This window comes from Oncorhynchus clarkii, chromosome 3 (genome assembly GCF_045791955.1).
Source record: "Oncorhynchus clarkii lewisi isolate Uvic-CL-2024 chromosome 3, UVic_Ocla_1.0, whole genome shotgun sequence".
Taxonomy (NCBI): Eukaryota; Metazoa; Chordata; class Actinopteri; order Salmoniformes; family Salmonidae; genus Oncorhynchus; species Oncorhynchus clarkii.
This window is the reverse complement of record NC_092149.1, coordinates 85,055,306-85,159,579: the sequence shown is the minus strand read 5'-3', so window position 1 is coordinate 85,159,579 and position 104,274 is coordinate 85,055,306. Positions and strand designations below refer to the sequence as shown.

General features: G+C 44.8%; 3 protein-coding genes across 5 annotated transcripts; 2 read left to right on the top strand and 1 right to left on the bottom strand.

Moving 5' to 3' along the window:
- The first annotated feature begins 37,274 nt into the window (after positions 1-37,274).
- LOC139406192 (granzyme B-like) lies at positions 37,275-39,618 on the top strand. Its single transcript, XM_071148696.1, has 5 exons — positions 37,275-37,329; positions 38,029-38,179; positions 38,273-38,411; positions 38,698-38,967; positions 39,457-39,618. Exons 1-5 carry the CDS (start codon positions 37,284-37,286, stop codon positions 39,616-39,618), a joined length of 768 nt encoding a protein of 255 aa, XP_071004797.1. The 5' UTR covers positions 37,275-37,283.
- Positions 39,619-48,177: 8,559 nt separating this feature from the next.
- Positions 48,178-51,103, top strand: LOC139406191 (granzyme B-like). The gene is made up of 5 exons (XM_071148695.1): positions 48,178-48,256; positions 48,692-48,842; positions 49,280-49,424; positions 49,648-49,908; positions 50,133-51,103. Exons 1-5 carry the CDS (start codon positions 48,211-48,213, stop codon positions 50,316-50,318), a joined length of 789 nt encoding a protein of 262 aa, XP_071004796.1. The 5' UTR covers positions 48,178-48,210; the 3' UTR covers positions 50,319-51,103.
- Positions 51,104-52,612: 1,509 nt separating this feature from the next.
- On the bottom strand, positions 52,613-68,053 carry LOC139406190 (guanylate-binding protein 1-like). 3 transcript variants are annotated; one of them, XM_071148692.1, is made up of 6 exons: positions 67,928-68,053; positions 64,093-64,240; positions 60,346-60,591; positions 59,642-59,744; positions 54,543-54,691; positions 52,613-52,911 (listed from the first exon to the last, which is right to left on the bottom strand). In XM_071148692.1, exons 2-6 carry the CDS (start codon positions 64,225-64,227, stop codon positions 52,681-52,683), a joined length of 864 nt encoding a protein of 287 aa, XP_071004793.1. In that variant the 5' UTR covers positions 64,228-64,240; positions 67,928-68,053; the 3' UTR covers positions 52,613-52,680. The 3 variants fall into 3 exon arrangements, with proteins under 3 accessions (XP_071004793.1, XP_071004794.1, XP_071004795.1); XM_071148693.1 differs by having other exon boundaries at positions 67,940-68,052; XM_071148694.1 differs by lacking the exon at positions 64,093-64,240 and having other exon boundaries at positions 67,928-67,993.
- Positions 68,054-104,274: the final 36,221 nt, after the last annotated feature.

Sequence of the window (104,274 nt, the reverse complement as noted above, 5' to 3'; positions counted from 1 at the left end):
TGTGTGTGTGTGTGTGTGTGTGTGTGTGTGTGTGTGTGTGTGTGTGTGTGAAGTCACAGGTAGTTGTGACTGTGTGTTATTGATTCAGTGATTAACCCTTAAAGCAACTATCACAGGTCACAACACAACATCATTTACCATGTCACCTCAGACACAACGAGGTAGGAGGTCACAACACAATGTCACTTACTGACCCAGCTCTGATATCAGCCATGACCTTCTATGCCATGTAGCCTGAATCCATCTCTAATATCAGCCATGATCTTCTATATCATGCAGCCTGAACCCAGCTCTGATATCAGCCATGATCTTCTATATCATGCAGCCTGAATCCATCTCTAATATCAGCCATGACCTTCTATGCCATGCAGCCTGAATCCATCTCTAATATCAGCCATGACCTTCTATATCATGCAGCCTGAATCCATCTCTAATATCAGCCATAATCTTCTATGCCATGCAGCCTGAATCCATCTCTAATATCAGCCATGACCTTCTATGCCATGTAGTAGCCTGAACCCATCTCTAAGATCAGCTCTGACTCTGATGTAACCCTGCTTGCATCACCCCTCCGTCCCCACCAGCAGCTGACACTCAGGCCCGTTTCCCTCGACAACAGCTGCTATGAGGCAATGATGTCCACCAGCACGATGCAATACGGCGCGTGAGACTCCCCACAATGGACGACTTGTGTTGTTCACTGCGGTGGATGCAATCTTTTTTTTTTTTTGGTTTCGGTAGTTTTACGTTGTTACTGATGTTGTTGTTATTGTTGATGTTTAGATGGCTATAGATTCTAGCCCTTGTACGGGAGGGCAGCGGGGTCTTAGCCCCTCCCTGGCCTGGGTTAATAAGCACACAACAATTAAACTCGTCCTGCAGGGAGGTAGGTCATGACGAAGATAGAAGGGTCTTGTTGGGCGTTGCTGTGTGTTGTTGGGCATCGTTGTGTGCTGTTGGTAGTGAGTCCTGGCCTAGAATCCACCATAATGTGATGTTGGGCGTTGCTGTGTGTTGTTGGACATCGTTGTGTGTTGTTGGACGTTGCTGTGTGTTGTTGGGCATCGTTGTATGCTGTTGGTAGTGAGTCCTGGCCTAGAATCCACCATAATGTGATGTTGGGCATCGTTGTATGCTGTTGGTAGTGAGTCCTGGCCTAGAATCCACCATAATGTGATGTTGGGCATCGTTGTATGCTGTTGGTAGTGAGTCCTGGCCTAGAATCCACCATAATGTGATGTTGGGCGTTGCTGTGTGTTGTTGGACATCGTTGTGTGTTGTTGGGCGTTGCTGTGTGTTGTTGGGCATCGTTGTGTGCTGTTGGTAGTGAGTCCTGGCCTAGAATCCACCATAATGTGTTGTTGGGCATCGTTGTGTGCTGTTGGTAGTGAGTCCTGGCCTAGAATCCACCATAATGTGTTGTTGGGCATCGTTGTGTGCTGTTGGTAGTGAGTCCTGGCCTAGAATCCACCATAATGTGATGTTGGGCATCGTTGTATGCTGTTGGTAGTGAGTCCTGGCCTAGAATCCACCATAATGTGATGTTGGGCATCGTTGTATGCTGTTGGTAGTGAGTCCTGGCCTAGAATCCACCATAATGTGATGTTGGGCGTTGCTGTGTGTTGTTGGACATCGTTGTGTGTTGTTGGGCGTTGCTGTGTGTTGTTGGGCATCGTTGTGTGCTGTTGGTAGTGAGTCCTGGCCTAGAATCCACCATAATGTGTTGTTGGGCATCGTTGTGTGCTGTTGGTAGTGAGTCCTGGCCTAGAATCCACCATAATGTGTTGTTGGGCATCGTTGTGTGCTGTTGGTAGTGAGTCCTGGCCTAGAATCCACCATAATGTGTTGTTGGGCATCGTTGAATGCTGTTGGTAGTGAGTCCTGGCCTAGAATCCACCATAATGTGTTGTTGGGCATCGTTGAATGCTGTTGGTAGTGAGTCCTGGCCTAGAATCCACCATAATGTGTTGTTGGGTATCGTTGTTTGCTGTTGGTAGTGAGTCCTGGCCTAGAATCCACCATAATGTGATGTTGGGCATCGTTGTATGCTGTTGGTAGTGAGTCCTGGCCTAGAATCCACCATAATGTGTTGTTGGTAGTGAGTCCTGGCCTAGAATCCACCATAATGTGATGTTGGGCATCGTTGTATGCTGTTGGTAGTGAGTCCTGGCCTAGAATCCACCATAATGTGATGTTGGGCGTTGCTGTGTGTTGTTGGACATCGTTGTGTGTTGTTGGGCGTTGCTGTGTGTTGTTGGGCATCGTTGTGTGCTGTTGGTAGTGAGTCCTGGCCTAGAATCCACCATAATGTGATGTTGGGCGTTGCTGTGTGTTGTTGGACATCGTTGTGTGTTGTTGGGCGTTGCTGTGTGTTGTTGGGCATCGTTGTGTGCTGTTGGTAGTGAGTCCTGGCCTAGAATCCACCATAATGTGTTGTTGGACATCGTTGTATGTTGTTGGGCGTTGCTGTGTGTTGTTGGGCATCGTTGTGTGCTGTTGGTAGTGAGTCCTGGCCTAGAATCCACCATAATGTGATGTTGGGCGTTGCTGTGTGTTGTTGGACATCGTTGTGTGCTGTTGGTAGTGAGTCCTGGCCTAGAATCCACCATAATGTGATGTTGGGCGTTGCTGTGTGTTGTTGGGCATCGTTGTGTGTTGTTGGGCATCGTTGTGTGCTGTTGGTAGTGAGTCCTGGCCTAGAATCCACCATAATGTGTTGTTGGGCATCGTTGTGTGCTGTTGGTAGTGAGTCCTGGCCTAGAATCCACCATAATGTGTTGTTGGGCATCGTTGTGTGCTGTTGGTAGTGAGTCCTGGCCTAGAATCCACCATAATGTGTTGTTGGGCGTTGCTGTGTGTTGTTGGGCATCGTTGTGTGCTGTTGGTAGTGAGTCCTGGCCTAGAATCCACCATAATGTGTTGTTGGGCATCGTTGTGTGCTGTTGGTAGTGAGTCCTGGCCTAGAATCCACCATAATGTGTTGTTGGGCATCGTTGTGTGCTGTTGGTAGTGAGTCCTGGCCTAGAATCCACCATAATGTGTTGTTGGGCATTGTTGTATGCTGTTGGTAGTGAGTCCTGGCCTAGAATCCACCATAATGTGATGTTGGGCGTTGCTGTGTGTTGTTGGGCATCGTTGTGTGCTGTTGGTAGTGAGTCCTGGCCTAGAATCCACCATAATGTGTTGTTGGGCATCGTTGTGTGCTGTTGGTAGTGAGTCCTGGCCTAGAATCCACCATAATGTGTTGTTGGGCATCGTTGTGTGCTGTTGGTAGTGAGTCCTGGCCTAGAATCCACCATAATGTGATGTTGGGCGTTGCTGTGTGTTGTTGGGCATCGTTGTGTGCTGTTGGTAGTGAGTCCTGGCCTAGAATCCACCATAATGTGTTGTTGGGCATCGTTGTGTGCTGTTGGTAGTGAGTCCTGGCCTAGAATCCACCATAATGTGTTGTTGGGCATCGTTGTATGCTGTTGGTAGTGAGTCCTGGCCTAGAATCCACCATAATGTGTTGTTGGGCGTTGCTGTGTGTTGTTGGGCATCGTTGTGTGCTGTTGGTAGTGAGTCCTGGCCTAGAATCCACCATAATGTGTTGTTGGGCATCGTTGTGTGCTGTTGGTAGTGAGTCCTGGCCTAGAATCCACCATAATGTGATGTTGGGCGTTGCTGTGTGTTGTTGGACATCGTTGTGTGTTGTTGGGCGTTGCTGTGTGTTTTTGGGCATCGTTGTGTGCTGTTGGTAGTGAGTCCTGGCCTAGAATCCACCATAATGTGATGTTGGGCGTTGCTGTGTGTTGTTGGGCATCGTTGTGTGCTGTTGGTAGTGAGTCCTGGCCTAGAATCCACCATAATGTGATGTTGGGCGTTGCTTTGTGTTGTTGGGCATCGTTGTGTGCTGTTGGTAGTGAGTCCTGGCCTAGAATCCACCATAATGTGTTGTTGGGCATCGTTGTGTGCTGTTGGGCGTTGCTGTGTGTTGTTGGGCATCGTTGTATGCTGTTGGTAGTGAGTCCTGGCCTAGAATCCACCATAATATGATGTTGGACATCGTTGTATGCTGTTGGTAGTGAGTCCTGGCCTAGAATCCACCATAATGTGATGTTGGACATCGTTGTATGCTGTTGGTAGTGAGTCCTGGCCTAGAATCCACCATAATGTGATGTTGGGTGTTGCTGTGTGTTGTTGGGCATCGTTGTGTGCTGTTGGTAGTGAGTCCTGGCCTAGAATCCACCATAATGTGTTGTTGGGCATCGTTGTGTGCTGTTGGGCGTTGCTGTGTGTTGTTGGGCATCGTTGTGTGTTGTTGGGCGTTGCTGTGTGTTGTTGGGCATCGTTGTGTGCTGTTGGTAGTGAGTCCTGGCCTAGAATCCACCATAATGTGTTGTTGGGCATCGTTGTGTGCTGTTGGTAGTGAGTCCTGGCCTAGAATCCACCATAATGTGTTGTTGGGCATCGTTGTGTGCTGTTGGTAGTGAGTCCTGGCCTAGAATCCACCATAATGTGTTGTTGGGCATCGTTGTATGCTGTTGGTAGTGAGTCCTGGCCTAGAATCCACCATAATGTGATGTTGGACATCGTTGTGTGCTGTTGGTAGTGAGTCCTGGCCTAGAATCCACCATAATGTGATGTTGGGCGTTGCTGTGTGTTTTTGGGCATCGTTGTGTGCTGTTGGTAGTGAGTCCTGGCCTAGAATCCACCATAATGTGATGTTGGGCATCGTTGTGTGCTGTTGGTAGTGAGTCCTGGCCTAGAATCCACCATAATGTGATGTTGGGCGTTGCTGTGTGTTGTTGGACATCGTTGTGTGTTGTTGGGCGTTGCTGTGTGTTTTTGGGCATCGTTGTGTGCTGTTGGTAGTGAGTCCTGGCCTAGAATCCACCATAATGTGATGTTGGGCGTTGCTGTGTGTTGTTGGGCATCGTTGTGTGCTGTTGGTAGTGAGTCCTGGCCTAGAATCCACCATAATGTGATGTTGGGCGTTGCTGTGTGTTGTTGGGCATCGTTGTGTGCTGTTGGTAGTGAGTCCTGGCCTAGAATCCACCATAATGTGTTGTTGGGCATCGTTGTGTGCTGTTGGGCGTTGCTGTGTGTTGTTGGGCATCGTTGTGTGCTGTTGGGCGTTGCTGTGTGTTGTTGGGCATCGTTGTGTGCTGTTGGGCGTTGCTGTGTGTTGTTGGGCATCGTTGTATGCTGTTGGTAGTGAGTCCTGGCCTAGAATCCACCATAATGTGATGTTGGACATCGTTGTATGCTGTTGGTAGTGAGTCCTGGCCTAGAATCCACCATAATGTGATGTTGGACATCGTTGTATGCTGTTGGTAGTGAGTCCTGGCCTAGAATCCACCATAATGTGTTGTTGGGCATCGTTGTGTGCTGTTGGTAGTGAGTCCTGGCCTAGAATCCACCATAATGTGTTGTTGGGCATCGTTGTATGCTGTTGTTAGTGAGTCCTGGCCTAGAATCCATAATAATGTGATGTTGGACATCGTTGTGTGCTGTTGGTAGTGAGTCCTGGCCTAGAATCCACCATAATGTGATGTTGGACATCGTTGTGTGCTGTTGGTAGTGAGTCCTGGCCTAGAATCCACCATAATGTGATGTTGGACATCGTTGTGTGCTGTTGGTAGTGAGTCCTGGCCTAGAATCCACCATAATGTGTTGTTGGGCATCGTTGTGTGCTGTTGGTAGTGAGTCCTGGCCTAGAATCCACCATAATGTGTTGTTGGACATCGTTGTGTGTTGTTGGGCGTTGCTGTGTGTTGTTGGGCATCGTTGTGTGCTGTTGGTAGTGAGTCCTGGCCTAGAATCCACCATAATGTGATGTTGGGCATCGTTGTATGCTGTTGGTAGTGAGTCCTGGCCTAGAATCCACCATAATGTGTTGTTGGGCATCGTTGTGTGCTGTTGGTAGTGAGTCCTGGCCTAGAATCCACCATAATGTGTTGTTGGGCATCGTTGTATGCTGTTGGGCGTTGCTGTGTGTTGTTGGGCATCGTTGTGTGCTGTTGGTAGTGAGTCCTGGCCTAGAATCCACCATAATGTGTTGTTGGGCATCGTTGTGTGCTGTTGGTAGTGAGTCCTGGCCTAGAATCCACCATAATGTGTTGTTGGGCATCGTTGTATGCTGTTGGGCGTTGCTGTGTGTTGTTGGGCATCGTTGTGTGCTGTTGGTAGTGAGTCCTGGCCTAGAATCCACCATAATGTGTTGTTGGGCATCGTTGTGTGCTGTTGGTAGTGAGTCCTGGCCTAGAATCCACCATAATGTGTTGTTGGGCATCGTTGTGTGCTGTTGGTAGTGAGTCCTGGCCTAGAATCCACCATAATGTGTTGTTGGGCATCGTTGTGTGCTGTTGGTAGTGAGTCCTGGCCTAGAATCCACCATAATGTGTTGTTGGGCATCGTTGTGTGCTGTTGGTAGTGAGTCCTGGCCTAGAATCCACCATAATGTGTTGTTGGGCATTGTTGTGTGCTGTTGGTAGTGAGTCCTGGCCTAGAATCCACCATAATGTGATGTTGGGCATCGTTGTGTGCTCTTGGTAGTGAGTCCTGGCCTAGAATCCACCATAATGTGTTGTTGGGCATCGTTGTGTGCTGTTGGTAGTGAGTCCTGGCCTAGAATCCACCATAATGTGTTGTTGGGCATCGTTGTGTGCTGTTGGTAGTGAGTCCTGGCCTAGAATCCACCATAATGTGTTTTTGGGCATCGTTGTATGCTGTTGGTAGTGAGTCCTGGCCTAGAATCCACCATAATGTGTTGTTGGGCGTTGCTGTGTGTTGTTGGACATCGTTGTGTGCTGTTGGTAGTGAGTCCTGGCCTAGAATCCACCATAATGTGTTGTTGGGCATCGTTGTATGCTGTTGGTAGTGAGTCCTGGCCTAGAATCCACCATAATGTGTTGTTGGGCGTTGCTGTGTGTTGTTGGACATCGTTGTGTGCTGTTGGTAGTGAGTCCTGGCCTAGAATCCACCATAATGTGTTGTTGGGCGTTGCTGTGTGTTGTTAGACATCGTTGTGTGCTGTTGGTAGTGAGTCCTGGCCTAGAATCCACCATAATGTGTTGTTGGGCATCGTTGTGTGCCGTTGGTAGTGAGTCCTGGCCTAGAATCCACCATAATGTGATGTTGGGCATCGTTGTGTGCTGTTGGTAGTGAGTCCTGGCCTAGAATCCACCATAATGTGTTGTTGGGCATCGTTGTGTGCTGTTGGTAGTGAGTCCTGGCCTAGAATCCACCATAATGTGATGTTGGGCGTTGCTGTGTGTTGTTGGGCATCGTTGTGTGCTGTTGGTAGTGAGTCCTGGCCTAGAATCCACCATAATGTGTTGTTGGGCATCGTTGTGTGCTGTTGGGCGTTGCTGTGTGTTGTTGGGCATCGTTGTGTGCTGTTGGTAGTGAGTCCTGGCCTAGAATCCACCATAATGTGTTGTTGGGCATCGTTGTGTGCTGTTGGTAGTGAGTCCTGGCCTAGAATCCACCATAATGTGTTGTTGGGCATCGTTGTGTGCTGTTGGTAGTGAGTCCTGGCCTAGAATCCACCATAATGTGTTGTTGGACATCGTTGTGTGCTGTTGGTAGTGAGTCCTGGCCTAGAATCCACCATAATGTGTTGTTGGGCATCGTTGTGTGCTGTTGGTAGTGAGTCCTGGCCTAGAATCCACCATAATGTGTTGTTGGGCGTTGCTGTGTGTTGTTGGACATCGTTGTGTGTTGTTGGGCATTGCTGTGTGTTGTTGGGCATCGTTGTATGCTGTTGGTAGTGAGTCCTGGCCTAGAATCCACCATAATGTGATGTTGGTAGTGAGTCCTGGCCTAGAATCCACCATAATGTGTTGTTGGTAGTGAGTCCTGGCCTAGAATCCACCATAATGTGATGTTGGTAGTGAGTCCTGGCCTAGAATCCACCATAATGTGTTGTTGGTAGTGAGTCCTGGCCTAGAATCCACCATAATGTGATGTTGGTAGTGAGTCCTGGCCTAGAATCCACCATAATGTGTTGTTGGTAGTGAGTCCTGGCCTAGAATCCACCATAATGTGATGTTGGTAGTGAGTCCTGGCCTAGAATCTACCATAATGTGTTGTTGGTAGTGAGTCCTGGCCTAGAATCCACCATAATGTGATGTTGGTAGTGAGTCCTGGCCTAGAATCCACCATAATGTGTTGTTGGTAGTGAGTCCTGGCCTAGAATCCACCATAATGTGATGTTGGTAGTGAGTCCTGGCCTAGAATCCACCATAATGTGTTGTTGGGCATCGTTGTATGTTGTTGGTAGTGAGTCCTGGCCTAGAATCCACCATAATGAAAGTGGATTAAAGACGCTGAAGGATATTAAAACAGGTCAGTTGAGAACGACGCAGACGTATCAAGACTTACGGTACTGAGAAAACGTTTGGGGGGGTGAAGGTCCTGGTTGGGGGTGAAGGTCCTGTTTGGGGGGTGAAGGTCCTGGTTGGGGGGTGAAGGTCCTGTTTGGGGGGTGAAGGTCCTGTTTGGGGGGTGAAGGTCCTGGTTGGGGGTGAAGGTCCTGGTTGGGGGTGAAGGTCCTGTTTGGGGGGTGAAGGTCCTGTTTGGGGGGTGAAGGTCCTGGTTGGGGGTGAAGGTCCTGTTTGGGGGGTGAAGGTCCTGGTTGGGGGTGAAGGTCCTGGTTGGGGGGTGACGGTCCTGGTTGGGGGTGAAGGTCCTGGTTGGGGCTGCTTATTGCATCACTTTGGGTAACATTGGACTGTTTGTAAATGCTAACAAACGAGCTAAAACAACAAGTGGGTAGAAGAAAGAAAAGACTGAAGGAGACAGATTACCAAATTGTTCATTTGACATGGAGCCCCCCTCCTACCTACTGAGTTTAAGGTCCAGTGTAAACACACCCCTCCTCTCCCCCTCCTCCCTACTGAGTTTAAGGTCCAGTGTAAACGCACCTCTCCTCTCCCCCTCCTCTCCCCCTCCTCTCCCCCTCCTACCTACTGAGTTTAAGGTCCAGTGTAAACGCACCTCTCCTCTCCCCCTCCTCTCCCCCTCTTCCCTACTGAGTTTAAGTTACAGTGTCAATGTACCCCTCCTCTACCCCTCCTCTCCCCCTCCTCTCCCATCCTCATCAGCTGCTTTTCTCTCCATATTTCTTAATTGCGTCCTTCTTTACTCACCACCTGCCTATCTTCCCCTCCCTCCCTCCCTCCCTCCCTCCCTCCCTCCCTCCCTCCCTCCCTCCCTCCCTCCCTCCCTCACCCCCCTCCCTCACCCCCCTCCTTCCCTCCCTCATACCCCCCCCCCTCCCTCCCTCCCTCCCTCCCTCTCACTGTCTCCTCCCCTCTAACTCTCCCGTCCCATTCTGCAGTGTTCTCTAACAGTCCCTAATTGTCATCATAAGGCTACGCTCCCTGTCACAACTGGAGAACAGTAGACCAACTGGGCACAGGCTGGCTCCCCAGGCCCCTGCCTGACAGCCCCTGGGAGCCCACGGCTGGGGACACAAGGAGGAAACAGGCTTGGCTAGTGTAACTAACGAAGGTAAACTGGGAATTTCCCCTGACTGACACAGAGAGAGACAAACCGAGAGAGAGGGGGGTGGGGTTGGGGGTTGTGGGGGTAGTGTCGCTAGCTAACAATTGCATCCTGGGAATTGAGGAAAACTAAGATCTTGGGTTTGGTAGTGTGCCTAATAAGGCTGGGTTGTGTTGTAGCAAACAGAGAGAAGAGAGTCCCAGTGTTACTACTCCACTTGGATAATAGTAGTTATGAATCGCATACTGAGGTTTAGGGGTGGCTAACAGGAGGTTAAGGGGTGACTAACAGGGGGTTAGGGGTGGCTAACAGGAGGTTAAGGGGTGACTAATAGGGGGTTAGGGGTGGCTAACAGGAGGGTTAGGGGTGGCTAACAGGAGGGTTAGGGGTGTCTAACAGGAGGTTTAGGGGTGGCTAACAGGAGGTTTAGGGGTGGCTAATAGGAGGGTTAGGGGTGGCTAACAGGAGGGTTAGGGGTGTCTAACAGGAGGTTTAGGGGTGACTAACAGAAGGTTTAGGGGTGACAATAATGAGGTTTAAGTATGACCAACAGGAGGTTTAGGGGTGACTAACAGGAGGTTTAGGGGTGACTAACAGAAGGTTTAGGGGTGGCTAACAGGAGGTTTAGGGGTGACTAATTAGAGGTTTAGGGGTGGCTAACAGGAGGTTTAGGGGTGGCTAACAGAAGGTTTAGGGGTGACAATAATGAGGTTTAAGTATGACCAACAGGAGGTTTAGGGGTGACTAACAGGAGGTTTAGGGGTGACTAACAGAAGGTTTAGGGGTGGCTAACAGGAGGTTTAGGGGTGACTAACAGGAGGTTTAGGGGTGGCTAACAGGAGGTTTAAGGGTGACTAACAGGAGATTTAGGGGTGGCTAACAGGAGGTTTAGGGGTGACTAACAGAAGGTTTAGGGGTGACTAACAGGAGGTTTAGGGGTGACTAACAGGAGGTTTAGGGGTGGCTAACAGGAGGTTTAGAGATGGCTAACAGGAGGTTTAGGGGTGGCTAACAGGAGGTTTAGGGGTGGCTAACAGGTTTAGGGGTGGCTAACAGGAGGTTAAGGGGTGACTAACAGGAGGTTTAGGGGTGACTAATAGGAGGTTTGGGGTGACTAACAGGAGGTTTAGGTGTGACTTAAAAGGTGGTTTGAGGTGACAAATAGGAGGTTTGAGGTGATTAACAGGAGGTTTAGGGGTGACTAACAGGAGGTTTAGGTGTGACTGGCAGGTGGTGTGGGGTGACTTACAGGAGGTTTATGGGTGACTAATAGGAGGTTTGGGGTGACTACAGAAGGTTTAGGGTTGACTAACAAGAGGTTTAGGGGTGACTAACAGGAGGTTTTGGGTGACTAAAAGGAGGTTTAGTTGTGACTGACAGGTGGTTTCAGGTGACTAACAGGAGGTTTGGGGTGACTAAGGGGAGGTTTAGTTGTGACTGACAGGTGGTTCGGGGTGACTAACAGGAGCCTTGGGGTGACTAATAGGAGGTTTGGGGTGTCTGACATGAGGTTTGGGGTGACTAATAGGAGGTTTGGGGTGACTAACAGGAGGTTTGGGGTGACTAACAGGAGGTTTGGGGTGGCTAACAGGAGGTTGGGGGGTGACTGACATGAGGTTTGGGGTGACTAATAGGAGGTTTGGGGTGACTGATGGGATGTTTTGGGTGACTAACAGTAGGTTTGGGGTGACTAACAGGAGGTTTTTGGTGACTAACAGGAGCTTTGGGGGACTAACGGGAGGTTTGGGGTTGACTGACTGGAGGTTTGGGGTGACTAACAGGAGGTTTGGGGTGACTAACAGGAGGTTTGTGGTGAGTGACATAATAGACCTTCTTTAGAGTCAGAAGTCAAGTGGGTAGATGATGATGCAACCAGGAAAGTATCACACACACACACACACACACACACATACAAACATTTTTTAAATGTACACAATATGGCTGAACATCACAAAATACAGGCAATATGGAGAACTAGATTGCAAGACAGACTTTGGAATGTGACCCAATGAAGTAGACAGAGGAAGATTGAGCATTCTGTGGTTGAATGTAAGTTGTACTGATCAGCTGAGTGAAGACAAATAAGGAGGCATGTTGGTGGTGGTGGCAGTGTGTGAATGTGCATGCGTGCCAGGCGGGGGGGCACCAGTTTGGGGGCATGTGTCCACCCAGCGTGGGGCCGGAGTAGGCCTGGTGCCCGGCCAGCTGGAGACCCAATCTGTCGTGGGGGTCCACTGCACGGCGGAGGGAGAACAGGCGCAACCCACGGTGCCCCGACCATTTGCCCCTCTGCCCCTCTGGCCGGGACTTGCCGCTTGGCAGGCCGCAGCCGGGGTCTGACAGCTCGACACAGCCCGCGCGGCATGGGGCTGAGGCAGGGAGAGGGGGGGTGGGGGGGGCAGTTGGTCTGGAGGTGGCAGTTACAGCCTGCAGGCAGACTGACAGCCAGCCAGGCACACTGCCAATACTCACACCGCTAGGGAGGGGAGAGGGGGGAAAGAGGAGGAGGAAGAGAGAAAGAGAGAGAGAGAGAGAGAGAGAGAGAGAGAGAGAGAGAGAGAGAGAGGGAGAGGGAGAGGGAGAGGGAGAGAGAGAGAGAGAGAGAGAGAGAGAGAGAGAGAGAGAGAGGGAGTGAGTGAGAGAGTGAGAGAGAGAGAGAGAAAGAGAGAGGGAGTGAGTGAGTGAGTGAGTGAGTGAGAGAGAGAGAGAGAGAGAGAGAGACAGAGAGAGAGAGAGAGAGAGAGAGAGAGGGAGAGGGAGAGGGAGAGGGAGAGGGAGAGAGAGAGAGAGGGAGAGGGGGGGGGCTCAGACAGGGAGCCCAGCAGTACAGGCCAAGTGCTAAATGCTACTCTGATATGCTTAGCCGGATGGCAGAGAGAGGACATGGCAGGGCTGTCATGATGTGTGTATGCCGTGTGTCATGTTGTGTGTATGCCGTGTGTCATGATGTCCTCCTAAAACTCGTTTACACTTTCCCCGTCCATGTGGTCCTCCTTAAACAAGTGTTAATGTGGAGAGTGTGAGGTATTCGATCAGATGATGGCTAATGCTGCCAATGGCTATCATGCTGAATTATAAGTCCAATCAATCAATTACTAAACCTCAACACACTTGGACCCTGCTCCAACCCCAGAGTATGTCCGTGTGTCTGTCTGGGAGAGGACTATCTTAGAGCGGGAGAGAGTGGGGAAAAAAAATAAGTCCGTTCTTCAACATCTCCAGTCAAGAAACTTCATAAAGAGGCCACGCTCAGTGAGAATAGCCTATTGAGCTGACTACGCCTAAAATGTGTTGACACATCAACCCAGTACAGTTGTTCTTTAATTATTATTATTATTTTTAAATATAACCTTTATTTAACTAAGTCAGTTAAACCCTTTTCAATGAAGATCTGTGAAGTTATTTGGATTTTTACTAATTGTCTTTGAAGACAAGGGACGTTTCTTTTTTTTTTGCTGAGTTTAGAATATTACAGTTCTTCAGATCACGTTGATAGGATAGTCTTGAATGGCTCTTATTCTGTACGCTGGCGTCTATAGCGTCGTCTCCTTCTTCTTGGAGCGTCTGTGATTTGTGCCTTGTTCGAGATAACCAGTATGTCTTTTGCCTCTGACTCATTGAAGTAGAAGTTCTTGTCCAAATCGAGGTTAGTGATCGTTGTTCTGATGTCCAGAAACTGTTTTCAGTGTTCAATGACAAAAACATTCTGTACAAAAATTGTTAAGATCACCAGAATGTTTTTTTTTAAATAACTAAATTGGTCAGAATCTCGTAAAACTGTCTCTATTCCCTCCACCGCGTGAATAGGCCGTCATTCTAAATAACAATTGGTTCTTAAACACTGTTTCCCATCCTTGTTCAATGAACCATAAACAGTTAATGAACATGCACCTGTGGAACGGTTCTTAAGACACTAACAGCTTACAGACGGTAGGCAATTAAGGTCACAGTTATGAAAACTTAGGACACTAAAGAGGCCTTTCTACTGACTCTGAAAAACACCAAAAGAAAGATGCCAAGGGTCCCTGCTCATCTGCATGAACGTGCCTTAGGCATGCTCTAAGGAGGCATTAGGACTGCAGATGTGGCCAAGGCAATAAATTGCAAAGTCTATACTGTGAGACGCCTAAGACAGCGCTACAGGGAGACAGGACAAACAGCTGATCATCCTCACAGTGTCAGACCACGTGTAACAACACCTGCACAGGATCGGTACATCCGAACATCACACCTGCAGGACAGGTACAAGATGTCAACAACAACTGCCTGAGTTACACCAGGAACGCACAATCACTTCTTCAGTGCTCAGAGTGTCCGCAATAGGCTGAGAGAGGCTGGACTGAGGGCTTGTAACCTGTTGTAAGGCAGGTCCTCACCAGACATCACCGGCAACAACGTTGCCAGATGTCCTCACCGGACATCACCGGTAACAATGTTGCCTATGGGCACAAACCGACCGTCGCTGGACCAGACAGTACTGGCAAAAAGTGCTCTTCGTGGTCACGGTTTTGTCTCACTAGGGTTATGGTCGGAATCACGTTTATCGTTGAAGGAATGAGGAATAAGCGTTAATAAGCGTTACAGTGTACTCTGGAGCGGGATCGATTTGGAGGTGGAGGGTCCGTCATGGTCTGGGGCGGTGTGTCACAGCATCATCGGACTGAGCTTGTTGTCATTGCAGGCAATCTCAACGCTGTGTGTTACAGGGAAGACATCCTCTTCCCTCATGTGGTTCCCTTCCTGCAGGCTCATCCTGACATGACCCTGCAGCGTCACAATGCCACCAGCCACACTGCTCGTTCTGTGTGTGATTTCCTGCAAGACAGGAATGTCAGTGTTCTGCCATGGCCAGCGAAGAGCCCGGATCTCAATCCCATTGAGCACGTCTGGGACCTGTTGGATTGGAGGGTGAGGGCTAGGGCCATTCCCCCCAGAAATGTCTGGGAACTTGCAGGTGTCTTGGTGGAAGAGTGGGGTAACATTTCACAGCAAGAACTGGCAAATCTGGTGCAGTACATGAGGAGGAGATGCACTGCATTACTTAATGCAGCTGGTGGCCACACCAGATACTGACTGTTACTTTTGACCCCCCCCCTTTGTTCAGGGACACATTAATCCATTTCTGTTAGTCACCTTGTCTGGGGAACATGTGCAGTTTATGTCTCAGTTGTTGATTCTTGTTGTTCATTCAACTATTTACACATGTTAAGTTTGCTGAAAATTAACGCAGTTGACAGTGAGAGGACATTTTGTTTTCTGCCGAGTATATATTGCTTTGTGTAAACATACTATTAACTGAGAGTTTTCATCTATATTTTTCGTAGCTGTCTATCTACCACCACAAACCGTTGCTGGCACTAGGACTGTACTCAACTAACTGTATCGGGCCATAAACAAACAAAACAAATCCTATCTAGGTGGCGCTCCTAGTGGCCGAAATTCATCTGACCTGTTTTTCTACACCTGTGTAACTAGAGTAGGAAAAACTCCACGCACAGAGACAAAGCTCTCGCTCTCCATTTGGCAAGTCTGACCATAACTCTATCCTCCTCTGACTCCTGCTTACAAGTAAAAACTCAAACAGGAAGTACTGTATCTGTGTAACAGTATAACTTTAGACCGTTAAACTCAAACAGGAAGTACTGTATCTGTGTAACAGTATAACTTTAGACCGTTAAACTCAAACAGGAAGTACTGTATCTGCTCAATACAGAAGTAGTCCGATGAAGCCCAGACTGAAATATGTTTCGGGATTCATCTGATGGCAATGAGGAGTATCCCAAATCAGTCACCGGCTTCATCAATAATTTACATCGACAATGTCGTCCCCACAGTACATATCCCAACCAATAGCCATGGATTACAGGCAACAGCCGCACTGAACTAAAGGCTAGAGCAGTGCTTTCAAGGAGCGGGACACTAATCCAGCTACTCCCTCCGATGAGCCATCAAAACAGGCAAAGCATCAAAACAGGACCAGGATCAAATCCTACTACACTGGCTCTGATGCTCGTCGGATGACCCAGGGCTTGCAAACTATCATGGATTACAAAGGGAATCTCAGCCGCGAGGTGTCCAGTGACGCAAGCCTACCAGACAAGCTAAATACCTTCTATGCTCGCTTCGAGGATAACAACACTGAACCATGCATGAGAAAACCAGCTCTCCAGACGACTGTGTGATGACGTTCTCCAATGTGAGCAAGACCTTTAAACAGGTTATCATTCACAAGGCCGCAGGGCCAGACGGATGATCAGGACGCGAACTCAGAGCATGCGCTGACCAGCTGGAAAGTGTCTTCACTGACGTTTTCAACCTCTCCCTGACCCAGTCTGTAATACCTACATGATTCAAGCAGACTACCACAGCCCCTGTGGTAAAGAACGCCAAGGTAACTAGTCTAGATGACCCAGAGCACTCACATATGTAGCCATGAAGTGTTTTGAAAGGCTAGTCATGGCTCACATCAAAACCATCGTCCCATAAACTCTAGACCCACTCCAATCTGCATACTGCTACAACAGATCCGCTGCACACAACAGAACTGCACACTGCCCTTTCCTACCAGGACAAGAGGAACACCTACAGTTGAAGTCGGAAGTTCACATACACTTATGTTGGAGTCATTAAAACTCATTTTCAACCACTCCACAAATTTCTTATGAACAAACTATAGTTTTGGCAAGTCGGTTAGGACATCTACTTTGTGCATGACAAAACTGATTTTTCCAACAATTGTTCACTTATAATTCACTGTATCACAATTTCAGTGGGTCAGACGTTTACATACACTAAGTTGACTGTGCCTTTAAACAGCTTGGAAAACTCCAGAAAATTATGGCATGGCTTTAGAAGCTTCCGATAGGCTAATTGACATAATTTCATTTATTTCGAGGTGTACCTGTGGATGTATTTCAAGACCTACCTTCAAACTAAGTGCCTCTTTGCTTGACATCATGGGAAAATCAAAAGAAATCAGCCAAGACTGATTGTAGACCTCCACAAGTCTAGTTCATCTTTGGGAGTAAATTCCAAAACGCCTGAAGGTACCACGTTCATCTGTACAAACAATAATACGCAAGTGTAAACACCATGGGACCACGCAGCCGTCATACCGCTCAGGAAGGAGATGCGTTCTGTCTCCTAGAGATGAACGTAATTTGGTGTGAAAAGAGCAAAAAGGGAAAATCAATCCCAGAACAACAGCAAAGGACCTTGTGAAGTTGCTGGAGGAAACAGGTACAAAAGTATCTATATCTACAGTAAAACGAGTCCTATATCGACATAACCTGAAAGGCCGCTCAGCAAGGGAGAAGCCACTGCTCCAAAACCCCCATAAAAAAGTCAGACTATGGTTTGCATCTGCACATGGGGACAAATATCATACTTTTGGATAAATGTCCTCTGCTCTGATGAAACAAAAATATACAGTGGGGCAAAAAAAGTATTTAGTCAGCCACCAATTGTGCAAGTTCTCCCACTTAAAAAGATGTGAGAGGCCTTTTCATCATAGGTATACTTCAACCATGACAGACAAAATGAGAAGAAAAAAAATCCAGAAAATCACAATGTAGGATTTTTAATGAATTTATTTTCAAATTATGGTGGAAAATAAGTATTTGGTCACCTACAAACAAGCAAGATTTCTAGCTCTCACAGACCTGTAACTTCTTCTTTAAGAGCCTCCTCTGTCCTCCACTCGATACCTGTATTAATGGCACCTGTTTGAACTTGTTATCAGTATAAAAGACACATCACATTTCACTGGTCATCCCCAAAGCCAATTCCTCCTTTGGCCGCCTTTCCTTCGAGTTTTCTGCTGCCAATGACTGAAACGAACTGCAAAAATCGCAGAAGCTGGAGACTCTTATCTACCTCACTAGCTTTAAGCACCAGCTGTCAGAGCAGCTCACAGATCATTGCACCTGCATATAGCCCATCTATAAATAGCCCATCCAACTACCTCATCCCCATACTGTATTTATTTATTTATTTTGCTCCTTTGCACCCCAGTATCTCTACTTGCACAATCATCTTCGGCACATCTACCACTCCAGTGTTTAATTGCTAAATTGTAATTACTTCGCCACTATGGCCTATTTATTGCCTTACCTCCCTTATCTCACTTCATTTGCTGACACTGTATATATACTTTTTTTCTACTGTATTATTGACTCTGTGTTTATTTATTCCATGTGTAACTCTGTGTTGTTGTTTGTGTCGAACTGCTTTGCTTTATCTTGGCCAGGTCGCAGTTGTAAATGATAACTTTTTCTCAACTAGCCTACCTGGTTAAATAAAGGTGAAATAAAAAAATATAAAAATAAAAATACATATGCCATGCATTCAGACAGATTAAAAGTAAGTTAACTTCCAGACTCTAACATTCCCAGAAAGCTTTTTTAAACAACAATTAAAGGTTAATTGAGTCATTATTGGTTTTACACTTAAGACATGACTATGCCGTTGTGCTGTAGAATTTGCGAATGTTGTCTCCTGTGTAACAAATTCTATACATTAGTTTATACTGAGTGTATTTTCTCTAATTTTGTTAATTATGCTCAATCTTCCCCTCCAACTGCCAACGTCAGTTTTTTTTAAAGTCTTGGTTCAAAAACTTGATATATTTTTCTTAGCGATTGTCAGCTGGATAGGCTCTCCGCAAGGTTTTCTATATCTTACCTATATGAACATCCTTTTCTGAGTCAAATAAGATTCCCTCAAGGTTGATCTGATGTCCTGGGTACGGTGCTATTAATGAACAACAGTGTGTGTGCGTGTGTGTGTGTGTGATATTCAGGTTTATAGTGCTCTCTCTCTCTCTCTCTGACAAGTCCGTTTAGCCATTGATGGACATGAGGGTCATATCAGGGCTTTGGGTATTTTCAGAGGTCACAAGCGTGCCTACGGACAGAGCTATCGACGGAGGGGACGCTGCCTGGTACCATCTGGACGCGGGCCGCGCTGGTTTTCTGGCACAGTGTTGGCCACCCTCCCTACCCCCATAACACGGCCCCCACATATCCCCCACTTCTTGAGGGTCAAGCACCCAGAGCGGCAGGCTGACAGCAGATGTCCCTCAAACCTCCAGTCCTGTTAATTAAACAGTCAGGAGAAACACAAACAGCAAAGGCCCAAATACACTCAAATACACACAGACAGAGGCACAGCAATGAGCGGACGAACGGCTGTCCATTCACACTGGACAGACAGACAGACAGACAGACAGACAGACAGAGAGATTGAGAGACAGGACAGTGTGTGCTATGTTTTCAGCTCAGCCAAGCTGAGTTGCTGGTGAAGAGATATTTCAAGATACAATACCAGTGTAATGCGATTCATCTGTCCAATTGAGTGGGCTTCTCTGTTCTTCTAGAAGTAAAAATAAAAGGTTCACACAAAAGAGACAAGGAATTAAATGATTAACTAGAGAGAAAGAGAAGAGAACATGTACACAAGAGCAGATGGCAGTAGACCAACACTATGGGCCTTGTTATGGTAGAATACTATGCAGGATGGTAGTAGACCAACACTATGGGCTTTGTTATAGTAGAATACTATGCAGGATGGTAGTAGACAAACACTATGGGCCTTGTTATAGTAGAATACTATGCAGGATGGTAGTAGACCAACACTATGGGCCTTGTTATAGTAGAATACTATGCAGGATGGTAGTAGATAAACACTATGGGCCTTGTTATAGTAGAATACTATGCAGGATGGTAGTAGACCAACACTATGGGCCTTGTTATAGTAGAATACTATGCAGGATGGTAGTAGACCAACACTATGGGCCTTGTTATAGTAGAAAACTATGCAGGATGGTAGTAGACCAACACTATGGGCCTTGTTATAGTAGAATACTATGCAGGATGGCAGTAGACCAACACTATGGGCCTTGTTATAGTAGAATACTATGCAGGATGGCAGTAGACCAACACTATGGGCCTTGTTATAGTAGAATACTATGCAGGATGGTAGTAGACCAACACTATGGGCCTTGTTATAGTAGAATACTATGCAGGATGGTAGTAGACCAACACTATGGGCCTTGTTATAGTAGAATACTATGCAGGATGGTAGTAGACCAACACTATGGGCCTTGTTATAGTAGGATACTATGCAGGATGGTAGTAGACCAACACTATGGGCCTTGTTATAGTAGAATACTATGCAGGATGGTAGTAGACCAACACTATGGGCCTTGTTATAGTAGAATACTATGCAGGATGGTAGTAGACCAACACTATGGGCCTTGTTATAGTAGGATACTATGCAGGATGGTAGTAGACCAACACTATGGGCCTTGTTATAGTAGGATACTATGCAGGATGGTAGTAGACCAACACTATGGGCCTTGTTATAGTAGAATACTATGCAGGATGGTAGTAGACCAACACTATGGGCCTTGTTATAGTAGGATACTATGCAGGATGGTAGTAGACCAACACTATGGGCCTTGTTATAGTAGAATACTATGCAGGATGGCAGTAGACCAACACTATGGGCCTTGTTATAGTAGGATACTATGCAGGATGGTAGTAGACCAACACTATGGGCCTTGTTATAGTAGAATACTATGCAGGATGGCAGTAGACCAACACTATGGGCCTTGTTATAGTAGAATACTATGCAGGATGGTAGTAGACCAACACTATGGGCCTTGTTATAGTAGAATACTATGCAGGATGGCAGTAGACCAACACTATGGGCCTTGTTATAGTAGAATACTATGCAGGATGGCAGTAGACCAACACTATGGGCCTTGTTATAGTAGAATACTATGCAGGATGGTAGTGGACCAACACTATGGGCCTTGTTATAGTAGGATACTATGCAGGATGGCAGTAGACCAACACTATGGGCCTTGTTATAGTAGAATACTATGCAGGATGGCAGTAGACCAACACTGTGGGCCTTGTTATAGTAGAATACTATGCAGGATGGCAGTAGACCAACACTATGGGCCTTGTTATAGTAGAATACTATGCAGTATGGCAGTAGACCAACACTATGGGCCTTGTTATAGTAGAATACTATGCAGGATGGCAGTCCACCAACACTATGGGCCTTGTTATAGTAGAATACTATGCAGGATGGCAGTAGACCAACACTATGGGCCTTGTTATAGTAGAATACTATGCAGGATGGCAGTAGACCAACACTATGGGCCTTGTTATAGTAGAATACTATGCAGGATGGCAGTAGACCAACACTATGGGCCTTGTTATAGTAGAATACTATGCAGGATGGTAGTAGACCAACACTATGGGCCTTGTTATAGTAGAATACTATGCAGGATGGTAGTAGACCAACACTATGGGCCTTGTTATAGTAGAATACTATGCAGGATGGCAGTAGACCAACACTATGGGCCTTGTTATAGTATAATACTATGCAGGATGGCAGTAGACCAACACTATGGGGCCAGTTAACTATATGAGTGACTGGCCCTGTGGCCCTGACTGTGTTAACTATATGAGTGACTGGCCCTGACTGTGTTAACTATATGAGAGACTGGCCCTGTGGCCCTGACTGTGTTAACTATATGAGAGACTGGCCCTGTGGCCCTGACTGTGTTAACTATATGAGAGACTGGCCCTGTGGCCCTGACTGTGTTAACTATATGAGTGACTGGCCATGTGACCCTGACTGTGTTAACTATATGAGTGACTGGCCCTGACTGTGTTAACTATATGAGTGACTGGCCCTGTGGCCCTGACTGTGTTAACTATATGAGAGACTGGCCCTGTGGCCCTGACTGTGTTAACTATATGAGGGACTGGCCCTGTGGCCCTGACTGTGTTAACTATATGAGGGACTGGCCCTGTGGCCCTGACTGTGTTAACTATATGAGGGACTGGCCCTGTGGCCCTGACTGTGTTAACTATATGAGGGACTGGCCCTGTGGCCCTGACTGTGTTAACTATATGAGTGACTGGCCCTGACTGTGTTAACTATATGAGAGACTGGCCCTGTGGCCCTGACTGTGTTAACTATATGAGTGACTGGCCCTGTGGCCCTGACTGTGTTAACTATATGAGAGACTGGCCCTGTGGCCCTGACTGTGTTAACTATATGAGAGACTGGCCCTGACTGTGTTAACTATATGAGGGACTGGCCCTGCGGCCCTGACTGTGTTAACTGACGCTCTTATCCAGCGCAGCTTATAGTTAGCTAATTCGTCTTAAGGGAGCTAGGTCCTAGATCCAATTTAGGAGTGGGTGTTGTCATTGCATATTCCCAAGCAAACTCCCCCCCTTTAGACAAACTAGAAGACATGGTCGAAAAAAGGAATGCCATTGACAAACACAACACAATCAACTCACACACTTTCTTTCCTTATTCAGCTCAACTAACAGGTAGAAAAAGGAGAGGAAGAGAGGGAATGAGGGAAGGATGGAAGGATGGAAGTTGAAATGGGGATGGGGAGAGTAGAGTGGAGGGGGACTATCTGTGGCATCATGTCAGACTGGTGAAGGGAATCAGTTGTTCTCCCTTCCATTGTCTTCCTGCTGGGAGTAAAGTGAGGGATTGTTGTGTGATCTAATGGAGCATGCACTTATCAGAGAGACAGGCGCCTGATGGTGGCGCTGACGTCAGCCTATTGGTTCAGTGAAGCTCTGTTAGGCTTGGTGAGGCTCTGTCAGGCTCAGTGCGGCTCTGTCAGGCTCAGTGAGGCTCTGTCAGGCTCAGTGAGGCTCTGTCAGGCTCAGTGAGGCTCTGTCAGTCTTATAGAGGCTCTGTCAGGCTCAGTGAGGCTCAGTGAGGCTCTGTCAGGCTCAGAGAGGCTCTGTCAGGCTCAGAGAGGCTCTGTCAGGCTCAGTGAGGCTCTGTCAGGCTCAGAGATGCTCTGTCAGGCTCAGTGAGGCTCAGTGAGGCTCTGTCAGGCTCTGTCAGGCTCAGAGAGGCTCTGTCAGGCTCAGTGAGGCTCAGTGAGGCTCTGTCAGGCTCTGTCAGGCTCAGTGAGGCTCAGTGAGGCTCTGTCAGGCTCAGAGAGGCTCTGTCAGGCTCAGTGAGGCTCTGTCAGGCTCAGAGAGGCTCTGTCATGCTCAGTGAGGCTCTGTCAGGCTCAGAGAGGCTCTGTCAGGCTCAGAGAGGCTCTGTCAGGTTCAGAGAGGCTCTGTCTGGCTCAGAGAGGCACTGTCAGGCTCAGAGAGGCTCTGTCAGGCTCAGAGAGGCTCTGTCAGGTTCAGAGAGGCTCTGTCAGGCTCAGTGCGGCTCTGTCAGGCTCAGTGAGGCTCTGTCAGGCTCAGTGAGGCTCTGTCAGGCTCAGTGAGGCTCTGTCAGTCTTATAGAGGCTCTGTCAGGCTCAGAGAGGCTCTGTCAGGCTCAGTGAGGCTCTGTCAGGCTCAGAGATGCTCTGTCAGGCTCAGTGAGGCTCAGTGAGGCTCTGTCAGGCTCTGTCAGGCTCAGTGAGGCTCAGTGAGGCTCTGTCAGGCTCAGAGAGGCTCTGTCAGGCTCAGTGAGGCTCAGTGAGGCTCTGTCAGGCTCAGTCAGGCTCAGTGAGGCTCAGTGAGGCTCTGTCAGGCTCAGAGAGGCTCTGTCAGGCTCAGTGAGGCTCTGTCAGGCTCAGAGAGGCTCTGTCATGCTCAGTGAGGCTCTGTCAGGCTCAGAGAGGCTCTGTCAGGCTCAGAGAGGCTCTGTCAGGTTCAGAGAGGCTCTGTCTGGCTCAGAGAGGCACTGTCAGGCTCAGAGAGGCTCTGTCAGGCTCAGAGAGGCTCTGTCAGGTTCAGAGAGGCTCTGTCAGGCTCAGTGAGGCTCAGAGAGGCTCAGTGAGGCTCAGAGAGGCTCTGTCAGGCTCAGAGAGGCTCTGTCAGGCTCAGAGAGGCTCTGTCAGGTTCAGAGAGGCTCTGTCAGGCTCAGTGAGGCTCAGAGAGGCTCAGTGAGGCTCAGAGAGGCTCTGTCAGGCTCAGAGAGGCTCTGTCAGGCTCAGAGAGGCTCTGTCAGGCTCATAGAGGCTCTGTCAGGCTCAGTACCGACGAGCAAGATACACCAGTGGTCACCGAGTTGATGGGCATGTGGCTTGTGTCATTGATACAGAGTTAATAGTTTGATTTGGATCGTAAAATAAAATAAGTATGTTCACAGATAACACAGTGGCCTAATCTCAATAAAAGGCACTGTCCCATTATCAATCAAGAAAAAAATGTACTGAACATTTGTGTTTTGTCCCAACCACACTATAGTGGTGAGCAATACTGGAAGAGCATGTTTCATAGCCTTCCCATCTGGAAGTCATCCTCCACCCTGTGCTTCTTTTGCCCCTGACTGACTCCTGCGTCTGAGGTTTCACACCCACAGAGTGACAACCATGGGGCTCCACACTTCATTATCCTTCAGCAAAGGTTACACAATCACACCGTTTTGGTATGAACGTCTCTCTGTCCTCGTAGCAGCGCAGGGGAGATGCTGCCACACACCTGTTACGGAGCCGTCTTTTGCCCAAGGGATTTTTCTAAAATGTACTCTTCTACAAAACAAAACCCAACAACAACATTCAGATGATAGGGAATAGAGTACCACAGTATGAGTCATAATACCCATAAAACCTTGCAGTCAATCAGGGAAATGGTTCCAATTGTTTTTCCACCATACATTTTTCCAATAAGGGATTTTAGAAACACTTAAAATAAGGGCTGTGTTTCGTGTAGGTTTACCCTGGCGTGACTTTTATCAATATATCTGCCTGTATTTACACCCTCGAAAAATGACATGCTAATTAGCTGCTAATGTGGCTATCATAAGGAGCTACAAATGCCATGATGATCTGTACGACACTGATGAAGTTAAGAGCCAATGAAGAAGAAGAAAAATGTCTACTTTAAATTAAAAGATAGACCACCTCAATGGCGCTGCCCATGCTGCCACAGACGCAATAAAGGCACAGATGCAAAGATGAGTGATCTACCTCCATGGCCTGTTGTTCATACACCTGTCTGCCCTCTCATTGGCTAGACTGATGCCGCCTCCTCCCGCCTTCCATCTTTGAGGACGTGCATTTCCATTGTTAGAGCGGTCACTTGACTATCTTGTCAATGTAATAGACAATGTTAGATTCAAGTCGAGGATCTTTGTATCTTGTGTAGAACTCTTGCTCCCTCTGGTGACAGATTGTGGAAACGATTACTCCATGATCATCATGTCCTGACTCATGCCTTGTTAAAATGTGTGACTTTGTCATTTTGACACCTGGTAAAAATTGGTTTGAGACTGGATATTCGCAAGACATTTGAACCTTCAAACTGCTCGTGAATGATTTGAGCTTACAGACCTCAGGTAAACTGTCATTCAGTAATGATTGTGGAACTATCTTTGATCGCCAATAGCATTGTTGTGAATTGAGAAACAGGTTGTTCATGAATTCTGAGCGTTTATCATGTTCCTCAATTAATTTAGCTCATTTCAGCAGTAGGCTCAATCTCTCTCGAAAATAAATTTTAATAAAAAAAAAAAAACACAGAGCGCCCCCCTGAGTACAGCGGTGTCAAATACAAACTTTGTGAAGACAGTCTAACCAAAGTCAGACGACCAAAAAAGTCTCTGAGCTTCATGCTAGATAACCTCGTGCAACGAATGACAGAATAACTCCTGTATTTGGCTAAATCGAGTTGTTCAATCTTCTAGGTGTAACTGTTGGGATAATGGGACAATTCGGTGTACAATACATTTCTCATCCCTGGATTTGAGGTACCTGTTTCCATATCTCAAGGCGGCGTCTTAACGTACACTGGAATGCTGTTTGACCCTTGTGCAGCTGCAAGCAAGCAGGTCGGATCTGCTGGCTAGGAAGGTCGAAGGTCGAAGGTTGAAGGTAGCACGCTGTTGCAAATTGTGTTGCAGCGATCGGTTTTGGTTTCAATTATGAAAAAATTATCACGGATTTCAGTTTCGATTATTGGAAATGCACAAACTATTATTCAGGTTGAATGCTGTGAGAAAACAGAATAACACAGTTCATACAAGTCCCATGATGGTAGCTAAGCCCATTAGTGCTTATCGCTTATTAATGATCATTCAATCACTGCTTTAAAACCACTTACCCTTTTTCTATATTTGTGCCTAAAATGACATACCCAAATCTACCTACCTGTAGCTTAGGACCTGAAGCAAGGATATGCATATTCTTAGTATCATTTGAAAGGAATAAAACTTTGAAGTTTGTGGAAATGTGAAATTAATGCAGGAGAATACAACACATTAGATCTGGTAAAAGTTAAACATGCTTTTTTTAAATCTTTTTTTTATAAATCTTTGAAATGCAAGAGAAAGGCCAAAATGTATTATTGCAGGTTAGGCTAAATTTAGATTTTGGCCACTAGATGGTAGCTGTCTGTGTGCAAAGTTTCATATTGATCAGGTGAAGCATGGCAATAAATCAAATCAAATAAAATTGTATTATTCACATACAACAGACTCTCACAGTGAAATGTTTACTTACAAGCCCCTAACCAACAATGCAGTTTAAAAAATACCAGTAAGAATAAAAAATGCAAGTAACAAGTAGTTAAAGAGCAGCAGTAAAATAACAATAGCACGACTATATACAGGGGGTACCGGTACAGAGTCAATGTGCGGGGGCACCAGTTGGTCGAGGTAATTGAGGTAATATGTACATGTAGGTGGAGTTATTAAAGTGGCTATGCATAGATAACAACAGAGAGTAGCAGCAGTGTGTGTGTGTGTGTGTGTGGGGGGGGGGGGGGGGGTAGCCATTTGATTAGTTGTTCAGGAGTCTTATGTCTTGGGGGTAGAAGCTGTTTAGAAGCCTCTTGGATCTAGACTTGGCGCTCCGGTACTGCTTGCTGTGCGGTAGCAGGGGGAACAGTCTATGACTAGGGTGGCTGGATCTTTGACAATCTTTAGGGCCTACCTCTGACACCGCCTGTAATAGAGATCCTGGATGGCAGGAAGCTTGGCCCCAGTGATGTACTGGGCCGTAGGCACGACCCTCTTTAGTGCCCTGCGGTCGGACGCCGAGCAGTTGCCATACCAGGCAGTGATGGAGCAGCTGTAGAACCTTTTGAGGATCTGAGGACCCATGCCAAATCTTTTCAGTCTCCTGATGAGGAATAGGTTTTGTCGTGCCCTCTTCACGATTGTCTTGGTGTGCTTGGACCATGTTAGTTTGTGGTGATGTCGACACCAAGGAACTTGAAGCTCTCAACCTTCTCCACTACAGCCCAGTCGATGAATGCTCTGTCCTCCTTTTCCTGTAGTCCACAATCATCTCCTTCGTATTGATCACGTTGAGGGAGAGATTGTTGTTCTGGCACCACACTGCCAGGTCTCTGACCTCCTCCCTATAGGCTGTCTCATCGTTGTCGGTGATCAGGCTGTTGTGATGACACAATGACGTGTCATCAAAAAACTAATGATGGTGTTGGAGTCGTGCCTGACCGTGCAGTAACAATTGAACAGGGAGTATAGGAAGGGACTGAGCACGCACCTCTGAGGGGCCCCTGTGTTGAGGATAAGCGTGGCGGATATGTTGTTATCTTCCCTTGCCACCTGGAGGTGGCCCGTTAGGAAGTCCAGGATCCAGTTGCAGAGGGAGGTGTTTAGTCCCAGGGTCCTTAGCTTATTGATGAGCTTTGAGGACACTATGGTGTTGAACGCTGAGCTGCAGTCAATGAATAGCATTCTCACATAGGTGTTCCTTTTGTCCAGGTGGGAAAGGGCAGTGTGGAGTGCAATAGAGATAGCATCGTCTGTGGATCTGTTAGGGTGGTATGCAAATTGGAGAGGGTTTCTGGGACAATGTTGTTGATGTGAGCCATCCTTTCAAAGCACTTCATGGTTACAGACGTGAGTGTTACGGGTCGCTAGTCATTTAGGCAGGTTACCTTAGGCACAGGGACGTGAGTGTTACGGGTCGCTAGTCATTTAGGCAGGTTACCTTAGGCACAGGGACGTGTACTGTCTGAAACTTTGTTTTTACTATTTTGTTGTTCTTCAAAGTAAGTAAGGCATACTTTTATGACTGCTGAATACCAACTATCAATCATTTAGATAATGTATTTACAGGTAGAGCTACAATACCTCGCAAAGCAACTTTTCTCTCTCTGCTCTCTATCCCTCCTAATGGTGTGTTTCTGCCCTCTATCCCTCCTAATGCTGTGTTTCTACTTTCTATCCCTCCTAATGCTGTGTTTCTGCCCTCTATCCCTCCTAATGCTGTGTTTCTGCCCTCTATCCCTCCTAATGCTGTGTTTCTGCCCTCTATCCCTCCTAATGCTGTGTTTCTGCCCTCTATCCCTCCTAATGCTGTGTTTCTGCCCTCTATCCCTCCTAATGCTGTGTTTCTGCCCTCTATCCCTCATAATGCTGTGTTTCTGCCCTCTATCCCTCCTAATGCTGTGTTTCTGCCCTCTATCCCTCATAATGCTGTGTTTCTGCCCTCTATCCCTCCTAATGCTGTGTTTCTGCCCTCTATCCCTCATAATGCTGTGTTTCTGCCCTCTATCCCTCATAATGCTGTGTTTCTGCCCTCTATCCCTCATAATGCTGTGTTTCTGCCCTCTATCCCTTCTAATGCTGTGTTTCTGCTCTCTTCTCTCGCCCACACACACCGGCCTCAGGACCTCATTAAGGTATTTTTGAGCATTACAATTGCCATAGATAAAATGCAACTGTGGTCATGATGCATAGCTTATGCCGATCCATACCATAACCCCACCGCCATCACGGGGCACTCTGTTCAAAATGTTGACATCAGCAAACCGCTTGCCCACACGATGCCATGCAACATTCTCTAAAATGACATTTTATGGTAGAGAAATTAACATTTCATTCTCCGGCAACAGCTCTGGTGGACATTCCTGCAGTCAGCATGCCAATTGCAATCTGTGGCATTGTGATGTGTGACAAAAGACACAGTGACCTTTTTATTGTCTTCAGCTCGAGGTGTAATGATCGTGCTGTTTAATCAGCTTCTTGATATCTAATTGATAACTGATCTATCTGTTAGGTAGCTGGATTATCTTGGCAAAGGAGAAATGCTCACTAACAGGGATGTAAACAAATTTTGTACACAAAATTTGAGAGAAATAAGCTTTTTGTATGTATGGAAAGTTCTGGTATCTTTTCATTTATCTCATAAAACATGGGACCAACACTTTACCTTCATATCTCTTTACTCTTTTATATTTTTGTTCAGTTTAGTCGACTCGTGTATTTATTTATTTTTTGATTTTATATATATTTTTTTACATCTAAACACAATTAATTATTTTTACTTCTACGCTTTAATGAATGTAGAATATAGCAACAAACATATTTCAAACGAGGAGAATTGCCGACGTGATTAACAAAGCCACACACCCTGTTCTCTTACAGGTTAGGCCAGTGTTTCCAGCCCTCCTCTACGGGAGGCCAGTTTTATTTTCATCCTCAACAACTTCTAAGATCACAGCTCAACCTGCACCACAGTCTGCTGGCCGACCCACTATCCCACTCAGAGTTCATCGTCCAGAGCAAAAAACCTCCTCCACGAGTCCCTTCAGCTCCACAGAGAGATGGACTGTCCAGAAGGTGCAGTATAGGGACAGGGACAAGGGCTAAGACTGGGATGTGTAGTTTGAAGCAGGGTCCCAGACTAGGGGCAAATGTTGGGCCTGCTGGAACTTTGTCATCATACTTACTCTCTGGGGTGTGATGCCTCGGGACCAGGAGACAGAGGGTCTGGGGTGTGAGGCCTCAGGACCAGGAGACAGAGAGTCTGGGGTGTGAGGCCTCAGGACCAGGGAACAGAGGGTCTGGGGTGTGAGGACTCAGGACCAGGGGACAGAGGGTCTGGGGTGTGAGGCCTTAGGACCAGGGGACAGAGGGTCTGGGGTGTGAGGCCTCAGGACCAGGAGACAGAGGGTCTGGGCGAGAGGCCTCAGGACCAGGAGACAGAGAGTCTGGGGTGTGAGGCCTCAGGACCAGGAGACAGAGAGTCTGGGGTGAGAGGCCTCAGGACCAGGAGACAGAGGGTCTGGGGTGTGAGGCCTCAGGACCAGGAGACAGAATGTTTGGTATGTGAGGCCTCAGGACCAGGAGACAGAGAGTCTGGGGTGTGAGGCATCAGGACCAGGGGACAGAGGGTCTGGGGTGTGAGGCCTCAGGACCAGGGGACAGAGGGTCTGGGGTGTGAGGCCTCAGGACCAGGAGACAGAGAGTCTGGGGTGTGAGGCCTCAGGACCAGGAGACAGAAGGTTTGGGATGTGAGGCCTCAGGACCAGGAGACAGAGAGTCTGGGGTGTGAGGCCTCAGGACCAGGAGACAGAGGGTCTGGGCAAGAGGCTTCAGGACCAGGAGACAGAGGGTCTGGGCGAGAGGCCTCAGGACCAGGAGACAGAGAGTCTGGGGTGTGAGGCCTCAGGACCAGGAGACAGAGAATCTGGGGTGTGAGGCCTCAGGACCAGGAGACAGAGGGTCTGGGCAAGAGGCCTCAGGACCAGGAGACAGAGGGTCTGGGCGAGAGGCGTCAGGACCAGGGGACAGAAGGTCTGGCCGAGAGCCCTCAGGACCAGGGGACAGAGAGTCTGGGGTGTGAGGCCTCGGTACCAGGAAACAGAGGGTCTGGGGTGTGAGGCCTCAGGACCAGGGGACAGAGGGTCTGGGGTGTGAGGCCTCAGGACGAGGAGACAGAGGGTTTGGGGTGTCAGGCCTCAGGACCAGGAGACAGAGAGTCTGGGGTGTGAGGCCTCAGGACCAGGAGACAGAGAGTCTGGGGTGTGAGGCCACAGGACCAGGAGACAGAGGGTTTGGGGTGTGAGCGGCCTCAGAACCAAACCCATTCTGAAGTTTGTGAGGAGTGTGCCTTCCGAAATTGTAGAAGTGTGTAGACTATGTGCACTCTCTTCCTCCGTTAATGTTTGTACTTTTGACCCTGTACGTGTGTGTGTGTGTGTGTGTGTGTGTGTGTGTGTGTGTGTGTGTGTGTGTGTGTGTGTGTGTGTGTGTGTGTGTGTGTGTGTGTGTGTGTGTGTGTGTGTGTGTGGGGCGTGTCCTCTTCTGTTCCACTGAAACCTGTCATATTTGTGTACCTCTCACCTAGTTGTTGAGAAACCACCATCCACCTCTGTGCTTTTCCTGTTGTTGTTCTGTGAACAAACACTGTCTCAGAAATAGACAGGACCCTAAAGCCCACACAACTCATCGTGGTCTCTGTTGCTAGGCAATGCGTTTTCAGGAAACAAGTATAGGGTGACATTTGCAGGTCTTTCACACTCTTTCTCACCTTCTCTCACCTCTCCTCTGTGTGTCAGTGGGTTTTGGTGTTTTCATGTCCTGTCCTGTTGTTGGGCCTGCAGGTACCACAACCTCAAACCAACTACATCCACCTTCTCAAACTGCTGGGCCAGACCTTCACCCTCAGGTTTCTACTGCTGGGCCAGACCTTCACCCTCAGGTTTCTACTGCTGGGCCAGACCTTCACCCTCAGCGTTCCACTGCTGGGCCAGACCTTCACCCTCATGGTTCTACTGCTGGGCCAGACCTTCACCCTCAGGTTTCTACTGCTGGGCCAGACCTTCACCCTCAGGGTTCTACTGGTTGGCCAGACTTTCACCCTCAGCGTTCCACTGCTGGGCCAGACCTTCACCCTCAGGTTTCTACTGCTGGGCCAGACCTTCACCCTCAGTGTTTTACAGGTGGGCCAGACCTTCCTGGAGATAACACTGTTCTCATTGAGGTTACACTCTCATCCTGGAGGTACCACTCTCATCCTGGTGAAGAAACATGTGGAGAAACACAGTCATTAATACTACCTGTTTAAGGTCTGAGCTGCTACAGGGCCATAGTTAACACAGTCATTAATACTACCTGTCTAAGGTCTGAGCTGCTACAGGGTCATAGTTAACACAGTCATTAATACTACCTGTCTAAGGTCTGAGCTGCTACAGGGTCATAGTTAACACAGTCATTAATACTACCTGTCTAAGGACTGAGCTGCTACAGGGCCATAGTTAACACAGTCATTAATACTACCTGTCTTAGGTCTGAGCTGCTACAGGGCCATAGTTAACACAGTCATTAATACTACCTGTCTAAGGTCTGAGCTGCTACAGGGCCATAGTTAACACAGTCATTAATACTACCTGTCTAAGGTCTGAGCTGCTACAGGGTCATAGTTAACACAGTCATTAATACTACCTGTCTAAGGTCTGAGCTGCTACAGGGTCATAGTTAACACAGTCATTAATACTACCTGTCTAAGGTCTGAGCTGCTACAGGGTCATAGTTAACACAGTCATTAACCTACTCTACTGTACTGTTAACCTACTCTACTGTACTGTTGACCTACTCTACTGTACTGTTGACCTACTCTACTGTACTGTTAACCTACTCTACTCTACTGTACTGTTAACCTACTCTACTGTACTGTACTGTTAACCTACTCTACTCTACTGTACTGTTAACCTACTCTACTGTACTGTACTGTTAACCTACTCTACTCTACTGTACTTGACCTACTGTTGACCTATTGTACTGTTGACCTACTACTGTACTGTTAACCTATTCTACTGTACTGTTAACCTACTCTACTGTATTGTGAACCTACTGTATTGTACTGTTAACCTACTCTACTGTACTGTTAACCTACTGTACTGTACTTGAACTACTGTTGACCTATTGTACTGTTGACCTACTACTGTACTGTTAACCTACTCTACTCTACTGTACTGTTAACCTACTCTACTGTACTGTGAAACTGAAAGTGCAAACCACTGCTTTTAATCAGGGCAAGGTGACCGGAAACATGACCGAATACAAACAGTGTAGCTATTCCCTCCGCAAGGCAATCAAACAAGCTAAGCGTCAGTATAGAGACAAAGTAGAATCTTAATTCAACGGCTCAGACACAAGAGGTATGTGTATACCATATCACCTCCACCCTACCTGACACCCTAGACCCACTCCAATTTGCTTACCGCCCAAATAGGTCCACAGACGATGCAATCTCAACCACACTACACACTGCCCTAACCCATCTGGACAAGAGGAATACCTATGTGAGAATGCTGTTCATCGACTACAGCTCGGCATTTAACACCATAGTGCCCTCCAAGCTCGTCATCAAGCTCGAGACCCTGGGTCTAGTCACCCGCCCTGTGCAACTGGGTACTGGACTTCCTGACGGGCCGCCCCCAGGTGGTGAAGGTAGGCAACAACATCTCCACCCCGCTGATCCTCAACTCTGGGGCCCCACAAGGGTGCGTTCTGAGCCCTCTCCTGTACTCCCTGTTCACCCACGACTGCGTGGCCACGCACGCCTCCAACTCAATCATCAAGTTTGCGGACGACACAACAGTGGTAGGCTTGATTACCAACAACGACGAGGCGGCCTACAGGGAGGAGGTGAGGGCCCTAGGAGTGTGGTGTCAGGAAAATAACCTCACACTCAACATCTACAAAACTAAGGAGATGATTGTGGACTTCAGGAAACAGCAGAGGGAACACCCCCCTGTCCACATCGATGGAACAGTAGTGGAGAGGGTAGTAAGTTTTAAGTTCCTCGGCGTACACATCACAGACAAACTGAATTGGTCCACCCACACAGACAGCATCGTGAAGAAGGCGCAGCAGCGCCTCTTCAACCTCAGGAGGCTGAAGAAATTCGGCTTGTCACCAAAAGCACTCACAAACTTCTACAGATGCACAATCGAGAGCATCCTGTCCGGCTGTATCACCGCCTGGTACGGCAACTGCTCCGCCCACAACCGTAAGGCTCTCCAGAGGGTAGTGAGGTCTGCACAACGCATCACCGGGGGCAAACTACCTGCCCTCCAGGACACCTACACCACCCGATGTCACAGGAAGGCCATAAAGATCATCAAGGACAACAACCACCCGAGCCACTGCCTGTTCACCCCGCTATCATCCAGAAGGCGAGGTCAGTACAGGTGCATCAAAGCTGGGACCAAGAGACTGAAAAACAGCTTCTATCTCAAGGCCATCAGACTGTTAAACAGCCACCACTAACATTGAGTGTCTGCTGCCAACACACTGACTCAACTCCAGCCACTTTAATAATGGGAATTGATGGGAAATTATGTAAAATATATTACTAGCCACTTTAAACAATGCTAACCAATATAATGTTTACATACCCTACATACCCTCATATGTATATGTATATACTGAACTCTATATCATCTACTGCATCTTTATGTAATACATGTATCACTAGCCACTTTAACTATGCCACTTTGTTTACATACTCATCTCATATGTATATACTGCACTCAATACCATCTACTGTATCTTGCCTATGCCGCTCTGTACCATCACTCAATCATATATCTTTATGTACATATTCTTTATCCCCTTACACTTGTTTCTATAAGGTAGCAGTTTTGGAATTTTTAGCTAGATTAATTGTTGGTTATTACTGCATTGTCGGAACTAGAAGCACAAGCATTTCGCTACACTCGCATTAACATCTGCTAACCATGTGTATGTGACACATACATTTTGATTTGATTTGATGCTGTCAACCTACTCTACTGTACTGTTAACCTACTGTAATGTACTGTTAACCTACTCTACTGTACTTGACCTACTCTACTGTACTGTTGACCTTCTCTACTGTACTGTTAACCTACTGTACTGTTAACCTACTGTACTGTACTGTTAACCTACTGTACTGTACTTGACCTACTGTTGACCTATTTTACTGTTGACCTACTCTAATGTACTGTTGACCTGCTATACTGTACTGTTGACCTATTGTACTGTTGACCTACTGTACAGTTAACTTTTTATGGCTGCAGGGGCCGTATTGAATAGCTTGGATGAAAAGGGGCCCATTGTAAACGGCCAGCTCCTCAGTCTCAGTTGCTAATATATGCATATTATTATTAGTATTGGATAGACAACACTCTAAAGTTTCCAAAACTGTCAAAATATTGTCTGTGAGTATAACAGAACTGATATTGCAGGCGAAACCCAGAGGAAAATCAAAACAGGAAGTGGCTTCTATTTTGAAAACTGTGTTCCATTAGCCTCCCTTTGCTGGATTTAAAGGGATATGAACCAGATCCCTTTTCCTATCGCTTCCTCAAGGTGTCAACAGTCTTCAGACATAGTTTCAGGCTTTTATTTTGAAAAATGAGCCAGAACGATAACATCGTGTCAAGTGGTCACATGAGTTTTGCTCACGCAACAGAGTTTGGACAGCCTTTGTTTTTCCCTCTCCTACTGTAAAAGACATGCGGTTGATATATTATCAATTATATATTTTAAAAACAACCTTAGGATTGATTATAAAAAACGTTTGACATGTTTCTGTGGACATTGTGGAAACTATTTGGAATTTTCATCTGCGTTGTCGTGACCGCTCTTTCCTGTGGATTTCTGAACATAACGCGACAAACAAACGGAGGTATTTTGGATATAAAAATCATCTTTATGGAACAAACAGAACATTTGTTGTGTAACTGGGAGTCTCGTGAGTGAAAATATCGGAAGATCATCAAAGGTAAACGATTAATTTGATTGCTTTTCTGATTTTCGTGACCAAGCTTCCTGATGCTAAGTGTACTTAATGTTTTATAGTGTGATCGATAAACTTACACAAACGCTGGGATTGCTTTCGCTGTAAAGCATAATTTCAAAATCTGACACAACAGGTGGATTAATAATAGTCTAAGGTGTGTTTTCCTATATTGCACTTGTGATTTCATGAATATAAATACTTGTAGTAATATTTATTGAATGTAGCGCTATGCTATTCAGCGGTTGTTGATGACACTTATCCCGATGTCGGGATTGCAGCCATAACAAGTTAACCTACCTACTTGACCTACTGTACTGTTGACCTACTGTTCTGTTCTGTACTGTACTGTACTGTACTGTACTGTACTGTACTGTTGACCTACTGTACAGTTAACCTACCTACTTGCCCTACTGTATTGTTGACCAACTGTACTGTATTATTTACCTACTGTACTGTTGACCTACTGTTCTGTTGACCTACTGTACTGTGCTGTACTGTATTGATGACCTACTGTACTGTTGACCTACTGTACTGTGCTGTACTGTATTGATGACCTACTGTACTGTTGACCTACTGTTCTGTTGACCTACTGTACTGTGCTGTACTGTATTGATGACCTACTGTACTGTTGACCTACTGTTATGTTGACCTACTGTACTGTACTGTACTGAACTGTACTGTTGACCGACTGTACTGTTGACCTACTGTACTGTACAGTTGATCTACTGTATTGTACTTTTGACCTACTCTACTATACTGAACTGCTGACCTACTACTGTGCTGTTGACCTACTGTACTACAGTAGGCCAACTGAACCATTAACCTCACCACTTTCTTAGACAATGAGTGTGGAAAGCATATTTACACAAACATTACTACAAACCTTATTTTGCTTTTCGACACACATTGTACTGTTGGCCTACTGTTGTAAATGTTCCACAGAAATGCTGCGCCCATGTTGACTCCAATGCTTCCCACAGTTGTGTCAAGTTGGCTGGATGTCCTTTGGGTGGTGGACCATTCTTGAAACACACGGGAAGAAAAAAAAATCCCCAATTTTGTGTTATCCAATTGGTAGTAGTTACAGTCTTGTCTCATCGCTGCAACTCCCGTGCGGACTCAGGAGAGGCGAAGGTCGAGAGCCATGTGCCCATTCACCAAGCCGCACTGCTTCTTGACACAAGCCAGCCGCACCAATGTGTCGGAGGAAACACTGTGCACCTGGTTAGCTTGCACTGCACCTGGCCCGTCACAGGAGTCGCTAGTGCGCGATGAGACAAGGATATCCCTGCCCGGCCAAACCCTCCCTAACCCGGATGACGCTGGGACAATTTTGTGCCACCCCTTGGGCCTCCTGGTCACGGCCGGCTGCGACAGAGCCTGGGCTCAAACCCAGAATCTCTGGTGGCACAGCTATAGACAGTGCCTTAGACCACTGCTCCATCCGGGAGGCCATCCAGGAGGCCATCTGGAAGCAGTGTTGCAGTTCTTGACACACTCAAACCGGTGCGCCTGTCACCTACTACCGTACCCCAGCACTTCAATCTTTTGTCTTGCCCAGTCACCCTCTGAATGGCACATGTACACAATCCATGTCTCAATTGTCTTAAGGTTTAAAAATCCTTCTTTAATCTTTCTCCTCCCTTTCATCTCAAATCAAATCAAATTTTGTTGGTCACATACAACATGGTTAGCAGATGTTATTGCAAGAGATTGAAGATGATTTAATAAGTGACATCAATAAGGGATCATAGCTTTCACTTGGATTCACCTTGTCAGTCAAAATCATGGAAAGTTTTCTTAATTTTTTGTATACTCAGTGTGTGTCGAAAAGCAAAATAACGTTTGTAGTAATGTTTGTGTAAATATGCTTTCCAAACTCATTGTCTAAGAAAGTAGTGAGGTTAATGGTTCAATTTGATAAAAAAGTGGAGGATTTCAAAACATCCTAGTCTTGTTTCGGTTTAGGTCCTGACAGGCTAGTTAGGGACATGAATGGAAAGAAAAGGAAGATGTCTGAGCAGACATTCAGATGGTCTTTTACTTTATTTAAAACGGTTATTTCTGCTTCATCTGAGACCACTCACCACTGACAATCAACTTAAAATGAGCGATATTTCCACTCCATCTACTTTTACCTCAGCTTTCACTTTCAGTACGTATAATCGGCTAGACCACCAAACACCTTCTTGCTGTGGATGTGGGTAGTATGGAAGGGGGCGGGGGGGTGACATTAAGGTGGTATATATAGAGAGGAGAGCCCTGCAGTCTCTCTAATCATCTAGATCTCTGCCAGTCCACCACCATGTACCTGAACCTCCTCATCCTCCTCCAACTCCTTTCCTCTGCTGGTGAGTTGATCTATTCTATACATTATATATCTACGAAGAACCAGCTAGTAAAGAAGGTATAGCTGATTATTCTCTATATAAGAACCAGCTAGTAAAGAAGGTATAGCTGATTATTCTCTATATAAGAACCAGCTAGTAAACAAGGTATAGCTGATTATTCTCTATATAAGAACCAGCTAGTAAAGAAGGTATAGCTGATTATTCTCTATATAAGAACCAGCTAGTAAAGAAGGTATAGCTGATTATTCTCTATATAAGAACCAGCTAGTAAACAAGGTATAGCTGATTATTCTCTATATAAGAACCAGCTAGTAAAGAAGGTATAGCTGATTATTCTCTATACAAGAACCAGCTAGTAAAGAAGGAATAGCTGATTATTCTCTATATAAGAACCAGCTAGTAAAGAAGGTATAGCTGATTATTCTCTATATAAGAACCAGCTAGTAAAGAAGGTATAGCTGATTATTCTCTATATAAGAACCAGCTAGTAAAGAAGGTATAGCTGATTATTCTCTATATAAGAACCAGCTAGTAAAGAAGGTACAGCTGATTATTCCCTAAAATAATCACTTGGTAGCAGACAGTAAAGAAGGTAGCTAATTGTTAACCAAATTGAACACAAATGATGTTGTTGTTTTGCTGCTTGTATGTCCCAGAAGACATAGTTAACATGGTATCCTCTTTCCTCCTCCTTCCAAGGAGCCTCTGAGAGTGGTATTGTGGGTGGTAAGATAGCTAAGCCCCACTCAAGGCCCTATATGGTCTCTCTGCAACACAGAGGACACCATGTTTGTGGAGGAATGCTCATCCGGGAGGACTTTGTCCTGACTTCAGCACACTGCTTGAAAGAGTGAGTCAACAACGAATACAAATGCATCATGAGTAATAACTCAATGTTGACTGTCTTGTGGTTTAATGAGACTCGTTTCGATTTGTTTTTTAGTGCTTATCCTTTAACGGTGGTTCTTGGAGCTCACAACCTAACCAAAGAAGAGAAGAAGAGTCGGCAAGAGAGGAAAGTGTCACATTACCATCGGCATCCCTTACATGAGAATATAACGCAGTTAAGTTACGACATCATGCTACTGAAGGAATGTCTCAGACACATTTCCTTTCTCTATTCTCTATTCTTAATGTTTTTTTGTTAGGACGGTAAACTCCCTGATATTACTTTATCATACACAATGTCCTGCTTACAGACATCAACATCATTAATATCGGTCTAGTGAGCCACTTTTGGCTCTTTGTTCCACCTTAGCTGGTCAAGTGATACTTGTAGATATTATATTTACCCCCCCCCCCCATTTCATCCACAGCTTCTACCTGTTTTTAAGTGGTTCATTAGAATCTAATTCATATCATGTTTATCTTTTACAGTTACATGCCAACGCCGTTCTGAACGAGTATGTGAAGGTCATTGGACTACCCAATAAAGATAAACGTATCCCAGCCAGAACCAAGTGCTCTGTCGCTGGCTGGGGCAAGACTTCACCAGATAAAACATCTGGTGCTGCAGATGTATTGATGGAAGTTGAAGTCACAATGCAGTTCAACTTTGAATGCGTAAAAAAGTGGAAAGATTACTTTATAAGTAGCCAAATGATATGCACTGATGATGGACAGAAAGGCTTTTGTCAGGTAAATTACACATTTTTGAATCAAGTAAATATTTGAATCAAGTACATTTTTGAATCAAGTAAATATTTGAATCAAGTACATTTTTGAATCAAGTAAATATTTGAATCAAGTAATTATTTGAATCAAGTAAATTTTTGAATCAAGTAATTATTTGAATCAAGTAAATTTTTGAATCAAGTAAATATTTGAATCAAGTAATTATTTGAATCAAGTACATTTTTGAATCAAGTAATTATTTGAATCAAGTAAATTTTTGAATCAAGTATATTTTTGAATCAAGTAAATATTTGAATCAAGTAAATGTTTGAATCAAGTAAATTTTGGAATCAAGTACATTTTTGAATCGAGTAAATTTGACGAGTACAGTTTGAAACAACATGGAATGATAAGAGGTGTTAGTTGGAAAAAAAGATGAGCTCTCTTTTTTCTGTTCCAGCAGTATGTACAATACACTACTTACTTACAAATGTTTGTTTTAATGTTTCCCAGGGAGATTCAGGCGGACCTGTTATTTGCAAGAACAAGAACGTGGCACAGGGTATTGTTACTTCTTTTCGTAATCCACTGAAATGTGATGATGGTAAATTCCCCCGTGTGTACATAAATATTTCCTTCTTTAAGTCCTGGATTGAAGAGGTGATTAATGGATAGCTATAAAAAAAATATATATATACATATAAAAATAATGCATGCATTTACAGATATATCATAAATGCATAACTTGTTGTGTACGAATATACAGGTAACTGCCAAAATAGTGGAAACTCTTGAGTAATTGAGGGATACAAATGATTTTGAAACATACACTTCCACAAAGGTGTGGTTCCTGAGTTGATTAAGCAATTAACATCATGATTATGTTCACATGTAGAAAAATGCTGGGCAGACCATTATTTTGGCTACCATGGCAATGAATACAAAGAATGACAATGCCGCCATCCACAGGGCACGAGTGGTCACTGAATGATTTGATGAGCATGAAAAACGATGTAAACCATGTCATAGCCGTCTCAGACACCAGATCTCAACCCAATTGAACACTTTACGGGAGATTGTGGAGCGACTCCTGACACCAGCGTTTTCCACCACCGTCAACAAAACACCAAATGATGGCATTTCTCGTGGAAGAAGGATGTCACATCCCTCCAATAGAGTTCCAGACAGTTGTAGAATCTATACCAAGGTGGATTGAAGTTGTTCTGGTGGAGGCCCAATGACCCTATTAAGACACTTTGTGTTGGTGTTTCCTTTACTTTGGCAGTTACCTGTACAGGTCTGCTTAATAAGGCACATTGCATATTGTATGTCTTTTTTTCTTTCCGTTTTGATTGGTGTAGCTGTACAGTAATGGCATGTCCCACATTCTCTGTTTTTTTGTGTGTTTTTAATCAATTACTGCTTTTACTACAATGAAATACAATGTTTTCTAAAGCCAAATCTTTGTGACACAGTGGTTAATATGTTGCATGTTGAACCCATGTAACATTTGTAAAAATACATTTTTGTACTTTAGGATAATATAATTTTTTAATATTTGTATTTGTTAATTAACTAGTGATTTTAAAATATTGTCAATGCTTAGTCATTGTCTGCATCAATCCTTTCATTTACCCCTAATACATTGATGTAACAGAATGCTTGAAAGATTAATCTTGAAACACTCAAATCTTGAAGTTTGTGTGAAGGGGCGGTAGGTAGCCTAGTGGTTAGAGTGAAGGGGCGGCAGGTAGCCTAGTGGTTAGAGTGAAGGGGCGGCAGGGTAGCCTAGTGGTTAGAGTGTAGAGGTGGCAGGTAGCCTAGTGGTTAGAGTAGGGGGCGGCAGGGTAGACTAGTGGTTAGAGTGGAGGGGTGGCAGGTAGCCTAGTGGTTAGAGTGGAGGGGCGGCAGCGTAGCCTAGTGGTTAGAGTGGAGGGGCGGCAGGGTAGCCTAGTGGTTAGAGTGGAGGGGCAGCAGCGTAGCCTAGTGGTTAGAGTGAATGGGCGGCAGTGTTGCCTAGTGGTTAGAGTGGAGGGGCGGCAGCGTAGCCTAGTGGTTAGAGCGTTGGACTAGTAACCGGAAGGCAGTTGTACATAAATACTTTTTATATCCAGAGGTATACATCATGGGGCGGCAGGGTAGCCTAGTGGTTAGAGCGTTGGCCTAGTAACCGGAAGGATACAAGTTCAAACCCCCGAGCTGACAAGGTACAAATCTGTCGTTCTGCCCCTGAACAAGGCAGTTAACCCACTGTTCCTAGGCCGTCATTGAAAATAATAATTTTTTCTTAACTGACTTGCCTAGTTAAATAAAGGTAAAATAAAAATTAGACTGTAAATCCAGCGGAATTCTTCATTAGACTGTAAATCCAGAGGTATATTTCATTAGACTGTAAATCCAGGGGTATACTTCATTAGACTGCAAATCCAGGGGTATACTTCATTAGACTGTAAATCCAGAGGTATACTTCATTAGACTGTAAATCCAGGGGTATACTTCATTAGACTGTAAATCCAGGGGTATACTTCATTAGACTGCAAATCCAGGGGTATACTTCATTAGACTGTAAATCCAGAGGTATACTTCATTAGACTGTAAATCCAGGGGTATACTTCATTAGACTGTAAATCCAGGGGTATATTTCATTAGACTGTAAATCCAGGGGTATACTTCATTAGACTGTAAATCCAGGGGTATATTTCATTAGACTGTAAATCCAGGGGTATACTTCATTAGACTGTAAATCCAGGGGTATACTTCATTAGGCTGTAAATCCAGGGGTATACTTCATTAGACTGTAAATCCAGGGGTATATTTCATTAGACTGTAAATCCAGAGGTATACTTCATTAGACTGTAAATCCAGAGGTATATTTCATTAGGCTGTAAATCCAGGGGTATACTTCATTAGACTGTAAATCCAGGGGTATACTTCATTAGACTGTAAATCCAGGGGTATATTTCATTCGACTATAAATCCAGGGGTATACTTCATTAGACTGTAAATCCAGGGGTATACTTCATTAGACTGTAAATCCAGGGGTATACTTCATTAGACTGTAAATCCAGGGGTATACTTCATTAGACTGTAATTCCAGAGGTATACTTCATTAGACTGTAAATCCAGGGGTATACTTCATTAGACTGTAAATCCAGAGGTATATTTCATTAGACTGTAAATTCAGGGGTATATTTCATTAGACTGTAAATCCAGAGGTATACTTCATTAGACTGTAAATCCAGGGGTATACTTCATTAGACTGTTACAATATTTGCCCATTATTCTTTAAAAAATTCTTCAAGCTCTGCCAAGTTGATTGTTGGTCATTGAAAGACAGCCATTTGCAAGTCTTGCAATAGATGTTCAAGCTGATTTAAGACAAAACTTTAACTCTGTCACTCAGGAACATTCAAAGTCTTGTTGGTATGCAACTCCCGTATAGATTTGGAATTGTGTTTCAGGTTATTGTCCATGTGAAAGGTGAATTTATCTCCCAGTGTGTTGGAAAGCAGACTGAACCAGGTTTTCCTCTAGGATTTTGCGTGTGCTGAACTTATTTAGGCTTGCCTTAACAAAGGGGTTGAATACTCGTTGATTCAAGACATATCAGCTTCACAATTTAATTAATTTCTAAAATGTTCAACAAACAAAATTCCCCTTTACAGTCATTTGGTATTGTGTGTAGGCCAGTGACACAACATTCAATCTACTGTATTTAAAATGCAGGCTGAAATACAGCAAAATGACCATAGATGACTGTATAGACTTTTGACCCTGTGTGTGTGTGTGTGTGTGTGTGTGTGTGTGTGTGTGTGTGTGTGTGTGTGTGTGTGTGTGTGTGTGTGTGTGTGTGTGTGTGTGTGTGTGTGTGCGCGTGTGTGCGTGCGTGCGTGTGTCTAAGATTGTGTGGCCTGTCCTCTTCTGTTCCACTGAAACCTGTCATATATGTCTACCTCTCACCTAGTTATTGAGAAACCACCATCCACCTCTGTGCTTTTCCTGTTGTTGTTCTGTGAACCAACACCGTCTCAGAAATAGACAGGACCCCAAACTCACCCAGCTCAACGTGGTCTCTGTTGCTAGGCAATACATTCTCCGGAAACAACTTTACGGTGACATTTGCAGGTCTTTCACACTCTTTCTCACCTTCTCTCACCTCTCCTCTGTGAGTGACCCGATCTGGAGTCTCAGGTTATAGAGTGGTGTTTTGATCTGTTTGTTTTGGAACAAACAAATGAAATGTTTCAACGCTCTGGCGAGAAGCTGAGAAAAGTACATCCTCTCACGTCCACCGAGCCGCTCGGCTATGATTCTAGAAAGGAAAAAAATTATTCAATGCAACGCTGGAGAGATGAGAGTTGATCTGTGAGAGATACAGGTGAGCTTCTCACGTAGCCATGGCAACATGTTGGTCTCAAATATAGCTTACAATGTTACGCAAACCGTAAGCCCGGCCAACCCAAATCAACTCTTAAAATATCAGGCCCAGGCAGTAAATCTAAATAACGAAAAGGCAACTCGAATTAACTTTGATCGCCTTTATTCACATTTTTTACATTGTAGAAAGTTACTATTACTTTTCATGCCACAAGAGATGCTGAATCCGGCCAAATCGGTTCCCGGAACGAAACAGAGAGGTGTCGGATCCTGTTTCCTGCCGGATCCAGCTGAAATTAAGCACTGTGTACTTTTGACCTAATGTTCTGTACTGTACTGTTGATCTACTGTCCTGTTGACTTACTATCCTGTCCTGTACTGTAATGTTGAGCGACTTTTATGTACTGTACTGTTGACCAACTGTGCTTTGAGGGGATTTGAACTCCCTAGAAAGGCAGGAACCAAGGAAGAAACCTAGAGAGGAACCAGGCTGTGAGGGGATTTGAACTCCCTAGAAAGGCAGGAACCAAGGAAGAAACCTAGAGAGGAACCAGGCTGTGGGGGGGGGGGTTTGAACTCCCTAGAAAGGCAGGAACCTAGGAAGAAACCTAGAGAGGAACCAGGCTGCGAGGGGGTTTGAACTCACTAGACAGGCAGGAACCTAGGAAGAAACATAGAGAGCAACAAGACTGAGGCATGGCCAGTCTCTTCTGACTGTGCTGGGTGGAGATTATAAGAGCACATGGCCATTTATTACCTCTTAGGTCTAGGTGTGCCGCTCGCGCCCCACCTCAACAACATCCGGTGAAATTGCATAAAGCGAAATTCAAAATACAAAATTCGTAATATTAAGCATTCATGAAAATATAAGTGTCTTACATCATTTAAAAGCTTAACTTCTTGTTAATCCAGCCACTTTGTCAGATTTCAAAAAAGCTTTATGGTGAAAACATGCTGTGCGATTACCTGAGGACAGCGCCCCGCATACAAAAGCATTACAAACATTTTCTAAACAAGCAGAGGCATCACAAATGTCAGAAATAGCGAAAAAAGAAATCACTTACCTTTGATGATCTTCCTCTGTATGCAATCCCAAGGGTCCCAGCTACATAACAAATGGTTGTTTTGTTCGATAAAGTCCTTTTTCATATCACAAAAAAGTTATAGAAGTTAGAAGTTAGTTGACGTGCTTGATCCACTGGTTTCCCTCGTTCAACATGCCAATAAACTTCATCCAAACAAGTCAAACACCGTTTCTAATAAATCCTCAGGTACCCTAATACGTAAATAAACAATAACATTTAAGACGGAATGTAGTATGTTCATTACCGGAGATAAATAACGAGGTGCGCACCCTCAGCCACGTGAAAAGAAAAAAGGGACACTTATCATGGATACATTTTAGAACCATTCTCACATGAATCATATATTTTGCACACGAACAGCCGCCCGTCCGGAAATAAGAAATCATGAATGTATTTACATGTGAGTGCCTTTGTTTATCTCTGTCAGAACCTCCATAGAAAGGATGCTTTCAGCGGCATGCTTGTAAGGCTCTGATTGTCCGAAAGCGTCCGGGAACATCTCTTCGACTGTTGTTCACTCTGGAAGATAGACCGTTGTGTTGACGGTTCCCATTGGTGTTGATGGTAGGAGAATCCGGTGATTTGAGACTCGTAATAAGATGGGATGGTTTGAAGAGTAGTATGGTGGTCCCTCTAAGATTTGCTTTTCTCAATATTTGACTTAGGACAGCTAATCAGCCGTACCAGTGATTGTCTGCGAGTTGAGCTTCTCGCCTACACCTCGTGTTGATTATTCAAGATTCAGACAACTTTACACGAACTGCTGCAACCTGCCAATGTTCTGGTCTGAAATGTTCATTCTTGTCCAGTTCTTTTAAGCACTCTGGTGGAAAAGGACGGTTCCATCAGGCTGACATGCTCTTCTGACCTCACTCTGGGTGTGGCTACTTACTGTGCAAAGGATATGATTGCAAGTTATCTCTTATGACTCCTAAAATCACATGCCTATCTTAACAAAAATACGTTCATCCTTTTTCAAATTTTATGTGTAACGTTTTGGATGGAAACTTGACAGATTAATGGGATATACTTTCCAAGTGACAGTATTTCGTCCTTACAATTTTTAATGAGGTCACAAAATGAAAACCGACATTAAGTTTTTTACAGCTCCCCACTGACCATTCTCAGCATTCTTATGTTAGAAATATTGTTCCAGTATTCACTTTTTCAAACGTGTTAGAGTTTTGGCTGGAAAAGGTCTGTTAACCTCTCTAGGGGGTGTGGGACGGGAGCGTCCCACCTGGCCAACATCCAGTGAAATTGCAGAGCACCATATTCAAAAACAGAAATAATCATTAAAAATTCATAAAACATACATCGGTTGTACATCGTTTTAAAGATTAACTTCTTGTTAATCCAACCACGTTGTCAGATTTCAAAAAGGCTTTACGGTGAAAGCATACCATGCGATTATCTGAGAACAGTGCCCAGCAGACAAATCATTACAAACAGTTACCAGCCAAGTAGAGGAGTTACACAAGTCAGAAATAACGATAAAATTAATCACTTACCTTTGATTATCTTCATGTGTTTGCTCTCAAAAGACTCCCATTTACTCAATAAATGTTAATTTTGTTCGATAAAGTCACTCTTTATATTCAAAAACCTCAGTTTTGTTTGCGTGTTTTGTTGAGTAATCCACAGGCTCAAAGTCAGTCCCAACAGGCAGACGAAAAATCTGAAAGTGTCAATAAAGTTTGTAGAAACATGTTAAACGATGTTTATAATCAATCCTCAGGCTGTTTTTAGTCATAGTAATCAATAATATTTCAACCGGACAACACTGTAGTGTTGACTCACTCAGAGTGGTCTTACTCCCTCATTTTTCAGAACACAACCCTGAAACAGTTTCTAAAGACTGGTGACATCTAGTGGAACCTATAGGAAGTCCTAAGTCAATGGAATCTGTGTAGGCAGTCAATGGAAAACTACAAACATAACAAAATCCCACTTCCTGGATGGATTTTTTTCTCAGGTTTTCGCCTGCGATTTCAGTTCTGTTATACTCACAGACATTATTGTAATAGTTTTAGAAACTTTGGAATGTTTTCTATCCATATCTACTAATTATATGCATATCCTAGCTTCTGGGCCTGAGTAGCAGGCAGTTCACTTTGGGCACGCTTTTCATCCAGAGGTGAAAATAGTGCCCCCTACCCTAGTGATGTTAATTATTGATTGAGTTAATTAGTGATTGGGAGCCCGGGATCGAACCCGGGTCTGTAGTAATGCCACGAGCACTGCAGATGCAGATGCAGAACGCTGCGCAACTTGGTCCACTGTTGACCTACCATCCTGTACTGTACTGTTGACCCACTGTAATATACTGTATTGTTGACCCACTGTATTGTACTGTTGACCTAATATACTGTACTGTTGACCTACTGTTCTGTTGACCTATTGTCATGTACTGGAATGTTGACCTACTCTACTGTGCTGTTGACCAACTGTACTCTACTGTGCTGTTGACCTACTGTACTGTATTGTACTGTTGACCTACTGTACTGTATTGTACTGTTGACCTATTGTCATGTACTGGAATGTTGACCTACTCTACTGTGCTGTTGACCAACTGTACTGTATTGTACTGTTGACCTACTGTACTGTATTGTACTGTTGACCTACTGTACTGTATTGTACTGTTGACCTATTGTCATGTACTGGAATGTTGACCTACTCTACTGTGCTGTTGACCAACTGTACTGTATTGTACTGTTGACCTACTGTACTGTATTGTACTGTTGACCTACTGTACTGTATTGTACTGTTGACCTACTGTACTGTATTGTACTGTTGACCTACTGTACTGTACTGGGATATTATGGAGTGTTTTTTTGTTTATTTGGGTGGGGGGTCTGGAGTGTAAACTTGTGTGGCTAAAAGCAAATTCAGTGCTTTCCACACTCATTGACTAAGAAAGTAGTGAGGTTATTGGTTCAATTTGATAAAAAAGTGGAGGATTTGAAAACATCCTAGTCTTGTTTCGGTTTAGGTCCTGACAGGCTAGTTAGGGACATGAATGGAAAGAAAAGGAGGATATCTGAGCAGACATTCAGATGGTCTTTTACTTTATTTAAAACGATTATTTCTGCTTCATCTGAGACCACTCACCACTGACAATCGACTTAAAATGAGTGATATTTCCACTCCATCTACTTTTACCTCAGCTTTCACTTTCAGTATGAATAATCTGCTAAGACCACCAGCCCCCTTTCACTGTGTGTGTATGTGTGTGGAGGGAGGCGTGTGGAAGGAGGAAGGTGGGGGGTTGGAAAGGAGGTAGGCCTATATATAGAGAGACAACACCTCACCTGATTGGTTCGAAAGAAAAATTGAATCACATGATTGGTTGTAGGAAAAATCCCTGCCCACACCATACCCCATCGTGTGTTACAGCTGTGTAACCTGGGATTTACAACTACAAAGTGCTCAGTGATAAGTAAGCAAGGTAATTATTGGTTGAATTGTATAGTAAGAGAAGCATTTCTAATGTTCCTGTTCCTGTTGAGGTCCTGACAGGTTAGGGACATGAATGACATTCTAAAGAGACATACGGATGATGTACTGTATTTTAAAAGGTGTTTTTTTTGTATGGAGCATCTGAGGCCACTTACAACCAACTTAAAAATGTGTGATATTTCCACTCCATCTCACCTTACCTCAGCTTTCACTTTCAGTATGAATGAGTGTTTGTGGGGGGTATGGAGAGGAGAAAGGGGGAAGGGGCGGTTTTAAAATGTGGTTTAAATAGAGAGGAGAAACCTGCAGTCTCTCAAATCATCTAGATCTCTGCCAGTCCACCACCATGTACCTGAACCTCCTCATCCTCCTCCAACTCCTTTCCTCTGCTGGTGAGTTGATCTATTCTATACATTATATATCTACGAAGACCCAGTGAGTAAAGAAGGTATAGCTGATTATTCTCTATACAAGAACCAGCTAGTAAAGAAGGTATAGCTGATTATTCTCTATATAAGAACCAGCTAGTAAACAAGGTATAGCTGATTATTCTCTATATAAGAACCAGCTAGTAAAGAAGGTATAGCTGATTATTCTCTATATAAGAACCAGCTAGTAAAGAAGGTATAGCTGATTATTCTCTATATAAGAACTAGCTAGTAAAGAAGGTACAGCTGATTATTCCCTAAAATAATCACTTGGTAGCAGACAGTAAAGAAGTTAGCTAATTGTTAACCAAATTGAACACAAATGATGTTGTTGTTTTGCTGCTTGTATGTCCCAGAAGACATAGTTAACATGATATCCTCTTTCCTCCTCCTTCCAAGGAGCCTCTGAGAGTGGTATTGTGGGTGGTAAGATAGCTAAGCCCCACTCAAGGCCCTATATGGTCTCTCTGCAACACAGAGGACACCATGTTTGTGGAGGAATGCTCATCCGGGAGGACTTTGTCCTGACTTCAGCACACTGCTTAAGGAAGTGAGTCTTTCTTTGTCGTAGACAACAAATGAATCCAGGTGCAATTTGTTTTGTTGCATCTTGTTACGTCTCTTGAGGAATTCTTCTATTTCATTCTATGTCAACTGTTCTGCCTTATTATTATTCGACCATGCTGGTCATTTATGAACATTTGAACATCTTGGCCATGTTCTGTTATAATCTCCACCCCACATAGCCCGGTTCCTCTCTAGGTTTCTTCCTAGGTTTTGGCCTTTCTAGGGAGTTTTTCCTAGCCACCGTGCTTCTACACCTATTTCATTCTATGTCTTGTTCTGTTATAATCTCCACCCCACATAGTATGGTTCCTCTCTAGGTTTCTTCCTAGGTTTTGGCCTTTCTAGGGAGTTTTTCCTAGCCACCGTGCTTCTACACCTATTTCATTCTATGTCTTGCGACCCGTTTTGATTATCTGTTAGTGCTTATCCTTTAACGGTGGTGCTTGGAGCCCACGACTTAAAGAAGTGGAAGAAGAGTTGTCAGAAAGTTCAGGTGTCCCATTACCTTCGGCATCCATTACATGAGAATGCAACGCAGATCAGTTATGACGTCATGCTACTGAAGGTAATCTTCAAGACACCCCTAACGTCTCCTTTCTACAGTATGTAGTACTTATTTCGTATGAACTTTAATTGAATGCAGGGCCTTATAAGAAATGCATTCAATTGATACTGATTATCTTCACTGACATGAATATTTATACAGTTTTATTCAAGGTTTATTCTGAATTATACAAATAGAATATAATAATTGAATCTAATTTTATTTTATTTTTTTCCTCTTATAGTTAAGGACCACAGCTCGTCTAACCGAGTATGTGAAGGTCATTGGACTCCCAAAGGAGGAAGAACATTTCCCAGCATCCCCCAAATGCTCCGTAGCTGGTTGGGGCAAGACTAACTCGAACAACAACCAGGGTTCTGGCGTTTTGATGGAAGTGGCGGTGACGGTGGAGGATGTCTCTGAATGCAAGAAGGTGTGGCAGAAATACTTTGACAAAAAACAAATGATGTGCACTCGTTCTACCGAAGGGAAAGGATTTTGTCAGGTAACTAAATTACATTTGGATCAAATGATTATAGTAATGGTAGAAACAACATGCTGTAGAGGACAACCAGTACAGGTTTTAGTTGATCAGATATGCAGTGTTTATTTATCTGTAACATTACTGTACTGAAACACTAAAACAGACTTGGAAGTGTTCACTTATTCTCCTTTCACAATCTCACTTCTGTATGTCTCTTCTCTAATTCCTGTTGTTTTGTGTTCCAGGGAGATTCAGGGGGACCTCTTATTTGTAACAACAAGGCACGGGGTATCGTTGCTTTTAATTATCTTGAGAGATGTGATGATTCCCAATATCCTCATGTGTTCATGAAAATCCCTTTCTTCATGCCCTGGATTAAAGAGGTGTTGCACGGATATGGTGCCAACATGTCTTTAAACAAGCAGGAATAAAGGACTAGGAAGGACATTGATTATAGTGTACTAACATAATGGTATCTATTCCTGCACAAATACACTTCTCATCATGCCCTGGATAGAGGACAAGTTTCTGATAAAGCTAAACCTTTACCCGTTCATAGTTGTTAGAGTACTAACATAATGGTATCTATTCCTGCATAAATACACTTCTCATCATGCCCTGGATAGAGGACAAGTTTCTGATAAAGCTAAACCTTTACCCGTTCATAGTTTTTTAGAGAGAGAAAGAGAGACAGAGAGAAAGAGACAGACAGACAGAGAGGGAGTGTGTGTGTGTGTGTGTGTGTGTGTGTGTGTGTGTGTGTGTGTGTGTGTGTGTGTGTGTGTGTGTGTGTGTGTGTAGGCTCAGTGCAGTGTCGTAGTGCAGGCTTTTGAAGGGTATTGTGGCTCTTACTAATTCAACAACATGTGATGATCCTAAGTACCCCCCGTGTTAACATTAACAATCATTTGTTCGTCCTGGATTGAAGAGGTGATCATGGATATTGACAAAATGACACAAAACTCAGTTCTAGAATGCATTAATAGATACATTTTAACATGTGTTCTAATACAAATGACTCTATTTCTGCATAGTACACCTTGTCTGTTGTATACCTTAAGAAACAGGAAATACATTTCTCAGCAGATTTTTATTTTGTTTACATTTGAAAGTGTATTATTGAGATCGGCACAGCTATCCAGTGCTGTCCCCAAATCACTGCTTTTCACTGTAGTTAGAACGTTAATTATTAAATCAAACTTTTTCTAAAGACAAATCTTTACTGTGTCTTATTTTACGTGTTGAAAGGATATCATATTTGGTAACTGTTTACAATAAGGTTACATTACTTGTCATAAAGTAATGGAAGCGATTAGAAGTCATTAGACATTTTGGCAAAACTTTGTCAACGTCTTTTTCCACAGTTAATAATCGACTCATCATTACTAGATTAGATATAATCAACAAATTGTGGCTAACATTATTATACATAGTTTGTTTATCAAATCAAATCAATCTTTGTTTAAAATTGCAATACACTTTACAGTAAAAATCTAAAAGGAAAAGGACAAGCTGGAAGAATAAAGGAAAATCAAATAGAATGATTATACTGTGGCTTTAAGGCCAGGCACCACCCTCATAAGGTCATGTTTCCCCCTTAATCGTATAACAATCAGCGTTCATCAGTTGAATTTATGTTACTTTTTAATAATACTATGGATCCACGTATCAGCATATCTCATTATTGATATGTAGATGCTCAAATGTAATTTCAGCCTTTATGGTGCCTGACCTTCAACTGGCCAAGTACAGCCTGTGGTGCCTGTCTTTCAGCTGGCCTTCAGCTAGCCAAGAACATCCTGAGGTGCCTGGCCTTCAGCTAGCCAAGAACAGCCTGAGGTGCCTGGCCTTCAGCTGGCCAAGAACAGCCTGAGGTGCCTGGCCTTCAGCTAGCCAAGAACAGCCTGAGGTGCCTGGCCTTCAGCTAGCCAAGAACAGCCTGAGGTGCCTGGCCTTCAGCTAGCCAAGAACAGCCTGAGGTGCCTGGCCTTCAGCTAGCCAAGAACAGCCTGAGGTGCCTGGCCTTCAGCTAGCCAAGAACAGCCTGAGGTGCCTGGCCTTCAGCTAGCCAAGAACAGCCTGAGGTGCCTGGCCTTCAGCTAGCCAAGAAAAGCCTGAGGTGCCTGGCCTTCAGCTAGTCAAGAAAAGCCTGAGGTGCCTGGCCTTCAGCTAGCCAAGAAAAGCCTGAGGTGCCTGGCCTTCAGCTGGCCTTCAGCTGGCCAAGAACAGCCTGAGGTGCCTGGCCTTCAGCTGGCCAAGAACAGCCTGAGGTGCCTGGCCTTCAGCTGGCCAAGAACAACCTGAGGTGCCTGGCCTTCAGCTGGCCAAGTGCCGCTTATTTGTTTCCATTACAAAGTACAATATTAATTTGGGCTGTTGCCCCTTTAAAGTAACTGTCCAGTGTAAATCGTACATATTCTGTTACCTCATACCGGAATACTGTTGTTGACTCTTCCAATACTCGGAATTGTGGCCAAATCATAAATGGGAGAGTTTTTTATATAATTTTTAATCAACATCAAACTTTGTATCTCAAACATACAGTTTTAAAAAAATTTGCTCTATTTCCTCATAGAGAATGATGCCATCCTACATCATTGGCAAAGCTAGCCAATCAGTGGTCTACTTGCATGAATATATGCAATGACTGGTATACACTCACACCCTTCTGTTTCTGTACAGACCCACACCAACACAGAAAACAAACCTAATTACCATTTTTTTTTTTTTTAAGGAAAACATTTCCCTCATATTTTTATTAATAATTGGTCACATTTTATAAAAATCTGACAGTTACTTTACGAGTTCTGAAGCGTAGTCTAGAGCTTTGGCACTGGCGATAAGACCGCCCCCAATCGCAGTGCCAACGCCAGGAACAAAGGAACAAATAGTCCCAACTCCATCCAACATTTTGGAGACATTGTTTTGAGGAGTTGGATTATCGTTACTTTGAATGGCGTTTTTGTTTTTCTCCATGTATTCTCCTATTTCCTTAAAGCCTTCTTCCGTTAGGTCCTTCAGCTCCTGAAATGTAATAATGAAAACAAAATGAACAAGTAGAAAACATAGATTTTAAAGGGAAAATGTGTGTGCCTGCTTCAACCATCTTATCAAACAAAATCCATGATTGTAGTATTTATAAAAATAATACTAAAGATCGGACCCTTTTTCCCCCCGCAATTTTCGCCTAAAATGACATTCCCAAATCTAACTGCCTGTAACTCAGGCCCTGAAGCAAGGATGTGCGTATTCTTGGTACCATTTGAAAGAAAACCCTTTGAAGTTTGTGGAAATGTGAAAGGAATGTAGTAGAATAAAACACAATAAATCGGGTAGAAGATAATACAAAGAAAGAAAACCACCGTTATGTTTAATAAGTTAAAGAGCCGTACAATTTGAAACGCTATGTCTAAATGTGTTATGGTTGTAGTCCTGCTGGAAGACCCATAACCTTCAAACGGAGACCCATTTTTTGTTTGACAGCGGATCGAACATTGCCCTCCAAAAAACACCTTAATAATCTACTGATTTCATTTCATGTCTTGCACACCTTCAAAGCTCCCATACCAGAGGCAGCAAAGCAACCCCAGAGCATCATCAAACCTCCCCCATGTTTGATTGTAGTGAGGGTGTTCAATTCATTGAATGTTTCATTTGGTCATCAGTTAGTACAGTTCTGATCGGTATTGAGCCAAGGAGCTCTAATTTTGTTTAATACTACCTGTCTAAGGTCTGAGCTGCTACAGGGTCATAGTTAACACAGTCATTAATACTACCTGTTTAAGGTCTGAGCTGCTACAGGGTCATAGTTAACACAGTCATTAATAGTACCTGTCTAAGGTCTGAGCTGCTACAGGGCCATAGTTAACACAGTCATTAATAGTACCTATCTAAGGTCTGAGCTGCTACAGGGCCATAGTTAACACAGTCATTAATACTACCTATCTAAGGTCTGAGCTGCTACAGGGCCATAGTTAACACAGTCATTAATACTACCTGTTTAAGGTCTGAGCTGCTACAGGGTCATAGTTAACACAGTCATTAATACTACCTGTTTAAGGTCTGAGCTGCTACAGGGCCATAGTTAACACAGTCATTAATACTACCTGTTTAAGGTCTGAGCTGCTACAGGGTCATAGTTAACACAGTCATTAATAGTACCTGTCTAAGGTCTGAGCTGCTACAGGGTCATAGTTAACACAGTCATTAATACTACCTGTCTAAGGACTGAGCTGCTACAGGACCATAGTTAACACAGTCATTAATAGTACCTGTCTAAGGTCTGAGCTGCTACAGGGCCATAGTTAACACAGTCATTAATACTACCTGTCTAAGGTAGTATGAAATTCTTTACTTAAGTTTCCCAAAACACATTTGTTTCTGCAATGTTGACAATCACATAACAACATGTGATGACCAAAAGAAAGTTTTTTATTTTAGAATAGGGAACTATTTTAGAAAAGTGCAAGTGTGCCAATATATTTGGCAAGCAACTTGTAACTTGTAAATAATTATCTTGTAACATGTTCATTTTCCTGTTATAATGAATAATTGTTGGCTGCAGTCAATGCGTTGTCATAATTTGTGGTCACTATTTGAACTGGCTAGCCAGTTAGCTAAGAAGATGGTGTGGTAACCTCATCTTCATTCCATACCTTAAGTCTGGCCTCCAGCACTTGTTTATATTCCTGTTTGGTGATCTCTCGTTCTTTTTCAATCTTTTCCATCAGCTGTTGCTGAATCTGAATCTGCTCTTCTGCCGCTCTCCGAGCCTGTTCTGCTGCCTCCTTCTTCACCCTCTCCACTGTAGAAAGAGAGAGAGAGAGAGAGAGAGAGGGTGAGAGAGAGAGAGAGAGGGAGGCAGAGAGAGAGAGAGACAGACACAGAGAGAGAGAGAGAGAGAGAGAGAGGGAGGCAGAGAGAGAGAGAGAGAGGAGAGGCAGAGAGAGAGAGAGAGAGAGGCAGAGAGAAAGAGAGAGAGAGAGACAGAGAGAAAGAGAGAGTGAGAGAGAAAGAGAGAGAGAGAGGGAAAGAGAAACACAGAGAGAGAGGGAGGCAGAGAAAGAGAGAGAGGGAGGCAGAGAAAGAGAGAGAGAGAGAGAGAGAGAGAGAGAGAGGGGGTGAGAGAGAGAGAGAGAGGGAGGCAGAGTGAGAGAGAGACAGAGAGAGAGAGAGAGAGAAAGAGAGGGAGAGAGAGAGAGAGAGAGAGGGAGGCAGAGAGAGAGAGAGAGACAGACACAGAGAGAGAGAGAGAGAAAGGGAGGCAGAGAGAGAGAGAGGGAGGCAGAGAGAGAGAGAGAGAGAGGCAGAGAGAAAGAGAGAGAGACAGAGAGAAAGAGAAAGAGAGAGAGGGAAAGAGAAACACAGAGAGAGAGGGAGGCAGAGAAAGAGAGAGAGGGAGGCAGAGAAAGAGAGAGAGAGAGAGAGAGAGAGAGAGAGAGAGAGAGAGAGAGAGAGAGAGAGAGACAGAGAGAGAGAGAGAGAGAGAGAGAGAGAGAGAGAGAGAGACAGAGACAGAGACAGATTCAATGTTATTACCAGGGGAAATTTGTCAATGGGTGTCAGGCATTGTCCCACTCAGCAGAAGCAATTGAAAGTCTTCCTCTCTCAGCTTTGCGCTGTATATGTTTTTTTTTAAATTGTTTTTATTAGTATTATTTTTTTTAACAGGGAAGTCACACTGAGACCAAGGTCTCAATGTTAGCCATCCCTGTTCCCAGGTCTGGCAGCCATATGCCTGTACGTCAACAATGTAGTAAGGTATGGTGGGAGTTTATGTGAGAGGGCTTCATAAACAAAGTGCAATGCATCGATCTACAAGACCTCAAAGAGGGCCAGTCTACTTTTTGATACAAAATGCAGTGATGTCCCCAGTCCACCTGGCCGTGCTGCTGCTCCAGTTTCAACTGTTCCGCCTTATTATTATTGGACCACTTTGAGATATCAGCTGATGTACGAAGGGCTATATAAATACATTTGATTTTGATTTTGATTTGATTCAAAATGCAGTGATGTGTGCTAAACCTAGCGCCCTTAATAAAACGTTTTGCTCTATGGTAAACTGTGTCTAAGGGCTCCAATACAGTGGAAGCTGCATTCATATAGATCAGGGTTGGGCAATTCCAGTCCTCGAGGGCCTGATAGGTGTCACAGTTTTGCCCCAGCTAACACACCTGACTCCAATCATCACCTAATCATGATCTTCAGTTTAGAATGCAATTTGATTAATCAGCTGTGCTTGCTACGGATGGAGGAAAAGTGTGACTCCAATCAGGCCCTGGAGGAGTTGCGCACCACTGGTTTAGATCATATTGCCATAGTCGATTATGGAATAAATGTTGATTGAATTATTTATTTCGTCTATTTAATGAAAGGCATGATCTGTTCTTGTACAGGAAGCCTATTTTAATTCTCAATTTCTTTTAACTAACTGTTTTGTGTAGGAAAGCCTGTTCGTCAATCTAGATGCCCAGATATGATCAGTGAGTGCACAAATCCACAGAATGTTTTTTTTAAATGTGATTTAGAAAATAGCATCAACTTTTTTTTTTTATTACCTGCATTAAACATCTTCAATTCAACGAAGGCTTTCTAACAGGCAGTAAAGGTAAATTGAAGCTCAGAAAGATATTGGCCTATACCCAGGGAACCCTTGAGAAGACTCATCAGACCATACACCCACTGGTCAAATGTACACGAGGGGTTACTTCAGGGGAACTCCTGGCCGAGCAAAATTCAGTCGGTGGTACAACTAACCTGTACCCCTGCACATTGACCTGGTACCTGTACCCCCCTACATTGACCTGGTACCTGTACCCCCCCACATTGACCTGGTACCTGTACCCCTGCACATTGACCTGGTACCGGTACCCCCGCACAATGACCTGGTACCTGTACCCCCCCACATTGACCTGGTACCTGTACCCCCGCACATTGACCTGGTACCTATACCCCCCCACATTGAACTGGTACCTGTACCCCCCCACATTGACCTGGTACCTATACCCCTGCACATTGACCTGGTACCTGTACCCCCCCACATTGACCTGTACCCCCCCACATTGACCTGGTACCTGTACCCCCCCACATTGACCTGGTACCTGTACCCCTGCACATTGACCTGGTACCGGTACCCACTGTATATAGCCTACCTACATGTCCTGTACATCAACTAACCTGTACCCCCGCACATTGACCTGTTACCGGTACCCCTGCACATTGACCTGGTACCTCCATATTGTCTCTTTACTGTATATAGCCTCCATTTTGTCTCTTTACTCTATATAGCCTCCATATTGTCTCTTTTCTGTATATAGCCTCCATTTTGTCTCTTTACTCTATATAGCCTCCATTTTGTCTCTTTACTGTATATAGCCTCCATTTTGTCTCTTTACTGTATATAGCCTCCATTTTGTCTCTTTTCTGTATATAGCTGGTGTGCAAAAGAGCAGAAAGGTAAATAAAAACAATATGGGAATGAGAGGTAGATTGGGTGGGCTATTTACATATGGGCTATGTACAGCTACAGCGATCGGTTAGCTGCTCAGATGGCTGATAAAATAGAATGAAATATAAGACTCCAGCTTCAGCGAGTTTTGCAATTCTTTCCAGTCACAGGCAGCAGAGAACTGGAAGGAAAGGCGGCCAATGTACGTGTTGGCTTTGGGTATGACCAGTGTGAAATACCTGCTAGAGCGCATGCTACGGGTGGGTGTTGTTATCGTGACCAGTGAGCTGAGATAAGGCGGAGCTTTACCTATCATAGACTTATAGATGAACTGGAGCCAGTGGGTCTGGCGACGAATATGTAGCGAGGGCCAGTCGACTAGAGCATACAGGTCGCAGTGGTGGGTGGTATAAGGGGCTTTGGTAACAAAACGGATGGCACTGTGATAGACTGCATCCAGTTTGCTGAGTAGAGTATTGGAAGCTATTTTTAAATGACATCGCCGAAGTCGAGGAACGGTAGGATCGTCAGTTTTATTAGGGTAAGTTTGGCGGCGTGAGTGAAGGAGGCTTTGTTACGAAATAGGAAGCCGATTCTAGATTTAATTTTGGATTGGAGATGTTTAATATGAGTCTGGAAGGAGAGTTTACAGTCTAGCCAGACACCTAGGTATTTGTAGTTGCCAACATAGTCAGAACCGTCCAGAGTAGTGATGTTAGTCGGGCGGGCAGGTGAGGGCAGAGAACGGATGAAAGCATGCATTTGTTTTTACTGGACTTTAAGAGCAGTTGGAGGCCACAGAAGGTGTGTTGTATGGCATTGAAGCTTGTTTGGAGGTTAGTTAATACAGTGTCCTAAGAAGGGCCAGATGTATACAGAATGGTGTCGTCTGCGTAGAGGTGGATCAGGGAATCACTTGCAGCAAGAGCGACATCATTGATATATACAAAGAAAAGAGTCGGCCTGAGAATTGAACCCTGTGGTACCCCCATAGAGACTGCCAGAGGTCCGGACAACAGGCCCTCCAATTTGACACACTTAACTCTATCTGAGAAGTAGTTGGTGATCCGGGCGAGGCAGTCATTTGAGAAACCAAAGCTGTTGAGTCTGCCGATAAGAATAAGGTGATTGACATTCAAAAGCCTTGGCCAGGTCGATGAAGACGGCTGCACAGCACTGTCTTTTATCGATTCCACCCAAACAATGCAAGGACTTCATTTTGAATTAAATAGAAGCTCTGTCGGTGCATTTACCACATTGGAAACATAAACTAGCTCGCTGCTGCTACATAGTGCTGATGTGAAATATCTTCATGAAATTTGTGAAATGTTGGCTAAGGAATCTAATGAAAACAGGGAAATGTATTGTCCGCTAAGCACAAATCTTCTTTCTCTGGACAAAATACAATACGTAACCTGACCCAGGTTATGACACTACCAACCTGAGCATAGGTTCAGCACCACATCAACCTGTATTGATCATATTCTTACCATCATGGCTGAACATTGTTTTCAAGCTTTATCAGCGGTTGTAGTTGTTGGCATTTGTTGTTTTACCGAAGGTAATCTACCGAAGGTCCTACAAAGGGGTTGAATCAGGACTCATTTGCGGATGAAGTTAAGAAGTGTGTAGTTTTTAATTTTATTTAACTTGGCAAGTCAGTTAAGAAGAAATTCTTATTTACTATGACAGCCTAGGAACGGTGGGTGACCTGCCTTGTTCAGGGGCAGAACAACAGATTTTTTTACCTTGTCAGCTCGGGGGATTCAATCTAGCAACCTTTTGGTTACTGGCCCAACACTCTAACCACTAGGCTACCTGCCGCCCCAGGGACTGAGGATGACCCTGAAATGGCACTGATTGTGTTTATGAAAGTATTGATGAGAATTGTTAATAATAAGCAAGTCCCATTGAAGAAAACAAACTGGCATCAAACATATGGTTTCCATGGTTACCAGGTGTTCGATGCCATTCCACCTGCTCCGTTCCGGCCATTATTATGAGTCGTTCTCCCTTCAGCAGCCTCTTGTGATTTTCAGTTACACAGCCCAAAACTTTGATTTGGACTTTTATTGTAGTACTTTTATTTATGTATTTGATTATTTGATAAAAAAGGGAAACATGTACAATGCCTTAATATTTTTTTTGTTTTCCATTTCCTGCCCCCCCCCCCCCCCAAATTGATTGTTTTGTTTTTAAACGTAAGTTAGTTGATTGATTATTTAATTATATAATTGTTAATAGTCTATGCCATTTGGAACTGATCACACATCTCAAATGGCAGAGTAATTATGATACAGACTTTACCTTCACTTTTGTGTTCTTGTTTGCTGAGAGTCTGGTCGACCAAGAGGATAGTGTTCCCCACTCTAGCCTTCTCATCCAGATATTCTCTCAATAGTTCCTCACTCTGAAAACACACACGCACACGCGCACACACACACACACACACACACACACCCACACGCACACAAATAACACCAGAGCAGCTATTAAAAGGACTAGAACACCTAAGAGCAGTTACATGGTTATTGTATGAAACATGGACGTGTGTTTAAATGCTAGTCCACCCGTCCCATCCCCGTCCCGACCCCCCCGTCCCCCGTCCCCGTATCCCCCGTCCCCCCCCGTCTGGTCCCCGTCCCCGTCCCCCGTACCCCCATTCCCCGTCCCCGCCCCCGTCCCCCCCGTCTGGTCCCCGTCCCCGTATCCCCCGTCTGGTCCCCGTCCCCCGTACCCCCGTCCCCGTCCCCCCCGTCTGGTCCCCGTCCCCCCCGTCTGGTCCCCGTACCCCCCCCCCGTCTGGTCCCCGTCCCCGTACCCCCCGTCCCCGCCCCCCCGTCACCCCCGTCCCCCGTCCTCGTACCCCCCGTCCCCCCCGTCTGGTCCCCATCCCCGTACCCCCCGTCGCCCCCATCTGGTCCCCGTCCCCGTGCCCCCACGTCCCGCACGTCCCCCTCGTCCCCCCATCCCCCGTCCCCCCCACGTCCCCCCCCCGTCCTCATACGTACCATAACTCCCCTGCCTCTCTCTGTTCTGTATTGCTTGGTTAGCTCCTGTAGGTTGTCATGGAAGTCTTTGTAACCCCCTGGGTGAATATAGGATCCATGACTCAAAGCCTCCTCCAGGGGCTCAAACACACGAGCGATGTCGTTCTTAATCCGACACACTGGTTCCTCCATCATCACTGTAGAAACTGCTGGGTCAGACTGGACATAACCGAGGGCGGTTGAATTGTGCAATCTTTGATGAGTCGCCTTTTTAAATCGGAAAGAGTGGGGCACATCTTATTGAACGGTTTATATTGAGTTGTGGCCATCCCAATATTTTATATATATATATATATATATATATATACTTATATATACAGTGCCTTGCGAAAGTATTCGGCCCCCTTGAACTTTGCGACCTTTTGCCACATTTCAGGCTTCAAACATAAAGATATAAAACTGTATTTTTTTTGAAGAATCAACAACAAGTGGGACACAATCATGAAGTGGAACGACATTTATTGGATATTTCAAACTTTTTTAACAAATCAAAAACTGAAAAATTAGGCGTGCAGAATTATTCAGCCCCTTTACTTTCAGTGCAGCAAACTCACTCCAGAAGTTCAGTGAGGATCTCTGAATGATCCAATGTTGACCTAAATGACTAATGATGATAAATACAATCCACCTGTGTGTAATCAAGTCTCCGTATAAATGCACCTGCACTGTGATAGTCTCAGAGGTCCATTAAAAGCGCAGAGAGCATCATGAAGAACAAGGAACACACCAGGCAGGTCAGAGATACTGTTGTGAAGAAGTTTAAAGCCGGATTTGGATACAAAAAGATTTCCCAAGCTTTAAACATCCCAAGGAGCACTGTGCAAGCGATCATATTGAAATGGAAGGAGTATCAGACCACTGAAAATCTACCAAGACCTGGCCGTCCCTCCAAACTTTCAGCTCATACAAGGAGAAGACTGATCAGAGATGCAGCCAAGAGGCCAATGATCACTCTGGATGAACTGCAGAGATCTACAGCTGAGGTGGGAGACTCTGTCCATAGGACAACAATCAGTCGTATATTGCACATATCTGGCCTTTATGGAAGAGTGGCAAGAAGAAAGCCATTTCTTAAAGATATCCATAAAAAGTGTTGTTTAAAGTTTGCCACAAGCCACCTGGGAGACACACCAAACATGTGGAAGAAGGTGCTCTGGTCAGATGAAACCAAAATTGAACTTTTTGGCAACAATGCAAAACGTTATGTTTGGCGTAAAAGCAACACAGCTCATCACCCTGAACACACCATCCCCACTGTCAAACATGGTCGTGGCAGCATCATGGTTTGGGCCTGCTTTTCTTCAGCAGGGACAGGGAAGATGGTTAAAATTGATGGGAAGATGGATGGAGCCAAATACAGGACCATTCTGGAAGAAAACCTGATGGAGTCTGCAAAAGACCTGAGACTGGGACGGAGATTTGTCTTCCAACAAGACAATGATCCAAAACATAAAGCAAAATCTACAATGGAATGGTTAAAAAATAAACATATCCAGGTGTTAGAATGGCCAAGTCAAAGTCCAGACCTGAATCCAATCGAGAATCTGTGGAAAGAACTGAAAACTGCTGTTCACAAATGCTCTCCATCCAACCTCACTGAGCTCGAGCTGTTTTGCAAGGAGGAATGGGAAAAAAATTCAGTCTCTCGATGTGCAAAACTGAGGGCCCTCGGAGTGTGGTGTCAGGAAAACAACCTCACACTCAACGTCAACAAAACTAAGGAGATGATTGTGGACTTCAGGAAACAGCAGAGGGAACACCCCCCTATCCACATCGATGGAACAGTAGTGGAGAGGGTAGCAAGTTTTAAGTTCCTCGGCATACACATCACAGACAAACTGAATTGGTCCACTCACACAGACAGCATCGTGAAGAAGGCGCAGCAGCGCCTCTTCAACCTCAGGAGGCTGAAGAAATTCGGCTTGTCACCAAAAGCACTCACAAACTTCTACAGATGCACAATCGAGAGCATCCTGGCGGGCTGTATCACCGCCTGGTATGGCAACTGCACCGCCCTCAACCGTAAGGCTCTCCAGAGGGTAGTGAGGTCTGCACAACGCATCACCGGGGGCAAACTACCTGCCCTCCAGGACACCTACACCACCCGATGTCACAGGAAGGCCATAAAGATCATCAAGGACATCAACCACCCGAGCCACTGCCTGTTCACCCCGCTATCATCCAGGAGGCGAGGTCAGTACAGGTGCATCAAAGCTGGGACCGAGAGACTGAAAAACAGCTTCTATCTCAAGGCCATCAGACTGTTAAACAGCCACCACTAACACTGAGTGGCTGCTGCCAACACACTGACACTGACTCAACTCCAGCCACTTTAATAATGGGAATTGATGGGAAATGATGTAAATATATCACTAGCCACTTTAAACAATGCTACCTTATATAAATGTTACTTACCCTACATTATTCATCTCATATGCATACGTATATACTGTACTCTATATCATCGACGGTATCCTTATGTAATACATGTATCACTAGCCACTTTATACTATACTATGCCACTTTGTTTACATACTCATCTCATTTGTACATACTGTACCCGATACCATCTACTGTATCTTGCCTATGCTGCTCTGTACCATCACTCATTCATATATCCTTATGTACATATTCTTTATCCCCTTACACTGTGTACAAGACAGTAGTTTTGGAATTGTTAGTTAGATTACTTGTTATTACTGCATTGTCGGAACTAGAAGCACAAGCATTTCGCTACACTCGCATTAACATCTGCTAACCATGTGTATGTGACAAATAAAATTTGATTTGATTTGATTTGATAGAGACATACCCCAAGCGACTTACAGCTGTAATCGCAGCAAAAGGTGGCGCTACAAAGCATTAACTTAAGGGGGCTGAATAATTTTGCACGCCCAATTTTTCAGTTTTTGATTTGTTAAAAAAGTTTGAAATATCCAATAAATGTCGTTCCACTTCATGATTGTGTCCCACTTGTTGTTGATTCTTGACAAAAAAATACAGTTTTATATCTTTATGTTTGAAGCCTGAAATGTGGCAAAAGGTCGCAAAGTTCAAGGGGGCCGAATACTTTCGCAAGGCACTGTATATATATATATACGTATTATTTGTCATACTAAATTGGACACACTTTTAATATATTTCATGTATTTTCTTTGAATTTAAGTACAAATAAAATATATTAAGCGTACTGGTGTTGTTATTATGATACCCTTAAATGGTACTTTACATCTTCAATATATGATTTAAACATTTAAATAAATATTGCTCCATATGAAAGAAAAATGATCTGTATATTTCAATTTCCAAACATGGAATACAATAGAACAAATAAACAATAGAACACATTAAAAGTACAAATCGTTTGTCCAGATGGTGTCCTGTCTAAGGGAGCGATCACATTTGTTACCCTCATGATATTCTTACTGTTTTTTTTAAGAAGCTTCTTTAGTTATTTCTGAATAAGATGTGTTTTTGTGAATCCGGCCCCAGGACTGCAACCTTGATTGCCTACTAAAAAGAGATGTAATATTCCCTGCTACTTTTGTTTTAATTATCATTTTGGGAGGGTTACATGTTTGTTTTTTCAAACGCTCGGGGGAGGTCCAGGGTAAAAATATATTTTAAACATATTTTCCTCAGGTGGAGGGCCATCCAGGTATCCCTCAATATAAATAACGTTCACTTCCTAACAAACCAACGTCTCACCTCAATCAGATACACTGGTTCCCTCATCACAGTAGTCCGGAGATCCTTTATTTTCTCAGTTCTTGAAGAATGGAGCGTCTCCTGTTTTTTGGCCGGACCGGACTGGAACCAGAACTCTCTAACACTTGGGTTCATTTTGAGCTGGTATCTTTGAAATGGTACAGCAGCCAATTAGCCAAATACTTATAAAAAATCATAATAACATTTCTTAAAGGACCATGGGCTATTTATCTCTCACCCGTATCAATTAAAACATATTTTTTTCTCCCATGAGACCAGCCCATTATCCTGAAGATGCACCTTCAAGTTCCACCAAGTTGATTACCTGTAGCAACGTACATGCCCAACCCACCTCAGATTTTTAACATTACCTGAATACTTGAATTTCAAAACTGTCTGGACTTTCTGGAATTCAATTGACATTTTTATGGACTTTTACAAAGGAATTGACCATTGTAGGACTATTAAATCTCATAAAAATGTGTTCATATACACCCTTGAGTAAAAATATGATATTTTCTGTCACACCTGCTCCCACTCCCTATGTAGTTCTGTCTTTGAGCTGTTCTTGTCTAAAGCCTCTTTGGGATAGGGGGCAGCATTTTCACCTTTGGATAAATAGCATGCCCAACTTCAACTTCCTGCTACTCATGCCAGGAATATATGATAAGCATATGATAGTAGTAGGTGTGGATAGAAAACACTCGAAAACTGTTTCAATCATGTCTGTGACTATAACAGAACTTATGTAGCAGGCAAAACCCCGAGGACTAACTGTTCAGATTTTTTTTTCTCTTTTGCCTCTGACCGTTCCCACTGTTGTCTTTGCCATAGGATATTTGATAGGGACCATTTTACAGTTCCTACGACTTCCACTGGATGTCACCAGTCTTGGAATTTGGTTGAAGTTAATCATTTGTGCAACGAAGAAGAAGCAATTCCTGGAACAAGGTTACACTGTTGAGAGTTGCGCAAGACGTAAAAAGGAGCATGGTTTGTTTACTTCCTGTATTGAATACAGATTGCCCCGTCTACAATTTGATCGATTATTAACGTTTATAAATACCTAAAGTTGTATTACAAAAATAGTTTGAAATATTTTGGCAACGTTTATAGGCAACTTTTGAAATGTTTTGTAGTGACGTTGTGTTTTAGAAAGCTGTTTTTTTCTGGATCAAACGTGCTTTATAAATGGACATTTTGGGTATACTTGGACAGAATTAATCGGAAAAAAAGGACCAATTGTGATGTTTATGGGACATATTGGAGTGCCAACAAAAAAGCTTGTCAAAGGTAATGCATGTTTTATATTTTATATCAGCGTTTTGTGTAGCGCCTGCTACGCTAGCTCTTTTGTTTACTACTGGTTCAGATGGGTGCATGCTATCAGAAAATAGCTTCTTATGCTTTTGCCGAAAAGCATTTTTAAAATCTGACATGTTGGCTGGATTCACAACGAGTGTAGCTTTAATTGAGTATCTTACATGTGTGATTTAATGAAAGTTTGAATTTTATAGAATTTTATTTGAATCTGGCTCTCTGCATTTCCCCCGGCAATTGGCCAGTTGAGACGCTAGCATCTCCATATCCTTAAGAGGCTAATGATGTTCTGTATTATGTCATTTTGTATTATGTTTCATGTTCTGTGTTCTGTGTTCTGTGTTCTGTGTTCTGTGTGGAACCCCAGGAAGAGTAGCTGCTGCTATTGCAACAGCTAACCGGGATCCAAATAAAATACTAAAATACCTGGCGCTCAAAGGCTCCCCAGCATTACATACTTCTGCCTTCCCTCCGTCACGCGCATCAGCGATTATTGGACTCACCTGGACTCAATCACCTGTGTCATTACCTCCCCTATGTCTGTCTGTTCCCCAGGTCTGTTCCTCCTGCTTCAGGATGAATGTTTGTTTGTCTATATCTGTCTGTTCCCCAGGTCTGTTCCCCCTGCTTTAGGAGTAATGTTTGTTTGTCTATATCTTTCTGTTCCCCAGATCTGTTCCTCCTGCTTTAGGATTAATGTTTGTTTGTCTATATCTGTCTGTTCCCCAGGTCTGTTCCCCCTGCTTTAGGATTAATGTTTGTTTGTCTATATCTGTCTGTTCCCCAGATCTGTTCCCCCTGCTTTAGGATTAATGTTTGTTTGTCTATATCTGTCTGTTCCCCAGGTCTGTTCCCCCTGCTTTAGGAGTAATGTTTGTTTGTCTATATCTGTCTGTTCCCCAGGTCTGTTCCCCCTGCTTTAGGAGTAATGTTTGTTTGTCTATATCTGTCTGTTCCCCAGGTCTGTTCCCCCTGCTTTAGGATTAATGTTTGTTTGTCTTTGCGTACCCAGTTCTGAAGCTGTCCTGTTTGATGTCTGTTCTTTATGTTCAACTCCCCGTACTTGCTTCTCGACTCCAACTTTCCATTTTACAAACACATTTGTGACAAGCGAGCACATCCATATTGTAATTTTTCACATTTTCAAGCATTCGTTCAATGTTTGGGAATGAGATATAGTTGGGCATTTGTTTATTAACTTATATTAGAAGCCAGCTACTCAATAAATGTAACCGCATTATGCAGCTGTTACAATAATCCGAATTGTATTTCTTAACTTTTATAATTTTTTTAAGAGCAATTAATTAGCTTTTAGAAGGATTATAAGTCACTACTTGTCTGTCACATTATATTTTATTCATTCACATGGGTTTCAATGGTGAACACCTGGCATATTTTTTTGTAGCCTTACACATTTTATTAAATGTTTAACAAATGCCCCTCTTCAATATTCATCAAAAATATTTGAAACGTTTAAATTATAACAAATATGATGTCCTCAAGCTTCCAATATGGAGTTGCACATCATCCTTCAGATTATCATCCTCTTGGATTACGGCCGAACTATCCAACTGGTCTAAGACTTCAGTTTAACGTCTGGGTTTTGATTTTTATATTTGATTGAGTTGTCGACTAATGTGAATTCAACCTGAAATCAACAAAAATGTGAACCATGTCAATTGATTGAAATGAAAAGTTATTATTATGAAATTTCAGTTTTCCAAATTGATTCAATGTCATCACATTGTTTTTTTTGTTGTTGTTGAAATAACGTTGAAACAACGTTGATTAAACCAGTATGTTCCCCTTTTAGGTGTTAGTTTTTACTCTGTTTATTTAGAACCTGACGGACAAATAGGAAAAGCTAAAACCAGGTTTATTCACCCAATGGGGTCCAGACAAAAGACATGCTCCCACCAGCACCAGTATTTATAGTCTCCTACCTTCTCTCTAAACATTACACCTGTGTTGCTAGGCAGGAAGTTCAGTGATGTGGGTAATAAACTGTTCCTTCCCACTTCATGTGACCTGACCTGACCTCAGCCCCCATTTCATCACTAATCCACAGCTATCTACCCTTATCAGTGTGATTGCCTTTTCCCTTACCTAGTAACTCTTCAGGCCCCTGGCTTTTATTCACCCTCCATTGACCCCAGCATATATATATTCCTCATACATGTAACCTATAACTTCTAATATAGCAAGTATTTCTAACTCAAACTAGAAACCAACATAGCCTTCCCAAGAGGCTAAAATCTATTGACTAGGTTGAACTAAAGTCACTATAGTAATTTAAATGTATTTTCTATTTTTCTTTGCTCGCTGACAATTTTCGAAAAAGTAAATTCTTTAAACATTTAATTTAATTGGTCTGGTATAAGGTGTTCACCATTGAAAGACTCCCGTGTGGGGCCTTGAATGAGCAATAATTTCTTATAATACAATGGCATGGTACAGTGGTATTGTAATACAATGGACAGAGCTACAGATGTAGTCCTCCTGGAGATTGACTTACATGCAGAATTACCTTGAAGGAGTGGATGCTTTCGGGCAGGCAGGTTGCTTGCTGAATTGTTTGAGATGTTTCAGGCTCTTCTTGAATAGTGGTCTACAGCTCAAATCTTGCAGCTTTTATAGAACGCATACACAGTGAAAGTGAAAGTGTTTGATAATTTGATCAGGGTTGAGGTAAATCATTAGCCTATAAACCAAACTGATAAGAGTTTTTTTTATAAAGACTTGATTATCCTCTATTTGGTTGTAGGAGGGCCTGCGAAAAATAGTTTTCCGCGGGCCGCGATTGTGTCCTGGGTGGTAGCTGGTTGTCCACGTTCCCATTCCACCTGGTCGTGTTGCTGATCCAGTTTCTGCTATTCATGAATGCGGCTAGGTAACCCAGAACTGTTCACCAGATGTGCTACCTTGTTGTGCTGCTGATCCAGTGTCTGCTGTTCTGTCTGCGGCCATCCAGCTGTTCACCGGACATGCTACCTGTCCCTGGACCTGCTGTTTTGACCCTCTCTCTGAATCTGTGAATTGTTTGTATCTGTTTGTATCTGACTGCATTATGTGAGTTGACTGTGTGCTGAGACCTTAAGAAAGTATTTATTTGCCTAAGTAGACAATAAAGGTCATCTAATCTAATCTAGTATCTGTTCCTGTACTTTTTAAAACAGTGATTCATAGCACACACCCTGAGTCTACATAGTTTACAGCAGGGCACACACACCTTGTATGCTCATCCACACTGTTTTTTCTTATAATCGCTTTAATTTCCCAGAAAGGCGGTCAAACTCTTAGACCAAATATCGACAAGCACTAAGGACGGTTCCTATTCAATGATACCACAGGAAGCATCCCATGCTTGGACCCAGTGTCTGCTTTTACTTATTCCAAGGAATGTGATGGTCCCAAGGACACCCATGTGTAGACGAAAATACCTTAGTGTCCGCGATTAATGTCCTCTCAATTTTACACAAATGTTTTTTTTTAGCAATTAGAATTGGAAAATAAATGTAAACACTGAATACATCTTTATTGTGTCATATTTGTTATTATTTTACTTGTTAAAATGGGATGTTCACAGAAAACATACAATCCATTTGCTAACATAGCAAACAAATATTTAAGATAACAATTACATAAATTACATTTGTTGAAAGTATTAAAAAATCTACTTATTTAATGTATCAATTCCTATAACAATGCTGTGTGCATTTGAACCAAAATTTCCCCAAGCATACCCAGGATGTCTTCCACTATTTAGGGGCCCACTCAATTGCAGTCAAAAACAATTAACTGATCAAGTATTTACACAGAAATGTCGTTGAGAGAGAGAAATAAAGGGATGTTGACCTGTTGAGTGACAGACTGCACAGAGGCATGATGCTGAAACCACAGAGACCTGTGTTGTTCCTCTCAGTCATAATGGGTGCTTTTGAAGTCAAAGGGTTTCCTCTCTGTGAAACCTGTCATCTGGAGAGAAAAAGGGAGATGGTTTTATGTTTCAAGTCGAGAGCTGATAAATTAATGGTTTCGACATGGCAAAGACCGGACCAGTGTTGCATGTTTGTTATGGACACAAAGACAAACACTTACTTACTTGACTTGGGACTCTTGTGAAGTATCTCTTCTCTATGACCTACAATAAGAAGCACACGTTTTCAGTGATTGAGGAGATATTTATACACACTCTTAGAGACTCATGTACAGAAATAACAGTATACCGTATTTGACCGACCACCTTGATTCGGTCTTACGTAGGAACATTTTAAATTGTATTTTTTATATTGGATATAAGCAGAGACACAGAGAAACAAAATGGTACAACATACACTGCATTTTTGAGGAACAATGGGAAAGCAATTCTGCTTTGAAAGTTGATATACATGTAACCTAATTTTTGAGAAAATGGCCTTTGAATGTTTTGGTACTACTACTGGAGAGCTCTTCTTTGTCTACACCCAATCAGCATCGTTCACACCCTCTAAAGTTTTAGCCCCACCCATCTCTTGAAGGATTCACATGTGAGGTCATGTGCTGAGTAGTGTAGTAAAGATTAAGACTAAAAAGTGGTAAAAGTAGTGGCTTACAATAACGAAAAATTCCAGGTAAACAGGAAGTGTTCATATAAAAATATGTTATAAATATTAGATGCCGCTGACCCAGACACACTTGTCTAAATGAATGGATCATAAGAGAGAAATGCTATAAACCCCAGCCACATCTTTGCCAAGTGGATGGGTCTCTACAGAAGGTGCTATAAACCCCAGCCACATCTTTGCCAAGTGGATGGGTCTCTACAGAAGGTGCTATAAACCCCAGCCACATCTTTGCCAAGTGGATGGGTTTCTACAGAAGGTGCTATATTCTCCAGCCACATCTTTGCCAAGTGAATGGGTCTCTACAGAAGGTGCTATATTCCCCAGCCACTTCTTTGCCAAGTGGATGGGTCTCTACAGAAGGTGCTATAAACCCCAGCCACATCTTTGCCAAGTGGAAGGGTCTCTACAGAAGGTGCTATAAACCCCAGCCACATCTTTGCCAAGTGGATGGGTCTCTACAGAAGGTGCTATATTCTCCAGCCACATCTTTGCCAAGTGGATGGGTCTCTACAGAAGGTGCTATAAACCCCAGCCACATCTTTGCCAAGTGGATGGGTCTCTACAGAAGGTGCTATATTCTCCAGCCACATCTTTGCCAAGTGGATGGGTCTCTACAGAAGGTGCTATAAACCCCAGCCACATCTTTGCCAAGTGAATGGGTCTCTACAGAAGGTGCTATAAACCCCAGCCACATCTTTGCCAAGTGGATGGGTCTCTACAGAAGGTGCTATATTCCTCAGCCACATCTTTGCCAAGTGGATGGGTCTCTACAGAAGGTGCTATATTCTCCAGCCACATCTTTGCCAAGTGGATGGGTCTCTACAGAAGGTGCTATATTCCTCAGCCACATCTTTGCCAAGTGGATGGGTCTCTACAGAAGGTGCTATATTCAGCAGCCACATCTTTGCCAAGTGGATGGGTCTCTACAGAAGGTGCTATATTCTCCAGCCACATCTTTGCCAAGTGGATGGGTCTCTACAGAAGGTGCTATATTCCTCAGCCACATCTTTGCCAAGTGGATGGGTCTCTACAGAAGGTGCTATATTCCCCAGCCACATCTTTGCCAAGTGGATGGGTCTCTACAGAAGGTGCTATATTCCTCAGCCACATCTTTGCCAAGTGGATGGGTCTCTACAGAAGGTGCTATATTCCTCAGCCACATCTTTGCCAAGTGGATGGGTCTCTACAGAAGGTGCTATAAACCCCAGCCACATCTTTGCCAAGTGGATGGGTCTCTACAGAAGGTGCTATAAACCCCAGCCACATCTTTGCCAAGTGGATGGGTCTCTACAGAAGGTGCTATATTCCTCAGCCACATCTTTGCCAAGTGGATGGGTCTCTACAGAAGGTGCTATATTCTCCAGCCACATCTTTGCCAAGTGGATGGGTCTCTACAGAAGGTGCTATATTCCCCAGCCACATCTTTGCCAAGTGGATGGGTCTCTACAGAAGGTGCTATATTCCTCAGCCGCATCTTTGCCAAGTGGATGGGTCTCTACAGAAGGTGCTATAAACCCCAGCCACATCTTTGCCAAGTGGATGGGTCTCTACAGAAGGTGCTATATTCCTCAGCCACATCTTTGCCAAGTGGATGGGTCTCTACAGAAGGTGCTATATTCTCCAGCCACACCTTTGCCAAGTGGATGGGTCTCTACAGAAGGTGCTATATTCCCCAGCCACATCTTTGCCAAGTGGATGGGTCTCTACAGAAGGTGCTATATTCCTCAGCCACATCTTTGCCAAGTGAATGGGTCTCTACAGAAGGTGCTATATTCCCCAGCCACATCTTTGCCAAGTGGATGGGTCTCTACAGAAGGTGCTATAAACCCCAGCCACATCTTTGCCAAGTGGATGGGTCTCTACAGAAGGTGCTATATTCTCCAGCCACATCTTTGCCAAGTGGATGGGTCTCTACAGAAGGTGCTATATTCCCCAGCCACATCTTTGCCAAGTGGATGGGTCTCTACAGAAGGTGCTATAAACCCCAGCCACATCTTTGCCAAGGGGATGGGTCTCTACAGAAGGTGCTATATTCTCCAGCCACATCTTTGCCAAGTGGATGGGTCTCTACAGAAGGTGCTATAAACCCCAGCCACATCTTTGCCAAGTGAATGGGTCTCTACAGAAGGTGCTATAAACCCCAGCCACATCTTTGCCAAGTGGATGGGTCTCTACAGAAGGTGCTATATTCCTCAGCCACATCTTTGTCAAGTGGATGGGTCTCTACAGAAGGTGCTATATTCTCCAGCCACATCTTTGCCAAGTGAATGGGTCTCTACAGAAGGTGCTATAAACCCCAGCCACATCTTTGCCAAGTGGATGGGTCTCTACAGAAGGTGCTATATTCTCCAGCCACATCTTTGCCAAGTGGATGGGTCTCTACAGAAGGTGCTATAAACCCCAGCCACATCTTTGCCAAGTGAATGGGTCTCTACAGAAGGTGCTATAAACCCCAGCCACATCTTTGCCAAGTGGATGGGTCTCTACAGAAGGTGCTATATTCCTCAGCCACATCTTTGTCAAGTGGATGGGTCTCTACAGAAGGTGCTATATTCTCCAGCCACATCTTTGCCAAGTGGATGGGTCTCTACAGAAGGTGCTATATTCTCCAGCCACATCTTTGCCAAGTGGATGGGTCTCTACAGAAGGTGCTATATTCCCCAGCCACATCTTTGCCAAGTGGATGGGTCTCTACAGAAGGTGCTATAAATCCCAGCCACATCTTTGCCAAGGGGATGGGTCTCTACAGAAGGTGCTATATTCTCCAGCCACATCTTTGCCAAGTGGATGGGTCTCTACAGAAGGTGCTATAAACCCCAGCCACATCTTTGCCAAGTGGATGGGTCTCTACAGAAGGTGCTATATTCCTCAGCCACATCTTTGCCAAGTGAATGGGTCTCTACAGAAGGTGCTATATTCCCCAGCCACATCTTTGCCAAGTGGATGGGTCTCTACAGAAGGTGCTATAAACCCCAGCCACATCTTTGCCAAGTGGATGGGTCTCTACAGAAGGTGCTATATTCTCCAGCCACATCTTTGCCAAGTGGATGGGTCTCTACAGAAGGTGCTATATTCCCCAGCCACATCTTTGCCAAGTGGATGGGTCTCTACAGAAGGTGCTATAAACCCCAGCCACATCTTTGCCAAGGGGATGGGTCTCTACAGAAGGTGCTATATTCTCCAGCCACATCTTTGCCAAGTGGATGGGTCTCTACAGAAGGTGCTATAAACCCCAGCCACATCTTTGCCAAGTGAATGGGTCTCTACAGAAGGTGCTATAAACCCCAGCCACATCTTTGCCAAGTGGATGGGTCTCTACAGAAGGTGCTATATTCCTCAGCCACATCTTTGTCAAGTGGATGGGTCTCTACAGAAGGTGCTATATTCTCCAGCCACATCTTTGCCAAGTGAATGGGTCTCTACAGAAGGTGCTATAAACCCCAGCCACATCTTTGCCAAGTGGATGGGTCTCTACAGAAGGTGCTATATTCCCCAGCCACATCTTTGCCAAGTGGATGGGTCTCTACAGAAGGTGCTATATTCCTCAGCCACATCTTTGCCAAGTGGATGGGTCTCTACAGAAGGTGCTATATTCAGCAGCCACATCTTTGCCAAGTGGATGGGTCTCTACAGAAGGTGCTATATTCTCCAGCCACATCTTTGCCAAGTGGATGGGTCTCTACAGAAGGTGCTATATTCCTCAGCCACATCTTTGCCAAGTGGATGGGTCTCTACAGAAGGTGCTATATTCCTCAGCCACATCTTTGCCAAGTGAATGGGTCTCTACAGAAGGTGCTATATTCTCCAGCCACATCTTTGCCAAGTGGATGGGTCTCTACAGAAGGTGCTATATTCTCCAGCCACATCTTTGCCAAGTGAATGGGTCTCTACAGAAGGTGAAATATTCTCCAGCCACATCTTTGCCAAGTGGATGGGTCTCTACAGAAGGTGCTATATTCTCCAGCCACATCTTTGCCAAGTGGATGGGTCTCTACAGAAGGTGCTATAAACCCCAGCCACATCTTTGCCAAGTGGATGGGTCTCTACAGAAGGTGCTATATTCTCCAGCCACATCTTTGCCAAGTGGATGGGTCTCTACAGAAGGTGCTATATTCTCCAGCCACATCTTTGCCAAGTGGATGGGTCTCTACAGAAGGTGCTATAAACCCCAGCCACATCTTTGCCAAGTGGATGGGTCTCTACAGAAGGTGCTATATTCTCCAGCAACATCTTTGCCAAGTGGATGGGTCTCTACAGAATGTGCTATAAACCCCAGCCACATCTTTGCCAAGTGGATGGGTCTCTACAGAAGGTGCTATATTCCTCAGCCACATCTTTGCCAAGTGGATGGGTCTCTACAGAAGGTGCTATAAACCCCAGCCACATCTTTGCCAAGTGGATGGGTCTCTACAGAAGGTGCTATATTCAGCAGCCACATCTTTGCCAAGTGGATGGGTCTCTACAGAAGGTGCTATAAACCTCAGCCACATCTTTGCCAAGTGGATGGGTCTCTGCAGAAGTTGCTATATTCTCCAGCCACATCTTTGCCAAGTGAATGGGTCTCTACAGAAGGTGCTATAAACCCCAGCCACATCTTTGCCAAGTGGATGGGTCTCTACAGAAGGTGCTATATTCTCCAGCCACATCTTTGCCAAGTGAATGGGTCTCTACAGAAGGTGCTATATTCTCCAGCCACATCTTTGCCAAGTGGATGGGTCTCTACAGAAGGTGCTATATTCAGCAGCCACATCTTTGCCAAGTGGATGGGTCTCTATAGAAGGTGCTATATTCTCCAGCCACATATTTGCCAAGTGGATGGGTCTCTACAGAAGGTGCTATATTCTCCAGCCACATCTTTGCCAAGTGGATGGGTCTCTACAGAAGGTGCTATATTCCTCAGCCACATCTTTGCCAAGTGGATGGGTCTCAACAGAAGGTGCTATATTCCTCAGCCACATCTTTGCCAAGTGGATGGGTCTCTACAGAAGGTGCTATAAACCCCAGCCACATCTTTGCCAAGTGGATGGGTCTCTACAGAAGGTGCTATATTCCTCAGCCACATCTTTGCCAAGTGGATGGGTCTCTACAGAAGGTGCTATATTCAGCAGCCACATCTTTGCCAAGTGGATGGGTCTCTACAGAAGGTGCTATATTCCTCAGCCACATCTTTTCCAAGTGAATGGGTCTCTACAGAAGGTGCTATATTCCTCAGCCACATCTTTGCCAAGTGGATGGGTCTCTACAGAAGGTGCTATATTCTCCAGCCACATCTTTGCCAAGTGGATGGGTCTCTACAGAAGGTGCTATATTCCTCAGCCACATCTTTGCCAAGTGGATGGGTCTCTACAGAAGGTGCTATATTCCTCAGCCACATCTTTGCCAAGTGGATGGGTCTCTACAGAAGGTGCTATATTCTCCAGCCACATCTTTGCCAAGCGGATGGGTCTCTACAGAAGGTGCTATATTCCCCAGCCACATCTTTGCCAAGTGGATGGGTCTCTACATAAGGTGCTATATTCTCCAGCCACATCTTTGCCAAGTGGATGGGTCTCTACAGAAGGTGCTATATTCCCCAGCCACATCTTTGCCAAGTGGATGGGTCTCTACAGAAGGTGCTATATTCCCCAGCCACATCTTTGCCAAGTGGATGGGTCTCTACAGAAGGTGCTATATTCCTCAGCCACATCTTTGCCAAGTGGATGGGTCTCTACAGAAGGTGCTATAAACCCCAGCCACATCTTTGCCAAGTGGATGGGTCTCTACAGAAGGTGCTATATTCCTCAGCCACATCTTTGCCAAGTGGATGGGTCTCTACAGAAGGTGCTATAAACCCCAGCCACATCTTTGCCAAGTGGATGGGTCTCTACAGAAGGTGCTATATTCCTCAGCCACATCTTTGCCAAGTGGATGGGTCTCTACAGAAGGTGCTATATTCCTCAGCCACATCTTTGCCAAGTGGATGGGTCTCTACAGAAGGTGCTATAAACCCCAGCCACATCTTTGCCAAGTGGATGGGTCTCTACAGAAGGTGCTATATTCCCCAGCCACATCTTTGCCAAGTGGATGGGTCTCTACAGAAGGTGCTATATTCTCCAGCCACATCTTTGCCAAGTGAATGGGTCTCTACAGAAGGTGCTATATTCTCCAGCCACATCTTTGCCAAGTGAATGGGTCTCTACAGAAGGTGCTATATTCCTCAGCCACATCTTTGCCAAGTGGATGGGTCTCTACAGAAGGTGCTATATTCCTCAGCCACATCTTTGCCAAGTGGATGGGTCTCTACAGAAGGTGCTATATTCAGCAGCCACATCTTTGCCAAGTGGATGGGTCTCTACAGAAGGTGCTATATTCTCCAGCCACATCTTTGCCAAGTGGATGGGTCTCTACAGAAGGTGCTATATTCCTCAGCCACATCTTTGCCAAGTGGATGGGTCTCTACAGAAGGTGCTATATTCCCCAGCCACATCTTTGCCAAGTGGATGGGTCTCTACAGAAGGTGCTATATTCCTCAGCCACATCTTTGCCAAGTGGATGGGTCTCTACAGAAGGTGCTATATTCCTCAGCCACATCTTTGCCAAGTGGATGGGTCTCTACAGAAGGTGCTATATTCCTCAGCCACATCTTTGCCAAGTGAATGGGTCTCTACAGAAGGTGCTATATTCTCCAGCCACATCTTTGCCAAGTGGATGGGTCTCTACAGAAGGTGCTATATTCTCCAGCCACATCTTTGCCAAGTGGATGGGTCTCTACAGAAGGTGCTATAAACCCCAGCCACATCTTTGCCAAGTGGATGGGTCTCTACAGAAGGTGCTATATTCTCCAGCCACATCTTTGCCAAGTGGATGGGTCTCTACAGAAGGTGCTATATTCTCCAGCCACATCTTTGCCAAGTGGATGGGTCTCTACAGAAGGTGCTATAAACCCCAGCCACATCTTTGCCAAGTGGATGGGTCTCTACAAAAGGTGCTATATTCTCCAGCAACATCTTTGCCAAGTGGATGGGTCTCTACAGAATGTGCTATAAACCCCAGCCACATCTTTGCCAAGTGGATGGGTCTCTACAGAAGGTGCTATATTCCTCAGCCACATCTTTGCCAAGTGGATGGGTCTCTACAGAAGGTGCTATAAACCCCAGCCACATCTTTGCCAAGTGGATGGGTCTCTACAGAAGGTGCTATATTCAGCAGCCACATCTTTGCCAAGTGGATGGGTCTCTACAGAAGGTGCTATAAACCTCAGCCACATCTTTGCCAAGTGGATGGGTCTCTGCAGAAGTTGCTATATTCTCCAGCCACATCTTTGCCAAGTGAATGGGTCTCTACAGAAGGTGCTATAAACCCCAGCCACATCTTTGCCAAGTGGATGGGTCTCTACAGAAGGTGCTATATTCTCCAGCCACATCTTTGCCAAGTGAATGGGTCTCTACAGAAGGTGCTATATTCTCCAGCCACATCTTTGCCAAGTGGATGGGTCTCTACAGAAGGTGCTATATTCAGCAGCCACATCTTTGCCAAGTGGATGGGTCTCTACAGAAGGTGCTATATTCTCCAGCCACATATTTGCCAAGTGGATGGGTCTCTACAGAAGGTGCTATATTCTCCAGCCACATCTTTGCCAAGTGGATGGGTCTCTACAGAAGGTGCTATATTCCTCAGCCACATCTTTGCCAAGTGGATGGGTCTCTACAGAAGGTGCTATATTCCTCAGCCACATCTTTGCCAAGTGGATGGGTCTCTACAGAAGGTGCTATAAACCCCAGCCACATCTTTGCCAAGTGGATGGGTCTCTACAGAAGGTGCTATATTCCTCAGCCACATCTTTGCCAAGTGGATGGGTCTCTACAGAAGGTGCTATATTCAGCAGCCACATCTTTGCCAAGTGGATGGGTCTCTACAGAAGGTGCTATATTCCTCAGCCACATCTTTTCCAAGTGAATGGGTCTCTACAGAAGGTGCTATATTCCTCAGCCACATCTTTGCCAAGTGGATGGGTCTCTACAGAAGGTGCTATATTCTCCAGCCACATCTTTGCCAAGTGGATGGGTCTCTACAGAAGGTGCTATATTCCTCAGCCACATCTTTGCCAAGTGGATGGGTCTCTACAGAAGGTGCTATATTCCTCAGCCACATCTTTGCCAAGTGGATGGGTCTCTACAGAAGGTGCTATATTCTCCAGCCACATCTTTGCCAAGCGGATGGGTCTCTACAGAAGGTGCTATATTCCCCAGCCACATCTTTGCCAAGTGGATGGGTCTCTACAGAAGGTGCTATATTCTCCAGCCACATCTTTGCCAAGTGGATGGGTCTCTACAGAAGGTGCTATATTCCCCAGCCACATCTTTGCCAAGTGGATGGGTCTCTACAGAAGGTGCTATATTCCCCAGCCACATCTTTGCCAAGTGGATGGGTCTCTACAGAAGGTGCTATATTCCTCAGCCACATCTTTGCCAAGTGGATGGGTCTCTACAGAAGGTGCTATAAACCCCAGCCACATCTTTGCCAAGTGGATGGGTCTCTACAGAAGGTGCTATATTCCTCAGCCACATCTTTGCCAAGTGGATGGGTCTCTACAGAAGGTGCTATAAACCCCAGCCACATCTTTGCCAAGTGGATGGGTCTCTACAGAAGGTGCTATATTCCTCAGCCACATCTTTGCCAAGTGGATGGGTCTCTACAGAAGGTGCTATATTCCTCAGCCACATCTTTGCCAAGTGGATGGGTCTCTACAGAAGGTGCTATAAACCCCAGCCACATCTTTGCCAAGTGGATGGGTCTCTACAGAAGGTGCTATATTCCCCAGCCACATCTTTGCCAAGTGGATGGGTCTCTACAGAAGGTGCTATATTCTCCAGCCACATCTTTGCCAAGTGAATGGGTCTCTACAGAAGGTGCTATATTCTCCAGCCACATCTTTGCCAAGTGAATGGGTCTCTACAGAAGGTGCTATATTCCTCAGCCACATCTTTGCCAAGTGGATGGGTCTCTACAGAAGGTGCTATATTCCTCAGCCACATCTTTGCCAAGTGGATGGGTCTCTACAGAAGGTGCTATATTCAGCAGCCACATCTTTGCCAAGTGGATGGGTCTCTACAGAAGGTGCTATATTCTCCAGCCACATCTTTGCCAAGTGGATGGGTCTCTACAGAAGGTGCTATATTCCTCAGCCACATCTTTGCCAAGTGGATGGGTCTCTACAGAAGGTGCTATATTCCCCAGCCACATCTTTGCCAAGTGGATGGGTCTCTACAGAAGGTGCTATATTCCTCAGCCACATCTTTGCCAAGTGGATGGGTCTCTACAGAAGGTGCTATATTCCTCAGCCACATCTTTGCCAAGTGGATGGGTCTCTACAGAAGGTGCTATATTCTCCAGCCACATCTTTGCCAAGTGAATGGGTCTCTACAGAAGGTGAAATATTCTCCAGCCACATCTTTGCCAAGTGGATGGGTCTCTACAGAAGGTGCTATATTCTCCAGCCACATCTTTGCCAAGTGGATGGGTCTCTACAGAAGGTGCTATAAACCCCAGCCACATCTTTGCCAAGTGGATGGGTCTCTACAGAAGGTGCTATATTCTCCAGCCACATCTTTGCCAAGTGGATGGGTCTCTACAGAAGGTGCTATATTCTCCAGCCACATCTTTGCCAAGTGGATGGGTCTCTACAGAAGGTGCTATAAACCCCAGCCACATCTTTGCCAATTGGATGGGTCTCTACAGAAGGTGCTATATTCTCCAGCAACATCTTTGCCAAGTGGATGGGTCTCTACAGAATGTGCTATAAACCCCAGCCACATCTTTGCCAAGTGGATGGGTCTCTACAGAAGGTGCTATATTCCTCAGCCACATCTTTGCCAAGTGGATGGGTCTCTACAGAAGGTGCTATAAACCCCAGCCACATCTTTGCCAAGTGGATGGGTCTCTACAGAAGGTGCTATATTCAGCAGCCACATCTTTGCCAAGTGGATGGGTCTCTACAGAAGGTGCTATAAACCTCAGCCACATCTTTGCCAAGTGGATGGGTCTCTGCAGAAGTTGCTATATTCTCCAGCCACATCTTTGCCAAGTGAATGGGTCTCTACAGAAGGTGCTATAAACCCCAGCCACATCTTTGCCAAGTGGATGGGTCTCTACAGAAGGTGCTATATTCTCCAGCCACATCTTTGCCAAGTGAATGGGTCTCTACAGAAGGTGCTATATTCTCCAGCCACATCTTTGCCAAGTGGATGGGTCTCTACAGAAGGTGCTATATTCAGCAGCCACATCTTTGCCAAGTGGATGGGTCTCTACAGAAGGTGCTATATTCTCCAGCCACATCTTTGCCAAGTGGATGGGTCTCTACAGAAGGTGCTATATTCTCCAGCCACATCTTTGCCAAGTGGATGGTTCTCTACAGAAGGTGCTATATTCCTCAGCCACATCTTTGCCAAGTGGATGGGTCTCTACAGAAGGTGCTATATTCCTCAGCCACATCTTTGCCAAGTGGATGGGTCTCTACAGAAGGTGCTATAAACCCCAGCCACATCTTTGCCAAGTGGATGGGTCTCTACAGAAGGTGCTATATTCCTCAGCCACATCTTTGCCAAGTGGATTGGTCTCTACAAAAGGTGCTATATTCAGCAGCCACATCTTTGCCAAGTGGATGGGTCTCTACAGAAGGTGCTATATTCCTCAGCCACATCTTTGCCAAGTGAATGGGTCTCTACAGAAGGTGCTATATTCCTCAGCCACATCTTTGCCAAGTGGATGGGTCTCTACAGAAGGTGCTATATTCTCCAGCCACATCTTTGCCAAGTGGATGGGTCTCTACAGAAGGTGCTATATTCCTCAGCCACATCTTTGCCAAGTGGATGGGTCTCTACAGAAGGTGCTATATTCTCCAGCCACATCTTTGCCAAGTGGATGGGTCTCTACAGAAGGTGCTATATTCCCCAGCCACATCTTTGCCAAGTGGATGGGTCTCTACAGAAGGTGCTATATTCCCCAGCCACATCTTTGCCAAGTGGATGGGTCTCTACAGAAGGTGCTATATTCCTCAGCCACATCTTTGCCATGTGGATGGGTCTCTACAGAAGGTGCTATAAACCCCAGCCACATCTTTGCCAAGTGGATGGGTCTCTACAGAAGGTGCTATATTCCTCAGCCACATCTTTGCCAAGTGGATGGGTCTCTACAGAAGGTGCTATAAACCCCAGCCACATCTTTGCCAAGTGGATGGGCCTCTACAGAAGGTGCTATATTCCTCAGCCACATCTTTGCCAAGTGGATGGGTCTCTACAGAAGGTGCTATATTCCTCAGCCACATCTTTGCCAAGTGGATGGGTCTCTACAGAAGGTGCTATAAACCCCAGCCACATCTTTGCCAAGTGGATGGGTCTCTACAGAAGGTGCTATATTCCCCAGCCACATCTTTGCCAAGTGGATGGGTCTCTACAGAAGGTGCTATATTCTCCAGCCACATCTTTGCCAAGTGAATGGGTCTCTACAGAAGGTGCTATATTCTCCAGCCACATCTTTGCCAAGTGAATGGGTCTCTACAGAAGGTGCTATATTCTCCAGCCACATCTTTGCCAAGTGGATGGGTCTCTACAAAAGGTGCTATATTCTCCAGCCACATCTTTGCCAAGTGAATGGGTCTCTACAGAAGGTGCTATATTCTCCAGCCACATCTTTGCCAAGTGGATGGGTCTCTACAGAAGGTGCTATATTCTCCAGCCACATCTTTGCCAAGTGGATGGGTCTCTAGAGAAGGTGCTATATTCCCCAGCCACATCTTTGCCAAATGGATGGGTCTCTACAGAAGGTGCTATATTCTCCAGCCACATCTTTGCCAAGTGGATGGGTCTCTACAGAATGTGCTATATTCCCCAGCCACATCTTTGCCAAGTGGATGGGTCTCTACAGAAGGTGCTATTTTCTCTAGCCACATCTTTGCCAAGTGGATGGGTCTCTACAGAAGGTGCTAAATTCCCCAGCCACATCTTTGCCAAGTGGATGGGTCTCTACAGAAGGTGCTATATTCTCCAGCCACATCTTTGCCAAGTGGATGGGTCTCTACAGAAGGTGCTATATTCCCCAGCCACATCTTTGCCAAGTGGATGGGTCTCTACAGAAGGTGCTGTATTCTCCAGCCACATCTTTGCCAAGTGGATGGGTCTCTACAGAAGGTGCTATATTCCCCAGCCACATATTTGCCAAGTGGATGGGTCTATACAGAAGGTGCTATATTCTCCAGCCACATCTTTGCCAAGTGGATGGGTCTCTACAGAAGGTGCTATATTCCCCAGCCACATCTTTGCCAAGTGGATGGGTCTCTACAGAAGGTGCTATATTCTCCAGCCACATCTTTGCCAAGTGGATGGGACTATACAGAAGGTGCTATATTCCTCAGCCACATCTTTGCCAAGTGGATGGGTCTCTACAGAAGGTGCTATATTCCTTAGCCACATCTTTGCCAAGTGGATGGGTCTCTACAGAAGGTGCTATATTCCTCAGCCACATCTTTGCCAAGTGGATGGGTCTCTACAGAAGATGCTATATTCAGCAGCCACATCTTTGCCAAGTGGATGGGTCTCTACAGAAGGTGCTAAATTCCCCAGCCACATCTTTGCCAAGTGGATGGGTCTCTACAGAAGGTGCTATATTCTCCAGCCACATCTTTGCCAAGTGGATGGGTCTCTACAGAAGGTGCTATATTCCCCAGCCACATCTTTGCCAAGTGGATGGGTCTCTACAGAAGGTGCTGTATTCTCCAGCCACATCTTTGCCAAGTGGATGGGTCTCTACAGAAGGTGCTATATTCCCCAGCCACATATTTGCCAAGTGGATGGGTCTATACAGAAGGTGCTATATTCTCCAGCCACATCTTTGCCAAGTGGATGGGTCTCTACAGAAGGTGCTATATTCCCCAGCCACATCTTTGCCAAGTGGATGGGTCTCTACAGAAGGTGCTATATTCTCCAGCCACATCTTTGCCAAGTGGATGGGACTATACAGAAGGTGCTATATTCCTCAGCCACATCTTTGCCAAGTGGATGGGTCTCTACAGAAGGTGCTATATTCCTTAGCCACATCTTTGCCAAGTGGATGGGTCTCTACAGAAGGTGCTATATTCCTCAGCCACATCTTTGCCAAGTGGATGGGTCTCTACAGAAGATGCTATATTCAGCAGCCACATCTTTGCCAAGTGGATGGGTCTCTACAGAAGGTGCTATATTCCTCAGCCACATCTTTGCCAAGTGAATGGGTCTCTACAGAAGGTGCTATATTCCTCAGCCACATCTTTGCCAAGTGGATGGGTCTCTACAGAAGGTGCTATATTCCTCAGCCACATCTTTGCCAAGTGGATGGGTCTCTACAGAAGGTGCTATATTCTCCAGCCACATCTTTGCCAAGTGGATGGGTCTCTACAGAAGGTGCTATATTCCTCAGCCACATCTTTGCCAAGTGGATGGGTCTCTACAGAAGGTGCTATATTCCTCAGCCACATCTTTGCCAAGTGGATGGGTCTCTACAGAAGGTGCTATATTCCTCAGCCAAATCTTTGCCAAGTGGATGGGTCTCTACAGAAGGTGCTATATTCCTCAGCCACATCTTTGCCAAGTGGATGGGTCTCTACAGAAGGTGCTATAAACCCCAGCCACATCTTTGCCAAGTGGATGGGTCTCTACAGAAGGTGCTATATTCCTCAGCCACATCTTTTCCAAGTGAATGGGTCTCTACAGAAGGTGCTATATTCCTCAGCCACATCTTTGCCAAGTGGATGGGTCTCTAGAGAAGGTGCTATATTCCCCAGCCACATCTTTGCCAAATGGATGGGTCTCTACAGAAGGTGCTATATTCTCCAGCCACATCTTTGCCAAGTGGATGGGTCTCTACAGAATGTGCTATATTCCCCAGCCACATCTTTGCCAAGTGGATGGGTCTCTACAGAAGGTGCTATTTTCTCTAGCCACATCTTTGCCAAGTGGATGGGTCTCTACAGAAGGTGCTAAATTCCCCAGCCACATCTTTGCCAAGTGGATGGGTCTCTACAGAAGGTGCTATATTCTCCAGCCACATCTTTGCCAAGTGGATGGGTCTCTACAGAAGGTGCTATATTCCCCAGCCACATCTTTGCCAAGTGGATGGGTCTCTACAGAAGGTGCTGTATTCTCCAGCCACATCTTTGCCAAGTGGATGGGTCTCTACAGAAGGTGCTATATTCCCCAGCCACATATTTGCCAAGTGGATGGGTCTATACAGAAGGTGCTATATTCTCCAGCCACATCTTTGCCAAGTGGATGGGTCTCTACAGAAGGTGCTATATTCCCCAGCCACATCTTTGCCAAGTGGATGGGTCTCTACAGAAGGTGCTATATTCTCCAGCCACATCTTTGCCAAGTGGATGGGACTATAAAGAAGGTGCTACATTCCTCAGCCACATCTTTGCCAAGTGGATGGGTCTCTACAGAAGGTGCTATATTCCTTAGCCACATCTTTGCCAAGTGGATGGGTCTCTACAGAAGGTGCTATATTCCTCAGCCACATCTTTGCCAAGTGGATGGGTCTCTACAGAAGATGCTATATTCAGCAGCCACATCTTTGCCAAGTGGATGGGTCTCTACAGAAGGTGCTATATTCCTCAGCCACATCTTTGCCAAGTGAATGGGTCTCTACAGAAGGTGCTATATTCCTCAGCCACATCTTTGCCAAGTGGATGGGTCTCTACAGAAGGTGCTATATTCCTCAGCCACATCTTTGCCAAGTGGATGGGTCTCTACAGAAGGTGCTATATTCTCCAGCCACATCTTTGCCAAGTGGATGGGTCTCTACAGAAGGTGCTATATTCCTCAGCCACATCTTTGCCAAGTGGATGGGTCTCTACAGAAGGTGCTATATTCCTCAGCCACATCTTTGCCAAGTGGATGGGTCTCTACAGAAGGTGCTATATTCCTCAGCCAAATCTTTGCCAAGTGGATGGGTCTCTACAGAAGGTGCTATATTCCTCAGCCACATCTTTGCCAAGTGGATGGGTCTCTACAGAAGGTGCTATAAACCCCAGCCACATCTTTGCCAAGTGGATGGGTCTCTACAGAAGGTGCTATATTCTCCAGCCACATCTTTGCCAAGTGGATGGGTCTCTACAGAAGGTGCTATATTCCTCAGCCACATCTTTGCCAAGTGGATGGGTCTCTACAGAAGGTGTTATATTCCTCAGCCACATCTTTGCCAAGTGGATGGGTCTCTACAGAAGGTGCTATAAACCCCAGCCACATCTTTGCCAAGTGGATGGGTCTCTACAGAAGGTGCTATATTCCCCAGCCACATCTTTGCCAAGTGGATGGGTCTCTACAGAAGGTGCTATATTCTCCAGCCACATCTTTGCCAAGTGAATGGGTCTCTACAGAAGGTGCTATATTCTCCAGCCACATCTTTGCCAAGTGAATGGGTCTCTACAGAAGGTGCTATATTCTCCAGCCACATCTTTGCCAAGTGGATGGGTCTCTACAGAAGGTGCTATATTCTCCAGCCACATCTTTGCCAAGTGAATGGGTCTCTACAGAAGGTGCTATATTCTCCAGCCACATCTTTGCCAAGTGGATGGGTCTCTACAGAAGGTGCTATATTCTCCAGCCACATCTTTGCCAAGTGGATGGGTCTCTACAGAAGGTGCTATATTCCCCAGCCACATCTTTGCCAAATGGATGGGTCTCTACAGAAGGTGCTATATTCTCCAGCCACATCTTTGCCAAGTGGATGGGTCTCTACAGAATGTGCTATATTTCCCAGCCACATCTTTGCCAAGTGGATGGGTCTCTACAGAAGGTGCTATATTCTCCAGCCACATCTTTGCCAAGTGGATGGGTCTCTACAGAAGGTGCTAAATTCCCCAGCCACATCTTTGCCAAGTGGATGGGTCTCTACAGAAGGTGCTATATTCTCCAGCCACATCTTTGCCAAGTGGATGGGTCTCTACAGAAGGTGCTATATTCCCCAGCCACATCTTTGCCAAGTGGATGGGTCTCTACAGAAGGTGCTATATTCCCCAGCCACATCTTTGCCAAGTGGATGGGTCTCTACAGAAGGTGCTATATTCCCCAGCCACATCTTTGCCAAGTGGATGGGTCTCTACAGAAGGTGCTATATTCCTCAGCCACATCTTTGCCAAGTGGATGGGTCTCTACAGAAGGTGCTATAAACCCCAGCCACATCTTTGCCAAGTGGATGGGTCTCTACAGAAGGTGCTATAAACCCCAGCCACATCTTTGCCAAGTGAATGGGTCTCTACAGAAGGTGCTATAACCCCCAGCCACATCTTTGCCAAGTGGATGGGTCTCTACAGAAGGTGCTATATTCTCCAGCCACATCTTTGCCAAGTGGATGGGTCTCTACAGAAGGTGCTATATTCTCCAGCCACATCTTTGCCAAGTGAATGGGTCTCTACAGAAGGTGCTATATTCTCCAGCCACATCTTTGCCAAGTGGATGGGTCTCTACAGAAGGTGCTATATTCTCCAGCCACATCTTTGCCAAGTGGATGGGTCTCTACAGAAGGTGCTATATTCTCCAGCCACATCTTTGCCAAGTGGATGGGTCTCTACAGAAGGTGCTATATTCCCCAGCCACATCTTTGCCAAATGGATGGGTCTCTACAGAAGGTGCTATATTCTCCAGCCACATCTTTGCCAAGTGGATGGGTCTCTACAGAAGGTGCTATATTCCCCAGCCACATCTTTGCCAAGTGGATGGGTCTCTACAGAAGGTGCTATATTCTCCAGCCACATCTTTGCCAAGTGGATGGGTCTCTACAGAAGGTGCTATATTCCCCAGCCACATCTTTGCCAAGTGGATGGGTCTCTACAGAAGGTGCTATATTCTCCAGCCACATCTTTGCCAAGTGTATGGGTCTCTACAGAAGGTGCTATATTCCCCAGCCACATCTTTGCCAAGTGGATGGGTCTCTACAGAAGGTGCTATATTCCCCAGCCACATCTTTGCCAAGTGGATGGGTCTCTACAGAAGGTGCTATATTCCCCAGCCACATCTTTGCCAAGTGGATGGGTCTCTACAGAAGGTGCTATATTCCCCAGCCACATCTTTGCCAAGTGGATGGGTCTCTACAGAAGGTGCTATATTCCTCAGCCACATCTTTGCCAAGTGGATGGGTCTCTACAGAAGGTGCTATAAACCCCAGCCACATCTTTGCCAAGTGGATGGGTCTCTACAGAAGGTGCTATAAACCCCAGCCACATCTTTGCCAAGTGAATGGGTCTCTACAGAAGGTGCTATAACCCCCAGCCACATCTTTGCCAAGTGGATGGGTCTCTACAGAAGGTGCTATAAACCCCAGCCACATCTTTGCCAAGTGGATGGGTCTCTACAGAAGGTGCTATAAACCCCAGCCACATCTTTGCCAAGTGGATGGGTCTCTACAGAAGGTGCTATAAACCCCAGCCACATCTTTGCCAAGTTGATGGGTCTCTATAGAAGGTGCTATAAACCCCAGCCACATCTTTGCCAAGTGGATGGGTCTCTACAGAAGGTGCTATAAACCCCAGCCACATCTTTGCCAAGTGGATGGGTCTCTACAGAAGGTGCTATAAACCCCAGCCACATCTTTGCCAAGTGGATGGGTCTCTACAGAAGGTGCTATAAACCCCAGCCACATCTTTGCCAAGTGGATGGGTCTCTACAGAAGGTGTAAACGGTGCAGCCAAATGGCTACATGCATAGTAGCAATATCAGAAATTGTTCAATATAAATAAAATAATATACAGTATGTACAAGAACAGTATAAATAACAATATCAGAAATAAATAGTGGTCAATATAAATAAAATAATATACAGTATGTACAAGAACAGTATAAATAACAATATCAGAAATAGATAGTGGTCAATATAAATAAAATAATACAGTATAAATAACAATATCAGTGATAGATGAGGAAGTTATATGCATACTATCAGGGGTAAAGTGTCTGAGCAGCGGGATGGAAAAACTATAGTAGCAGCAACATGTGTTAGGAGAGAGAGTGTGTTAGGAGAGAGTCATTTGAATAGAGGCACTGCAGATAGTACTGATGACTGGTCCGTCCGATCCACGCATGAACAAGGGAGTCTATAATCAAAGAGCCTGTTTCTGTCCTGTCCTTGACTTTGGTGCAGGGCAAGTGATGGCCATAGCCTTTTCGTCACAAAACTTCCTGATCTTCTCAAAAAGATACTTTTGTCTAGCTGTGTCCAGTCCAGGTGGTGCTTGTACAAGCAGGTCATCTATGGCTCCAGAGCGTCGAAGCTGTTAAACAGGAAATAACCCTCAAAGAATTCAGAAGACATTGCAACCTTGTGTAACGGATGTGAAACGGCTAGCTTAGTTAGCGGTGGTGCTGGTGTAACGGATGTGAAACGGCTAGCTAGTTAGCGGTGGTGCTGGTGTAACGGATGTGAAACGGCTAGCTAGTTAGCGTTGGTGTTGGTGTAACGGATGTGAAACGGCTAGCTAGTTAGCGGTGGTGCTGGTGTAACGGTTGTGAAACAGCTAGCTAGTTAGCGGTGGTGCTGGTGTAACGGATGTGAAACGGCTAGCTAGTTAGCGGTGGTGCTGGTGTAATGGATGTGAAACGGCTAGCTAGTTAGCGGTGGTGTTGGTGTAACGGATGTGAAACGGCTAGCTAGTTAGCGGTGGTGCTGGTGTAACGGTTGTGAAACAGCTAGCTAGTTAGCGGTGGTGCTGGTGTAACGGATGTGAAACAGCTAGCTAGTTAGCGATGGTGCTGGTGTAACGGATGTGAAACGGCTAGCTAGTTAGCGGTGGTGCTGGTGTAACGGATGTGAAACGGCTAGCTTAGTTAGCAGTGGTGCTGGTGTAACGGATGTGAAACGGCTAGCTTAGTTAGCGGTGGTGCTGGTGTAACGGATGTGTAACGGCTAGCTAGTTAGCGATGGTGCTGGTGTAACGGATGTGAAACGGCTAGCTAGTTAGCGGTGGTGCGCGCTAAATAGCGTTTCAATCGGTGACGTCACTTGCTCTGAGACCTTGAAGTAGTGGTTCCCCTTGCTCTGCAAGGGCCGCGGCTTTTGTGGAGCGATGGGTAACGATGCTTCGAGGGTGACTGTTGTTGATGTGTGCAGAGGGTCCCTGGTTCGTGCCCGGGTTTGGGCGAGGGGCCGGTCTAAAGTTATACTGTTACACTTGCACAACATCAATTCACCTCCCGAGATTAGATAAGAAGAATAACCTCATACAATGCAAAGTAAATGATATTCACCTGAAGTGCTGGTAGTACAGAGTCAGGTGTTGTTGCCAGCCATAGCTTTCCACCAGCACCGTACCATCCTCCATTCCAATCAGCTGTGGGATGTTGGCCCCTGTCACAGTGCTGTCCTTCACAAAACCAATTGAGATTGCCTCAGACAAATTGCCAATCATATTGGAGGTCAATTAGATCATTAAAACGTGTTGTTTATGCTTTACATACCAAGTGTTGTCATCGATTCCTTGTAGAGACGCCACACTGCTCCTTTTGTCACATGGGACGGCAGCAGCTTTCCACCAAAGTGTTGGTGTCCTGGGTGGCGTCCTGGTAACACTATGGCATTATCCTCTGCGTAGTTGTTGATGAAGTTCACCACTCGCTGCAAGTCCTCATGATTCAGGTGTAACCTGTGCTTGCTTGGGCCAGCTCTCTTTCTGATGGGAGACATTAGACCATTCTCCTTGAATGACTGGTGGAGGAGAGTCAGGTGTGTTCTACAGGTCTTTCTGATGGGAGACATTAGACCATTCTTCCTGTATGACTGGTGTAGGAGAGTCAGGTGTGTTCTACAGGTCTTTCTGATTGGAGGCATTAGACCATTCTCCTTGTATGACTGGTGGAGGAGAGTCAGGCGTGTTCTACAGGTCTTTCTGATGGGAGGCATTAGACCATTCTCCTTGTATGACTGGTGTTGGAGAGTCAGGTGTGTTCTACAGGTCTTTCTGATTGGAGGCATTAGACCATTCTCCTTGTATGACTGGTGGAGGAGAGTCAGGTGTGTTCTACTGATGCTGAAAGACAAATTCCAGATACAAATATTTTAGCATTATTATACAATAGATTGCTGTAATCACCGTCAGACACACCTGGCTAACTTGATGGGTCATCAGCTAGCTAGCTAACAGGAAGATTTAACTTGTGGTCTTTAGTTAGACTTGTCGCTAGCTAGCTAGCTAAACAATGAACCATAATCCCAATCCACAGAGTACAAGCAATACAAGAAACACATTGTCATAACTAGCTATAGTTAACCAAACAGGTTCATTGTTAGCTAGTTAACATTAGGCGATAACTAGCAATGCGAAATGGCATTCTGAGATAACGTTACTACACACAGATCATGAACATAATGTTAGCTAGCGAGCCAGCCATCTAACGTCAGCTAGACGTCAACTAACAGTAAACGTTAACTTGCAATGAAAATACATTTCTGACAAAATTAGAAACGTATAATATCTAAAACTGTAGCTAGACTCTTACCTGTATACACAGATGAACGCTTCATGACAGACTTCAACCCCTTTGATTAAATAAGAGGTCCTGTTTCATTTATTTTTGTATGTACAGCTTGCTCCGTCCGTTGTGTTAAATCACTCTCGTTCACACTGAGCAATGCCATAAGAATCACAAACACCAAAAAGGTTTAAAAAAACATGTCCATTACCTATAGCTGTTACCATACTAAAGATGTGTGTCCACTGCCCATACATTGTCTATACATTTGGCTTTAATTGATAGCAAAAGGACAATGCTGCAGGTTGTCTTTGACCCGAGTGAGGATCCATAAAGTCCTGGAAAGGTCATTGAAGTGAGGATGCACCTACCAGGCGGATCTCCTCAGCATTGAAGTCTTCAGACAGGAAAGCTGTCCAAGTGAGGACATCGTTCCTCTTGTTCTCTGGGATCTGGTCAAACTTGGGGACTATCGGGAGAAAAGGCACGGAGCTATCAGCAAACTGCCCTCTTTCGTAATCATTGGAGGTGTTCAGGCAAGGGAACATATTCAAGACAAATATAGTTTCTCCATGATAATAACATATTTAACTTTAAATATAAGTTAAAGAATATCAAAAATATATAAAATGAAGTTATTTTATGACTTCAGTAGGATATACCCATGAGAGAATTAGCCCTGTTGGGGAGGAGTTTTTGTTCAAGGCCTCTAATATCAAGCAAAATACAGATGAACAGTCAAAGGTTTGGACACACCTACTCATTCAAGGGTTTTTCTTAATTTTTTACTATTTTCTACAATGTAGAATAATAGTGAAGACATCAAAACTATGAAATAACACATATGGAGTCATGTAGTAACCAAAAAAAAGTGTTAAACAAATAAAATGCATATGTTCTCAGAGCATGCGCAGACCAGCTGTCTGGTGTGTTTACAGACATATTCAATTGCTCCCTATCCCAGTCTGTTGTCCCCACATGCTTCAAGATGGCTACCATTGTTCCTGTACCCAAGAAGGCAAAGATAACTGAAGTAAATGACTACCGCCCCGTGGCACTCATTTCTGTCAACATGAAGTGCTTTGAGAGGCTAGCCAAGAATCACATCACCGCCACCTTACCGGCCAGCCTAGATCCACTTCAGTTTGCATACCGCAACCAAAAGGTCCACAATGACGCAACTGCCATCACACTGCACACACTATCCCATCTGGACAAAAATAATACCTATGTAAGAACGATGTTCATTGACTACAGCTCAGCATTCAACACCCTGGTGCCCTCCAAGCTCATCATCAAGCTGGAGGCCCTGGGTCTCAACCCCTCCCTGTGCAACTGGGTCCTGGACATTCTGACGGGCTGCCCCCAGGTGGTGAAGGTAGGAAACAACATCTCCACTTCGCTGACCCTCAACACTGGGGCCCCACAAGGGTGTGTGCTCAGCCCTCTCCTGTACTCCCTGTTCACCCACGATTGCATGGCCACGCACGCCTCCAGCTCAATCATCAAGTTTGCAGATGACACAACAGTAGTGGGCTTACATATCACAGACAAACTGAAATGGTCCACCCACACAGACAGTGTAGTGAAGAAGATGTAACTGCACCTTGTCAACCTCAGGAGGCTGAAGAAATTTGGCCTGCCACCCAAAACCCTGACAAACCTTTACAGATGCACAATCGAGAGCATCTTATCGGGCTGTATCACAGCCTGGTACGGCAACTGCACCATCCTCAACCGCTTTAATAATGTTGACATATCTTACTTTACTCATATCACATGTATATACTGTATTTTATAGAATCTACTGCACCTTGCCTATGCCGCTCGGCCATCGCTCATCCATATACTTACTTGTACATATTCTCATTCACCCCTTTAGAATTGTGTAATACGTAGTTGGTGGGGAATTGTTAGATTACTTGTTAGATTTGTGTGTAGTAGGTAGTTGGGAATTGTTAGATATCACTTTTTAGATATTACTACACTGTTGGAACTAGAAGCACAAGCATTTCGCTACACTCGCATTAACATCTGCTATCCATGTGTATTTTGACCATTAACATCTGCTAACCATGTGTATGTGACCAATAACATTTGATTTGATTTAAGCTATAATGAATTTCAAATAACACATGTGCCTTGTAAAAAATAATTTGGTGGAATTTCTCTCCATCCAAACACATTTGAGCCAATCAGTTGTGTTGTGACAATGTAGGGGTTTATTCACCAAGGCAAGTCAGTTAAGAACAAATTCTTATTTTACAATGACGGCCTACCCCTTGCCAAACCTTCCCCTAAGCCAGACAACGCTGGGTTAATTGTGAGCCAAACTCTCGATCAAGGCTGGTTGTGATACAGCCTGGGATCAAATCAGGGTCCGTATTGACGCCTCTAGCAATGAGATGAAGTGCCTTAGACTGCTGTTTTTTTACCTTTATATAACCAGGCAAGTCAGTTAAGAACAAATTCTTATTTACAATGACAGCCTAGGAACAGTGGGTTTAACTGCCTGTTCAGGGGCAGAACAACAGATTTGTACCTTGTCAGCTCGGGGATTTGAACATGAAACCTTTCGGTTATTAGTCCAACGCTCTAACCACTAGGCCACCCTGTGCCACTAGGGCACCCATAACTAAGCAAAAAAAAATGACAGTCTAAGACATCAAGGTTAGTCAATCCGGAAAATTTCAAGAACGCAAAAAAACATAAAGCGCTATGATGAAACTGGCTTTCATGAGAACCACCACAGGAAAGGAAGACCCAGAGGTTCTTCTTCTGCAGAGGATACGCTCATTCATTTGAGTTAATTACAACTCAGATTACAGCCCAAATAAATGCTTCACATAGTTCAATTAACAGACACGTCTCAAAAGAGACCAAGAAACACGAGCAATTGACATTAGACTGGTGGAAATCTTTCCTTTGGTCGCATGAGTCCAAATTTGTGTCTTTGTGAGACGCATAGTAGTTGAAGAGATGATCTCTGCATGTGTGGTTCCCACCGTGAAGCATGGAGGAGGAGGTGTGGTGGTGTGGGGGTGCTTTGCTGGTGACACTGTCTGTGATTTATTTAGAATTCAAGACATACTTAACCAGTATGCCTACGTGTCACGTTCTGACCTTACTTCCTTTGTTTTGTCTTTTGTTTTAGTATGGTCAGGGCGTGAGTTGGGTGGGTTGTCTATGTTAGTTTATCTATGATTTTCTATTTCTGTGTTTGGCCTGGTATGGTTCTCAATCAGAGGCAGCTGTCAATCGTTGTCCCTGATTGAGAACCACCTGTTTTCCATTGTGTTTTGTGGGTGGTTATTTTCTGTCTTTGTGTTACGTGTGTATGTCACCAGACAGGAATGTTTCGTTTCGTTCATTTTGTTATTTTTGCATTGATTCAGTGTTCAGTGCTTTCTTTGATTAAAATGATGAACACTTACCACGCTGCGCTTTGGTCCTCCTCTCTTTCTCCTGACGACATCCATTACACTACCACAGCATTCTGCAGCGATACGCCATCCCATCTGTTTTACACTTAGCGCGGCAACCATTTGTTTTTCAACAGGACAATGACCCAAAACACATCTCCAGGCTGTGTAAGGGCTATTTGACCATGGAGAGTAATGGAGTGCTCCATCAGATGACCAGGTCTTCACAATCACCTGACCTCAACCCAATTGAGATGGTTTGGGATGAGTTGGGCCGTAGAGTAAAGGAAAAGCAGCCAACAAGTGCTCAGCATATGAGGGAACTCCTTCAAGACTGTTGGAAAAGCATTCCAGGTGAAGCTGGTTGAGAGAATGTCAAGAGTGTGCAAAGCTGTCAAAGGCAAAGGGTGGCTACTTTAAGTGTTCTCATTTAAATGTGTATATCTCTTTTTTATTTTATTTTAGACCAATATCTGATAGTACAAAATTAAATAAGAAGAAAAACTTTTTAAAATAATCATAAATATCCATAATATGAAATAATAACATGACTACACAGATACAGGATCATAAATATAACAAATATGGTGAAAATAATGATTAGATTAATATGAAGAAACAACAAGAACAAATCAAAGGAAAGGAAAGTTAGATCCAGCATTAACATGGAGAACAAAACCTCATCCAAATCCTCTGCCCTTTCATACAATGTCCTCTATTACATAGAGTAGGATACACAAACTGAGACTCAACTCATTCACTCAATTAAACTCCTCTCCTCCACCGCACTTACTTAACTCAACCACCAGAGGGCAACACAACCACATTGCATTTCTATGCAGGAGGGTTCATAGTGGGTACGTGCACCAGTCACGCAGGATGGCTAATCTTGAGTGTTTGAAGTGTACATGACAGCACAGCATAGTCCTCAAAGGCTATATTTGTTCTATCAGAGTGGTGGCTAGTGACAGAGACACCATAACACTGATTATTAGGAACATGAACGATATGGTTATAATGTAGTTGATAGTGACAACAAACCTCACATTCCATGTGAAAACATTCTTATGAAAACAATTTGATATATAAATAATTTTATCTAAAAAATATGACGACATCATTAGATATACATAATGTTTTCTAAAAATAAAATAAAAAAAGTGTTATTTTAGCAAAATGACAGTTCATTTGCATATTTTGTAAATCTAAAATATAAAAATGTTCCCTTAAATAAAGTAAATAAATTAATTAAAGTACAGCTGTTTTTTCCAAGGTACGATCCACATGGGTACTAAAAAGCTGATTTACCATAATTTGACTATAGTACCAATTGGATTTAAGAATTGATAAATCTAACTGCCTGTAGCTCAGACCTTCGAGGATATGCATATTATTGATACCATTTGAAAGGAAACATTTTTGAAGTTTGTGGAAATGTGAAATTAATGTAATAGAATATAACACATTAGATCTGGTAAAAGATAATACAAACAAAAAAACACGTTTTCAAATTATAATTTCTTTCATAATCTTTGAAAAGCAAGAGAAAGGCCATAAAACAACATTAGTATTGCATTGCACAATTTAGATTTGCGCCACCAGATGGCAGCAGTATGTGTGCAACGTTTCAGACTGATGCAGTGAAGCATGACATTATTGCACAAAATTTTGAATCAAGGCAAGTCTTGCCAAATGGGCCGAATTGGTCAATTAATACATTTTCAGTTACGTAAGTATAGAGAACATACAAAAATGATAGGCTAATAAAAAATAAAAAATAATTGTTTGCAGACTACAAGGAATGTCGTACATGCCTTTTCTCACCTGGAAAAAAGGAACACATGTGAGAATGCTGTTAATTGACTACAGCTCAGTGTTCAACAACATAGTTCCTTCAAAGCTCATCACTAAGTTAAGGATCCTGGGACTAAACACCTCCTGGACATCCTGACGGGCCACCCCCAGGTGGTGATGGTAGGTAGCAACACATCTGCCACACTCATCATCAACACTGGAGCCCCCCAGGGGTGCGTGCTAAGTCCCCTCCTGTACTCCATGTTCACCCATGACTGCATGGCCAGGCACGACTCCAACACCATCATTACGTTTGCAGACGACACAACAGTGGTAGGCTATTCACCGACAATGACGAGACAGCCTATAGGGAGGAGGTCAGAGACCTGGCCGGGTGGTGCCAGAATAACAACCTATCCCTCAACATAACCAAGACTAAGGAGATGATTGTGGACTACAGGAAAAGGAGGACCGAGCACGCCCCCATTCTCATCGACCAGGCTGTAGTGGAGCAGGTTGAGAGCGTCAAGATCCTTGTTGTCTACATCACCGACAAACTAGAATGGTCCAAACACACCAAGACAGTCATGAAGAGGGCACGACAAAGCCTATTTCCCCTCAGGAAACTAAAAATATTTGGCATGGGTTCTGAGATCCTCAAAAGGTTCTACAGCTGCAAAATCGAGAGCATCCTGACAGGTTGCATCATCGTCTGGTACGGCAATTGCTCGGCCTCCAACCGCAAGGCACTACATAGGTTAGTGCGTACAGCCCAGTACATCACTAGGGCTAAACTGCCTGCCATCCAGGACCTCTACACCAGGCAGTGTCAGAGGAAGGCCCTACAAATTGTCAAACACCCCAGCCACCCCAGTTATAGACTGTTCTCTCTACTACCGCATGGCAAGTGGTACCGGAGTGCCAAGTCCAGGACAAAAAAGCTTCTCAACAGATTTTACCCCCAAGCCATAAGGCTCCTGAACAGATAACCAAATGGTTACCTGAACAATTTGCATGGTGTCCCCCCCAACACCTCTTTTACGCTGCTGCTACTCTCTGTTTATTATATATGCATAGTCACTTTAATTATACATTCATGCACATATGTACCCAACTACCTCAATTTGCCCGACCAACCAGAGCTCCCGCACATTGGCTAACCGGGCTATCTGCATTGTATCCCGCCACCCACCACCTGCCAACCCCTCTGTTCATTATTTAAACTTTTTTTTTTTTCACTGTTCATTATACATGAATATTCACTTTAACCGTATCTACATGTACAGTTGAAGTCGGAAGTTTAAAACACTTAGGATCGAGGCATTAAAACTCGTTTTCAATCACTCCACAAATTTCTTGTTAACAAACTATAGTTTTGGCAAGTCGGTTAGAACATCGACCTTGTGCATGACACAAGTCATTTTTTGCAACAATTGTTTACAGACCAATTATTTCACTTATAATTCACTGTATCACAATTCCAGTGGGTCAGAAGTTTACATACACTAAGTTGACTGTGCCTTTAAAGAGCTTGGAAAATTCCAGAAAATGATGTCATGGCTTTAGATGCTTCTGATAGGCTAGTTGACATCATTTGAGTCAATTGGAGGTGTCCTTGTGGATCAATTTCAAGGCCTACCTTCAAACTCAGTGCCTCTTTGCTTGACATCGTTGGAAAAGCAAAATAAATCAGCCAAGACATCTGGTTCATCCTTGGGAGCCATTTCCAAATGCCTAAAGGTACCACGTACATCTGCACAAACAATAGTACGCAAGTATAAACACCATGGGACCATGCAGCCGTCATACCGCTCAGGAAGGAGATGCGTTCTGTCTCCTAGAGATGAACGTACTTTGGTGTGAAAAGTGCAAATCAATCCCAGGACAACAGCAAAGGACCTTGTGAAGATGCTGGAGGAAACAGGTACAAAAGTATCAGTAAATCGAGTCCTATAACCTGAAAGGAAGGAAGAATCAAATCAAATCCAATATTATTTGTCACATACACATGGTTAGCAGATTTTAATGCGAGTGTAGCAAAATACAAACTGGCAGCGCTCCGGTTGCTGGCTCATCTCTATAACCGCTAGGCTACCTGGTTCTACTGAGGCTCGAACCCAGGACCTTCTGCGTGTAAAGCAGACTTGATAAAAAAACAGCGCTGATATGACTGACTTGCTTAAACAAATGTGCTTTCTACTGACAATTGATATGTACAAACTATGGCATAACAGAACGATGAGGGGATAAAGAGGCAATCCATAATTTTGATTAATACATTCATGAGCGAGTCGGACATAGTCAATATAACTACTTGTTCAGCACTTTGAAATGTACAGCGACAGAATATAGAACATGGGCCGTTCTTACGCTATTGTCCCTGTACACCAAGTCAGAACCCGAAGGATAGATCCAAGATGGCGTAGCAGTAGGACGTATTGTCGTGTTGTGTCCCTTGTATATATCGTTTGTTTTCGTTTTTTTTTTTTTCTTCACATATCTTTAAAACTTTTTGCTGAACCTCAACTTCTTCTAAATACTCTCCTGCAACCCGCCTCACCCAACGTAGCTATTTTTCCTAAAGTATTTATATTTACTTCGGACCTTGGAACCCCTCAACTGAAGCTAGCCAACGAACTACCAGCTTCAGCAAAACAATGCTAGCGGTCTTCAGCTAACCGGTCATCAGCTAACCTTTAGCTCGGAAAGCTCTCGCCAGTTCGAACAACGCGACTCTAACCAGAGCATAACGGACCTATTTATTATTTTATTTTATTTTTCATCCCCGGATTCCCATCGCAAACGGAACATTTTGAGCTCCTGGGCTACAATATCCAGACCCACGACCGGTCCATCGATGTCACTGCATGAAGAGGAATAAACAGATACCCCCATCGCGACGTCCCCAAAGGCTAACTCTCTAGCCCTTGCTATCTCCTTGCTTGCAAATTCGGCCTGCTAACTGCTAGCTTGTTTAGCCCGGTCCGCTAACTGCTACCGTGTTTAGCACCGTCTACTAACTGTTAGCTTGTTAGCACAGGCCTGCTAACCGTCTGAATCGCCGCGTCCCAAACACTCACTGAACCCATATTTACTTTCTATCCCTTTTCGATTTTTAATTTGTTTATACCTTCCGGTAACCTGCCTCACCCAATGTGATACGGAACCGCTATTATCTTTACATTTTTAGAACACACTCAAGAACCTCCAGAAGCTAACCAGCTAACTGGCTACAAGCTATTTGGTCATTGTTAGTTTTCTAACCTGGATAACACTCGCCAGTCCAGCTTCCCTGCCCCATCCACCGCTGCCCCTTGGACACTGATCACTTGGCTACATAGCTGATGCATGCTGGACTGTCCATTAATCACGGTAATCCATTCTGCTTGTTTATGTTCTATCTGTCGGCCCCAGCCGCACTTAGGCTCTGTGTGTAGTTAATCCGACCCTCTCTGCCTAATCAATCGCCATTCTACCTGCTGTTGTTGTGCTAGCTGATTAGCTGTTGTCTCACCTACTGTTTTAGCTAGCTCTCCCAATTCAACACCTGTGATTACTGTATGCCTCGCTGTATGTCTTTCTCAAATGTCAATATGCCTTGTATACTGTTGTGCAGGTTAGTTATCATTGTTTTAGTTTACAATGGAGCCCCTAGTTCCACTCTTTATACCCCTGTTACCTCCTTTGTCCCACCCCCCACACATGCGGTGACCTCACCCATTACAACCAGCATGTCCAGAGATACAACCTCTCTCATCATCACCCAGTGCCTGGGCTTACCTCCGCTGTACCCGCACCCCACCATACCCCTGTTTGCGCATTATGCCCTGAATATATTCTACCATGCCCAGAAACCTGCTCCTCTTATTCTCTGTCCCCAACGCCCTAGGCGACCAGTTTTGATAGCCTTCAGCCGCACCCTCATACTACTCCTTCTCTGTTCCGCGGGTGATGTGGAGGTAAACCCAGGCCCTGCATGTCCCCAGGCACCCTCATTTGTTGACTTCTGTGATCGAAAAAGCCTTGGTTTCATGCATGTCAACATCAGAAGCCTCCTCCCTAAGTTTGTCTTACTCACTGCTCTAGCACACTCTGCTAACCCTGATGTCCTTGCCGTGTCTGAATCCTGGCTCAGGAAGGCCACCAAAAATTCTGAGATTTCCATACCCAACTATAACATCTTCCGTCAAGATAGAACTGCCAAAGGAGGAGGAGTTGCAGTCTACTGCAGAGATAGCCTGCAAAGTAATGTCATACTTTCCAGGTCCATACCCAAACAGTTCGAACTACTAATTTTGAAAATTACTCTCTCCAGAAATAAGTCTCTCACTGTTGCCGCCTGCTACCGACCCCCCTCAGCTCCCAGCTGTGCCCTGGACACAATTTGTGAATTGATCGCCCCCCATCTAGCTTCAGAGTTTGTTCTGTTAGGTGACCTAAACTGGGATATGCTTAACACCCCGGCAGTCCTACAATCTAAGCTAGATGCCCTCAATCTCACTCAAATCATCAAGGAACCCACCAGGTACAACCCTAACTCTGTAAACAAGGGCACCCTCATTGATGTCATCCTGACCAACTGGCCCTCCAAATACACCTCCGCTGTCTTCAACCAGGATCTCAGCGATCACTGCCTCATTGCCTGTATCCGCTATGGAGCCGCAGTCAAACGACCACCCCTCATCACTGTCAAACGCTCCCTAAAACACTTCTGTGAGCAGGCCTTTCTAATCGACCTGGCCCGGGTATCCTGGAAGGACATTGACCTCATCCCGTCAGTTGAGGATGCCTGGTCTTTCTTTAAAAGTAACTTCCTCACCATTTTAGATAAGCATGCTCCGTTCAAAAAATGCAGAACTAAGAACAGATATAGCCCCTGGTTCACTCCAGACCTGACTGCCCTCGACCAGCACAAAAACATCCTGTGGCGGACTGCACTAACATCGAACAGTCCCCGCGATATGCAACTGTTCAGGGAAGTCAGGAACCAATACACACAGTCAGTCAGGAAAGCTAAAGCCAACTTCTTCAGGCAGAAGTTTGCATCCTGTAGCTCCAACTCCAAAAAGTTCTGGGACACTGTGAAGTCCATGGAGAACAAGAGCACCTCCTCCCAGCTGCCCACTGCACTGAGGCTAGGTAACACGGTCACCACCGATAAATCCATGATTATCGAAAACTTCAACAAGCATTTCTCAACGGCTGGCCATGCCTTCCGCCTGGCTACTCCAACCTCGTCCAACAGCTCCCCCCCCCCCCCGCAGCTACTCGCCCAAGCCTCTCCAGGTTCTCCTTTACCCAAATCCAGATAGCAGATGTTCTGAAAGAGCTGCAAAACCTGGACCCGTACAAATCAGCTGGGCTTGACAATCTGGACCCTCTATTCCTGAAACTATCCGCCGCCATTGTCGCAACCCCTATTACCAGCCTGTTCAACCTCTCTTTCATATCGTCTGAGATCCCCAAGGATTGGAAAGCTGCCGCAGTCATCCCCCTCTTCAAAGGGGGCGACACCCTGGACCCAAACTGTTACAGACCAATATCCATCCTGCCCTGCCTATCTAAGGTCTTCGAAAGCCAAGTCAACAAACAGATCACTGACCATCTTGAATCCCACCGTACCTTCTCCGCTGTGCAATCTGGTTTCCGAGCCGGTCACGGGTGTACCTCAGCCACGCTCAAGGTACTAAACGATATCATAACCGCCATCGATAAAAGACAGTACTGTGCAGCCGTCTTCATAGACCTTGCCAAGGCTTTCGACTCTGTCAATCACCGTATTCTTATCGGCAGACTCAGTAGCCTCGGTTTTTCGGATGACTGCCTTGCCTGGTTCACCAATTACTTTGCAGACAGAGTTCAGTGTGTCAAATCGGAGGGCATGCTGTCCGGTCCTCTGGCAGTCTCTATGGGGGTGCCACAGGGTTCAATTCTCGGGCCGACTCTTTTCTCTGTATATATCAATGATGTTTCTCATGCTGCGGGCGATTCCCTGATCCACCTCTACGCAGACGACACCATTCTATATACTTCCGGCCCGTCCTTGGACACTGTGCTATCTAACCTCCAAACGAGCTTCAATGCCATACAGCACTCCTTCCGTGGCCTCCAACTGCTCTTAAACGCTAGTAAAACCAAATGCATGCTTTTCAACCGTTCGCTGCCTGCACCCGCACGCCTGACCAGCATCACCACCCTGGATGGTTCCGACCTTGAATATGTGGACATCTATAAGTACCTAGGTGTCTGGCTAGACTCTAAACTCTCCTTCCAGACCCATATCAAACATCTCCAATCGAAAATCAAATCAAGAGTCGGCTTTCTATTCCGCAACAAAGCCTCCTTCACTCACGCCGCCAAACTTACCCTAGTAAAACTGACTATCCTACCGATCCTCGACTTCGGCGATGTCATCTACAAAATTGCTTCCAACACTCTACTCAGCAAACTGGATGCAGTTTATCACAGTGCCATCCGTTTTGTCACTAAAGCACCTTATACCACCCACCACTGCGACTTGTATGCTCTAGTCGGCTGGCCCTCGCTACATATTCGTCGCCAGACCCACTGGCTCCAGGTCATCTACAAGTCCATGCTAGGTAAAGCTCCGCCTTATCTCAGTTCACTGGTTACGATGGCAACACCCATCCGTAGCACGCGCTCCAGCAGGTGTATCTCACTGATCATCCCTAAAGCCAACACCTCATTTGGCCGCCTTTCGTTCCAGTTCTCTGCTGCCTGTGATTGGAACGAATTGCAAAAATCGCTGAAGTTGGAGACTTTTATCTCCCTCACCAACTTCAAACATCTGCTATCTGAGCAGCTAACCGATCGCTGCAGCTGTACATAGTCTATTGGTAAATAGCCCACCCATTTTCACCTACCTCATCCCCATACTGTTTTTATTTATTTATTTTTCTGCTCTTTTGCACACCAATATCTCTATCTCTACCTTTACATAACCATCTGATCATTTATCACTCCAGTGTTAATCTGCATAATTGTAATTATTTGCCTACCTTCTCATGCCTTTTGCACACAATGTATATATAGACTCCCCTTTTTTCTACTGTGTTATTGACTTGTTAATTGTTTACTCCATGTGTAACTCTGTGTTGTCTGTTCACACTGCTATGCCTTATCTTGGCCAGGTCGCAGTTGCAAATGAGAACTTGTTCTCAACTAGCCTACCTGGTTAAATAAAGGTGAAATAAAAAATAAAAATAAATAAAAATAAATAAAGGTGGCATAGAAGCAGACAATGAAAGCTCTGACAATATTTGATGATGACATTTCTCTAAAACAGGCTATAGGTTAAATGTGCACCACCAAGTCGGAACAGTGGGCTAAGTTATGAGGGGGAAAGGGACCAAATTATTAGGGTGAAGCACATAGGCTACTAACAGCATACTACACAACAAACACTTAGTATTACTTTCTTAGCTACAGTATAAATATCTCCCTGGCATAATGCATCATTTATGCAGCAGCATACAATACATTTTTGGACTCACAGTTAGTTGTGCTGTGCTCACTTGAACAGGAAGGTGGCGCGGCAGTCCTTCTTGTGGGCAAATTTGTCATAAAACTTTGTCATCGAAGTCTGGCATTCCCTGGAGTTATGGTGCTTTTCAAGACAGGTTTCCTAGAAAGAAGCCCGAGTTCCCGACTTGGAATTCCGAGTTGGATGACTATTCAAAATGTATTTTCCCAGTCAGAGCTCGTTTTTCCCAGTTGTCTTGAACTTACTGATGTCTGAGATTTCCCAGTTCCGAGTTCCCAGTTGTCTTGAACTTACTGATGTCTGAGATTTCCCAGTTCCGAGTTCCCAGTTGTCTTGAACTTACTGATGTCTGAGATTTCCCAGTTCCGAGTTCCCAGTTGTCTTGAACTTACTGATGTCTGAGATTTCCCAGTTCTGAGTTTCCAGTTGTTTGAACGCAGCAGAAGTCATGTTGCCTTTTCTGGCCCTTTTCTGGTGTTGCGTGTCAATATTTATCCTTTTAAGCTCGGAAAAGGGACCCTTAAACCCTGACATGGGGCGGCAGGTAGCCTAGTCGTTCTTCCCCTGAACAAGGCAATTTAACCCACTGTTCCTAGGCTGTCATTGTAAACAATAATTTGTTCATAACTGACTTGCTAGTTAAACACACCCTCTCTACCGAATAGCAGGAAGAGGAAGCACAATAGGGATTGCTTTACAGCGCTTGCAGTTAGCCACTAATTCCTTCCAAACCGCTCATTGTTGAATTTGCGATTTCCAACTTGTTGTGTAATGTTTATGGCAAATGAGCACCGATACGTTTTATCCATCATTTCTCTTCATATGACATGGATTAAAAATGATTTGCCAGTAGATTGTCTGGTTGATGACTGGTTGTCTAGCTTGCTATCTAAGGGTTGGAAGTTTAAAAGATCATTCCAACCAAAGTGACGGTAGATAAAACCTGTTTTGACGTCATTCTATCTGTTGGCCATGACCTTGAGCTTTCTTCAATGGGCACGTCTAATGAAAACAATAATTGTTTTATTTTCTCAGTTATTTTCTAGGTATTTTCTGCCCCACCTGCCCTG

Bases quoted from the DNA above. Each gene is read 5' to 3' on its own strand.
- LOC139406190 (XM_071148692.1), bottom strand. From the start codon at position 64,227: ATGAACCCAAGTGTTAGAGAGTTCTGGTTCCAGTCCGGTCCGGCCAAA. The intron at 59,745-60,345 runs GTACGTATGAGG...GTGTGTTTTCAG, and splicing joins AGAGAGGCAGGGGAGTTATG to AGTGAGGAACTATTGAGAGA. The intron at 54,692-59,641 runs GTAAAGTCTGTA...CTCTTTCTACAG, and splicing joins ACAAGAACACAAAAGTGAAG to TGGAGAGGGTGAAGAAGGAG.
- LOC139406192 (XM_071148696.1), top strand. From the start codon at position 37,284: ATGTACCTGAACCTCCTCATCCTCCTCCAACTCCTTTCCTCTGCTG. The intron at 38,180-38,272 runs GTGAGTCAACAA...TTTGTTTTTTAG, and splicing joins TCAGCACACTGCTTGAAAGA to TGCTTATCCTTTAACGGTGG. The intron at 38,968-39,456 runs GTAAATTACACA...AATGTTTCCCAG, and splicing joins GACAGAAAGGCTTTTGTCAG to GGAGATTCAGGCGGACCTGT.
- LOC139406191 (XM_071148695.1), top strand. From the start codon at position 48,211: ATGTACCTGAACCTCCTCATCCTCCTCCAACTCCTTTCCTCTGCTG. The intron at 48,843-49,279 runs GTGAGTCTTTCT...ATTATCTGTTAG, and splicing joins TCAGCACACTGCTTAAGGAA to TGCTTATCCTTTAACGGTGG. The intron at 49,909-50,132 runs GTAACTAAATTA...TTTGTGTTCCAG, and splicing joins AAGGGAAAGGATTTTGTCAG to GGAGATTCAGGGGGACCTCT.